Source organism: Pseudopodoces humilis, chromosome 1, assembly GCF_049639895.1.
Source record: "Pseudopodoces humilis isolate 2021_Gansu_Grassland_sample_001 chromosome 1, ASM4963989v1, whole genome shotgun sequence".
In the NCBI taxonomy this organism is placed as follows: domain Eukaryota; kingdom Metazoa; phylum Chordata; class Aves; order Passeriformes; family Paridae; genus Pseudopodoces; species Pseudopodoces humilis.
Genome location: NC_142200.1, coordinates 24,826,404 through 24,944,315, shown reverse-complemented (window position 1 = coordinate 24,944,315; position 117,912 = coordinate 24,826,404). Strand labels below are relative to the sequence as shown.

Below are 117,912 nucleotides of genomic sequence, written 5' to 3'. Positions count from 1 at the left end.
GAAGCATCTTTGACAGAAAAAGAAAGGCTTCAGTGACATTAGGGGTGCAAACCTGAAGTGAGGAACAGCTCTTTTTTTAAAACACTGTATTTTTGGGAATATAGTATGGAATACAATATATATGGGACTTTCAGTTTAATTTATTTCTGAAGCTTGAATTACACAGAGAATTGTGTGGTCAAGGATGAATTTGGTGTAAGGAACAAGAATTATGGGCAGGGGGAAAAGCATTTTTAGTGTTATTTAGTAGCTATAGTGAACCTAAGCACTGTTTGAAAGGTGGTTTTGTCTTTGTAGAAACTAGAACATTTCAGCTCAAGTACACCTTGAACTTGAGTTCATATTATACCTGTCTGCATGTTAGGTCATTTTCTAACTGATAATTTTGTATGTTCAGGGCAACATAAACCAACTCTTAAAACCTAGGTGTAATCAGTATTCATCAAAATCCTGTCTCCAGGAAACAACTTGTTCTGGAGACTTAAGTAACTCTAATTTGCACCTTCCTCCTCCATCTCTTTATTCTGAGATCACTGGCAATGTGTAAGTACCAGCCTTCAGTGGATGCTTCAATAAACTGGAATTCAGCTTTATATCCCTAGACACCCTCTGTAGATTTACATGCCAGCACAGAGAAAATTAACAACTAGGTTTGCTAAGTATTCACAAAATACTACAGAATCCTGTCATTTTTCAGTTGATTTTAACTAGCTATACAAATATTTTTCATCAGTGTGAATGCTAGGACCAGCTGCTATGTGAACAGTGAGCTATTGTTCAAGAATTGATCCTGCTACCTTACATCTTCCTGGCCCAATTTACTGAGTCAATACTCTGACCTTACCCCTTTCTCTATCAGACCTGGTATGCTGGTTGTATGCTGGAATTCCAGTTTGAAATTACATAAAGGACTATATACATCTACTTACATGTTTGTTCACACACAATGCACCTGGACCTGGAAATACTGTATAAATATAATTTCTTTGTGTGTGGCAGTGCCTGTTTTCATCTTTTACTGGAGTATGTTTGCATCATACTTTTTTTTTTATTTTTAAGATGAGCAACGTAAACATGTACAGAACATTTTCTGTAAGCAGCTTGTGAGCAAAACCTCTCTTTTGATTAGACGATAAATATCCCTGAGCTTTGCATGCTAGGCTTGTTTCATCTTAATGTGTGAAAACTGATTATAGACTGAAGGCAAAAACATTAAAATAATGTCACTTAAAGTCCCTTATTTTGAGAAGTAGAGAGCCCAAGTCAAATGAAAGCTCAAACTGCAGAGGAAAAGGCATTCAGAGCTGCAGTGTTCAGAATGAGGGAGAAGGTGCTGTTTTGCATGGATCTGGTGCTGAAACCAATGACTGACAGAGATTCCAGTAGTAAAAGCTGCAGCAGAGCAGTAGGAGCAGAGTGCTAAAGCAAGTGGTAGAGAGAATTGCTAGTCAGGGATATCTGATATTGTGTAGCATTTTTGTAACTATCTCACTGGATTATGGTGATGGCGATCAAAGATTGCAGGAGGAAGAGTGAGAAGTAATGGTACGGAAGAGAGTCCATTTTTTGGCACATTTGGCTTGAATTCTGAGGAAATGCCAGAACAACCTGAACATAATTAGAATTTCAAAATCAAGCAAAAATCAGTTTGTGAATTTGTGACTCAAACCAGATGTGGCCAAATGTGGCTGCAGATTGATTAAAAAAATGGAAAAGAGCAAGAGAAGAGGGTGCAAGGCTCCCTCCAGTTTTATGGGAGAGGGAGAAACAGGAAAAATACGGACAGAGAAATAATTTCTAGAACATGGACTGGAGGAAGATGGGTGAGTGGGTTAGAGGTAGGTCTACAGTAGAAGCTTCAGCTGCTGTTTCAGTTAGAAATTAACATGGAATAGAGCCTATGACAAATGAAGGGGAGGAATGACAAGGAAGGGGATTTCAGAGAAAGTTGATGGGGAGGTGGCTGGATGGAGGAACTCAAGATGACTGCAAACAGACTTTCCACATACAGGAACTGGTGCAATGACAAAGGAGAGGCCAGCCCTGACGCACAACCACCACCATCCTGGGAGAAGATGGGGGTGGAAGGGCAGGAGAAAAAAGGACAGACTCATAGATGTGAATGGACAGAAACAGAAATCACACTTCAACAGTGAGAATATCTTGGTAGTCTTCTCCAAAACAAAAACCTGTGGCTTCCCCAGCTGACGTAGAAAGTGGGAAGTCAGCTGAAATTGGTGTGAGTTAAACTGAAAATTAAACATGTTTTCATGCAGGGATACAGCACCTATCCATGGTTTTCGTAGTACATAGAGTGATTCAATCTGCTTTAAAATGATTTCATCAGCTAAGCTGCTGAATGCAAGACTGTATGGTAAGAACCCTGCTAATAGAAAGTATATTTCATTTGTATGTTGTGTGCATCTCCTTCCTGTAAGCAGTGTGAACAAAGGTAATAAATGTTACCAAAAAAAGCATCCCAAACAAATCCTCTAACTGCATTACACACAAAAAAAATGCAAGAAACAAGATCTGAAGTTTCTGCTTAGATGTATTTTTAAGGTGAAGAGCATAATTTTGTCAAAAAGGTGGGTATACTTGCTGACTGTGAGTGTGGCAGATGTAAGAAATTTTAGCTGTTTTCTCTGATATACTGAACTTTTTTTCTTCTGAAGAAAATCAGCACCACACAAGCTCTTCCAGAAACTGAATGGTTGAAACCAGAGAGCACAAGCTGCACAGTGAAAATAGAGTATGCAGCAAAATTTCTGAACTGCAGAATGCAAAGCCGATTGCCCTTGCTTGTGCTCACAGCTTTTGCTTTACCTATAAAAATGCCCCAACCCATGACCTTCTCATCTTTCTCTTTTCTGACTCTGATTCTCCATCCTGGTTGGGGGAGAATGTGTGAGTGGTTGCATGAGGTTAGCCCAAAACAGTATGTTCTATACCATAAAGGAAATACCAGGTGAAGTTAATGCACTAGCTCCAGGGATAAGGCAGATACTGATGTAATTTATTTTATTTATTTTAATTTATTAGCTATTCAAATTTATTGAATCATGTAATCATTATTATCTTGAATATTATTATTCAAGATTTTATTATTATTTATTTTATTTATTATTAAATATTGTTATATTGAATCATATAATCCTTTATTATCTACCTCAGAAACTTCAGTAACAGAAGGCCAAACCAGTAATCAAACACACGTTACCTCTAATGTCTTGACATGAAAATCATGCTAAAATAAAATGGAAGACTTGAGGATAATGAATAGGACTCGTTACATGAATTTTGTGTTACAGTTCAAGTCATGGTTAAGGGGTTTGTAGATCTAAGCTTTTTAATGCAAGCCTAACTTCTGCAAGCAGAAGCTCAAGTGCACTAATGTGCAGGCTTTACATCAACTGGACAGCAGCTGAAACTGGATTACAAACCAAACTATATCACCTACTAGGCACCCTCAAGTTGGAATCCTAGAATATTCTGAGCTTAAAGGGACCCACAACTCTTAAACACTAAATTAAAAAAAATAAAAAGTATCAAAGCTGTTAAATGCAGCTGTCTGGGAAACTGGATTTGAAGAGCCCTAAATCATAAAACATGAACAAAGAGTGCTGTCAGCTATGCCACCAGGGTTGCTTAAGCCCCTAGCAGATTGCAGTCTGAGCAGCAAAGGACTTGGCCTTTACTTTCTTGTAGAAGGCCTCTATACATTGCATGTTTTGTCCTTTCGCCTCAGAAATTCTCCAGCTGTTTTTTACAACTGTAAATACAACCCTTCTGAAGAATCTTGAAGAATATTGTCCACCGATACTCTGCTATCCAACCTCTTTAACTGAATTTAGCAACAACAATCAAAAACCTCAGCAGTCTACAAGAGCTCTGTTGGACCAGTAGGTCTTCAGCCAGAAGACCTGGAAATTCTCACATAGTAGAGAACCTCAACTGTGGGTGGAACAGTCAGTACATCTCCACAAGAAAGAATTTCAACTGCTGAAGAGCAGTCTTTTTAAAGGTATTTGGTGGCTAAGATTTGATGTGCCCTGATGAAAACACTCTCAGCTTTTGTGGAGCTCAGAAATATTGGGCTGCACTTTGTGTATCACTCTGGACGCTGCTGACCAGCAAGAAGATGCCAAGACACACCTAAGGAAACACTGGCTTTGGAAGTCCAAATATATTCTGCATGTTGCAACCATGATGACGTGAGCACATCTGCTATCCTGACATACACAGATCTTGCAATCAGATCTGTTCTTTAGATCTCATACACAATGGAGCAGCTTCAAACAGTGCAGCTCATCTTGCTTGTATGCTCAGAGGTCTTGGCAGAGGGAGTAGTTTTGTTTCTGTCAATTCAATTACATCAACCAGATTACTTCCTCACATGAGGAAGGAGATCATCCCTCTTGAAACAGGATGCACTAGAGCTACTGTCCATCTCTATCTGTATGTGATGGCTTCATAGAGCTGGACAGGAAGTCTGGAAAGCTTTTCTCACTGTACTTCCAGGGGAATCTCACAAATTGCAAGTTCTCAGATCATTAAGATGAGCTCTCCTAATCCACAAACAGCTATTTGTTTCATAGCTTTCCCTGTTAAAGGAATTATTTTGAAGGCCATATTTTTACACAGTGACTGCAAAAAGCAAAGGCATGAGAGAAAGAAATGGGTCATATAATATAAAATTCCAAACTGGAACACAACAGCTCTTTAAGACTTTGGCTTGGAAGTAGGTTTTAACAAATAAATATTCAACTACACTGATTTAAAGGTGTAAATGAAAATACGTTTAAGCAAGAGAAAAAGAAGCTGTTTTTTTTCATTTCCAAGATATTCTGTACCAGTAACAATAGTATAGGCTCTATTAATGAGCCACAGAGATGTGGTTTATTATGAATCATATCATGATCAAATACCAGTTGCATCTCAGCCTCAATAGATTCTCAGTTCTTACGATAATACCCTTGAAAATACCTAATTAACAAAGCCTTTCTGAAAAAAGAAAAAATAGCCAGGTGCTAATTTCCTTTTTTCCCCCCCAAAATAGTACTGATAATCAAACATTAGAAATAGCCTAAAATGAAATCCTTACTATCTACAGTATTTTACTGAGCATTACTCTGAAGTGAATAATGGGAAGGTCTTGACAATGGTGCAGTCTGTAAGTACCAAGCAGTGAAAGGAACTTTTGTTTTTCTTTAATAAAAACAAGACTTAGAAAACATGTCTTACAGTAAGAGATATTCAAATGCTCATATATAGGATATCATACACACTGTAACCAGCAAACCTAAGGAACCTGCTTTCTGCAGGTTTTTCCAGAGAAACACTGTAAATCCATCTCACGATTTATCTTCTTCTTTTCACATTAGGATCATATCTGCAAAAAAAAAATAAAAAGTTTGTCACAAATAAGTAAAACAATTATATTCAAAGTTTATATATAAATACAATGTGATGCAAACAATTTTATTATATATTCACAACAAGGGAATGACCAGTCCTTTCCCTGACTACACTCCTATAATTAACTACAGTTACTACTATTTGACTGAAGAATGCATAAGGTAGAACCTGTTAATGAACTTAAGACAACCCTTAATGAAATTTTCAATTTCCTAACTACTTACAACCTTTAAATTAAATGTACGAACAAGCTTCTCCAAGGCTTTTATGTCCCAACACTAAGCCATTTACTGGACAAGGATACCAAAAAAAACATAGGTGGAGGGAGGCAAAAGGGGTCCTGTACCTTTACATTGATGTACATCTACCCACAACTCATTCAGACAAAACCTTTCTGCTGCTTCCTACTTCTACATAAAGTAGATCCTTGCCCTACCTTGCCCTTTATACAGCTTCTGATTGACTGTTTGAAATTTAGAGCTACTTTCTGGACATACTAAATAGTTACCTGGTTTACTGCAATATGCTTATAGTCTGGCTCTATTTGACACTGCTATCCCTTGGCCTTCTCCATTTGTACTTCGTCTCCCAAAATTCCGTCATTTCTTGAAATTCTGATGTGTTTCATATTCATGCATGAATAATTTTCAGACACAACTGAATGATCAGGCAGTTTTACTTCCACTAATTCCGCTTTCACTCATCAAGACTTTTTGCTTAGACAGGAAAATGTGACAACTTGTGAGCCAAATTACATCACCACATAGCTAGAAAGGTATTAGAAGTCACTGTTGTTGCTATACAACTCAGACTTCCAGCACTGTTGCTACTATACAACTCAGGCTTCAAAAATGAAATGTCTACCTTTTGAAAGAAATGCTCCATCATTAACTGAGAACAGAGCAAGTTGTTAATGCAGTAGGATTTCCTGAATGGCTCTAACCTCTATTGATATGTAGTATTATGTTTGTTTGATAGTGATTCAGAAAAAAAATCCTTCTTCACCATAGGTGTTTTTCTACCTAAACGCACAACTTTTGGTGTTAGTCAAATTCATGGCAGGTGAGAAGTCAAACACTGGTCACTTGTTTCTTCAGAGAAAAAACATAGAAAGTAATGAAGTTTTTGCTAAACAAAATGAGGTCCCTATATTAACTCTCCATTTGACTTTGTTGTTGTAGCATTGTAACATGTTTGCTCAAACGTTTACATGTCTTCTGGACAGCAAATTCCACAGAAGAGTCTACAGATTGGATATGGATTCTATGGGCAGGGGAGGAGTGGGGAGATAAAGCAGATAGCAGTAGGAGATGATACATGATGTAAATCTCACATCAGCACAACAGCACCTTCAACCCTGTCTGTGACTGGCTACAGAGATGCTGACAGACAGTCATGAACATCTTTTCGTGTTATCTCCTCAACCTCACCTCCTCCCATTTCCCATGTTAAATGAAGCCTGAATAGTGTTGGGTTTTTTTCCAGAGAAATTGCTAAATCACTTTTACTATATTCTATCCATGGGAATACATGAAATTTTGAAAAGAATAGTCAAAGTTGTCTTTTCCAAAATCAAAATTTGTCCAAAAAAAGACGTGATGCAAAAAACCCCCATTTTTTGAAGTTCAAACATTAAACCCTTACCTAAAGAGATCATCAGCAAGTGATTCTTCTCTTGCATGCCGATCCTGTTCCTGTGAAAGTTAATTTAATATTTGATTGTTCAGGATAATTCTAATGAATCATCTAGAAAAACAATATTCCTGCACTAACAAGGTTTATCCCAAAGAAGTAAATTTTCTCTGAGTATTCCATTTAGTACATATTTACATTAGAGAAGTTATTTCATGACCCAAATATGGCTACCGCTACCAACTAATGAAATGGAACAGTTTGTGAAAGGTGTCAATTTTGGTCAGAAATGTTTTCTGGGTTTTGAGCACCATTATAGAAATAAAAAAAATTATCTGATTATTTGTGTATAAAGGGAATTTTAATTAGCATTATAAGCAGGAATTAAAAAAATGAGATAAGTTTTAATGCAACTGAATTTTAATCAGGCTGTGGAAACAATATGACTCATCAGCAAGTATTTTTAAGGAAACTATCAGAAAATGAAAGTCCTAGAGAACTGCCATGGTAAGTATTTTTTTAGGGCTTTTATATCTAAAGATGTGCACAAAAGAAAAAATATTAAACTTATTCTTACCACATCTCTTCAGTATACTCCAACAGAGTTTTACTCATGCACTTTATATTCTATTCAAGAGTAGAATACCAACTGTACTGTTGATAACTATTTGAACACAGTTAGCTATAAAGAATTTCTTTCTACTCCCTGTCACATTTTGACATAGAGCTTATTTTACTCATCAAAAGATTGCTCTCATTTAGGTTACTGACTTTGCTTTCTATAAATATTTCTGATTGTATGAGTGTTGTATGCAAAATGAATTTAAGTAACCTGAAAAAGAAGAGTGTTACCACTGATCTCTGGCATTCAGTAACTTTACTACTGTACGTGCTTCCATGAGCATGTGTGGACAAATAACCGGCTGAGGTTTTATTGAAAAAATAAAATCCCAAAGTATTCCAGTAATGATCACAGTTTGATATAGCCACTTACATTAGTCAAGTTTTTATTTGATCATGTTTAAAAAATAATTTCTTACCTCCATTTCTTGCCTTAACCAGTCTTCTAGCTCTGAATTCTTTTTAGCATGGTGAGCAATCAAATCTGATCCTCCAATAATGTGTGGAAGTTGTCCTGCCCCAGGGTAAGCTACCTGTTGGACAATAAATTTTTACAACTACAAGGCAAGCATAGTGCAGGTAAAAGATCTGTTTTAACAAATTCAGAAAGTCTATTCAGATATCACAGAAGAAAGTCAGGCAGTCTTTCTCTGAATAATATTCAAAGATCATATTTAAAAGTGACTGAAGTTGAAAAAAGTATTTACAGAAATCTGTTAACTCCCTCCTTTTACCAAAAGAAACAAGCAAAATACATCTGGTAAGTTAAATATGCTAAATAAATTTCATAGTGCATCAAGTGGAGTTTCAAATATTGATAAAATCAGTTTGTATTTTACTGTCAGACTGTATAAGCATCTGTTACAAAATGGCAGAAAATATTATCAGAAAATTAAAACATTATCCAAAAATGAGAGCACACTCCCAAGAAGTATTATTATGTGAACACATTCTATACATAGTATTTTACTGAAATGCCTTTGTAGTCATCTTATACCATATGATTTTAATTTTTATTTTATTTTCAATATAAACTGAATCAGTACTTTTACACTGAACACTAAGAATAATTTTCCTTCTGTCTTTAAGACCCAAGGAAGAAATCATCTTACTTTTGTATGATATAGATTTAGTTCTATTTAGAAATCCAAGTTAAAATGGAAGATTCTGCATCAGCCTATGCTGTATATATATATGTCGTTGGAGAAGTAGAACCGCTGTCTTTTGGAGGTACAACCAGATTATGGTAGCTATCACTTAACAACTTATTCCAAGTAACAGATTGGAGTAGGGAGTACAAATATCTAAATAACCTAGCACAAGGTAAGCCTTTGTCAACCTGGTACGTCTTCAGTCAACTAACAAAATATCTGTTTATAGTATAATATGGTATTTAAATTGTTTCTTTCTTTAGTAATTATCAATTTATAAAAAATCTTTAGTAACATATTTCTACTATCTGAACACAACACTTTTTAGTATTTTTAAATAGTGCCATCTTGTGACCATTTAAAAAACACACTAACCTTTCTGAACATTTTGAAATTTTTCTTCCCCCCATAGCTGGTATTTCCAGGAAGATGACTGCTCTGTCTTGGATGGCTGACAACCAATGATCTAAACTCTGTCAACAGAAGCCTGCTAGGAAGATTGCTGGAATCATCTTGGAGTTTGCTGTGGTTCTTATGTGGGAAGAAAAGGGAAGAAGCATTAAAGTGTATGAACAGGAAATGCAGCATATCTAACAGTACAAACTGTAGAGAAGTATCATGAGCAGAGCTAAGCAGATGTTAGGATCACAAAATAGTGAGGGGAAGCAGCCTCTTTAGACCATGAATAGAGTAAATTTGTTTTGCTTGTGTTAAAATATGTATTTAAATACTCCACAACAGATGAATTTTAACATCTTCAGCTCAGTTCTAGCCTACAGATATCTACCCAGCTCTAAGGCTGTAAGCTGAATTTGATCAATGCATCAAATTTTTCTAGTCCATGAGAATGCTCATATGGCTGCAAGCTTGCATGGACACTTTGCTGCCTGGGGTTACATCTATGTGGATTCCACAGGATATCTCAGCACAGGACAAGTTCACAAGTAATATTAAACTCTTTTCAAGGACAGCTGCAGTCCAGATGCAGTACAGTTGTTTTATAGTAAAATATAACTAAAAGTCATTTAATCTGAGCTGACCCTGCACTTTGGTGTACCTGCTCAGCAATCCCTCCTCTTGGGCTGATTTTTCTATGTAGGTGAAAAGGTGTTATTCTGGCCCTTGCTGACTGGCTACACTCTATCCCTCCAGAATTTTTTAATTTCAGTTTCATTCAGTCTAGTCTCCTTTTCCTCTGCCTCACTGCCACTCCAAGCAATTCTCTTCTCCTTCCTTCCTTCATCTCACCTACAAAAAATTAGCACGCTATCTACTGTTAATCACTGTATATTACATCTATTTTCCCAGTGCTCCATCTCTTCCATTTTAGTTGTGATCTTACAGCAGACAAGACTGCATCCCTGGCAGGTCTTCAAGTAGTAATGGAAGAAAATCATCAGTACAAGTATTAACCACATTGAAGAATTAATACAATTACATGTAGCTTCAATCATCTTTAAGTATCCACCCAAATGTCATTACAGAACCACACAGATGAACTGCAAGTGCTCTTTTTTTTCCACAGTCTACAAGCTGGACTGCACTATTCATATTTACATATGTTTAAGTTAAGGAGTACAATCTTCCAAACCTCCTTTAGGCTGAAATAGGATCCAAAAATACTATGTTCTTAAGAGTAAAATTTTGATGTGTTTTTGTAATGCTTCTTAAAGCTCACTGTTCAAACTTACAATCAGCTGGCTCCTTACCAAGACTGGTGACTCTTGCTTGATGTTACTTTTCTTTTCTGAAGTTAGAACTGATCCAAGTTCCTCTTCTTTCTATTTGATTAAGAATTATTTTAAATATAAAACTGAAATGAAATGGGAATTACATAAAATTGTTTTCTGCTCTTTATGGTAGAATAAACGTATTCAAATCAATATAAATTTTAGACAGAAAAGAAATTGCCCTGTACTTCAGATTTTTTTGGATTTTATGCACACTGTAAAAATTGTTGAAGGTCTTCACTATTAAAAAAAAATCACTTACTTATTCACCTGCTTTTTTTTCTTTCTTTTTATAGACTAGGAAGTTTTGTCCATCTATACAATCTTCAAAGTCCTGACAGGTTCTGGAAAACTGTAAAAGCTTTTGAATATAAAATGTAGCATTTTCAATTTCATATTTGAAGTGTACATGTGTGCAGAAAGGACACTTCATTACCAGGACAAGAAAGTATTCTGCAGATTGATTATGTCCTATATTTTAAAACCAGATTTGCATTACATAGATTATTTTCATTGCTTGATAAAATACCAAATCAGCTTTATGCAACCTGTAAGTTTTGAGTCAATTACTCACATTCTTCGTCTTGCCAGATACACAAGTTGCATCTATACTTACAGAAAATAGTTATCATATTTGCCTGGGGAGCTTTATCATGAAATCTCCTTCCTATTCCATCCACTGGAAATATATTTTACATTAAGTAGGTCATTATTAAACTATGAGAAGATTTCTTTTCTGCAAAAATCTTGAAGTGCATACCTGCTAAAATACCAGTTTAGTTGCACAAAGGATTTTTTTCTCCTTCAGAATCCTGACAAGGAGTTAGACTAGAAAAACTTTCCAAGCTGCAAGCAACAAAATTCAGTAGACTATTCCAAGTGCCGATTTTAGTCTGTCAGTATGGTCAGACCTAATAAAAAGTACCTACTCACTGACAGTATAAAAAGCAAGCAACAGAATTCTCTAAATTATAGAACTTGTCTTTTAAAGTTAGCCTGTTAGTAACACACACACACAAAAAAAGTGTTATAATGAAGTTCACACTTCTCCAGAAGCAAGCTCCAGTAAAGCATTAACAAGGTGTCAAGCTGGACTGACCTAAGGATGCACAGGCAACTACTAATTCTTATGTGGTCCAAGGAATCTTGCAAATTACAATTAATCATGCATTCAAACTTTTAAACACTTAAACACTGCCTACACTGTAAATGGACTAAACAGTAAGTGTTAAAATATGTATTTTAAATAAATAAAAAATAAACCTATTCTCTCATTTCCTATTGTATTGTTAATAGTCTAGACCTCTTAACTCTGTTTTCCTTTATAAACCCGCTTTTCTGTTTTTTCAACACAGTGATCATTGTTAACTCCAGGTATATAGTTTTCTTCATATCTCTTAGAAAATTTCCTTAGTGTCAAAAATAAAAACAGAAAAATAATCAAGAAAACACAAGCTGTGTCTTGGTTTTGCTGTTGTTTTTGTTGGTTTTGGTTTAAAATTTCTCATACAGGAATTTTAATAATCTTTCACATGATATCAAAACACTCTAACTTAAAAGATGTTGGACACAACTGTGGTATTCAACAGAAGAGGTCAACTAGAAGTTTCTTCAGAAAAATTCATTACATAAAGATAATTGAGTACTATCTTAGAATAAATAACCATATAAATAACACAGCAACAACCAATATGAGAAGTTTTTCTTGGACCAGGGATAAATTCTCCTATTCTACTTACAGTATATAAAGTTAAAAAAAAGAGGAAAAGTTCAGAATACAAGCAGCTTTCAATTTGCAAAGAAAAAAATGCCCAGAAGAATGAAAAAACATTTAGGTAGGTGTAAAACTGCAATGTTCATGTGTAAAAGATGAACAATTTTGAACTAAAAATTTGATGTATAAGATTTAAGCGAACAGATTTTACAAAGCTACTTTCTGTACGCAGGCAGCCTCCTCCTTAAAGGAGCTAACTGCATCCTTCTAACAAAGTTGCAAATTTCAAGATTAGGCACATGAGAAGAATATAAAACTTACCCACAATTTATTCTCCTCTCTCTGATTTACATTTACTTCTTGAATCCTGCTTCCTTTGGCTTCCAAACATTGTTTTTTTTGTGCATGTCCTCGAGCTTCCTGGTCATGATCTGTAACTTGATCTTCCCAGTCTACTTCTCCACTTCCAAACACAATTTCCAGTGCTTCTGTATCTTCAGATAAATAATTTAATTCCTTTCTCTTTTTTGGTGCATGATTTTCACTGGAAGTGGTTTTAGTGTCTGTTCTATCACTTGTTAGTTTGACACTTTCCCTCATAAGCTTTATACCCACGTCTTCTGCAAAATCTGGGTTTGGGTCCAGGATGTTATTTTTCTTTTGATGCTGTTTTGCTTCACTGTTGCAGACTGACGAAGTAGTGGATTCAGTGCACTTGGGAAGAGGTGATGACCTTTCCTCCAATTTTGCTAGTTTGGATACAGATGTTTCTTCTCCTTCGGCTCTTTCCCTTAGCCAGAAATATTACAGAAATTACAAAACAAAGAAATTACAAAAGCATTTTTGAGTATGATTAGCTGTACCCGCAACATAACAGCTTCTGGGCTTTTAGTGACTGCATTGTGAAATTTAAAGTACCCCTGAGGAAAACGTTTTCATTCTAGGAATTTGATCTAAAATTTTTAAGTATGTGTCAAATTAAAATTGCTTAAGTTAAAATTTTCCATAAACAGCATGAATATACCAATAAGGGAAGTAATGTCAAGAAAATTTCCGTGTACCTTTTTCTAGAAACCTGGAAGTAATTTGTAATTGAGTTTGACTGGTGACGTGAAGCACTCTCATGAGGTTTCCCAGCTTCTGAAAATTTAGATGGTGAGACAGGCTGACTTCTTTGACTGAACCCAGATGTTCTGTTCCCTCTAGGTATAGATGTTCCTGCATTTACACTGCCACCTGTGCCACTGTTTTTCTTTACGGCAGCTGTATCCTGGAAAGCCGTTTTCCTTTGTCTATGCACCTGGGAAGTATCCTCTATCTCCATACTAGATTGGAAAGGAAAGAAATACTAAATGACACACAGGATGTTACCAAAGATACACCAAATCAGAGACAAATTTTTTTAAAAAGCTATACCTGTACTTGGAACAAACTTATAAACAATGTGCTAAAAACAAACTATAAAATCTGCTATGATCAATACATTTTTATAATTGTGAAATGGCTTGAAATTTTTTAATAGTTCAGACAGTCAAGACAGATATGCAGTATCTACGTGTGCATTTGAAAGTCATCTAAATCCTATGGGATGCTTTCTGTTATTTAGTACTCAAAAGCAGAAATTATCTCACTGTAGACAAATGACATCAATTTAGTGAATGGCACTTCTTACCCCATATATCTTTCCCCATGGCAATGATACAGTTCCTCTGCCACAAAAGACTGCTTTATTTGCCAATATTAGCTTAGAAATTTCCATGAATACTTTACCATGTCTGCTCTTCTGTATCAGCTATGTAGAAGGTGCTGCTATCTGCAGCAGTTGGCATTATGGTTTCATCCACAGCCAGACTCTGGGAAACAGCTCGGCCTACAACAGCTGATGCAGAACTTTCAGGTACAGCTGCAAGACCAACATGAGAGAAGAACAGGAAGGTTACTATCAAATCTGTGTTTCTTTGCACATGCTATCACACATTACTAACTGATCACATGAGATCTTTTTAAAATGATCTTCAAGGAGTTTTAATTAAAAAATAAGCAGATGTATTAATTTAAAAAAAACCTGACAGAAAGAGTTCTAAAGGACCATATTCTGGAATTCAGATTCAGTTAAATATTCCACTGATTAAGTAATGGAATTCTACTTAAATAAAAATGAAGTATAATGGGAAATCATATACCACTATGTACATAATGTACTTAAAATATATTTTATGCAAAATATAAAATATATATCATGCAATATATAGATCATGCAAAACTGTCAGAGCACAAAATTCCTTATATTTACTCCTTTATAATGATCTCTAATGTGATTATTGTATCTGGGATACAAGTTTATTCAATTGTAAACACAGCTCCCTTTAAACTCTGATATCCGGTCTGTTTACACTATTTCAGACAACTTATCTAGTTGAATCACTGAGACTGGAAACAAGAATCAGCATCTCTGCCAGTACTGCATATAAGTCTAAGTCTTTCTCTATTCAAAATACATTTTCAAGTAAGTAATGTTCCTACATGTACAGACAAATTCTGGGTTTTTTCTTTAATTTTTTAAAACAATGGTAGATTTTTCTACCTCATACAACATTTTGCAGAACAAAACAATCTATAAAACATACTTCTGAAAATTTTATAGTAGCGAAATACAGAATAATACGAAGAGGCACAAAAAGAGAATTAGACAAACAAACCTCTTTCTCTCTCTCGAAGACTTTTATTATTACCACATTAGCAAATACAAGCTTCAAGACTCAGAATGTCCAGTCTCAAACTACTACTTCGGCAAATGTGGCAATCATGTCTCATTGTCTTAATTTATGGAAAGATTATTTTTAGTTTTTAACTATGAAGGAGGTGACTGTATTTTCCTAAAGCAAATTCTGTTTTGTGCAAAGGGCAAAAAAAGAAAAAAAAGCAAGCCTTAACAAATTATTTCCATTCCTATTCTCTTGATTTCTAACATTCATCTTTTACTTCCTGATTATCCCAGTTTTTTATGACAACACAGAATAGCATGGATTCAAACTACCCCACACATATGAATTCAGCGGTCACTAAAAATATGAATTTCAGATGTTTTTAAAGTATCTTTCCTTTCAAGGTCACTGCTCTGTGTGTCTTTTAGGCTAGTTTTAGATCTACTTTTTTATTTACATCTAAGAGTCATCTAATTTTCATTGCAATTTACTGCAAGACCATTAAAAACCAATTACCTCTTTGGAGTCATATACATTTTTCATAGAATGTCACTCTTTTTTAGTGGTTTTGCAAAACAGAACAACTTGAACATCATAACTGATGCTTCTACACAAAAAGAAGTATTGCCTCTTTGAGGCTGTTAACTTATTACTACCCTTCTTCCAATTACCTTTGGAAGCAGGCTGCTTTTGAGGGTTGCAGTATTTTTCCGTAGACATGAAGATAACTGCCAATCCAATTTCTGCCTCTGGAATAGCCCTTAGATTCTTACTGTTAATATACAAATAAAAAAAAAACAAATTATTTTTCAGTACAGATTCAAAGACAAATAGGCAAATGAGCACAAGTATAGCAAAGTACAAAATATTCCATTCCTCCTCCAAAAAAAATCAGCCTACGCTACAGTTCTTCCCAACAGAGTAAGTCAGCACAATTACCCTTTATTACAGCCATGTCCCATATCTATTAACTCCCGTGTTTCCTGCTGCTGTAGCCACTGTCTAGCTCCAGTAATCTGGCCAATACATCTCTCCTTTTCTGATTTTTGGGCATTTAACCAATTATGCCCTACCTCTGATTCAAAAATGTGTGAAAAAAGATTTGAAAGATCTGACCACTTCTTACAAGTCGGGCACCCTTTCCCCTCAGTCTTCTGTACTACAGTCATAAGGAGAGATTGAATGCTGTTTTCTCTACCTAAGGACTGAGAATTTGTTTTATTGTTTTAATAAAATAATGATAATCCTAGCATCTATGATGTTATAATGCAGTCTGCCCTCTCAAACAAAACCTACCACCAAAACAAAAACTAATTAGCATTAAACAGAAGCTGTTCTTCAAAAACACTGTATACAATAATTACACAACAATGAATTACATGACCTCAAGGTGCCATCTCATCTCTTACTGATGAAATACATATAATTAATAAAATATCATAAATTATCTATTTTGCATTCTTAGAATATATTAATTTAAAATTCTTTTAAATAGTAGAAGAGAAATTACTTGCTGTCTGTAATTTTAAAGCAGCTTCATCACAATGAATTTTTGTAGAAGTGAGTTCTACAAAAAATTAATGAAAAGAGAAGAAAACAAATTCCATCAAATCCTCACAGAACTGCCAAGTTCCCTCTTTAGTGCTTCAAGAAGTTTTAGTTACTCCACTAAATACTTAGAACAATGAAAAAATGCCCTCTCTATGAGCAACTTCCTGCTTAAATATGTATGCAAACACCATGACCAAGTCTCTGTAGATGTTCTGAAATTACCCTACCACTGTACAAGAGAACAGTGCTTCACCTTTCCAAGGCAGTCAGAATGGAATCCATCCAGTCTGTCATAGAGCCAGATCCTGAGATCTGAGAGTTTGCCAAAACCACATCAACAACACAGACTTCAGGAGAAAGTAGTAAAGGCATTTCTTTTCTTCCTTCTGTCATCAACTTTACTTCCCCTCCTCCAAGAACAACTGCTGGACCCAGTTTCTTGTGCTAAAAAAAGAATGCAAATAAAAAGAAATCTTAGAATGCAGTCAGTTTAGAAGTATCAGAATAGAGAACTATCAGCGTAGTGCTTCTCACTGATGCACTACTGCAGATGCAATATGTTCTGTTCCTCTTCTACATTCTATCTTGCTTAGGCCACTGTACTGCAGGATAAATGCACACAAATCCTTTCCTGATGAACCCAGAATGAGTGTGATTTCAGAGTGAGCAAATCCATACTAAGCTACCCCTGCAATATTTTTGCAATGTAAAGCCTAATTACCTGCTTGGCAGTTAGAAATACAAAAGTTTTTCCACTGAATATTTTTTTCCTTTCATGATGCTCAGATAAATCCAGGTTTTCACTGCTAATGGAAGGCTCATCAACTGGAGGATAAAAGCTGCAAGAACAGAAAATGAAAGTTACAAAATTCAGATTTTCTTATCAGTACTGACTCATAGTCCTTTCTGTTTTAAAGTTCTGAATTTCTGAAAATCCTGCATTTCTCTGTTAAAACTACTTACATAAATAATTTTCAAGAGATTGTTAGGAACAGAGCCCCTAATTTCTCAGCATCAAAGACCAAGACATACCCACATTCCTACTAACAATACAGACAAACGAGAATGCAACTTCATTCTGCACTTATTCTAGATAATAGTAAAACTCCACACAAAATTAGTCACCTTGCTTCCTCTACCCTCCACGTGGGGATAGTCACCCCTCATTCTCTTCTACTGTGTCAAGAAATTGTGTATCACTACACTCAAAACAGCCATAATATGACAGCAGACAAGTATACTTCTCTTGCTGGTGGGATAGAGAACTGAAGGATTCACTCTGCAGATTCTATACTGTTTTTTCCAATACAGGCAAAGGGAGCAGGAGTTTAGCTGAGAAACATATTAGGCAAAAATAAATTCTACCCTGAAGCCCTAAATTTTGTCAGAGCCTGTGACCTCAGCTTCAGTTAATGATGGCCTGCCCAGAGCACAAAAAGCCTCTAGAGTTAGGACATTAATCTAATCAATAATTTCAGGATGCTTACAACATCTTTGAGCCACATATTCCCTTCTACAGCAGCTCTGACAGAGCAAGGTGAAGGCATACATCAGAAAGAAGGTAAACTACAGGTCAATTTTAACCAAACTATACTACATCTGTACCCAACAGCTGTTTATGTACACAGTTTAGCTGATGACTGAACTACTTATCTTAATTCTGACTGCTAATTATATATTATTTTCATACTACTATGCAGGAAAAAAAAAAAAGATGCTGAAACACACCATCAAATTTGGTTTAACAGCAATGATTGGCAGACTCTAAGAAGACACATATGAAGTGCTGAAATATTGACGATTCAGAAAAAAATTGAGCATCTGTAAACAGAAAAACATCCCTCAAACATTGAGAACATTAATGTATTTCAAGCTGAACACAAAAATAAGCACATAAATTTCCTACTTCATCCAAATACACAATTCAATTATGACATGCTAAAATGTGCTATACAGTCACAGGTGTTTTTAAATAATCTTCATTCTTATGTGTTCTTAACAATCTCAGTCTTCACAATCATTCTTCAAACTTTATGTACACAATGAAAATTAAGCAACCTGAATCTACCAGATTTTGAAAGGTGAGTATTTGATCTATTTCAGCAGCCTGTTCAAATCTGTTTACAAAAATACTGTTACATTGAAATTGAATAGATGTGATAAAGCCTACTAATTTAAAATAGAAATAGGGCACATCAGACTTTAGCTATTATGCCAGACGGCTTCTGATAACAGGCCCCATAGAAACAGATTTAACCTACGATAATACAAGGGACAAAATAATCTTTAAAGATGAAAGCACGAGTAAAAATGGAAAAACAACAGTTTTCACAACTTTGAAACTGGACTACAGTTTCTTTATAAATAAATTTCAAAATCTCCATTTTTTAATTTCAACCAACAACTTTAACTGATGATTGTCTCCAAAAATACCCAAAGAAACAGCCTTTGATTTTCCTTGTAAGCTCTTATCCAATGGTGATTTAAGCTCAAAAGGCAACAGTCTTTTGCCGTCAGGATTCTGAAGTGCTCCTCATATTTAGTCTCACAAGCTTTTAATAGTAACACCATTATCCAGAAAAGTTCCTCTGGAACCTCGAATCTCCCAATAAATAGATTTTGATTCTTGGCGAGTTTCTGTTAAAAACTCTATTACCCTGCACTATTGACACTGGACTGCAGTAATAAAACACATTATTTTATACAGGACTGTGTTTATGCAGTCATTTGTGAAATCTTCAGTTTTTGTTCTTCCTTGCATAGGTTATCAGAGAGTACACAAGACAGGGGTAACACCATAAAAAAACTCACATCCCACATTCATATAGGAATTGTAGGTTTGCCATTATATGAAGTCTTACTATAAACAAAAAAGATTCTTTAATTATTTTTTTCTTTTTAACTTTGAGATGTTTCCCTAGATTTTTTGGGAGGGATCAGCTCTGCAATGTTAGTATTGATTTAATTAACAGTGTCATCAAGTATTGGTGTCTCCATATAATTTTCCTGTTTCACACCCAAACCAGTACTGCCCCAAGCTGTCTGGTATCCTGTGGCTATAGCAGCTCAGGTCAGCTCTAGCTACAATGCACAGTGTAGAGATTCCCAGTCAAAATTAGAAGTATTTTTGGAAATTTAATGAAAATAGCTGCTAAGTAAATTTTCAGCATCTTCACACAAGTCACATCTCAAAAATATGACCTATTTAAAATACAGCAATTATTTTAAACATAGATCTGTGTATTACATTAACTGTTTCATTTAGCTTGATGCAGAACTCTCTGTGAAAGCTACATGTGTGCACTGCTAGTGTCACTACCTTTTAGTCAGTTCAGGCCCCCTCAGCATCGTAAAAGTTAGCAAAAATATTTCAGAAAGGTAAACATATCCATCTGCTTCTTTTTTAGGGAGCACTTAAAAGCCAATTATACTGTCACTTCTCTATTAAATGGACACACATCCTGGTTACAAGACAAAGACACTGTTGACTTGTTCTTGTAACAGACAGGAACAGCAGCATTACCACCAGGTAATACTTGACCAAACAAATTTCAAGTTGCACAACCAATCACTAGCTTTTGATGGCTTGTATGACCTATACTACAACAGATTAAAAAAATCTTGCAGGAAAGTATTTCAGAGAGTACTAAATTGTTTGTTTAGTTTTCCTACATCCTCTGAAAACAATGCAGAAGTTTAACTAGAAGGGAAAGTTATAATTCATTCAGATTCTCCCTTTCTTTTGAAAGTGAAGAACAAATGAGTTTTAAACCACTCACAGATGATTCATCTGACATGTTATATAAACCCCACTAATGTAAAGCAGCATCTAGAAAATAGGGAGTATTTCCTACCAATTGCTCCAGATTGGTGTCTGTATTTTTCTAACAAGTAGTGTCATGTTCTATGAAACGTATTTTACCACATATCAAGCACAGCTTATTGTGAATGCTCTCATTTTGTTTGTTTCTATGTATGCACCAGAAGTTTATTTAGTATCTACTGAGCCTCAGCCTTCAAACTGTTCTACCAATGGCTACTTCCACATCTACTAAAGAAAATAAACTGCCATTTCCTAACATACATGCATATTTATGCACACATGAATGTATAGACATAGCGGAAATTTCTCACCTGTATAAACCATGTGTTCATACAACAAAAAACCAACAACCACAACCCCCAAACAAAACACACGTCTCCCTTTTCAAGGTAAAATGAGCAGCAATATGGGCTTAGATGAAATTGTCACGAAAAATATTGGGACTGTTTTACATTTTCTCACATCAAGAAAATAAGAAGAGCTATTCTGCAGAATTTACTGATTCCAAATGAAGAATTCCCTTTTGAAGTTAATTTAACCATGAAATCAGTGAGTATTTTATTGTCATTTAGTGAAGGCCAATGCATAGCAGTCTCACTTCATCTCTTGACAGATAATTAAAAACCTCTTCCATTTCAGAAAATTCAATGATCAGGCTAACTCTATTCTGACCGAAGTTTACAGTAAACTCAGTAACAGCACACTGGGAAAATAACTCTACATAATGAAAGAAACTTGATACAATTGCTTTATTTTTATGTATCAATTCCCAGAAGTGTTTGAAGCAACATTTAAATTCCAATAAAACAAATTCCTTTTTAGAGACAGTAACATCTCTAAGAATAGAGTCAATTCCAGAGCTCATTTTATAACTCTAGGAATAAGAACAATAAAATTGCAAGAATATTAAAACGTTAATCATATTAAACATTCTTCCACAAATAAAATTACTGTGAATTGCATATTATGTCAAAAATCAACAGATAAATGTGTAGTTATCTGATAATCTAATTCCCATAAATTTCATTCTGCAACACAGTAAACATGATTTGGCAACTTACCTTTCATGATTTGGCAGCTGTTGCCTGGACTGAATAGCTCTGATTAATTCAGAAAAAAATTCTGGTTTTATAATTGGTCGAGCACAAATCAAAGCACATATAGTCTGAAAAAACAGGAAATACAAATTTACGGCATAGAAGAAGTTCAAAGAGAGCATGGTTTGACTGACATTAGTTTTTTAAGAGCTAAGATGTGGAAAATATCAAACAATTAAAACAATACTCATTTGTGCTTCTAGGATTGTTTTGCTTCAAACAGCCTAACTTTTAATTGGTGTCTTGATTAAAGTTATGAAAATGTAGAGGGCAACTGATGAAAATCACTAAGTCTTCAAAACTGGCTTTTTTTGTTTTCTTTCCCTACAAGCTCCTGTTGACATACACATCCTCAAACTTGGAAGAAGAGTTGACTACAGTTTTGTAGAGAAAAATCTTCAACAGGTCTAGAATTTAATTAGCATTTGTGGGAAAACTGCAAAGCAACAGGCAAAAGCTCTACATACCTTAACAGTAACTTTTACTGATACCATTACAAGGTGGGTACATTCTATTGTCCATTCATTCACTACAAGGCCTCCAAGCTGCTGAATGGCTTGATTTAAAGCCTTTTTCTGAGCTACATCTAAACATGAGGAGCAGACAACCAAAGGTTCATATTCCACTCTGCAAAGAACAAGTAAAAGAGAATTGCTTTAGTGAATTTGGCCAATCGCTACGATGAACAGAGCTGACTTAACTATCACATTTGTATCTCATGGAATTCTGATGGAAAAAAAATAAAAGATCCATACTCTAATCTAGATCAAAGTAAAATCTTCCTGCTTTAAAATTTACTGAAGAAACAAAATACTAATTTTTATTCAGAAAAATTAATGACAACTTGACCTGATGTCTGAAATATTTCTATGGACTTGTGGCTCTTTTAGACATCACACAGAATTAGTGCTGCAAGAATAGTGTAAGGTCTGGGAATATCAAAATAAATCTGAGTGTGTGCCTCCAAAAGCAAAAGCATGGTCAACAGAACAGGTCACCAACAGATCAATACTTAAAAATGTAAGTGTCATTAAATGCAATTTCAAGTAACAGTTTCCTAATATTTCCATTATCCTTGACCATAAACCTTTATACATATTTTAGATCTTCCATGTCAAATTACATTATTTTATTTTTTTAGATTATTTAAATTTCTTTCTACTTTGTAGATTTTCTAGTACAACAGCCATGATGTATCCAGTCTCATGGTATGATTCCTGTATCATGTTTCAGATATGTTTACCTAAAATACAAAAAAATAATTCATTGTAGTAATTGGAGGAGAGTTTTTTCTAACAATAAACAATACCAGCAGCACTGATAAAACTGAATAAAATTTAAGGCACAAAGCCACCTTCTGATTACTTGGATTTTAATGATTATTAGACTTTTTCTATTTATCTGCTACTTCATTTCCAGAAGTGCTTCCTATAAATAAACAGACAGCACTGGCTACCATGTTAAATTTGGAAAAAAATATCAAGTTGGGTTCACATCCTCCTGCAACATCAGTTCTTTTCTCATTACATTATGAACAGCTCACAAGGGCTCCAACAAACTCTAAACCTTTCTCCTTCTTCTCATTTGGTGTAGGATTTTGTTATTTGCCTAAGAGAGCCTGAAAATACTCACTGTACATGACACACCTTCTAAAATGCCAACGCTTTCTTATCTAAAATTTTAATCTCCCAGTGTCAAAATAAATTACATAAGAATATAATGGAAAACTATTTCAGAAGCAGGTGTGGAACACAGGCAAAATACTATTCACCTCCTTCGCTTCCTAAAAATTCATCATTGCTGTATCACTTGCAAAGTTGTATGATGTGCTAAAATACTCTTCTAAAAAATTAATTTTTTACTTGATGTTTTATAATCAAAACACTTACCTAAACTTGCTCTCAAAGACTCCAAAGTTGATTCTGTCACCAGACTGCAAAGACACTGAAGTACCATTGAGTTTTGATCCATTAACAAAGGTACCATACTTAGACGTATCTCTTACTGTTAATATAGGTACTGAGAGAGACTGACTCTGAAAATAAATATAAAGAAGCCATTACAGATTATCAGAATGAGACAGCTTTATCAGAAACAAGTTACTATCACTGTGGATCAAAGCAATGGATAAATAAGAAGCAGCCCACAAAATACCATCTTAAATAAAGACTCTGGAAAATGAGGCTTGCTATATGTAATTATTTATCTTCTGTTTTTCACTGTAGAGGAATGAGAAAATCCACATGTTTTTAGCTTTAGAACTTTTGTGCTTCTTACACTTAGTCTTTCTGGAGATTACACTTTGTCTTTCTGGAAACTGTGCATGGCAGTCATTCATTGGCCCAAAGCCTGAGCTAGTGCAATTTAGCAAGGCTCTGAGATTTATTATGTTTTTACCTACCACTCAATTCTATTCTGGGCATTGGGCTGAATAGTAAGAAAGCCTAAGGTCACCTGAGGGCACTTTCTTGCACTTCCTTCCATGGAGAATGCTACTCTTCCCCAAACTGCAGGACCTGGAGACTCCAGCACCTCTTGAGAAGAGATTAGATATTGTCAGATTTCCAAAGTGGTTCACAAGCCAATGAGAACACTGACAGCTTGTTTTTATGAAATTCTGCCATGCAGTTATATGGCATTTCACAGAACAGATAAGGTTGGAAGGGACCAGTGGAGATGACCTAATCAAACCTGCCTGTTGAAGCAGGTTTCCTTATAGCAGGCTTTCAGGATTGTCTCCAGGCTCCTCTGGAGTATCTCCAGAGACAGAGACTCCACAACCTCTCTGGGCACTCTGTTCCAGTGCTGAGTCACTCTCACAGTAAAGTTCTTACTCATGTTCAGTGGAACTTTCTGTGTTCCAGTATCTGTCATTGTCTTTGTCCTATTGTTTGGCACCACCAAGAAGAGCCTAGCTCCATCCTGTTGACACCTTCTCAGCTACTTAGAGACATTGATGAGGTCCCTTCTCAGTTGTCTCTTCTCAAGGCTGAACAGGCCCAGATCCCTCAGCCTTTCCTCACAACTGAGGAGCTCCAGTCCCCTCATTATCTTCATAGCCCTCTGCTGGACTCACTCAGTATTTGCAGAATTAAAGGGACAAATTTATTTTATATATTTTACATATTTTATTTTAAAACTGCATAAGGTTACATAAATGAAATTTCTGCTGACTGGCTTCAAAACATCCATATATGTCACAACATTTAGTGGCAGCATATTGCTGATTGCTAATTCTCCTTGGCACATTTTTCTTTTCTGTGCCCTAAGCAAATACAGAATTAATGATGTGAAATGAAACAGAAACTAAGACTGCAGTAAAACAACTGAAGCACTTCCCTGAACCTAAAATTTGCCTGTGCAATGAAACTTAATAATTTTCCTGCTATGATTATTTTAATACAAATTCCTAGTGAATCTTTCTTTTGAGATAAAAGGAAGCTTGGACTATTAAATTATGCCACTAGATTCCTTAATGGAAGCAAACAAACCTAAGGGGAAAAAAAAAATTCAACATAAAAAACCAAAAAAGAACAAGTGATCAATGGTTCTACTCCAAGCATAAAACAGGTGAGAGCAAAATATGAGTATGCACGGTCATAGCAGCCTGAATTATTCCCATAGTGCATTGATAGTGTAGTAAAATGGTGGCTACTTACAGGGCTTGTTTCAGGCCGACTTACGGTCAGAACTGCATGACTTCGACTGATAGACTGATCATCCTGAATTAAAATTGAGCAGTTTTTACGTCCAACAATATATTCTGTACCACTTAAAAGCCGATATGGCTCTCCTGGAAATAAACAAGAGATAAAAAAATAACTATTTAGAAAAAAACATCAAAAAACCTGAAGCACATAGGAGAGCTACTGAGAAATTTGTAGTACATCTAAGTCCCAGCTTTGCCATGCATCATTTATACATTTATATTATATCATTTATGGTCAGAGCATGGTGCTAGTAATTCCAAGGTTGTGGGTTTTATCCCCATGTGTGCCATTCACTTAAGAACTGGACTCAATGATCCTTGTGGGTCCCTTCCAACCCAGAATATTCTGTGACTCTGAATTCTGTGATTCTGATTAGGCTGATTAAAATTATGCCTTTAGCTTACAGACAAAACCTCTTTACTTCTTTCTTGCTCCCTTTTGTCTGTAAAAGGATACATTTTACCATAAACAAAGCAGTTTCAAAAGTGGTGACACACTTCTTTCAAGGACAATATAATTTTACCAATACTTTCTTGAAGATTAAGTGCAACATTTAGAAGAAAATAAAAACAAACAACACAATGTAAGAGGTTTTCTAAAACACCTTTGTAAGGGCACTTAATTTTTTTGAGGTTCTATTATTTATTCACTTAACTGATTAAGAGGTTCAGACGAAAATGTCCTCCTAATGAATGTAAGGAGATCTTCATGTAAATCAAACTGATAGTAAGTTCAGCCTCTGACCAATGTTTATGTTTTAGCTTATGCTTTGAACTCGTCACTTGGACCCCATGGTGGCTTCCCAGTGAATGGCTTGACTGTCTCCCAAAGGTGTGCTACCATTAGTCAACAGAACAAAAAATGTTTCTTGATAAATAATAAGTACAGATAAATAGTCATTATCAAGCCTGGCAAATAACTTTTCAAATATGAACTGTGCAGAAAGGATCGTTCTGAATAGAACGAACAGTGTTTTGATTCATTCAAGAGTTCTCCAGGCAGTAAGAGGTAAATCAGTTCATTTCAACGGGATTAGGTGCTGTATCTACCAGGAAATAAATCAAACATCCAAAATTTCCTCCCAGTGCGCCAGGGACTAGAGAACAGATGCAGTTGTGTTACATCTGTTCCTCATAAGCACTTAGGAAGAAATGCATGTATTATGTGACACCTATTACTAAAGCTCCTATGGACAAGAAAACGAAGAAAAGTATAGAGACGATTTAGTTTCAAATCTCTGCATGCAAGAACCACCATGTAGTTCAACACTTAGTCCTTGAAACATCAACACAATATTTAAGGATGGTTTCTGAGGTTGCTGCCTCCGAATTCAACTATCCAGGTATTTCAAAGCAGGACTCTGTAACCCGCAGCACCCTATGACATCCCACACAGGTTCAGAAAGAAGCCCTACTAGATTTAACAGGCGCTCTGGTCGGCAGTGCTCCTGAGAAATACGGAGGCTTCACCGCGGAAGAACGGCGAGAGCGACGAGGCCTTGGATCACTATGGGCCCGAGGCAGCCCGGACACCAAGCCCGGCCGGAGCCAGCCCTATGGAAGCCAACACAACGGCAGGCCCGGGGACCCGCGCAGGCACCGCTCGGGGCGGGGAGGGGACCCGCGGTGCCTGGGCCCAGCCCGCCGGAGCGGCGGCGCCGTGTGCCGCTCCCTCACCTTTTCCCGAGGCGGGCACCAGCTTCCACATCCCGGAGCTCTGCCCGGCAGCCCCCGGCGAGCCGGGGCGAGGCCGGGCCGGGGAGAGAAAATCCCGGGACCCGCCGCCGCCGCGGAACCGCGCGCAGGGCCGGGCTAAGGGAGGGACGCGGCCGAGGGCGCCGCCTACCGGCCTCGCGCAACCTCGGCAGCGCTGGCCCGGCGCGCGTGCGCGGAGGGCGGGGCCGGGCGGGGAGCGAGGCGGAGCCGGGGCGGGGCCGGGGCGGAGCCGAGGGAGGCGTTCCCGTGTGACAGCCGGTCCGCTCCGTCCCGTGTCAGCGTGCATCGGAGCTAGCCTCTCCGGCCCCGGGGGCAGCTTCTCACAGGAACCACCTCTGTGCCCCCCCCGCTAGCAAAAACCAGGCCTTGCAAAACCAATACATTCAGTCATATCATCTTGTTCGCAGAAATACAATGATTATATCACAGGTAGCTGTTTGGCACATTTGTTTTTTCCAATGCATAGTTTGTAGTTTGTTTCCTCTTGTTGGCATTGTTCTGGTGAAGCTTCCTAAATTCTGTAGTATTTGGCGATTTAAAAGCTTCTCTTGAACTATATACATTCTGTTTCTCCAACTTTTTTTTTTTGTGGTTTGTTTCTTGGAGTTGTTATTGTTTTGTTTTTCTGTTCAGATACTGCAGATACCTTGAGACTCAGTGTGGTTGAATGAACTGATTGTAATGGAATGTTACTATGTCAGTTTTAGAGCAACTCTAACTCTTAATAGATATATTCCACATGCTGCTTTAATTCTAAATGTGGCAATTACTGCCCAGCAGTGTGGAACTATTGCTTCAATGCCTGCCAGACAGCGTGCAGAACTCATGAAGATGTTACCTACTCTAGAGCTTACTAAGCCACAGAGCATCAACTATTTTTTTTTTTCCTAAATGCTGAACATTTAGGGAAAATTGCTGTTTCGCCATCTTTGTACAGTGCAATGAGGAATAAGCCTTAGGATTTAAATTCTGCTTCCTCTGAACTCCCACAGAGGTGTGTAATCAGTTCACATGGAATTCTTAATTCAAAAGCTGAGAGTACAGATCCACTGATAGATTTGTTGTCTTTCATGCCAAGTTTTGTAACTGCATAGATCATCAAGTGAGGTGTCCTCCCCTCAAAACCTGAAGCTTCATTAAATCTGTAGGTTCTTACAGCTACTATGCTACTCCCCCAACCCCTTACCCTTCCTTATGAGTAGATACAATTCTGCAGGTTTCTTTGTCTGATTACCAGGGCTGTAGAAATGGGTGGGTATCAGTCAGTCCTTACTTTTTCCATCAGCCAGTCTCTGTGTTCAACACAGATAAATCAAGTGTCTTGTTATTGCAACATAATCTCCTGTAGCTGAACGATGTTCACAGACTGCTTAGCTGTTTCTGAACTCTATTAACAGCACTGAATTGGAAATGAGAACTCTTGATCTTTCTGGTAAACCTTGTTTCACAGCAGTCAGCCAGTGTTGATGTGTGCAGAGAACAGAGCCTCTTTCTGCTGCCCAGGAGTGATCTTTGAATGCACAATTTCACCTCAAATCAGGCCCTGTGTTACCCACTCCATTTGAATTTCTAGCTAGCAGACAGCTAATATTCGCAGCCACCTCCTTTCTCATATTTCTTTAACAAAACAACTCCTCTTTCCTCAAAACACATGCCAACAACAGGCCACCATACGATGGGTAAAGGGCACAGCAATTCTTGGGTTTAGATACCCCAAGGAAAGCAAACAAACAAAAACACCAAAACCCCCAACAAACAAGCTAGTTATTTAGCATCCTTTAAATAGCATTTAGAAAATCACTTGCAATACTAAAATTCCAACCCAGCGAAGTGGATAGACTGAACCAAGCATTCTCCAGCTCTCACAGCTGGAACTGGAGGCATCAGGGTGGTAGTGGCTGAGAAGATGCCCCTGTATTGTTCCAAAATAGATTATTTCACCTGGTGTGCAAGAGGCCAATCCACATTTGATTTAAAATGCAGAAAGGGGTGCTGGGTGACAAATCCGCAACGCTGGTAACAAGGACTACCAAAACTTTTCACTATTTAAACATTTTAGCAAACAAAGGCATTCATATTAATTGGCTACTAGTTACCTAGTTCTCTTATTAATTAGTATTCTATCTTCTGTTGGTTAATGATCCTCTTGCTTTTCAAGCTGTTTAGTCCATATGCTCAGTATTTCTCTTCTTTTGGGTCAGTGGGCAATCTCCCCCATCAGAAATACCTTTGACCCAGTCAGAGCTGACTTGAGCAAAGTTGCTGAGTTGCTTTGTTTTCTTTTTTCCTTACCTTGGGGATTCTGCCAAATGCCCTTGTATCCCATAAAACTGCATTCTTTGTGTCCACTGTCAATGATACATCCTTCTTCACAAGTTTTGTTAATCACCCTCTAGGTCAGATCATGGAAACATGTCAAGCCCTAAGCCTTAACAAGACAATTTCACCGACCTGGACATCGCTTAGACCTTGTTTGCTCCTTTCTTCTTGATTAGGCTTGAAAGCATACAACGATCAAACATCAAAGAACGTCCTTCCCTATTCTGTGTTTTGCAGCACCTGGGGCAGGGGCAGTCTCGCCGCTTCCCCGCTGCCCGCCGCCGCTGCTCCTCCCCCGCGGAGCAGGCGCAGTTCGCGGCGGCGGAAGATGGCGGCGCGGCTGTGGCGGTGTGGGGTGCGCGGCCCCTGGCTGTCGGGTGCCGGCCGGGTAAGGCGCTCCCTGTGCTGCCCGGGGTGAGGGCAGACGGACGGAGCCGCGGAGCTGTTCCGCCACCTCCTGCCCCGCCACCCCGGCTCTGCCCGGGCGCCGTTGTCCCGTCAGAGGGAGGGCACGGCGGGGCTCTGCGGTTCCGGCTGCCGGCGCTGAGGAAACAGCCGGGAAGGGGGCACCCCTCGGTTCGCCCCAGCTTCCAGCCCTGTCCGCCGCCGAGCCCCCGCAGGGGTGCGGGCTGAGCTCCCCGGCATGCGGCCTCGTGCCCCACCGCCCGGCGCTGCCGTGTCTCCCAGTTGAGTGCTGTCGCCCTTTGGCCCCGATAGCACAGCTGTGCACGGCCATTTAGGTAAAAGGCTGGAATGCTGCTGTCCAAGCAGCGGCCCGGCTTGACTTGTGACCGAATTGACCTTATGGAAGCCTTCTAGTACCTAAAGGGAGCCTACGAGAACTCTGGAGGGGAAGTTTTTGCAATGGCATTTAGTGACAGGACAAGGGGCAATGGATTCAGGTTCAAAGAGGGTGCCTTAGGTACGGACATTTTGCCCAGAAAAAGCTGTGGGTGCCCCATCTGTGGAGGTGTTCAGGACCACTTTGGATGGATCTCTGGGCAACCTGTTACAGTTGAAGGTGTCTCTGCCCATGGCAGAGGGGTTGGAACAAGATGGTCTTTAAGGTATTTTCCAATCCAAACCATTCCATGATTCTTTTGTGTGGATGATGCTGGAGGCCATTTCTAGTGAGTTCTCCGTGAGTACGGTGCTTTTTGCCAGTGACTACTCATGTGTTTCTGAGATGGCTTTCTGCAGTAATTTCACAGTTTACTTCCAGCCCCTGGGTGAGGGTTGTTTTTTGGTACGTCAGTGATTTGTGTGTATGTTGTCTGGCGTTTGTTTTTTTTTTTAAGCTGTTTACTGGCTTATTTATATCTCTGTTTACACCTGAGATTTAATTTAAAACCTCATGCTTAAGTAGTGGAATGATTAAATTGCATGGATGCTGTCATAGAAGACTTTTGTGCAAGCCAGTATGGAGATGATAGCAACCTGACTAAAAGATTGCTCAATTATACCAACTTTACTGTCAGGTTATCATTACCATACTTTATTAGTCTTGGTGCAGCCTTCTGCTCTCCTGTTCTGTGGCATGTCTTAATCTTCCCCCCTCTAGCAGAAGGAAAGCTGCTTGCAGTGTTTCTTTTGTGGAGAGCAAGACTGGGCTGTGTCTGTCACTAACAGAGCACCTAATCAGAGAGTCTCAGTGTTCATAGGGTTTATCTCCATATCCTGAAGGAAGGGGGAGTCCAAATACCATCAAATCAGAGATTTGCAGTCTCTGCTGTGAGCTGAAATTCTCCAGAGGGAACTTTTTTCCTGAAGAGAGATGAGTAGGGGACTACTAAGCAAGTCCCAAAAGAGAACCTTCACGTTTCCCTCTCCTGGAGGCTTAATAGTACTCTGGTACTCTGTGAAATTTTATTTTCGCTGGGAGAATTTTAAACAGTAGCGTTTTACAAATGTGATAGTTCTAGCTTTAGTTCAAGCTTTGCTTTCTGAATTTTGTCCTGTGCGGTGGCTCCAACTCTTCAACTCTTCAACTCAATTTTAGTTTTTCACAGAATGCAGGAAGGGACCCACAAGGATCAAGTCCAGCACCTAAGTGAATGTCCCATACAGGGATTGAGCTCATGACCCTGGTGTTATTAGCACCATGCTTTCAGTTGCATTAAATTGTCTGTGTAATTCCATGATTGTTCTATTTTCACGAATTACTTGTGCATATGTATTACCACACAAAAAGATTCACGTGCTCACTTTTGCAGGCCAACATCAAGCTCTGTGAAACCCCCAATGGATTCTAACTGGGATTAGAATTCCCACATTCCTGTATTCTACTGTGTGAAGTACAAAGTAATAATCTACCACTAAATATATTCTCTTAATTTTAGTATTCAAAATGTGAATTTGTAAACAGAACAATAAGTTGTAATATTTTTACTATTTTAAAATTACCTTTCTTCTTTTTCTTGTCAGTCTATTGAAAAATTGCATGGTTTTATTAACAGGATCATATAAGAGTAACCATGTAGTCTTCTTTCACAAAATTGTACTGTGTTTTTTTTATATTAAAACAAACACATTAAAGGTTCAACTACAAGGTAAAACCAAAGAAAATAAGTACAACTTACATTCTTCTAATTGTTTTGCACATCAAAAGTAAAGTAAATCTAGTTTTGTCATACTTGGAAGCATTTGCAGCTTCAGATTAAGGTAACTTTTGTATTTTAAATAATAAGGGTATTTCTGAATTATTACTGTAATGCTGCTGTCCTAAAGCATTTAATTCAATACTTAGATTAGGGCTCGAGTTAGTTTAGCATATTATGACGCTAGAAATATCTTGTTAGCTATTTTGCTGCAACTTTCTTGGTAACATCACAAACTTCTCATTACATTAGTGCGGTATTTTCTTACTGGCATTATTTTGTAGATGTAATACTGAATTTTCTTCTTTTTTCATGTCTGTTTTTAAACCTGTTCCAACCATGTGTCTTTTTGCAGGGACCAATCCTTCCAAGGCTAATTTACTGTAGATAGTATTTCTGGTGGGACATAGTGTGATGCTGAAAACCTAACCCTGCCCAGTTTTGTCTGAGAGATGGCATTAGTTTCCTTAGCAGCTCCAGTGGCCATTAGGGCAGGTCTTGTGAAGTTTGATTTTGTCCTGTTCTGCAGTAAAGAAGAAGGTTTGGTTGGATGCAGTAGTAAAAGATCAAAATCAGGAATCTATTACTGAAGATTTTAAAATTTTAAATACATACATATGTAACCTAAAATCACATAAATTTGTTTCTGCATAAATTACAGTGCATCTATCAATCTGAAAAGTGTGAGATACAAAAAATGCATGAAGTAGGAAGAAGCATGACTAAAGTATTTTTTCAATAGTTCTCTAGTTGCAGTAGAATATATAAAAATATATAAAGGATATATAAAAATAGCTCAAGTGCTTTCCTAGCATTTAAGTAAAGGCCCATGTATGTTGCTGTAATGCAATTTAGTAATTCTTATATTCATATATATTTACTTATAATGAGGGAGTTATGACTGTTACCTCCACTGCCATAGGAAAGGCTGATCTTGCATAACAGTCCTGCATCCAGAAAGGAGAAAAAAACTAACTTTTCTATTTTTTTTTTTTTCTTTCAGTTTTTCAGCCGTGGGCCAAATGTACTGCATCAAGACAGCAGTGCACCACAAGCTGCATTCTTCTCACCTCTTCAAAAAGTGATGTTGCCACCAAACAGTTTCCAAGGGAAAGTGGCCTTTATAACTGGTGGAGGTACTGGGCTTGGAAAAGGGATGACAACAGTTTTGTCCAGTTTAGGTGCCAAGTGTGTTATAGCAAGCCGGTAAATATTAATGAAGATGTTTTAGAACTTTAATTTAGTACTGACTGCTGAATAGATGTTTTCTTCTTTACCAGAAAACCAGAAAAAATATTTTATTTATTCTTTTGCTATACGCTTTTAAATTACAATGTCATATTGTGGATTCTAGAAACTTGCAGATTTATCTGCAAATGTTTAATAGTATAAAAGTCAGTAGGGAGAAATAAGCTAAGCACATTTTCATAAAATGTGGCAGCAAAAGAAACAACCTCAAATATTAAGCATAAATTCAACTAAAACCTTAAAGACAAGAAAAATTTGCAGTGGGCAATGCTGAACAGTAATAATTGTTATTACTGGTGTTCTTGATACAGATTTAAATTACAGTAAAGAATTAGATTCATTCCTCATCTGACTTTCAACAAGAGCCCTGATTTTCCTTTAATGATGATTTTCTACAGCTCTTAAGTACTGCAGTAGAGTCCAGAAGCACTTCAATGAAGTCTAGGAAAACAATCTCATTTTAAATCAAAATAAACAGAAGTGTTGTGACATTCATCCTAACAGTAATTTTTTTAGTTTTAAATGTGAATATGTAAGACTCTTATTAATACTAGTAGAGTAGTAGCTAAAACTAAGTTTGTTATTATCATGTGCTTTTTTTTCTAGCTTATCACATGTTGTTTAGCTTTAGAGTCTCTCACCATTGTCACTTCTGAGTTGCTTTAAAGTGTCACTAACCATAACTGACTTAAAGTTTTCTTTCAAAAAGTTAGTTGTTAAGCATAGTTTTAATCATAGTTTTAATTAATGAAAATCTGCAACATGCATGTGCACACATATTTTAAGTTGTAGTTCATATTTGCTCAGAAAAAAAGATTTTAGTAATTTGAATTGTAATTTCATTTAACTGACAAAGGGATGTTAATACTTATTTCTAGGAAGCTGGATGTTTTGAAAGGAACAGCAGATGAAATTTCTTCTAAAACAGGGAATAAGGTAAATTTTTGCAGGATTATGAATATGTTATATATTATACTCTAGATTTTATTGGATTTTTTTTCCTGCATTTGTATGCTTCTGTGGACTTGTTTAATTTATGAATGTTATATTTTAAGGTCTTACAGCTGCCTTTCTATTATTCTTTAGGTTCATGCCGTCCAGTGTGATGTGAGAGATCCACCTTCGGTTAAGAATGCTGTTGCTGAAACAATCCAAGTGGCAGGACATCCTGATGTAAGTCTTTCAGGGAAAGGAGAGAATTCATTCTTCGTTACTGAAAATACTTTGCATAGTAGGTATGAAGAAGGTTACTAAAATAGAAAGTTAATGGACTCTAAAAAGACACTAGACAGAACAGCAGCAATACTTCAAGATACTGCTAACATTCATAGTTAGGCCAGTTACTCTGTTCCTGAGGTTCTTAAAATATTTAGTGGCCAAGTAGACAAAACATTTTTACCCTTACTCTGAGGACTAACATCTTGTTTCATATAATGTGACAACTCTGGAGAGATTCTTTGAATTAAGGAAATAGAATATTGCCTTTAAATCCTTCTGAAAAGGTGATTTACCTGTGTTTACTGAATACAATGCGTCAAAAATTAGGAGTGGAAGTAACCATAAATGTCTTCTTTGGTCCTTGCTTAGCTTACTAATGTACACAAAGAAGGTTTAGATTTGAAGATTAAATTCTCATAAAATGAAGGAAAAAAGTCTTCAATCAAGCCAAGCATCTGTTTTTTAATAGTTTGGCACAAAGCAACAGAGCTCTTTACATCAGATTGTGAGGAGGGTAATCTGGTTGAGTCTGCAGGATGATAATCACCAAATTCTGATTTGATTGTGACATAACAACTTGGATTCTCCTAGCTGGTAGAAAGTGTGATGATGTAGCATCATTGGAAGGGACAGTCATATCTAAAACTGTTTACTGTAAATTTAAAACTGTTGTATGTGTGTTGTAGACAATTTACACTCACAAGGAGCTTCCTATAGATGTGGTAGAGAACCTGCTGAATTTTAAATGTATGCTATAACAGTGGTAGAAACAAAGCAACTCACTGTCCTGAATTGTAGACAAGATTCATTGGATATTATTTTGACTATTAGTTAACACAGTTTTTGGCCGAAGTCAAAATCATGATTGGTTTTACGTGCGTGCGGAGAGGCAGGAGACTTCTTGCTGTATAGTGCATTTTTAGAGCACCAATAATTTTCTGAATAAATGTTTCCCATGACTTGTTCTTTATAAACATTTACCTTCTCTTTAATTCCATATATTTTGTATGTTTAAGATAGACCACGGAGTAATTTGAATATTCAGTTCTTTTTGTCTAGTTTTTCTCTTAGTTGCAACATGAGATGTTGTTTTATGAATCCTGGGTACCTCACTCACTCACTCACTCACCAAAGTTAATGGCAGTAACTTGAAAGTCCTTCCAGCTTTGTTGTTTTCATTCCATTCCCAAGAGTGTTACTCCTAATTAGAAAGCAGTCATTCTTTTATCATGGCTTATTTTGGCAGACCTACATACCTAAAAGATCAATTGTACAATTCTTATTCCAATAATTTTATTGTGTCTTTCCTGAATTTATTTAGTGATTCAAGTAACCTCCTCAGTATCTCAAGGTGTTTGGATTTTTTTTCCTTCAAATTTCAGGGAGGCCTTTAAATTTAATTTGCTGTCCATACGTGTGATTTATGGCTTTTGTATATTACTAGTTTTACATTCATGTAATATCTCTGTTTCATTATTGAAAATTTTAGTATCTGCATTAGAATTTAGCCCAGAAGTTCTTCAGGTCAAAGAGTTTGTCTTACGTGCAAACCTCTATGAATCAAAGTGCCATTCCATTAGCAGTACATTGTTTTATTGCTTCAGCATATTACGTTATTAAATATGCTAGATCTGGCTACATAATTTTTGGTTTAAATACTGCTAATGTGATGCTTAGTCCCCTGAAGTGAAAGTATCCTCTACCTGATGACTGTTCATAGGAAGTGATGGATGTACATCTATTCAACAAAAGTTTTGTAGCAGTTGTTTGAAGTACACTGTATCATAATATTCTTATCAGGATGATTTGAATTCCTGTTATGCAACAGTCACTTCATCCAGACTTTAGTTATCAGGTTGCTGCCTTTTGCTTCTATTCCCATGCATCTATTATATTAAATAGACAGGATGGTGGAATTTGGTGGGAGGCAAACTTTTCTGTTAGGATGTACTTGAGACACTATGGAAAATAGTGACATAAGTTAGTCTCTACATTTTACAGTTCCTGGGTACAGGAGTTTGGAAATGCAGCTCATTTTCAGTTACTGATACTTTTATCTATGCTGCAGATGTTAAAATTTCTTATGGGTTATTCTCCTTCTTTCCCTGCCTCCTGTACCTTGATATTCGATTCGGATATTTTTCCTTTTGTCCCTGGAAAGGCTAAAAAGCTCCTTGTAATTTCTTTACTTTTGTCTCAGTGAGAGTTATTTTTATTTAACTCTTTTCCTTCATGTGTTTCAGGTTGTGATAAACAACGCAGCTGGAAACTTTATTTCCCCTTCTGAACGACTTTCTGCTAATGCCTGGAAAACAATAACTGATATTGTACTTAATGGTACTGCTTTTGTAACTCTGGAAATTGGAAAGGAGCTTATTAAAGTACAGAAAGGTATCTTAAGCATTGTGACATATTACTTGCTTTCCTTGCCTTACTATTATTATAGACAGTTTTGAGAGTTCATGTGAGAAGAGAAATGCAATTTTTGACATTGTTCTAGAAAGGAACTTCTTCAGTGAAAGCTATTCTTAAGTATCACACAGTAGATCTGGCGAACAATTGCTTCATTGTAGAATCAGGTCTTACCATTGGACCCAGAGGCCAACTAAGGCCGAACATAAAAATCTAATTGCAGAGTTCTAGTTGTAAAACATTTTTTAAATTAAAAAAACAAAGCTTTGTGTTGAAAAAAAAAAAAACCTGTTATTTCTTCTGAATTTTCTGTATGTTAATTTCATTGAACTGAGCATGGGCTATTTCGTTAAATGAACAAGAAGTCAGGATATCCCTTTGAATTTTCCTCATACAGTAAAATAAAATTTACAGCTGTACTCTTTGACTAATAGTACTAGAGAATATTACCTTTAAGATAATTTGAAAAAGAATTTTGAAACGTAAATCTGTATTAGATTTTATTTTCCCAGGTTTAATTCTTAATTCTGGACTACCTAGGAGCTTAATTCAATATCACAGCTTCACCTTAAAAATATTACAGTTCTTTTTTAGCCAAAGATTTATTTAACCAGATTATTGTCTTAATAGGAAAGGTGATGTGTGCTCTTCTATGTTATATCATAGATTATTTACAACGAACTGCTTTTATTTTGCATTCCAGTTACAAATTAAAAAACAATGAGTTTATTTTATAAGATCAGAATAATGTCAAATTAATTTAAAAGCAGTGAGGTATAATTATGGTTTTCCATGTGCCCTCACTTCTGAATCCTGTTTTCTAGGTAGATCTACTGTGTTGAAATGCTACTTTTGTATTTACACTGTATTTATTTAACCTCTGAATTAGCTGAATTTCTTCAAATTCCTCTCCAAAAAGTACTACATGAGTTTATACTATTTATTTGTAACAGTATGAAAATAATGTTGTTTGAGGGTCTGTAACAGTTTTTGTTAGTATACAAGGATATCCCCCTCTATATTTTAGCAGCACATGAAAGATTAGCTTCCACCATTCTAGTGCTGATATTCCCACATGAGAAGCCCATCCCCAGCTATGACTTGCTGTATCCTTATGTCAGACCGTTGGAATAGGTTGCTTTATGGTCTTCCAGGTGCATGTTGTGTGCCCACATAGTAATGTGAAATATGAATTCAAACATGCTTTTGTTTTTGCTGCTGTTGAATGAAAATCTTCTTTCCTTACTTCCATCCTCAAATTTGGTAAAATTCGGATGTCATTCACCTTCATGTTGTCTCTCTTTCTTTCACTTCTAAGCTTCCGAAAAGTGAATTTCTTTTGCTATTATTTGCATGTCTTCTTTCTAGGGGAGTCCTTCTGTAAATTAAAACTTTTTGTTTAAGGCTTTCTTTAAGACATGTTTTTGCATGACCAGTAAGTCATGTGTTCCTGTTTGTCATCTACCTTCATTTTCTTTTTACTTGCTTGTTTTTTTTTTTTTAGTTTGAGCAGAGACCTTAGTTTCTAAAGCAATGCTACCTAGTGCAAATACTTTAGGTCAGTCTGTGAGGATACTACAAATCTGACAGTTTCTAGAAGACTGGGATGTCCTCAAGGTTGGCAGTGTGACCTACATTAAGTCTAATGTAGTAAATAATAAAAGTTCTCTGCTTTTAGACTGCAAGTTTGTGCGGGTATTTAAAAGGAAACTGTAATCTGTTAGCGTGTTACTTATTTTTACAAAATGAGAGGAGTTAATTGATCAGTTATTGTCCATTTTATGAATATAGGCTTTAGAACTAAAAGTTGTGTATGAGCTGAAGTGTTCTTTATATATCAGAGCTGTAAATTTATCAGTTTCTGTGTTAGGTTGACCTAACCTGTCTCTATTTAACCTCAATTAAAAAAAAAATCAGTGGTTTAATTCTACAAACTGTGTAATAAACAATGATCTCTACATTACTTCAGAGTTGTTCTATGATTTTTTGCCTGTGTAGGTTTGTCCTTTCAAAGTCACTCAGTGAAGACTCCTTTTTAAAAACAGGGCCCATGGTTTCTGGCTATCTGTTGGCATTTTAATTAGTGCTTGTTTATGGTTCTCCTTAGTTTCTCTTGTGTAATAATACTGTAATTTTTTACCTGAGTCTCTACTTACATGCAATCTATCAGTAGTGTATATTGTTTTAGAAATATTCCCTGGGCAGCTGTTGTAATGAAATTATTTTTAAAATATAGTAAGTAGAACAGTTATTTTAGTTACTGTGACGAAGGCAGTGAACTGTCATCCCTCGTCCTTCATTTACCAGCTACAGTAAGCTCATGCCTGTCATTGATCAGACATAATTTGCAGGATTCTATAAAAGAAAGATTAAATAAGCAGTTGCAGTTTCCATTATATTCCAGAATGTTTTTTGCTAAATCTGTTACAAAATATAGCATATAAAAGAAAGTGGTTCTTTTATAATGGAGTTTGTTGTGATAGCAATGGGAAGAGTTAGGCAGGTTCACTCTGTAATTGTCTCTGCTTCAGAAAAAGCTTCTGAAAAATTCTTACAAACCTTCATTTTTCTGAAAACTTTAACTCAAGCCCTCAACTGTTAATTTGAGATTATACCAAATCTAACTGTTGATGCTGATTTTTTTCCTTGGTTTTTTTTTGTGTTTTCTTGGGTTTTTTCCCCACTGAGTAATTGATGAATTCAGGGCAAAATGTCTGGTTAGTGATAACTAGACTAGGGCAGCTTCTGAAAAAACACTAAGGTCTTAGGCCTTCACTCCAGTAAGAATAATTTATACATTAAGTTCATTATCAGTAGGACTCTGAGGGCTTAGACCTTCAGACCCTTATCAATGGCACTTACCTGGAACAACTCTTAACGCTCATGCAAAAGAGGGAACTGAAATAAAAAGGCTTGAAAAGAAAGTTTCAAATACTGTATTTTTAAAATTCCTTTTCACTGCGCAGTGAAAAGGTATACCTAACACTTGACTTGAAAACTTCTGTACCATTTAGCTTGCTTTTACCTGGGCTTGAGAGTTTGATCTTCAGGGTAGTTTGGTTTGTGTGGTGTGGGTTGTTCTTTAAATGTTTGTGCACCTTTCTAGGAGCAGCATTCCTGGCTATTACAACAATTTATGCAGAGAGTGGTTCAGGATTTGTGTTGCCGAGTGCCTCTGCCAAAGCTGGTGTAGAAGCAATGAGCAAGTGAGTAATACAGCAAAATGGGTGCTTTGGTTTCCACATCCTTAGGATGGGGTAATTGGTGTATAAAAATGGAGCTTGTTAGTGTAGTCCCCCTATTTCACTGTACCACAAGAGTTCAATCCAGGCTCCAGTATCCTAGCAAGAGTGCTGAAGTATGCTGACAGCTTCTGACAGAGGGAAGTATTAACTGCTACTGTTTTTTTCACAAAACCAAGATAAGGACAAGTACTTATTTTGGCAATTGCAAGTTCCAGAGTTTGTTTCAGGGAGTTTTGATAATCAGGTTCTCTTGCATTCTCATAGGTGAACCAGCACCTGAAGATAACTATTAGGGGAACTGTAGCACCTTCCACATTCTTTTGTCTGAGGAAAATGCATGCCTGTTATTTGGGTGCAGCATACTGTGGCTTCAGCTCTGTTCAGATTCATCAACAAATTTGTTTCCTGTCATATTTAAAATTAAGGTCTGCAGTTTTGCTTAGATCACAACAGTATCATGTTGATGTATCCATGGTGCTCAGTGAACAGAAGGATTTATCTAATTTTTAATTTCAGGCTGGTCCTTCATAGCACATAGATCTTCCTCTATGCTTCAGCAGAAAGAATTGAATAGATTGGCAGTCTTTTAGTAACTAGAATTCTTTATCTGGAAAAAATGAGGGACTGAGTAATGGTCTTGATTTGTGTTCTACAGAGCTGTAGCGGAAATGTGTACTTTTCAGAGACTTTATGACTCAGCTAATTCATTCACCATAGTAGATCCAAAGTACTCATCATGCAGAGAAAATGTCATAAAGCAAAACCATTCTAGTGGTCCTGTTTTAGAAGATATCCTCTGTTTTGTGTTATTTCAAAACATATAATATGAGAGCTATGTTGCAAATGTGAGAAATGTATACTTGTGGGATGGTCTAAATTGCCACAGAAAGATGATGGCCTAACAGTTGTTAAGGAATTCAGGTGCCAACACCATCCTTGATTTGCAGGGGAGAAAGAACCGCTCCTTCAGGCTGCTTTACCTGTGATTCCTCTATTCAATCAATAGTCTTTTGTTGGTGAATGAGATTTTTTCTGCTTCTCTGAAATTTTCTTAAGCACAAAAACCCCTTTAAGTAGAAATTGTCTGTTTTAGGAATGTTCTAGTATTTGCACATTTGATTAAATTTTTATTTATTTTTTTCTGAATAGGATTACAATATTGTGTTTAAAATATTGATGCATTCTGTTAATGAATTTTTAGGTCTCTTGCGGCTGAATGGGGTAGATATGGCATGAGATTCAATGTGATTCAACCAGGTCCAATAAAAACAAAGGTACATGGCATGAAGTGAAACACAGCCTTGAATATGCTTTGTAGTACAGACTTAACAACAGTCTAACCTTTCTGTAGCTGTAATGTCTAATATGATTTCCTTTATCGTCAAGACTGTGCTGGAATACTGAATACACTTCCCTCTTTGTCTTTTTGTAAAATAGGATTTCTTGGACTGAGAAAGTTCAGGAGAACTTTTGAGAACTTCCACTTTCCCCTCTACTACACTTGATATAAACAGAACTTTTTTTTTAGTGTTTCAAAGAATTGTTATATCAAAGTACTTAATGCTGATTCTTATTTCTGCGTAGTTAGTTGGTCGAGTGGAGTGAATTCTCACACTTGTTGGAATAAATTTCCTGTTTCTGCCTGAATCCCTAATTTTTAAACAAAACGTGATCAGTTCCAAAATTTTAGAATCTCTTTTAGGTATATGAGAACAGAATCTCACTAGTTTTGTTGAAAATCTCAAAATTAGAAAAACTAAGTTGGCAAGGAAATGAGAAGCTTTGAAGTGAGTGAGAAGGAGAACTGGAGGGTTTGAAGGAAGTAATCCAAAGCAGCTGGAATGGGAAGAATAAAGAAAGCAGTCCTGCAAGAAGAGAAAGGAGGATCCATTTCCCATTGAATCAAATTATTATGATTATGAGCACTAACAACTAATAATGGTATTACTTCTTCCTGTAAAATATTTCACAGTTGGTTTTGCTGTTGTTTTGGGAATAGGGGTGCAGAGCTGGTTCTTTTTTACTTTTTTGTTGGTTTATTTACTATTCTTTCCTTTTTCCCTCTTGTTAGTTTTAGATGCTGCACTGGAAAACTTAGTTTTGACTCTTTTCACTAGAAAGAAAAATAAGTGGCAGAATTAGCAGGATTATAAGAATGTTGAAATACCATTAGAGGATTAGACCAAAAGTTCTCCAGACCTTGTATCTTGTGTATTTTTAAGTAAGAGTAGAAGAAAAATATTTGGCAATTTAAGGGATTTAAATGTCTACAGTGCTACCTCCATATAATGTTCCTTTTTTGAACTAATAGTGTATAATCTGCTTGAGATAATGTTTGTTCTTAATAAAATGCTACATTTGCTGTATGGTTCCAACTTGAAATTTCCCTGTAAGCATAAAAAGGCAGATAGCATATTGCAAAATCAAGGTTTTCTGCCTTAGGAGTAATATCCATGCTTTAAAACATACTGTTTTAAGTCATGATGGGAAAAGAACAATGTATACAAGCACAACACTGTGTTAGGCTTATAAACTGGCAGTTAAAAATATGGCAATAGAAGACTTAAATGTCCTGCTTACAGCCATGATCACGTGAATTACAATGTGCGTTAAATCATAGCTCCAGTAATTTAACATAAATGTTTCTGATACATTTCTGATTTTGTGTGAGGAGGCTATTTCCTTGTGGAGGAGCAGGGAAGAAAAAAACCCTTTTATTTCCCATGCCATTTTAAGCTATTCAAGTACTAAAGCTTCTGGTGACTTCCTTTAGCTTTAGCAGTTGTTAAAATTTAACTGAACTTGATGTTCTTTTTATTTTCCATTTTATTTACTCTGTCATGTATAATTTATTTTTAGTCACTTTCCTGTTCCTCTTGCCTTGTTCCTCTCCTCTGTCCATATTTTGAGTCTTGGTTATTTACTTAAATGTTTATCAAGGGTGTTTGAGGAAGAAAAGATGATTAAAGCCTTTTGTTTTTCACTGCTAGATGGTGGGTGACTATCCCAAATGTTTTAAATTCCAACTTATCATCAGTAGATGTGTATCAGTGCAACAATGATACATTACTTTTTCTTTTCTGCTTCCTCCTTTTTTGTGCTACTGACAATGAGGGTGTAGACAGCTTAATTACAAATACTAACTTCCATATTTTATATGTGGAGTCAAATCTTTTGATGTAGTTATAACTTTTTTTTTAATGTTTATTTTAATTCTCAGGGTGCTTTTAGCCGTCTTGACCCAACAGGAGCATTTGAGAAGAAGATTATTCAGAGAATTCCCTGTGGTCGGCTGGGAACTGTAGAAGAAATTGCAAATCTTGCTGCCTATTTATGCAGTGACTATGCAAGCTGGGTTAATGGAGCAGTGAGTTTTGGTTGATCTTGTTTATACAATTAACCTGATGTTGGTGTGAATATTGCTGATATTTTTTTAAAGCCCTGGTTTCAGAAATGAAACAAAACATCTTACTTTAAAGTTCTTTACAATTATTATCCATCTTTTAAGTGTAGTGCATGGTTCTTAGCACCTTTAAGCAGAACTTTTTAAAGCGATAATACTGCATTATTTTGAGTATGGGCTTTTTTCACCCAAATCAGTAAAATTTATTTTCATAGTTCATAACAAGGGAATGCTACAGAAATTGCACAATTAGTAAATACACTGTGCTTTCTCTAGGTTATCAGAATGGATGGTGGAGAATATGTTTCTATGGCAGGAGAATTCAATGACTTGAAGATGGTACTAATTTCCTTGTTTGCTATTTTACTTTCAGACACTTTGATGTGTAATTATTATATGAAATTCCAATAAAATTCTCTTTTCTTTTGTTAGGTTACCAAAGAGCAGTGGGATATGATGGAAGCAATGATTAGAAAAACAAAAGGCTCCTAAAGTGCATAACTTAATGGTGGAGATTCTTGGAAATGAACCACTACTTTTTCATTAATATTTAAAAATAACCAATTGAGAAATAGCTTTCAAAATCTTTTTTTATGCTAATTTCAATAAAATATTTTAAAATTGTTGTATTTTGAATACAGTTTGTATATTTTTCCAATCTAAAATCTATTCTGTTGCAATAGTGAACAACATTTGGTCACTGAAATTTTGTTGTTGTTTAGGTTGTCTTACATAGCCATGCCGTGGTCTACAATCAGCCTTTTTTTTAATCTTTCTGAGGACTTTTTTTTTCTCAGATATATGCAAGTGTCTCTTAATATTGTAATACCAATAACATTTCAGTGCTATCATAACTGAATGTAATCATTAATCTGAAGAGAGAAACAAAATATTAAGTCCTAATCTTCACACTTCAATAAGAAGTTCTAAACTTGAAAATACAGTTTTATGTTATTAGCAGGACTACATACACTGAGAAAATATGTAACTCCTGTAGTTACTTTGGAAATCTTGAAATGCATAACCATCTTGGTCTTATCTTTTGTGACATTTTCAGTCTGTTAATTATCTTATTCTGAACTTTAAAATGGCATTTACAGACCTGCAGTGCCTTTCTAAGGAGCTTGCTCTTTGTCATGATGAAATTAATGTTCTTGAAAATGAGAAACTGAAAATCATTTGTTATTACATATGTGTGACAATGGGAGCTCTCCATAAAAAGTGGTTTATTTAACACTGTTAAAGGGATATTGGTAAATTAGGACTGAAAGTATTGAAACCTCATCTGTTAAGATTTACAAGAACTCCCTAGGTTTCATTTGCATGCACAGGCTGGTACTAAAGAAACTTTAGATGGCATTACATCTGAATCTAATCAGTTTATCCATCCCAAATAAACAGGTGATTAAAAAATTGCTTTCCCTCTTTTATCCAGATTTAGAGAATTGGTAGTTTTTGTCCCTCATGCTTCAGACAATGGCTGGAATTCCTCAAAGAAATCAGCAGCGTCTGGCCTTTACAGCCTGAAAGCAGTGCCTGTTTTTGGTTGTTTTTTTTTTTTTGTGTTTAACCAGAGCTCCAGCCTGGTTAAACATCAATAAAAGCCACATGCAAGCATGTACATAGTTTTATGTGCTTTGAGACTGATACAGTGATTTAAGAGTCAGGGAAATAGAATCAAGTTAAGGATGTCTTCCTTCAGGTGCTGGTGGCAGTCATGTATTTTTCTATATAATCCACGACATTCTTAACATATGTCAACATCTGACTTTAAAGTCACTTGATTGCCTTATTGTAAATAAGCAAGCTAAGATGTGTTCTGCTGAAAGTATGGACTGTATTAGTGCAGGCTTCCATGTGCCTTTCTCCTGTGAGTGATGGTCCTGTGTGGGATTGAATAGCCACTGATAGTAAAACAAATCAACTGTGTGTATCATAGCAGCCTTCAAGTGTTCTTGAGCATCATGTAAAGCTTATTTATGGGAACTTGGGTTTGGTAGGTGTGTTGTCAAGATCAAATTCTGACATGACAGCCATGTCTTTTCCCCAAAAAGTGGTTTAATTGAGAAGTTAGGACCATATATACTGTTTTTTGCTTGTCATCCTTTGCATATGATTATATTGTCTCCTTGTCTGGGACACAGTTGCATATAAGAATTTTACATTTGAAAAAACTGTTTCAGAAAATTCAAATGTATGTTTCTGTGATGTGATAATATCAAGTATTTCTCTGGAGTGTCTAGTAGGTTATCCTTTGGTGACAGGCTGTCAATAAAAGTAAGTTCCTATCAGTCTCTTGCATCTGTGGGTTTCTGTGACTTACTATAGCTAAGTGTGTCATGTGATTAAAGTACTGGACTGATTCTGGACATAACCATGCTCAATCTCTGAAATTGCCATAGACTTCGTGTGACCTTAAGTCATTTCTGTAGCCTGTGAACAGCAAGACAGGTGTGCTTTGCTGTGTTCCCTCAGAGCTGGTCATCTGATGCAAGAATACTGGCAAGTTCCTTTTAGCTCACAAAACATAGGTCCTGTGTGGGGCACAGGTGGAAAACATCAAGAAAAGAGGCGTATTCAAAGTCAACATGAAGCTGGAATCCAGTTAATGCTTGGCTAGGAAACACTTCTGCCTGTCGTATAGCTCTCTTCCCAGTGTATAAAATAATAGTAACATAGAATAGCAGATTTTGCTCCATCTGATATGGTAAAAATATTGAAGGGAGGCCTCTTAAAGCCTGTCTTGTAAAGAGATACTGGGAATTTATTTACTATCAGAATGTTTGTCATTTGCAGAAATGGGTACTGCTTCTGAGGTACCATCTTTTACCTGTTTACTGTTCATAGCTAAATGAATTATTAATTGTAAAGTGAAAAAAAAACTATTTTTAAAGCGATGGAACTATTTTTAAAGGATGGAAGATTTAATGAGTATCTATAGTAAGAATAGGATTTATCTTGCCTATGCCAGTGACACCCATCTCAAACTACAGAATTAATTGCTTTTAAATGCTGAGCATTTTGTCTTGACAAGATGTATAATGTACAATATGTTGATGTAGCTTTTAGAAATGGCATATAATGTTTTAAAAGTTACATGTTTCTTTACTTACAAAATATTTGCTAATATATAGACTTAGTTAAGTGAAAAAACAACTGATCTTGTCATCCACTGCTGCAGGAGAATGGAATAGTCTGACTGGGACACGTTTCCTTCAGTAAGAGCTGTTGGATTTGGTAGGGACAAGAAAAGAACGTTACTATGAAGACATGAATCCTAAACATCTCAAGTTTGTTTTGCCTAAATACAATGTAATTGTTACTGAAATAGCAACACATGATACCTGAACTAAGGAGAAGGATAAGAGAAAGAAGCTTTATAGCTACTACCTAACCCAGGCAATGTCTGATTTGGAAACTCCAAAAGAAGCTGTTCCTAAATGCTGATGAGGATTAGACTGTCCAGAAAAAAGCATAAAATATTGCTAAAATCCAAGAGGTGTCCAATCCATAAGCACATCCATAATCCACATCTTTGTATTACTCACAGGCTGACATAAAGCACAGTCATCACAGCTACTTTATTCCAAATACAGCTGAACTGGCAGGAGAGTTAGTGTCTGTGCTGTCCTAGGCTGGCATATTCACCCCGAGGTTATTACATTTCTCACCCTATCTGAGATTGCCAGTGAGGCCCCGTGTAAAGGGAAGGATGAAAAAAAGTATTGCTTTGTGGTATAATTATTATATGAAGTTGGAGGGACAGGAGAGTGAAGGAATGAGTCAGAAAAGGTTATGGCATACACTGGAGATTGTAACAGGAGTCAGTAGGGTTGCAGAGGCACTTTAATTTTCATGAATCACAACGATGCTTCCCTGAAATCCAAATACCTTTTTAAAAATTTTGCATGATCCATCAGTGAAAGATGTTAGCACTTCCATGAACTCAACTTGAGACACCCACAAAGGGGATTAATTGTCTGTTTTCAGCTGAAAAGTATGTCTTGTCTCCTTAATTAAATCTTGAAATTACCCTTTTTATTTCTGCTGGTGATTTACTGTCTTTGAAGCTTTTGCAATTTATTAGATTAATTCGGTGCTTCAGAAGTGGTATTCTGCTATAGTAGGGGCTTATCAGCAAGTTATGAAAATCATTTAAGATTGCAAATGAGAGAAATCTGTTGTATTACCTCTTCACTATGATACCAGAACTGCTGTCAGTCTTTAGTTCTCCTAGTTCTGGGAACTCTTCACCTCTTGAATATTTTAATTACTGTTGAGAATATTGCTTGTATTTTTTATAAGTTGAGAATTTGCTTTACAAACAGGAGATGATACTATTTGAGGGAACTGTGAGTTCCTAGCTGTCCATACTGGCTTCCAACTTCATGGGCATGTGAACTGCTCATTTATATTTATCTTTTTTCCCATACTGATAACATGTAACTAAAGACACTGAATTGCAAGAAAGTTTGTACCATTGTCTAACTCCATGGAGCATCTTGTGTTGTAAACTGCTAAATAAGTAATGCCACTTGAACAAAAGTAACCCCACAGTCTTTTATGTGATCATTTAATATAATACAATAAAATAAAATAGTCTTTGGGATTTGAGTGCACTGACCTGCTTTTAGTTGCTGTATAACAACTGTAGTTGATTTCAGAGGGAATTGGAGGTGCTCAACACTTCAGAAAATTAGGCCATGTATATTCAGGTGCCCAAGTATGCATTTGGTATCTTCCCAAATACACAGCAAGTAAGAGTGGATTTCAGTTGCTCTCCATAGCCAGTGATTAACTTCATAACCATGATTATGATGAGGGCTTAGTAAAAATCAGAAAAAGCAAATCTCATGTAGAGCAACAAAGCCTTGAGGTTGAAAGGGAGTTTAGCAGCAGTGTGTATGTATTTTTTTCATTGAAAGGTTCATTTTGCATAAAAGTGTCAGCACTCTGCATTTGTAATTTTCCCATGGAATACAGTGTTTAGAAATTTCATCAGCTTGGGTGGATAATCCTTTCAAAGGTAGATAACTTAAGTTCTAAAAAGGGAGGATTAGATCAGTGCTATGATACTGTGCATGAACTGTCAGTAGAACAGTTCAGCAGTGAATGAAAGAAAGCCAAAGTACTTGTTTCAAGGGCTGTGTTCAATCCTGTGTTAATCCTGATTAAGTTGTTGGTGAAAACTCACATGATATTCTCTGTAATGGTTAGCTGGGCAGTGCTGTGGGCCCAGGTGGAAGCAGGCACTCACTCTGCCTGACCTGGTACTGTTAAGGTTTACTTCTGTCAGCAAACACTGCATTTATAATGCCAAGGGTTTACGAAGGGCCTCATAGGTACTATTGTTTTTATTCTTTCAGTTTGCTGGTTTGTGCTTTAAAATTTCTAGATCACCTTCTTTGATTTGAATACCTAGTGCCATGTTAAGTTTTAATCTGTACACATTTAAACTAGAATGGGCTAAAATATTTTACAGCATACTTATAATTTGTAGGAGAGTGGATTTTGGTATTTGTTAGCATGAGTGCTTCTTTGCATGTTTATTTTAATAAATCGTGTATTTATAGGCAGCAAAATGGTTAAAGCTTCAGTAAAGGGGATCCCAAGTAGCTCTGTCTCAGTTTGTGTGTTTAACTGGAATATGGCATACCTGCACCATATCACAGAATTAATCTCTGTGCATGCTACGATTTTACTTTTCTTTGGTCACCAGATGTTTACCAGAAGAAATCTTCCCTATCATCACCTCTCTTATTATTATGCCTTTCTCTGCCTCAACCCTGACATTTAAAAATCAGTCTGCCCAGGAGTGATTTAGAGTTTAAAACCTAGAGGTTTCACAGCAGTATTGACTTAGCCATTCTTGTCATAATTTGCTTTGCGTTGAGAGCAGGCACCTTTGCTACAACTGGGGTTTTAAACTGCTGTCTTTGAATCCAAGTTTCATTTAAGAGAAATAACTGCAGGAAACATCCCGCCTGTGAGTGACTGAGACCTGCTTTCTGTGTTGTGCCCTGCAGGAGAGCCAGCTGGTGGGCAGCAGCAGTAGCACAAGGGTGGCTTCAGAACAGATGTGTGACAGCTACCTTTATTTATGTTCAGGAAGACAGATTTCACTTTCTGTGGTAACTCTGTCAAAACACTATAAAAGCTTTATCTCTTACTGTAATAATATAGCAAACATATTTTTACACACAAGGTTTGGGTTTTTTTCTTTACACTTTTAAAATGTTAAAATAAGGCAAAATCCAGGGTTTCAAGTGCACAATATGAACAATATCAATCATTTATTGTACTGATAGGTAGATTCACTGTTCCTTCACTTAATGTACACAATTGTATTTCACATTGCATAGAGAAAAGAGGAGACAAGCAGGTAAGATGTTAAATCACTGTGCATGGAGTAGGAATAAAACAGTGAGAATGAACTGGCTTAACCTTATTTTAGTTTTGTGTGGTTTTTTTTCCCAGCAAGACCTCATCCAGCACCACCTACCCCTTAACTTTCCGAGGCTCAGCCTGGAGAGAGCCCAAGGCCATTAGGCCATTCCTGAAATGGTATTTATTTGCTTGAGTTCACCTGAGGAATTCAAGGATACATTTCAGTAGGAATTCATTGACTGTAATCTTGAAGGATTGAGCCTCATTGTTTGAGACACATTTCAAATAAAATGCATTTGCTTCCATTTGTTAAATAAGACACACAAATGCATCTGGGAAGTTTTATGTAGCTAATCTGATAACCTGGAATTGCTTCCAAAACAGTTGTACATGGAGGCAGCATAGGTTTATTTGCTTTAAGACACAGCCCAATTTCCTTCCTTCACCAGTACTTACTGGAAACAGTGGCCTGGACATTCATGAAGTTGTCTGGCATAAATCTGGTGTAAAGTAAAAAGGGAGCCAGGCCAAAAAAACCCAAGGATGCAAGAAGATAGGGCTGCTTCATAGTATAGTTCCCATTTAAAAAATACATCTCTAGTATAATAAAAAGCAGAGCCCACCATGTAAATTAAATTACTAAATTGTTATAAAACCTGTACTATTTTTTTCTTCATTTAATGTCAAATTTTAATGCTAGTGAGATAGACTAGTAATTCAGTGTAAGATCCAAGGAGGCACATTTTTTTAAAATAGTCAGTTTGTCCTTTACATGGTACAGGTACAAGAATCCAGGAGATACACAAACTAGACACCAATAATCTTAGGATATTAAATTTAATTATAGATTACACAGAATATGATGTAAAAACAGCAATTTACTAGAATAATTATAACCTGCAAAATGTGAAAATAGTTTAGAAAATGGATTGTCATATTCTCTGACACAGCAATAGTCATGAAAGGTACACTTATAATATCATATGTTAATCTGTGTATTACCTATACTACCTGTCATTTAGCCAGGATTTCAAGACAGATTAAAGGCATTTATTTCTGAAGTGCCTATGTTTAAATTCAGTAAAACAGCTAGATTGAGAACACTATATTTTTATCAACTACTGCATGGAGGTCTATTCCAGATAAATGCTTTGTCTATATGCTATGAATTCATAATGAGAAGAGTAATTGTAAGACTGCAGAGAGTACAGACCTGTAAGTGGGTGGTTTGACAACTGAAAGTATTTCTTAGTGCCTTATAAAATTTTTGAAATCAGACATGCCAATGTCTCTTTCCTATTTCATATCTAGATCATATTTAATCTGAATTCATGTTTTATATTTAAAAACCCCACATTTATTTGTTATGGGAAAGAAATGTGTAGATCTTTTCATTATGTAGTTTAACAAGAAATGTTGCAAGTGTCAAAGGATATGATGACCACAGCAGTGTCAGCAGGTTTAATTTTTATCCAGCCGTGTTTATGAAAGCAAAAAACCCAACCAAAACCAACCCTGACATATTTAGTTTCTTTTTGAATATACAGACTGGCCCAAACACTGACATTCTCTTTATCAATCTTATTGTTACAAAAACTGTACATTACAAACAGTATAGAAACAAACTGAAAGGAATGTGCCACACATCCTGGCTAATTTTCTATATGCAGTTTAAAAATACAGCCTACTCCCTTATAGTGCACTGTTATCGTAGAGTACATCACTAGTTAAGTGGACATGATAGAAGAGCTCTAGTTTTCCTCAGCACAGAGAATAAGAGCCAATTCTGCTCGGTAAAGCTTTCCTCCATCAGACAAGGCCATGATGCTTTTCTTGTATGTTGCAAGGTTGGTAATGTCTAATTCCTATTTAAAGAACAGATAATGCTTTATGATCCTGTTTAGTTATCAGCATGAACAAGTTTACTTCCAATGGCAGGAAATGAGAAAAAAATCCCAGATGTTCTCAGCCTGTCCAACAGTAACACACTAAAATGTTTTTAGATATTTTTATGTTATCCCTATGATAGCCACATGTTAGCTTGCTTCTAGCTGTTGTCTCAGAAACAAGCAAGCTCTTGACAGTCTAACTGTGTAATCACAACTCCCCTGGTTCAGGATTTATACTGCTATTATTTCCACCACAATTTTTAGTTGTACTTTGACTTCAGGAATTATGACTTAGATGCTCTATATTTATCTTATTAGGGTGGATTAAAGTGTCCTTAAAATCCAAATTAAATCTAATCTCTAAGGGGAAAGAAGCCCTCTAGGATTACCTTTTTGTTCTTTTCACAGAGATCCTTCAGCAGGGCATCAAGTTCATTTTCATCTATATAGCCGTTGCCATCCTGAAAAATACCATTAAAGATAAGTTTAAACATTTATTTTTAATTCCAGAGATTATGGCTAGTTTTCCACAAATTCAGAAAATAAGTGTCAATAAGCTACGCCATTAATAAAAACATTTTTTTAAGACTTACTTGATCATACATCTCAAAGGCATTATTGAATTCTTTTGCACACATTTTGACACCCTAAATGCCAAAAGGAAAACAAACCCATTAATGACACCAGTTATGTGTGAAGGAAACAGGTTACCTGAAGAATGTGAATATTCATACCTGAAATTTAATAAGAAAATTTTCCTGTACAGGGAGTAGTCTTTGGAGAGAAAAAAACAAAGGTCAAAATATTTAACTGTTCCCATTACAGCACTTGGTATATGATATTTGTTGTGAAAAGAAACAGAAGACATACCTGGCCAGTTCAGTAAGCTCCAGCTTTCCATCGTTGTTTGCATCAAACATCCTGAGCTTAAAGAATATATAAATTTACATTGCTTATCAACATTAATCGATCTAATGAAGAAAACACTTATTTGGAAAACTTAAGTCAAATTAACTTTGTCCTGAAATTATGTCCCCAGGTTACATTTGCTGTGTAATGCATTTATTTTAAGTACTGACTAAGAAATTTATAGTAATTAATTCTACTGCAAAATCTTGATAAGAAAGCAGATGAGCAATTCTGATTAACCTGTGGTAAGTTAGGTCTTAATCTGCCTACACTGATTAATGAATGTCCTGTATGAGAAATGTGAATGTAATTATTTATAAATGACAGAAGTGTTGTTGTGGTAACATTTTACTTTCGACTTCATGTTATAATTGGGTAATAGAATCATTATTCTTTATTCATAAAGATGAAAAACTGTTTGGTTATGTGCAATAGAATCTAAGGCATTCAATTCCCTAGACAGAAAACAATAGACATTTAATTCAATTGAATAGGTTTAAGTATTTAAGTAAAGACAATATTTTGTTACTGTAATATATTTTAAAGAAAAAGTTAACAGATGTTGCAAATGATCATATTTTCTTGATGGTATGAAAATGGGAAAATAAATCTCTCAAAAAAAGCATAATTAAATTACAGTAATAACTATGTTAATAGAATTTCACAAAATAAGTGATTACTATTTCTAATAATTTTTAATATCTTTAATATTAAAGTGTTTTCCTTTGAGTCCATGAAAGGATGAGCTCCTGCTACCTGAGAGGCAGAAACAGCTTATAATAGCTATTAGAAGTAGATGAAGATATTGCTCCTGCATAGGACTTTCTCTTCCAGTATTTATATCTTTGTAGTTCCATTTTTCTACTTTCAAACATTATATTGCACTTACTATATAAAAGAGTCACAAAAGCAGCAGAATACAAAACATTATATTGAAAGCACCATCACCCACACTCCATCCCATCACTGCAATCACAGTAATTTTAGATGTAATTTATAGTTAAGAGGAAAAGCAACATCCTGTACTGACATATATACATAAACATATATTCTTTTAAAGAGGAGACTAATGTAATGCAATGAAAAAGACCTAATGCCACTTTGTTAATACATAATAGATGACAAAGGATACCAGAAAAAAAAAGTGGCAAATTCTACAAATGTTTATTTATATATATATATTATATACAACACCGAGGTTCCTTTTAACACTTCCTTCCTTTATATAAAAGCATCTGCCTTTCCTGCATTTCCCAGGAAAACAGATTTGCATTTGGAGGAGGTAAGCAGTGGCAGCTGTGAAGTGAACTTATTTTGTTTTTTGATGAGTTGTTAGTGACTGGCTCTGGCTGCCAGCAGCTACTTAGGACTGTGCAGTTTCTATTATCATTCTGTTTTCTGAGGACATGATTATTGAGCTGGGCTTATTTTTCTTCCCTTACAATTAAATTCTTTGTCAATGTGTGTCTTTGCAGAGGTCAGAACTTATAGAACACTTTAGGATGGAGGTCAAAAAGCTCCGTGAATGAAAATGTTGTCTTCAGCAGTGAATACAATTCTATGTACATGGTTTATACTGGTACAATGAACCAGCAGATTTTTCCAGGAGAAACACAAATTTTTTTCAGTCAATCTTAAGCAAGTTTGAGGGCTAGTACATCTACCTAGCATATTTTTGATTGTTAAAAGTATTTTAGGATGAAAACAAGCTGGTAAAACCAATGTAGAGTTATAACTATATAGTTGTTATAGTTATAGTTATGTATATATCTATATTTATAAATGTAGAGTTACACATTTCCTGAAGACCAGAATTCTGTCTTTATTTTTCTTGAGAAGCCCACGCAGAAGCCAGTACTGGTCCTTACCATGGAGTACCATAGCAATGAGATGGATGGATTGTATAAAGAATGGGCTGATTTAAGGCAGGGAAGCAACAGTTTTGCTACAGTGTTTATCTAAAACATCAATTTTTCTTTCTTGAAGCAAGGGAAAAAGGGAAGTGTGAGATGTTTGTAAATCTAAGGAGACCACCATGCAGTGATGGCTTTGAAGACAAGAGACAGACACCACAGTACTGTTAAGAAGGCAAAACATAGAAAGTAACACCAAATTAATTTGATCCAAACATAAAAATATAATTATGGGAAGAACAATTTTGCTCCTATGAAATGTGAAAACTTTGGTTTTACAACTAGAGGCACAAGGAAGGAAAACAGGGTAAATACTATGGCATGGCATGACATTATATAAATACCAAGAAGGTTAAAAATTCCTGGACTTTTCTTTTTAAGCAGTACTGAAAACTGCCCATCAAAGCTCTGTAGCTGCAGAAATACTTGCAGGGCTAGGTGCCACAGTTGTCTCTCTCTTGCAATGCCATAGTCTGATTGGGACCTGGTGGGTCTCCAAGTCATTTGGAGCTTTCCAGTGGCTAAAGATAAACAGAGTTTGGATTAGCCTATTATGCCTGTAAATAAACTTACCATTATTTCTGTGTATTCTGTTAACTTTGAGTCTTCAATCTGCTTATTTGCTTTCTGTAATAAATCTTTCAAGAAGCTCTGTTAAAATAAATAGAGTAATAGGTGAATTTTTATCTACAGAATAAAATGTTTGACTCACTAGCTTCAGATTAAAGTAATGGGAAATACTATTTTACTTCCACTATAGTATTTACTACTGGAGCTCCAAATAAGTAGGAAAAAATAGTTATTAACAGCTAAGAATATGTTTCTCTTGATAAGTTCAAGTATATTGCATTTTATTTGGAAAAAGTAACTAATAAAACTTCTTTCATTGTATGCCATTTGTTGTGTTGTGAATTTGGGAAAAAAGTTTGGCTTTCAAGTATACTGCTACTTAATCAACTCTATCAGTAAACTAAACTAATTAACCTTGGGCCTCCTTGAAAACTTGTATGCCTAATCACTTCTTGCAACATCAGAACAATTTTACAGAAAGGATCAATGATTAATCAAGTTTTGTCCTTGTGTGTGGCAGTACCTGATGCTAGAAGTGAATATTGCATCTTCCTACCTTGTGTTTTAAATGTGTGCAGCCAATTTGATTTCATTTTTGAATGAGAATTTGATGTCACATCACTGAAACACCAGCCATTTTACTTTAAAAAATAAGATGGCTTCCACCCATTCAGTGTTTTAAATTTTGGTATTAGATCTGTGACATCAAAAAAAGAAAGATACCAAAATGTAAAGGCATTACAAGACATAATGAAGGACCTAAATCCTGTCATCAGTTGGAGTGTCATTATTTCTATGCAATTTTTGGCCACATTTCAGGATAGGAAATGGGAGAGTTTATAAGAAAATGTATTTGTATTCCTGGACCTGAATGCAACCATATCAATAGTCTTATGTCTAACACCCACTATAGTTCTTTTAGCCTGGCCCCCTCCATGCTGGAGGCCCTTCCTGGTAGCCTGTATAATGAAGTACAGAACTGAAATATTGTGAATGGATGTTACAGAAACATGTTTAATCTTGTGTGCTTCAATGGAAAATAGAAGGGAAATTAAAAGGTCATTCAGTCCATGTCTCAGGAAAGGATTCTATCTAAACTTCTTGAATTACTCTCTGATCTGAGCTATTGCCAAACCTTTCCTAAACACAGGCAGTGATGAAGTCTTCCTCCCCCTTAGACAACATACTCTATTGCCACTACTATTGTTAGAAAGTTTTCCTGATTTCCAGCTTAAATTTCACTTACAAAGTTGTAAGTGGGTGTACTCCTCCCATAGCAAATACTTTAAAATGTTTGGGCTTGCCAAGAAATACTGATCTAAAAATAAAACTGGACATTTATGTCTTATTTTCAGTGTTAAAATGGCCTCTTTCTCTGAGGCGAATGAAACCTCACAGCACAAGCAAGATGAACCATTAGATATTCAGTTAAAACGTCTTCTTTCTTCAGCTGGCCCTCAATCAGTCCTGCCTTTTAAAATCTATTTTAAAATATAGCAGTCAGCAGCCATCATCTAACAGCTGGAGAGTTCTCAAGTGGTACCTTTTCCTGATCCCACCAAGTTTAAATACACCGACCTCATGCAATCAGTCAGCAGAAGAATGGGCTTGTCTGCCTGAGGGTTACCCTAAGCTTAGATCCTTGGGAAATGTCACACAGATATCAAACTCAAAAGAGAAAGGGAAAAAAGATTTTCTGTCATGAGCTCCTTTTCTGAGCAGAACAGTAAAAATTTTGAACAGTTTGATCTCCTGGTGCTTTATTTAAAACTTACATCCCTCTTCTTTATACCGCATATGGAAAAAATAGTCCAAATTAGATGGATAAACACTGCTAGATCTTTCTCTTGCTATGAATTACTTTGATTCCTTTGAAGGCAAAGCTACAATAATGAATCAAATGCAGTCGAACTGTGGAAGATGGCACCTTTCTACACAGAATACTGTTGTATGTGATCATCTCTGCTATGAAGAAAGGCAGAGAGAATTAGGACGCTTAAGCTTGGAGGAGCTTCAGGAGAACATCATCCAAGTATATAAAAACTTCAAGGGAGGGTGCAAAGAGGATGGAGCTAGGCTACTGACAGGACCAGAGGCAATGGTCACAAAGTGAAACACAAAATATTCCCTTTGAACATCAGGAAACACATTTTCACTGCAAGGATGGCACAGGTTGCCCATGGAGAATGTAGAGTCTTCATTCTTGGACACATGCAAAGGCCATCTGAACAAGGTCCTGGGCAACTGGCCCTGGGTGGTCGAGCAGAGGGCTTGGACCAGATGGCCTCCAGAGGTTCCTAACAACCACCCTGTGATTCCATGACACTAACTCAGCATCAACAAATTGATGTTGGTTGTATGACTAGGGAAATACAATCATTCTTGTTTCAAGATTTCTTAACTCTGAGGACAAGGCTGAGATAGCTAATGGGATAACCTCGATTCTGCTCTTATTTGTGCTTATTAAAGCTGATAACAAAATCCTACTAGGTTAACCAAGCAGAAGCAGCACAATTCCATTTGTGTTAGTCTAACAGTATTACAGTTAGGAAATTGTAAGGTTATGTGGTACTTGAGACAGCATCAACTGTCCAGCAGCATAGTGATTAAGAAAAAACACAACAAAGTTGCTCTTTTCCTTAAGAGGTGAAAAAAATAACCAACATAGTTGTCAGAGACTCATCTTGCTTTCTTAATTTTTCTTACTTCTAAGCTACCTGGTAGCCTAAGTCATTTGATACCAACACTGATCTGAATTAAAACATGGCTTAAAAATCATTGATCAGATTAGAGTTTCACTTTAAATAATCAGCTAATTGTGTTGCATTTTTTTGTCATGTTTGAAATGCAAAGACATTCACAGGTGGGTATCTGAAGAAAGAGATAGCAGCATAGGTTGTAATCCAACACCTGTTCTCATGTTGTGCATGCTCATAGATATTGGTTTACCTTAAGTTCCTCAGAATCAATGAAGCCACTGTGGTCACTGTCATATTTCCTCCATGTCTGCAATCAGAATGTGAATGCTTTAATGATGTGTTTATGGCAAACAGGTCTTCGATGGTTTTACAATAGGCAACTTTTCATACTGTACCTGCATGAAATCTTCACTTGACTTTAGCTGCTGGCATCTGAAGAACAGCAAGAAATTCTCTTCCGTTGGCAATACCTGAGCAAGCTGTAACAGAATTTAAGAAAAATTAAATTTTGGCTCTTCATTCATCCAGCTGAGCCTGTAATAGAGCATGAAGATTTTAAAAAGCGTATGAAATTCTTTGTGCTCATGCTGCTGGTGCTGTATTGTGGCCCACTTGGAAGCTTCATCCCGCTAGCTGAAGTATTTGGAAGATGCCTCTGAGAGGCTTCTGGCTTGCTGCTTTGTCAGAGTCACCAAGGTCAAACAGAACTTGAGGTCTGAGAGAAGGGAGCGAGGTAGCACATTACCAAAAGGGTAGCTGGGGAAAGGGGAAAATAATTCACCCATGCAGAATTAGGATCTGTATTAAAATCCATTGAATCAGCATGGAGGGAAAACATAACACAAGGCCTCACAGAGGATAAGAATGAGGGACCATGAATTAGGAAACTAAGAAATATAGACTACTCAGATACCAAGGAAAACCAAGAAAGAAAGGAACACTGACATGAAGAACATGTGTGTAATATAAATGGTTAAATATAAGGAAAAGCCAGGAGAAAAAAAAAAAGAAAATAGGGAGGGTAAGAGATGGCAGTTCTCATTTGTCAGTCAGAGAGATGTGTTCAAAAAGAGCTATAAATACCAGAAAGAAATCAAGAGGGCTTTTAGCCCTGCAAAACCAGGGATGGTTCTTCCAATGCCTTTTCACTACAAAAAGCTTTTTTAAAATCAGACATTATTGTACTGATTATAAAAAATGTTCATTTACTATAACTCAATTTTGGCAAGTGACAAATGTAGAAGATGGAAAGTATGCTGTATAATTTAATGTAAAATCATGATTTGTTTTTAACAAAAGCTCAATTTTTTTTTCTGTCCTCAAAATGTATGAAATATGTTTTGATTTAAAAAAAAACTTTTTACTTGAAGAATAGACCAGCTGTGATTACTATGGAGAAAATGGAGAACGACATATTTCTTAGCTGCATTATTTTATGTAAAATGACATCTGCAGACTTTCTGGAGTCCCATCTTAAAATTTCAGTTCAAATTTTTGTTTTTCTGCCTTCCTTTCACACCCTCAAATCTTTTGTTCTGCTTATTTCAGTGATATTGCCTAATTGCTGAGGCTTTTTTATTGGGAACCAGCAGAGCCATAAGTGACTTCAGCTCTCACCCCGCAGACACAACAAAGTTGTGGAGACATAGTTCTTGTTTCTCTAAAATCATATATGCAAGGAATCAGTTAAATTCTTTTTAGGGTTGGTACAGCTGAAAAGACACATCACAGCACCCTCCTTACAGAAACGGTGCAGCTGATGACAGGCTGTCAGGCCCATCAGAGCCTTCTGAGTGCTTTTGAGAGGCTGAACATGAAATCAAAATCAACCTAAGAAATGCGTTTTTGTCAGCAGCTTTCAAAACCTACTCCATTACAAATAGCATATACACGTATGGGTAAGTATATATTTATGTGCACGCAATAGCTAAATGTGTGTAACTTAGTCCTGGTTTATGAAAAAATGTCTTTATTTCACTCATGAGAGAAAAGCTTTGATTTTTGGAGTACACTCCAATTTAACAGCAAATGTTGAATGGAAGAACGATTTAGAATAAAAAAGATAGTTTGGGAGAAGTGACTGATTATAACAATGGGAAAGGATTTGCTTGTGTGGAAAATATAAATAAGATGTCATTCAATGACATAGCTAACTCCTGTGAATCTTGCAAGGGCACTGTAAAATAGTAACTGTCCAAAGGATCATTAACAGCTTATTAGTAGTATAAAACTATATAAGTATTATACTATATAAGTATACTATATAAGTATTTAATACTACTTATATAGTATAATACTATATAAGTATTTGAGGCACAGAATATATTACTTCTGGAAGAAAATTACCTTATTTTAAGCTATACCTCTCACCCTTTGTAAGTCCCAGGGGAAAGCATTAAATTGCTTTTTGTAGAAAATTCTGCATTATTAAAGGCATGAATAGATTGTGTGGAAACTGGTTCAACTTCCCAGTCCCAGTTTTATACCACTACCAAGAAGAAAGATGGAGACCTGGTGCTATTTTAAGTGATGACTTCTTTGTGGGGATCAGCATAGGGGGAATTTGTGAGCACGTTTGAGTAAGAGTGCAGAGCAGTGCAAGTCTGTGTATGGCAGCAATAGTAATTTAGTGAGCCTTGAGCTTTGCTGCTTTCATGGAGAAGGTTAGTTATCTCTGGCTCACAAATAATAGAGGACAGCTACAAAGCCTGAGACTGGTTTGACTCCTCTCTGGGCAGCTGCAGGCTGAAGTGTATCTTTATAGGCTACCTAGCAGAAAAAAAATACTCTCAGTAGCTAAAACAATATCAGATCTATATTCCGCACATTGTTCTCTAAGTAAATTCCATTGATATTTAATGCTATTTAAAATTCCTTTCACCTGATAGAGTGAATTTGCTTTTTAAAATTTCATAATAGAGCTTGGGAGTACAAAGAATATTTTAGGCTAATAAGTAGTCAATTTTATAGCAGCAGTAATCTTCAAATAATTTGAATGTGAAATTGCTGTGGTTCTGAATTTTGAAACCTTGGGTTTCACAGCCACATTTTAGTAAAAGCATTGGTCTCAATGAGTACAAAAGGTGAATTAAAGGTCTCTTACACAATGGCAAGAAAGTGGGCAGGTCAGGCTCTGCCTTTAGCTGGAGGACGCTGGATAATAGCCAGCGAACTAACTGCAGTGCGCTTGCAAAGACAGAATCAACACTTCATCTGAGCTGAAAATCCACTTCTTCCTCTGTGAAGCCACCCAGGACTCTTCTTTATCTCAGTCAACAGACCTTTCCTGAAAACTCATTATTGGCTGGCACATTCTCTGTCAAATACTGGGTGCTCATTTTGAGGGCTGGGAGTCTGAAGGCTTTACATAACTTTTCTTAAACTGCATTCAGACGATTTTCAGAAAAACTATTTGATGAACTATGTAAATGGGAACAATCTGGAATTACTGGATTTTGATTTTGTTTTTCATATAAGGAAGGAGAATCAAGTCCAAATACCAACTTCAATATCATACTGCTCTGCACGTACCACACATTTCATGAGTCCCATCAGCAGTTTCCAAATCAAGCTTCATGCTGATGTAAGGGAAACAAAATATAGCTATTTGGTTTGGAAACTGCTATATTAAGGGAGAAAGTCCCTTCAGTCACTGAACTCCATACTATCTCTATTCAGTTGCTTCCGTGGATGCTGAGCATGCTTGGCACTTCACTGGGGGTGGTGAGCCATATCTTCCCTCATTCCCTCATGATGATTTGCTCATCTTCCCTCATTAAGTCAATATCAGAATCAGAAATAGAATTTGAAAGGTAAAACTTCCAGTTATCTTTCCTAAGTGAAGAAGCACAGCCTTTTTAAGGCACTGTTCACACATTCTTCTTGCATTAGTGCTTTGCTATACAGATATTCAAAAAACAAATTTAAATAAAATTCTTCAATAGCAAATAAATTAGCATTTTTTAGTCCAAAACAAAAAAAATTGTTATACCAAATAAACGCTACTTCTTTCTAGATGCAAAGCTATTTGATCAATGCTAAGTAGTGTTAAAAGACGCACTTTTAAAAATTAATTGTGGCTGTGAGACAAATTGTTTATATTTCTGTGGCAGTTTAGTCATAATTACATATGCCTTTAAACAAATATATAAAATTCAGACATACGACAGAAGAGAAAAGGTATCTTGAAATGATCTATTGTATCAGCAGTGATACTTTCTATTGACTTCTACAGATTCTATTCAATCCTCTGTTTTAAAATTAGATACTGACCCAAAGCTGGTCACTGTAGAAATTTTGCAGGGCTGGCTTGTTTCCAGCTGTTTCTTAATTAGCTCTCTAGGTCAGATTTCTTATTATCCAGAAAAAAATATAGTATCATTTAATAATAAAACCGCAGTCTCACTGCACTCAGAGTGACATAAATGAGTCATTGATTTAAGCTCAGAGAAGTGACTTCTCAAACTGTAACCCTATAACCCCACAAACTCTCCTTTTTGACTTGCAGTGCTGAAGAGTGAAATTCAGAGAGAACACAATGGTTCTCCCCTTCCTAGCAAGTTGTCTAAGTTATACAATTGTTGAGCAGCTGTATGAGGAGAAACTGCTTATCTTCAGCCTCTTCAGAAAATGGGAGTAAGGAAGATGGGAATTTTCTGCCTGCAGTTCTGTTAAAGTTCAAGAAAGAATTTCTTGGGATTTCCTTTCTTAGTCATGATTGACATGCTGACTTACCATATATGGGGTTTTTTATAATAGACTATATATAATGATAGCCCAATGAAGCTCACTCGGATGTTATCATCACTTTTAGGAATGGTGACAGAGCACGAGTTCAAAATCACAGGTAGTACTACGTGACATTACTTTCCATCAAATTACCTTTATAATTTAAATTTCTAAACTAGAACTTTTATCTGCTTTGTAGAAAACTTAAATTGCTGTTGATGCTTATTTGTATCAGATGAAGTTGAATAGAGAAATGACTTGTGGTGAAATGTCTAAAATGTGGTAAGGAATACATTACTTGTTAATGACAAAGACTTGTTAGTGTAAAGAGATCTTAAAAGTGAGGAAGAAATATTCTGTGTATCTAAAAATCCACAGTATTGGCATATTTTGCTCACATTGTTCTGTGCTAAATGTATTTTCATCAAGTAAAGTTACAAAATAACTGTCTTACCTCAACTATACCTATTTTTCCATCAGTAGACTTCCCATATTGGTCCACAAAAGCTTTCATTTCAGGTGTTAAATCCTACAAAGTTACAATGATAGAGTCATTACTTTAAAATGCAAGAAACATATGTAAACATATGTAAACATATATTAAACTTGAATAATCTATTATTTGCCAAATAATATACCACATTTAATGAAGTACTCACACATTGCAGCTTCACTCACCAAGTTTAAATGAAAATAAGGTGGGTTTTTAAATAACATCATTCTGATAAATTTTACTTCCTAGGGAATTATAGCCAGTGTGAATGATATTAAGACAGATGTGTTGGAAGATGTGTCTAACAGTTCCTTTGTTTAAGATGGTGACAGTGAAGTTAATAAGCAATTATTACTCCATTTTATCACTTTTCATTTTTAAATTAGTAACTTGAAGGCAGTGCAGAATCTTTCAAAATAAGGAAAAAATTTCAGTATAATACATCTGAACACCAAAATAGTCTTTCCATGTCTTTGAGTGGATTTTTCCTGAACAATGGATGCTATTTTAGTCTTAAAAGATCTCATCACAATATCATATTTTTCACTGTTTAGTGTTTGGTTATCATGGAAACAGGGACAAAATGTCACTGTAGAAAGGGAGATTTAGGTGGGAGAAAATTTTAAGCAGTACCTTAAATCTGGCAGAATAAAGCCATCATTGCTGTCCACATAAATTATGGTCCCTGCTATACATCTATTCTCTAAAGACTATTCTCATTCTAGGCTACAGCAAAAAGTACCAGCCTTGGGGTAAATGTCTAAATATTTGATTTCACACTTCAACTTGACCTACCTTTTTCTGATATAAGATAACATCAAACTTCAATACTGATTAAACTTCAATTTTATTTCTTAGAGGTGGAAGCTGGTGAAACCATTCAGCAAAAATAGGGTTACAGTTATATTGAAACAATGGGCAATAGTACAGTTATAGATGAAGTTATGTCAGACTTTGGAAATTAAAGGTTTAGTTGTCCTAATCAGATCTAATAGATCTGATTATATAGCACCTAAGTGATTTTCTCACTGGAGACACAGGGACTCTCAGCTGTACAAAGTCCGTTGAAGCTTGTCCCAAATTTCACCTGCCAAAGCTAACTAAAATGTCAGTTCCTTGTAGCTGATACAGTCACGCCCTAGTATCCTATTTCTGTCAAAGTCATCTACAGCAGGTTAGTAATTTGCTGTGGCTTTAATTAGAGATGTGGTTATTAATATAATGGACTTCAAAGTCACCTTTCATCTAATGATCCCAAAGTGGGGACAAGTTTGCTTAGCAGATAGAATGAAGAATTAGACACTTGGATTTTAATTAGTCCTGGTTAAATATTTTACTAATCTTTCTAATAGCAGCTCTGCAGTGCCAGACAGTGTCCAGCCATTGAAGGAGGCACAGTTGATTACAGGTTAAACAAAATAGGAAACTTACCCTCTAGTTCATTATTCAGAAATTATGGTGAGTTTTTTGGTGTTCACTTCACCTGCTCATGAGCTGCTTGAAGAGTTTTTTGAGTTATGTTATTCAAATAAATATTTTTAGCCAAAAAAACTTGCCTAAATTTAACCAAGTCTAGTCTTAAAGCTGATACAGATGCAGCGTGAAGAAACTAGCCCTTCATGCCTCAGTTGGACACCTCAGAAAAGATACTTTCCCAAAAAGTGGAAAAAATTAGCTTTTCTGGATATGATTTAAAAATGTAAGGATAGTTGACACTACAGAAACACTCACATAATTATACTCATAAATCCCATTCTTCTGTGGAGAAATATTGCCATTATCTATATAGGCAGGGAAAGTGAGGAACGGGTGTGGAATAGCTCAGACAAGATCCCCCTATTGACATTTTATCAGTCTCTGCATTGGTCACTTACATCCCAGTGTTTCTTTTGGCAATTGGCACACCCAAACAGAGAATGTATTGCATAAATGAGGGTCGCAATAAGTGGAAACTATGTTTATACACTTTTGTAGCTTTTATCTTTAAAAAAGAGTTCTTTTAACATGTCTGAAGTTATTATACCAGATCAATTCAGTATCTACCATAACGCATGAAGCAAAAAGGCCAAGGACTAAAACTTCTGAGTAGACATTTCCCCCCTTTCAGGGGGGCCAACCTGAATCAATCTGCATGCTACCTCTCTGAGAAAAAGCAGCTGTGAAAGTACAGGCTTACTGAGTGGATTAATACAAGGATTAGCATCAGAACATAATTAGAACAGTTCTGTAGTTGGGAAGAATACTGGGCAATATTAAACCATCCTATTCAATGACAGCATCAATGTGATTCTTTAATGCATGTGGCAAGACTGATGTAAAATCCAGCTATGAAGAATGCATAATTGAATATTTCAAAAATAGTGAGCAGAAGAGTGACCTGAAATGCAGAAGTTAATGATGACAAAGAAGGTTTGGGGTGTTAAAAGAAGGACAAGGAAATGACATATAACCTACACTAGTTTTTCAATGTGTCCCTTCTGGCAAAAAAATAGATATTCAAAGATACTGAATTAGTATCCCCTGAGACAAGAAATGAGCTAATGAGATGCTTGTTTAGCAAATGAGCCTTCAAATGCAAGAATCAGGTTAGAATTGAAACCTAAGATAACATATAGCCATACTCCAGAGCCCACAGAGCGGGTGCTGAATTTGGTTTTGCTACTGTAGATTTCTCTTTTCAGCAGAGCACTCCAAAGCTAGGTTTGAGAAATGGGACAGAAAAACTTAAACATCTGAAAATTAACATCTTAACATCTGAACTTAAAAATTTCTAGAATACAGTGCCAGATACCAGCAGGAGTTATTTAAAAAAACCCACATACATTATACTATTTGTAGCAGATAAGAATAATTCTGCAAGGGTTTCTGTGTTGCTTTGAGTAGGCTATGTTTTTAAGAGATGCACACTTGCTTCAAGAGAGAAAAAATCCTGGCCTTAAAATTGTAAGTATTTTTTACCTTGAGCTTCTAGCATTTCTACTAATAATGTCATTCATATTAAATATAAATCTTTAATATCTTCTTTCTACTGAGCAAACTTAAGTTTCCTGCACTTTAGCATAGAAGAGGGATTTGTTCTGTTGCAGTACTAAAAATGTATTGAAGTTGTTTAGTCTTTTCTGTGAAAAAAATAGATTTTTTTCCCTCCTAGAAAACCCACATTTCTTTCCCAATTTTCTGTTTTGAGTTTTTTAACTTCAGTTTTGCTATATTTTATTTTTACTTTTAGTTTGAAGTTCCGCTTAGAAAAATGAGAGCCTACACTAATGCCTCTAATAAGAATTAACCACTACCTAGACTGCAGTAACAGAGGCATTGCTGGAAGACAGATTTTCGTATGTGCAAAGTTTGTACTCACACAATTTATATGATACAATTTTTCCACAAAAACAATTAATATTCATATTAATTATTTTTTTTTTCTGCATTTAGGTCTAACATATATAGGAACTTTCAAAGTAAAGTTAATTATTGAAAAGCTATTTCTCAGTTTGGAGGCATTCTTATTATGAAGTATTAATCTATTTCCTCCATGCACACATCATCCACTTAAGTTATATTTTTTTTTCTGTTTCTTCAGAAGTCTTCTAGCATAGATTCATTTAGATAAGTTATATATTGGGCTTTGATGCTAAAGGTGGCTGTATTTTTTTCACGGAATCTTTAATTTTTTTCTTTCTCCCTCCCTTTTCTTTTTCCTCCTGCATGGGTATAGTTTGGAGGAAATTAATAATTAATGTTTCAATAACTCATACACAGAAGTGTTTTGACGACACTGTCAAAAACTTTGCTGTCTCTCTGAGCCATTTAAACAGCCAGGATTTGGTACTCATATTCCCGGTGAAGAACAGTAAGTGTTCAGGAGTCATCTGCAGATCTATTTAGTGACCACCAAGGGGCAGAAACGCATTTCAGCCCGTGCTGCCCATTAGTTGTGAAATTAAGAGTCCAGGAACCCTGAAGTGTTGGGTTTCTCTCTTCCTCTTTTTTTCTTTCTCATCTTTTTTTTTTTTTTTTTTTTTTCCTCTCCCCCCGCTTTTCCCAGCAAGTTTTTAATGAGTTCATATCTGGATCAGATAAGATTAATTGCAATGGGATAAGGTCTCATCCAATCCAAGACAAAAAGCATCCACACATTTCTTGACTTTTCTTTTTAAGCTGTCAGAAGTATCAGCTTGTAGCCTGGTAAGGTACGAGCGGGAGCCGCTCGTCAGTGAGGTGGACCTGGTTTCACCTTTCCAAAGCAGACGATTTATCTGATTTGCAACCCGCTCCTTTCTAACCAAGCTCTTTCCCTTTGCTCGGTGCGGCAGGTGCATGAACCGTGTGATGGCAAGAGAGAACAGAAGGAACCGGGGCACTGGAGTTGGCTCAAGAAAACTCTTCTTTCCCGAAGAAGATGGAAAAGTGGGGCGAAACATTAACCTACCAAGCCTGCCTTCTTCCGTGCCTGCTGCAGCTCCTGGATGAAGTTTTGTAGCTCCTTCCCGTCCATGAACCCATTGCCTACAACAGAAAGAGTTACGCTCGCCGTCACCGCTCCCTCCAAACTCTCTCTCCGTTCTCCAGCGCCGGCAGGGCCCTCCCGGCGAGCGGCTCCCCGCGCACCTCGCCCGGCACCGGCCCCCAGCCCCTGAGGGCTCCGGGGCTGCGCCCGAGGCGGCGGGCGGCGGGCGGGCACCGGGCCGCTTTCGGGCGGGCAGCGGTGCTGTCCCCCCAGCCTCCCGCGGGCTCGCCCCCCTCGCCCCCCGCGCCCCCGCCGCCCCGGAGGGAAAGGAGTCACCGTCGGAGTCGGAGTGGGGCCAGATCTCGAAGAACTGGGCGGGCGGGAGCTCCCCCCCCTGCAGGTGGGTCTCCGCCGTCATGGTGGGCGCGGGGCGGCGCGGGGGGGGGGGCGCTGTCCGCGGTCCTGACTCGGCTCTGGCCGCGGCCGGCGCGGAACGGCAGCGGCGGGTCCCGCGGCTCCTCCCGCCGCCGCCCCGCCGAGGGCTATTTATGAGGCCGTCCCGGCTGGGCCACTCCCCCCGGCGCTGCCCTCCCTCTTCGCGGGCCCCGGCGCTGCCCTCCCCGCCCTGCGCGGGGGGGCCGGGGTCTCCCGACGGCCGCACCGAGGCTGGGGCCAGCCCTGCGGAGCCCTCGGGAACTGACACCCCTCGACGTGGGAGGGGTGTGTGGGTGCCGAGCGGGGAGCCCCGAGCAGAGAGAACAGCGCTGAACGACCAGCTCAGGAGGTCCTGCGCATCCCTTGCTGTGGAGAGCATGCCCATGAGATGTGGGACAGAGCCTCCCAGCTTAGCCGTGGGGTTTCCATGTGGAAGAGGCTCCATGAGGAATTTTAGAGCGTGGCTTGCAGCACCTCAGGATGTCTCGGTACAAGGAAAAAAAAACACTTGAGGTGCCATGTGGGGTGCAAGGAACCCTTTTTTCACTGTTCCATCCCCAGTCCAGACCTGCAGACCAGCTTTGCACAGAGCTGATCTCTGAAAAGCCACAACTCTTTACCTGATGTTCCTTCTGAGATATAATGGGATATCGAGATATCCATATTGAGATAGCATAGAAACAGTGCAGAGGCATGAGGGACACTACCACAGTGTGCTCTGACTGAGCAAGAGCATTTTTTTTGGTAGACCAGCTTTGGAGACTTGCTCTCTTTTAAGCAATAAGTTAGAGGAAAAGAACAGGGGAATCATCCTCTTGCAGTGGGGAAACATGGTGCTGTGCTGGTAATGCTGACTAAGTCCCTTTTGGAATGACTAGTTTTGGTCATTAGGGCTATCTGGGTACCCTGAACCACTGAAGCTGCCTTTCTCCTTCCAGCAGTATTGTTCAGATACTATGCTGAGTTATGATGTTTCAATGGCCAAGATGACTGGCTGACAGGACATTTCCAAATTCAGGAGGTAGTACAGTAAAGATAAGAGATGCAAACAGCTGGGAAACCCAGAAATCTCCATGTGTTAAGTGGTTGGCATGACTAACAGTAAGATAATAGTATGCTAAGACTCACAGCATGAGCACAAAAAAAATAACAGGATAATTCAGAAGACAGCAAAATGTCAATGGGGATGGATAAACCACCAGGATGAGAGGGGGATGTTTAGTTAAAGGCTGACATGTCATGAGAGGGATTTCAATAGTTTCAGTGGCTGAAATCTTGTATGCATTATGGAACAAGATGTAGACATAGTGATTAAGAAATCATGAGACCTTATACTTGATTCCTTCCATCTTTCCATTCTCCTGTTTCTACACCTGTTATGTGCAGCCCTTTCCTTCTGGCACTGCTGTTTGGTTGTGAGTTCTTCAAGAGATACACCAGGTTTGCCTGTGTTTTTAGCTACTGAACAAAACAGCAGCTGAGAGAAAAGGCACAATAAACTGATTTTTAATCTCTTCAGTTCAAAATATTTGTATTAATAAAAAATGTTTAGACTAGTTTTCCTGTCACAGATACACATTTTACTTGCAAAAGGGCTGAAGAGATTTTAATATTTCCTTACAATCAGGCTCTGTGTTTTACCGTGTAAAAAAGAAATAAAAAATCATGACTGGGCTGATTTCCCATCTAGGAACCACTTTTCAGGCATGGCTTTCTCAGACAAGAAGACTTCAGTGGGAGTCATATAATGAAACTTTTGTAATCTACCTACATCTTTTCTTGAAAATAAAAATCTGAACCTAGCACATTTCCATAAAGTAGCAAGAATGACCAGAAAAGAGAATTCAGGAGGCTTATTTTAACAAGGAGAAAGACATGGCAGAGCTCTGGCCTCAACAAATGGAAGTGGCAGTGAATTAAGCCTAAGATTATTCTTTGTACCTGGAAAAGACAATGGGGTGCCAGTGACGCAAGGACACTGGAAGGAGACAAAGGTGGAACTAGCATTTCCTTCATTTTTAGATAGAAGATGTCTGTGCCAGTGAGGCAACTTCTTATACGCCAAGCATATTGAATTACCCTGTCCAGTGCAGAATTTCAGCTTCCAGCAAGCCTGCAGGAAAAGAAACCAAGTACTGAACCTGTTTCACCAGACCTCTGACTTGCATCTGATGTTGATTTGCTCCTTGCTGCTTACCATTTTCCAATGGCACATCACATCTTGTTCTTGTCCCTTTTCCCTGACCCAAAAGACTGTAGCTGAATGGGAGCAAAGAATTTAGCATTGTTTGGGGCCAGCTCAACCTTGTTCATCTGACTGTTCAGACTTTTAAACGAACAGGAGCTGCAATGTTTACATTTTCAAAAGTTCTCAGAATAAAATAATTTACATAGGTCATATGTGGCCAGGAGGATTTAAAAGAAGTCTCACATGAACTTTCGCTGCTTCAATTGAATGCAGATGCTTGGACACGTTGACCTCTCTTTATGCTAACATCTACAAAATCAGTATTGGCTCCAGAGCATTTATGCATCTTTGTGTGTTCTTTATAAAACAGTATATCAAGGTGAATGGGTTTCTGAGTTCTCTTCTGCACTTGACATGATCCTTCTGCACAGGCATAAAAGTAGCAGACATTTCTGTGCAAAAATAATCACTTACATAACTAACTGCACACCATATTTTTATGATTAATGAATAACCAAGCCAGCATTCATATTTAATCCCACTGGACTCTGATTATGCAAAACTAAATCGGAAACTGGTCATTTCAATTCAAGAAGCTATTAATTTCCATTGAAAGAAGAAGCACTGGAAAAGATTTAAAAATGTAGATGTATACAGAATGTGATCCATAACCCCATGAAGTCCATGCAAATTTTCCCAGTGATTCTAGAGGGCTTTATGCAAGGAAAAAATTCTTCTCATTTTCAGAAATTATATGTATGGTGATAAGCAGATATACACATTGATTAATGAATTACTTTACTGGGAAGCCCAAGCCTTGTCGTTCATTTTTACAAGAGCTCCGTGAGCCAGATCCATATCTGGCAGAAATCAGAAAAGCTACTCTGAAGCCAGTTGGGATTATAACCCAGTATCTGCGTGATGATGATTTTCCTTGAAAACATTTGTTCAAATGCTTTTCATTAATTTTTTTTTTTTTTTGTATGTGGCTTTTCTGAGACTTCTTAACTCTGACTACAACACTTCTCTCTTCCCTTTCAGGAAAGTACCTGATGATGGTGCTTGAAAGGGTTTCTCGAGATGTGTGGAAATCCAACATGCCGATTATAACTTAGAATATCCCCCAAATAAATAACGGGACAAATAATTCTCAGTCAGAAAACACAAAAATTTAAACATCATGTGAAGGATCACGAACTTGATTTTGTTGAGCAGAGATCAAAAGAGATGCAAATGTAAGAACTTTAAAATGAACATGTCCAATATGAATGATACAAAAGGTCCACAAGGACCACAGAAGTTGTTTACTTAGCTATTCTCAGTCCATCATCAGAAGTTATATCAGAGTCAGGGACTGTTTTGTCACCTCTCTTTTGAAAGGCCACATTCTTATGTGATCTTGAATTGTGTCTGGATTTGCTTTATTAATTTCTTCCTTCCTATTAGGTCCTTAGTGACTATTAGCAGCAAAGTAATTCCTGAAAGATGTGGAAGGAAATCCTGGTCTTTGGCTGAAGTTGCCAGCTTTTCCATATGGAACCATAAGGCTAAGAAGCATTTTGAAGCAAGTGACTTTAATGATAACCTTTTCATGATACAGAGAAAGTCTCTCTTGGTCTTCTGCATTCTTACATTAAAATACATATCTGAAAAATATAACTGTAAGTCTTTTTATAAGATAAAAAATATGAAGATTCTGTTAATTCTGAAAAAGGGAAAACACCTGTACCTATACAGAGTATAGCACAGCATAGTATAGTACAGTGTAGTATGTATAGTATAATACATCCTGCTATTGTCAGTCTTAATGGTGACAGATGTACAAATCAGATGATCGGTAAGGATAGTGCTTTATAAAATGATCCTTGAAACCCAAACCTTGGGAGACTGTTTGCTTTTAAATCTTTGATCTGGGTACTCAAATAAGATCCCCAAGCTTACGCCTGATGCATCAGCCAGGCAGAGAAGGTGGAATAGTGTCAGTACCTGGTTTGGGCTGAGGCAGAATTTGTAGAAGTAGTGTTGAGCTCTAGTATGCAGTTTGAAATATGTGCAACTACCGCAAAGTATGGCTGCCTGTGTGTGGGGGAATATGTCTTTTCAGAATATTTGGCTAATACTACAGAATAGTTTATTGCTTACTTTTACTTTATCTACATTTCAATCAGTATTTGTATTCTTTAAAAATGAAAAAGAAAATGAAGCATTGAAATGCACTCTCTGTGTTAAGCTGCCCTTGGATTATACAGTCATTATGGTAAACCACTATTGGCACAGGAAATACATTATGTAAATAGTGGAGTACACAAGACTTTGATGATTTTTGCAGACAGTATTATATAGAGACAGAAATATATTTTTCATGTACAAGACAGAATTGTCAAAAATCTTGAGGACTTAAAATATATTTTAATAGAAACTGCAAATTGATGAGTCACTTTTGAATTCAGATTGCAGCATAATCCAAGCCTTAACCTTCTGACAGGTGAAGCTAGGGCCTAATTCATCCCTTTCTAATCTACTTTGTATCTTTAGTCTCATCCATAGCTTTCCAAGAAGAAGCATAATGACAAGGCAATGCTCAACAACAGTTTTGTTAGCATTAGAAGGCCAACAGTCTATGCAACCATGCTTTTCAATGTCTTCCCACCCTATAAAATCCTCAGAGACATCAGAACATTTCATTCTTTACTTTGCAGCTCCCTTCCTTCAAAAACTAAATGGGTGCCCAGCACAGACCTCACAAGTGGCATTGACCTGACCCCAACCCAGCCATTCCCAAGAACTGGGAGCATGATAACCTGGGGCTCCAGACATGGGGAAACAGCTATTTTGTGTGAAGGAGTACATGTTCATGCATGAAAGGTTGTATTGGGCTGTCAGTGTATCAGTACCAACAGAAATAGCACCTGATGAGGATGGGGCCAGTTTGATGGAGATGTTTGATGATCTGTTCAGCATTCTAGGCCAACTGTAGTGAAGCAGAAAACAAGCAAAATCATGAAGCATTCTTGCATTTAGCCTCAGCTTTCCCAGGATAATGCCTAACTTTGTATTGTCTTGTATTTTGCTGCTGAGTACCTGGCTAACTCTGAGATTTAAAAGAACCTTAGGGATGACCTAGCTCATACCAGCAGAAAGCAGCTTGGGGATGACCTAACTCATGCCAGGAAAAGCAGCTTCTCTTGCCCACCTGCCACAATCCCATAGTACCTTTACTCTGGTGGCCTGTGAGTTGTTGTGCAGTTACTGCTACAGCCAAAGCTACTCCTGCCACAAGGAGACCTTCAGCTGTAGCCTTGAGTTTTCTCCATGGCACAGACTGACTGGGTATGGGCTGCAGATCACTGGACCCAGTGAGAGCCTGATCCAGTGTTTACTAACATCAGTGTTCATCCTTGATTTTCAGTGAGTTTGGGTGGGATTTTTAGTGGCTTATGTTGCTACATGACAGACTGGATTTTTATTTTGTTTTTGTTTGGATTTTTCTTCCTGTTCCACTGTTTGGATAATGTATATTTGCATGCAATTCCAAGCAAATCCAGCAGAGTTTAATTGTCTAGTAAGTACTTATCTGGGATGTTAGTGCTACTAATAGTGGTGGTAGTTACTAAAGATTTCAGAGATTTGCCTTGTGAGACATTTTACTGGAAGACAGCTGGAAATTTAGGATCCTAATTTAGAAAGTTTACTTGCCTCTTTGGAGGATATTAGAGCTCCTTTTGAGTATTTAAGACACTTTCACTTTACATCCTGAAGAACTCAGACTGTCTAGTTTACAGGGCAGTATGCATGCATTGACCAAGCATTAGCTCTGCAGTGGGAGGAGAGCTGGGTGTGTGTCAGTGGTCCCTGTTCCCAGAGTCTTCACTTCCTGAGCACTGACTTCTTTTTTTTTGCAAAGAAACTTGAGCTGACAGCTGAAAGGAAAAATATTACACCCACGGGTCCTGTCGTCCTGTGAGGGGGGAGCAGGGCTGTGGGGAGCACCCTGGGCCACACCTGCCCTGCAGTCCAGGCACATCCACAGGGCACTATTCTACTTGGGGAAAAAGCTGATTGTGTGACTGAAGGCATGGAACTGAGGGGTACATTAGATGTGATGGGATGTTGAATGGTTTGGTGGGTCAATCCCCTGGGGACAGAATGAGAGACAAATCTTCCTCTGTTTTCTTTGCATCATCTGAACTGAACCCAATGCTCTTTAAGAAGAGTGTGAATCATGAGAAACACAACCTGTGTCCCAGAGTAGTTATGTAGGATGATCACACAGTGTTAATTTGTAACTAGGAAATGCAGTATTTTTCATAAAGGTTGAATTAAAAACATAAACCATAGACTTTTCTTGTTTGCGTTCACAGCACAGGCCTATCCCATACAATCTGTGTGCTGCAAGGGTCTACCACAACATAACAGTTGCTTGAAAAAGTACCCATTTTAGCCAAGTTACAGAATACAAAGTTGTTTAATAAGTAGCTTCAACCTTTTGTAAGTAATGGAAAAACTTGTGTTATCTCATTCCAAATTCTTTTATTACAGTTATAGGTCAACCCACACAACTTCAAAGCCATAAAATTACACGGTGAGAGTCTCAAAGGGTAATATGGAAAAAACAATAAATAAAGCAAACAATATTATAAGGTGAACAGGTTCATCTTCCAACAGTGCTGAATGCAAAACTAGCTCAGCAAAAATGATGTAAGTTCCATTGTAATAAAAATTTCAGTCACTGAATGCTGCTGCACAGCATTGTAAGTTCTTGGTGTGGACAAAAATATGTGTGATCATTATGTGTAATATGTGTGATTACTGCAGCTAGATGTCTACAGAAGCAGGCATGTTCTATTCTCTATAAAATTCTATTTACTTTTTACACACAAATACCATAAATATAATTCAGCTGTAAAGTCCATTCTTATGCAGAGCTCCCACTGAAGATCAGTGCCTGGTAATCCTATATATCAAAGGGAGAATAACTCTTTTATATGCTGTTTATCTCCCAAATTATATGAGCTCTTTTTAAATAGATTTTTTCATTCTTCCATTTTTAACGTTTTTCTACATTTCATATTTCCACCATTTTATCTTCTTTCTTATCCACAGATTAAAATATGTGTGTGATTTTATCAAGAATATAGAATATTTCACTTAAAAAAAAGCAGTCTTTAGAACACTGTTTTCCATCCCCCTGATCTATTCAAAAAAGTTCTTTAGAAACTTAAATAATTTACTTTGTAGATGAGTTCGAAATTAGAAAAGAGAAATTTAGTAAGGAATCTCTTTTTTAATTCTCTTAGGCATATTACTTCTGACATCTTCTAAGTATCTCCTGGAAATGATTGCAGCATCTGATAAGCACAGCGGCTTCTTGGAACCTTGTAAATGATACATTAAAAACCATTTATTTTGTTTTATTTCCAAATTCGATCCATTCTACATGCCTGCACTCATGCTCAAGATTAGAAGCTTTCCTTCCAACAATTCATAACATAATCACTTATCAAAATTGTCCAAGGTTTGCAGTAAAATTATGATTAGAAGGTTTGATATAAAAGCTAGACCCTTCTTTGAGCAAAGGGCAGGGCCTCTCCTCATGATTGTGGAAAGAAATGACATTTACAACAGCCAGAAAATGGAAAATGTTAGCAAGTTAAAGCAAACAGAAGCTGAACATTAGGCTTTGACAACACAACAGTGCAGTGTGTCCAACCTGTTATCAGTTTACAACTTTAGCCTCACTGTCCTCTTTCCAAACTGACTAAGTTCTTTGTTACTTTTTGATTGAGATCGACCTGGATTGCACAATCATTCCCACCATGCCTGGTGCAGCACTGCTGCTGTGGGAGCCAGCAGAAGTGTAAGGGCTGTGCAGACCAACATGTTGCATTATTTCTCATTAGTGAATGTATTTAGTACCTTCTATGGAAAATATATTGAGGAGCTTGCTTTCTCTTCTCAACTAAGGACTAGCTGTGGCCACCAGCAGGGCTGCCATTTTGACCAGGTAGAAACACCATAAATAAGGGAAAGTTCATCCTATATTTAAATAGCTCTGAACTAAGCAAAACAATGATGTTTTGTACTCAATCATAGAGGAAAAATGTCATTCATACTTCAACTGGTCTGCGTACTTTCAGTGCGCAAATTTACTTGCCCAGGTGGTTTTGTCTTGGTCTCACCTATTTCAACACAAGACTGACCTCAGGCCCAGGTTTCTAGTCTCACATCAGTTTGTGTGAGAAGCATAGAGACACTTCCAGAAAGCCTCTTGTCTTCCACAGTCCCACCAGGAGGATTTTTACACAGGTTTTCTTTGTGTTCCACCATTAGCTGTAGTAGGGCTTTTCACATGAAGCATGGGAATCCGACATATATAAGCTAGGGCTGGCTTCCAGTTTGTCCTCAGTGAACCTATCCTAGACTTCCTGGGAATGAGAAAAATAACCACAACTTTTTTGCAACAGCTTTTCAGCAATGTCTCACTGGCTGTATCAGTCACTCAGTTTCAGAATGACTATTTTGAAATGTCTGTCCCTCTGCTTCTCACCACGTCCCTACTCTTTCTTCAGCCTGGAGGAAGGTGAGGAAATACTTGCCTCTGTACCATGGAAAAGCATGGAAAAGGCAAAAGTGATAGATAAAATCTCTACTCTCAAAATTAGTGTGAAACAGCCTAAAACAATATATGAATTTGTGGCCAGAATGGACAGAGGAAAATATCCCAGAAAGCCACAAGAAAGTGAATAAACCAACTGAGAAATAGTGGAACTTGTGAGTTTTAACACCAGCATTGCTGCAGCCTGACAGAGCATGAGTTAGACCTGAAGGAGGACCCAAAACAGGATTATTCTTCTCCCTCCCCCTCTATGGGCAGTGACTCTATCCAGCCATACATAAGATGAACTGTTCTGATTCAGACAGCTTCAGTGGCTTCTTTTGAAGTCATTCCACATTCCAATGACTAAAGGGCAGATGCACCAGAAAGTAAACATTTGTTCTGGTGGTGAGCTCCATTCAAGTCCTGTGTTTATGTACTGGAGCATATGCTTGACTGACCAAAATCTGGAACTGTGCGTACCTCGCATACTTCAGAGCTGGCTAATTCTGATTTGCCATTCTTATGCCATTCTGATTTGGCAAATTTTATTGTTCCATTTATTTAATGAATATCTTATATGCCTTTTGGGGTAATGCTTTTCCTCTTCTCTGTGATATTCTTTAGTGTACAAATAAGTAGAGGAATTAGGAGTGTTCCACATGGCTGCTCTTCAGATTCTGAAACACATAGAGCCTTTATCCTTGAGAAAAGTTTGCTAACTTCAGCGAGCCTTTCCAGTACTATTTCTAAAGACTTGGAACAATCTTTTTCACCATGCATTTTCCATTGACAAGCCAAGTTCCTAGAGTGGGATTAATCTTTAATCTTTATAATTAATGTTTCTAGTTACGTGAAGATGTATTTCTAAGTACTGCAAGCTGCATCTTCCCTGGATGACAGGGCAGGATTTTTTTTAGTTCACAATGCACGTGTATATGTCTGGCTTGTTGATGCTTTGCATATTGATATAAAAGCCATAATACTTCTCCAGTTTCTTACACAGGGCTCATATTCCTCCCTTTTGCTACACATACAGCTTCAAGGTCGTTTGTTCTTAAAACTAATGTACAAAGCAGATACAATTCAAGAAAGTGGGAGGAGGCTTTGATTTCACAGGAGGCATAGTGGGCAGGCTGGATTCTTTAGGCAACAAAGTCAGCGGAAGCTTTCTTCATGGTCACTTCTTCATGGGGAGAACACCGGTAATTGCAATTCATGATCTCCTCTCTCTCTATATCATTAAAACACAGTGGAGCACCAGGAAACAGCAATAGGTGCTTCTAAACTGTTGGCAACCAGAAAGTATCTGGAACTTGCGTGTTGAAGACATAGCCCAAGAAATCCCTCCAGAGGTGACCCCCATGGAGCAGCCCGAGTTCAAGCAGGACCCTTTCACTGAGCTAGGTGAATGCCCAATGTGATTTGCTGTTCTTTGAACCGTAGTTGTTAAAAAATGCTAGAAAACCAGTAAAAATGTAACACTTCACAGCTTGGCTTTTCAAGTGGATCTTTCTGTCTCCTAAAAGGGGGGAAATTTGGCAAGAGAATAATACATATTGTTTAGTCAGACTGCCTGATAAAGACAATACCGTTTAGAGATTTATATCTGGCTCCAAGGTCTATATCTAGGCTTGTGAACAGTGTATGACTTTCCAAAATTCAAATGCACACAGATCCTATTAAAGCACTGGAAGTAGCAAATATTCACCATAATTTCCTGAAGGCTTTTTCCTGAAGGTGGTGAAGTTTTAGGATCTTTCATGGTATGTACTGTAGCTCAAGATGGAAGAAGGTGAATTTCTTCCTAAACTTCCTAAGTGGAATATTGTTTTATTTTTTTTTTAATCAGGACCATAGCTAATTTATGATTACAACTGCAAGGGCCACTGAAACATGTATAACTGTGCCTAAATGGTCTTCATATTTAGGTATCTGATGTTTAATTTAACTCCACTGAGTTCAAGCTATAGGTTTGGAAAGTCCACAAATTTCCTGTATCTACAATTCAGTGCAGGCTACATAATGGTCAAAACATTATATCAGATTTTCCCAGCACCAAAAGAAAGGAGATGAAATGAAGTGACTAGTCTAAGATAAAACTAGTTGGATCAGATATAGTTAACTTGAATTGCTTGTGAAGATCTATTTTAAACTTAAGATTAACAAGTTTGTATTGCTGCAGGCATCACACTCTCAGACTGGTTAACACCAGTTGCTCTCCCGGACATGCTCTCCAGATTAACCAGGCATGAAGTAACAGAACCTAAATATAGGTTTCTATTTTTGTTAGAAGGTGTTGTCCTTACCAGGTAAAATTTCTCATTCCTTCTCTTAGTAGCATATATAGTTTTTGTACAGTCACATTCTCTAAAGCAGAGGCAAAGCAGCTGTAGAGTGCAATACTGGCAAGTATTTGGTACTGGAAAATAAAATTATCTGCAACCATTAAAGGGAATTTGGTGCAATTGTTTTAGTAGCTCTCCTTCATGATGTTGAAGTCTTTCTAATGCTTTTAAGTATATGGCATTTATAAAAATATTACTTAAATCACTGCTCATGCAAATACTGTTAGCAGTCAGGGAGTGCTGGTCTGGGAGATGTACTTTGGCTTCAGTCTCCACTATCAGCTTTTCTGGGGTTTTTTGTTTGGTTGGTTTTTTTCCTATCTCCCTTTGGACTTTAATTCTTTTCTAAGCAAACATTTATACATTTGTGCATAATTCAGAATATTCTGGAGTCTTTTTTATTTTGTTAGTTTGTGGAGGAAAAAAAAGACAACAAAAAAAGACAACAAAAACTTTCAAATGTGTCAATTTCTATGGTGTTAGAAAACAAGAAAATTAGTTGCTCATTTTTATTTTTTTTTTACCTCAGGGTTTTATTTAGGAGAAGGTAAGGAGAGAGGTCCTTTAAGCTTTAGCAGGAAATACTCTTCTTTTACCAGCTTCTGCAGTCTTGGCTCAGTAAGGCACCTTGCTACCAGTACCAGGTCACCGTGCCCAAGAAATCTCACACCACTGGAAGGAGTCCCAAATACTCTTGTCCAAACACTCTCCCAGCTCAGCTTCGTATCATCCACACAAAGCAGCCCTAACATCAGATTAACTGGCCTCCAGATGATCCCCAGCTTGTGGAGACCCTTGTCACGGAAAAAAATTGGTTTGATATTGGTCCTGTGGCACCTCTGTGGACCAAGGCGGCTTGGCAGTAATTACTCTCAGTAATTAGAGAAATCTTTCAGCATCTCTAAGTACCAGGACAGGATATGTAGGGAGACTAGGAAGAGTGTGAACACCCAAGTCAGAGGGCATAAAAGCCACTTAAGTGCCTCCTTATTAAAGTGATGAGCAGCACCACAGGTCTCTATAGCTATATCTTTGTGTTAATGCATTGAAACCTGATTTTTTTTTTTTACTGCATGGTACTTCACATTTGCCACTGGATTTGTGAGGTCCCTTGACTTGGGAACAAGTTGGGGGGAATTTCTAGTTCCCATCTGTGCTTAAAAAAATGTGGTTCCGTGAGGGAAAGCCAACTCCTGAAGAATAGAGAAAATAATCTAATAAAAGAAGGGAATTCAGAAAAAAGAGATAAGTGGGAATTGCTTCTATGTTAATTGTATTTTCTTGATATTTACAGCTTCAAGACCTGTAGGTCAGTATCAAAGATTTTTACACCTGTGGCAAATACGCCTCCAAAATTGGTGCATCCCACTTTTCTTCATTTGAGTGTGGGCAAAGCTTACTAATACTTTGTTTTACAAGGTATTAGTAGAAATGTTGCCTGCAGACCAAGAGCCTGACCCAGAAGAAAAGAATCCTGTTTTCTCCAGAGGAATTTGAGTGAATTTGAAATGCATTTGTATGGAAAATAGTGGTGTGCAGTTTTGTCCCAGTGTTTCTAAAGGTATCTCTTAAAACCATCCAATACACTATTTCATATCTAGTTCACTTGGGTCATATAAAATTCAAGAAAGGATTATCAGTCTTCTAAGATACATGACATAGAGTTCATTATTTACATGGTAGACATAAAAAGTTCAAATTTGTTTAATACAGGTTTGAATTTAATTTGTATTTTATAAGTGAACTCCGTGCTGGTGACCTGCATCTGATGAAGGACACAGAACTCTTTCCATGCTGGCTCTGCTTGCTCATAACCCTGTTACCAGGGCTTGTGTGGAGATGGCTGGGTATGGCATAGATGGGACAAATTCTCTTTAACCACAGGAATCTTTCATTTCATGTTTCATCTGCATGACTTAAAAATCCAGAAGACACTTGATTCTGACTCAATTTGAAAATAGGTATATAAAGAGCACAGGTACATTTTTCAAGGAATATTTTCCCATTTTCATGGGTGATTCAGAGCTAAATAACCAAGGAATGCAAGCCATGCTTTTACTAATGTGTAGAGTGGATGACCATAAGGCAACCATCAAGCGTGGCACATGGGTTCTCTGCCTCAAGTCTCTCTTCAGAGGTTGTCAAATCTTCTACTGAATGCTAGATCTTTAGCCCTAGTGCTGCTTGTCCCAGGCTCGTGACACCTGCTAGTGCAGTCCTAGATGTCACCTTTATTTCTGTTTCCCTCAAATCCCTCTTTCTTTGATGAGGGGTATGCTGAGCTCAGGAGAGGAGAATCATTCCCAGAACTACAGTTGCTCTGTATTCCACTGGACTCCAATTCTTGTGGATCCTGGTGCGGTATCTATCTTGCTCCAGGATTTGTACCTCTCCCCTTTCTCTTCCTTCATCTACAAAACTGTAAAGAGCAGTTTTGCCCTCTCCTTTCTGCCAGTGAGTCAGCACATGGTGGGGTACCTCAGGCTGGGGTTCTCTCCCATCCTGCCCTTGCAGCTGTTTGACACTGAACTGTGTAGCTGCTTGCTCCTTTGCCCAAAGAGGAGTACCTTCCCAGCTGCTAAGCACTCTCCTGAGCTACAGGAGGAGAGCCACCTGCTTTTCTGTCTCTGTGCAGGCATTAACAGGAGGTAGGATAGAAACAGGGACATCCCTTTGCCCAAAGGAACATCTAGAGAGTAATGCTTATCCTCTGGCCAATTAATATTTAATCATCCTATATAAAATGAGTGACTCCAACAGGAAAAATTGCAAGTGGGATTTTTTTCCTTACCCACAAGAATATGTGATAACCTAAAAGGGAGAGCTTTCCTCCCCTGAAAGGTGTAAGGCACCATGAGTTCAATTCCTTAAGAGCAGAGTAGCAGGGTGTAATCCCAGCTCCCAGACCCTACCGAACACTTTGCTCAAGCTCATGGTTAAAGACTTCGGTGTGGAAGTTTCCCTTTTTCTGAAGTCACTACCTGGCTTGCCTTGACCTATAACAATCCCTGACAAACTTTCCAGGCTTATTTGAAAAGCTCAGTTCTGTGGCTGCCCCATTCTTAAGTGTCCTTTACACTGTAAAAGGAGACATATCTATTCTGAGGAGAAATGCTTTAAAATGCCCCATTATCACATTATACAGCCAGAATTTAGGGGCTGTGAGTGATGCCCTGCGGGCCTGGGCGGCCCCTACCAGACTGAGCACTTTGGAAATTTCCACTTGGGTTATAAGGATCTTCGTCCCTGCCTTTGTCCAGCTCCCAGCTCCCAAGTCTGGAGGCAAAGGTCAGAACGCACGGCCAGAACATTTACTGGTGAATGGCTGGGTGCTACAAGGTCTGTGCTGAGGGCTGTCTTTCAAGAAGGTACTGGCCTGTTAAAAATTGTATACTTAACAGTATGGAAAACTTAGAAATTTACCATCTCAGAGTATTTTGCTTCCTAAGTAGGAGCATGATAAAACACACTGTTTACTTTTATGGTCAATAAAGTAAAGCCTGTTCTCAGATGCAGGGCTTTTAAGGGGCTGTCCATTGCTAACATGAGACTTTAGACAGATTTTATCCTTCTGACGTTCAGTGGAACAAATATCCTGTAGTTTGCAGATAAGGATCACTCAAGGATCAGTTTCAGTTTGACACAGTTGTTTCAAAATTCACCTTGGGTATATTTTTTCCCTTCAACTTTATCTAAAAAACTAATCAGCCTGGCTAATGAATTAAAGGGGTCAGAGGAATCAATGGTCCTTATTTGCATTAATTTAAACTAATACATACCTGTTTTATTGAATAAGGAGAAACAAGTCTGGTATTCATAAATAACTGATAGAGAATGAACATAATTCAGTAAAAAGATTCTGGTTCTCTTGTTATGAACATACACGGAAAATATAAGTATTTTTTTAATTAAAAAGGTTTATCATGTGAAAGTGATCTCTGGAGAGGTAAATGGTGCAATTGAAAGGAAGGATGATTGAATAGCTGAGGTCCTGCTGTTAGACTCAGGAGGTCTGGACTCAGTGCTCTCTGAACTGACTCCCTGAATGGCTCTGGGAGCTCTTTGGGTCTCTGGTGCTTCAATTTCCCATTCATGAATTTTCTTTCTTAGAGGAGTATGGTGAAAATGAATACCTGAGAAGCTAAGGATGTCAGATTTTCAGTTGTGCAATATGGTAAGAATAGAAGACCAATACAAAAGAAAAAGGTCAGTCTCTTCTGAATGGATTAAAGAAATGTAGTGGGAAAACTGGAAGGGCTGACAATGCTTTTTTGTTAAAGTCCCTCCTGTTTTTCCATGGCATGCTAATCTAGCTCTGTAATATGGAAGGCTATAAGAAACCTTATTTGAAAGAACAAGGTTTGTTTCCAGAACTTTACAGTCCCTAATCATTCTTGAGACATCTGGAAAGTTGCACTGCATTCTTCTGGAAATTATTATATGTATTTAAGGTAATGAACTTGCCTGTCTGACTGCAGGCTGCGGAGTCAAAAAGGCTTATGCTTATTCCTGTAATATTTGCTCAGAAGAAGAATATTCTGAATTTAGGTCCCACCTCTGCTGAAGCATACCTACTTTTCATTGCAAGGACAGGGGATGTCAGGTGGCAGGACTTTAATAGAGTTAGCAAGATGGATCAGGTGGGAAACAAAACTTTTTCTCAGCCAGCCCCCTTTATGCAGAAATAACAGACAGTTCAATGACACAATTCAGTGTCATGCAGAGAAACCTGAACCTTTCCTGTGACTCCAGCTGGGAGCAGAGAAGTTGGGTAAGCTGTGGCAGCCAGTGTGAAGTGCTGCATTAGCATGGCCCCGTTGAGGCAAAATGGCTTCTTTTGGGGTAAATACTAAAGGTGTAATATTTTATGCAACTCGTTTTAGTTCCTGAATAGTTATAAAAAACTATTACCACAGATTATCTGTGGTAATTTTTTATTGAAAATTACCTGATATAAGCTCCATAGTAACTGTTAGGTGTCTTATTTCTCATATAAATTTCCTCAACCACTAGGTAGAGAAAATGTTTGTTCCCCTCTTCCATGCAAAAATGAATGGCTTCTGTGGCAGGGAGGAGATGCCTTTTTTGCAGGCCACAAAGAAGCATGGGGATAGATGTGTAGACAGGGCCCTCTCATGCTGAGAGTTCAACCCAGTTAAGACAAAAGCAGAAGCTAAATGAAGATCTCAGCATCTCAGCTGCAGACACCAACTAGGGAAGCAGATCCCCATCAAAGGTTTGAATGAAAGGGCTGTGTCATGATGGGTTTAGAAACAAACTTCAGCAAGATTCACAAGCATTGTGTGTTCAGCATTAACCAGGACCCAGTGTAACTCTTAAGTCAGGAGAAGATTGCTTAGTGTGACGCCGATTCCTGAAAGGCCACCTCTGACTCCCTGAGGACTTCAGTGCTTACCTGCATGAGAGGAGATTTTTAGCTAACATTTGCATAAAGTGATGATCTCAAGACACCTCTTTGGGGCTTTTCTTCTTTGCTGACTTAGGTGGCTTTCCCCCAGGTTACCGGTTTTGCCTGTATCTTTAGAAATGCTGCTCTATTTCCAGCCTGTGTTATCCAGGCATGCTCCCTCCTAAGGCTGTGCATTGGAGGGCTAGAGGACAGCTGTCTAAGATCCCTTGTGTTTCTAGCCCTTTGTTAGTATTCATAACAATAGTTCAAAACTGAAGGCATTCAAATCTTTTCTGTCTATAAAGAAGGAAATGAAACAAATATTTAACTTGATTTAACAGCAGGGCAGAAAGGAATGTTCCACTGAGTTCTAAGATGTTCCTATTGACTTTCTCTGTGCATCATGCTTTTGAATTTCTTCCATCTTATTTGGTGAAAATGTAAGGACAATACTCCTTAAGCCCTTTTTATCTCTGCAACAAGTTCTGGTTTTAGCAGGAGTCATTTTGAGGGTACTAGAGAAAGAAGAGGAACATTGTACTCTGGGGACACATTTCCATAGGGTAATGCTATTGAGCTGCTTGATTTGTGCACAGCATTCTGCCTTGGGATTAAAGCTAGGAAGGTATTTGGAAAACTACCTGCTCACTCAAGTTATTTGGTTGAAGTGTGCTCACAAAATACCCATTTGTGTTTACAACTGCTCTGTGCAGATTTTTGGCAGATGTTGTGCTGTTAGCCTGAAATATGGCCCTTTGTTCTCCTTAATGATCAAGAGCTGTTAATACCATGCTGTGTTTCTAATGCATTTTGTTGGTCAGTACTCTCTGCCCTCTTTGCTCCAGCAAAAACAGGAATGGAAGCAGTGACAGCAGACCATTGCAACTCCCACTCATCTGATGAGGCTGGAAAAGTGAGATGTCTGGGAGGAAGAGCCATTTTCTTTCAATCAATTATTAACTGGTAAGTCACTCCTGTCAATCCTTGCTCAGCAGCTGAGTGAAACTTGTGACCAGGTTTTTGAGCAGACCAGGCTTAGCTGAAACCAAGTGCTAGAAAAATAATATTCTGGGCAAACCTACTGACTAGGCAGGTGGCAAACTGTGGAGAAAACGAGAGTATGCCTACTTGTATTTATAGAAATGATCTCCTCCTAAGTATCATAAAGCTCTTTAAAAAACTAGAAATACACACAGTGTGTGAGGACTGCTTCATTTTACCCCTAGAAACAATAAGTGAATGAAAGAGGCTTTTCTATTACCACACTGGTAGCGCTGCAATGAAGAACACCCTATCTAGTAGCAGGTTATCTTGGCCAAATATAACTGCCTAGTACCAGTTTGGCACAGTGTCGTTACTGGGGCAGCTATTTTTACTGGGAGTGATATAGCACCTGTAGCTAGTAAATGTGGTCAAAACACTGATGATGTCTTCATCACCACAATACCCCTTAAAATGGAGAAGTGCACAGATGCAGTACAGAAATAAAGCCCTCATTTAAACTCTTTTTCTCCAGGGGAAAAATGCAAAGCTACTCAATTTTTATTTTTTCCTCACAATAAACATTAATTGTTTATATGATAAAAATAAAGGTATCTCCAGTTTAGCAGTCACACAAGCTAGGTATTTTGACAAAGGTCATGAAAACGTGCATGTCATTTAAGGAAATATGGTCAAAGTTTTGGATTTTCAGTGACATTGGAAGTAAAGCAAGTGACCCAGATTAAGGTACATCATAGTAAGCATCCAAGTTGACCTGCTGGAAAAAGTAATTACTGTAAGTTTTCTGTTTAAAGCTGATATATGCTCTCTACGTCTGATTCATGGTTGACAAGACACACAAACCTGGTCACCTTTCAACACCAGGAGGACTTTTTATGGCTCTGCAATTGTAGCTTTCTTGAAGAAGCCCTCTGGGACCTCAGATTGCCAGTCATTCTGCAACTGTGTCCTACAGAGTTTAAATGGGGGCCTGAAGTAAACAAATACCAAACATTTGTTAGAAGTGATTAAATGTTCCCAGAACACTAGATTCTCAAAAAAAAAGAAAAAAAAATTAAAAAAAAAATGCAGCTGTGTAAAATTGTTATAGCTGTCTTCAAAAGAGAACTTACTCTACAGCAACAGAGGTGTATTGTTAATGAACAGCAAATTAATCAAAACATTCTTCTGATAATGTGCTTTTCTTCAACTTATATAAGTATTACTTTCAGCAAAGAATTTTCTAATGAGTTTCCTGCCACAAGAGGACTTAACAGAAAAAAAAAGATGAATAATGCACAGAGAGAACTATGTGAGGGTATAATGCTTCTAAATTATCAGAGCTATTCAAATGCAGTCCTTAGAGCAGCTCCAGTGTGAGCTGTCTCTTCTATACATAAAAAACCAAAACTGCTTTTTATGCTTTTTAGTTACTTTAATACACTATTTTTGATCAGAAGAGCATTTTGAAACAAATGTCTCTGCTCATGATTACCATGCTTTGGTTCCTGTCATGAAACAGTTATTGAAACATGAATTGGATTCCTTTTGCATGAAACTAAAGGGGGAAATGCTCTCTAGTAGTGTAGCTAATGCATCACAACCACAAACAGGTCTTCAGTCTGTGGGACTGGACTAGAGCTGCTTTGAAGAAAAGTGCAAAACAAAACCCTGTGAGAAGTACTGTGTGCATGTTGGGTTCTCAAAATCTTTCTCTCAATAAATCTGCTCCTACTGATCCACACAATTAAATGATACAGATGGGGGTTGTATCATCAGTTCTTGACAATCAAATTAACAAAGCTGCTGTTTGGTTTTGTGCATCACTTTACAAGTTCTCTTCCAATCCAGTCATGTTCTAGTCCATTCCTATGTATAATCAACAGACTTACTTAATGAAATGCGAAGGATAACATTTGTCAATCCTACTGAAGTAAAAAAGGTTGCAAAGGTCTCACTGCAGACTATTTGAAATGCCATGGAGTCCATACAGGCAGCTTTATTTGACCTTGGATGCTTTGTTAATGCGAGTAGGAATAACATTTTTAGTAGTGATCCCCTGCTGAGTTCTTTGGGCAGTAAAGCCTGTACCTTATATATACAGGTGAGATGGTACAGGTAGATCCTAGCACTACTGCTTTCAGAGAGGAGAAATGGACTTGACATTAATAGATCAAAGCTCAGAGATTGGATATGGATTTTAAAAGACTAAAGCTGTTTGATTGCTAGAGTTCTGTAATTACTTTCTGTGTTAGTTCATAATGTGTGGGTTAACCCTTTTGTCTACTGAAGCTGTTAAAAATAATCCACCTGGCATCAGAAGTACAGAGCCAGAGTCTGTTGGAAATGAGCAGTTCCCTGACAGGCAAATACCACCACATGCATAAACTCTAATGCACTCCTCGCTGCCTTGGTGGTAATATATGAACCTCTATACTAGATTTGTCTATCTCTGTATATAAATGAAAGTGAAACCAATGTATATTTCAGTGGTAGTAGTACCATGATAATTTTTTAGAAAAATCCTAAGCATGATTTTATCTTCACAGTGAAAATTCTTCAGATATTTTATAGGATGGGCTTTGGCTAATACCACTCTGTGATGCATTTATATGCCTTAGATAACAGTCTAGGTTTTCAAACTGCAGATGGAGGTGAAACAAGTGTCTCTTTACAAGTTAATTTCACTTCCAAGCCATCTTGGTAGTGCTACTAATGAATTTGTGTCTCTATGTATATGATATTTCTGAATGTCTATCACCAGGGTACCCAAATGTCATTATAAATTTAATGAACAGCTGCTGCCCATTAAAAGTAAGTGTAACTTCTATTGCTTAAATTAAACTAGTTTAAAGTAAAATGAGCATTTAGGTTATGCAGGTGTTGCTGCTATTTATATCCAAAAGTTGAATTTCTCCTAGACCCAGGGTTAGTTTCAAATCACATTTTTTTCTGCCACTGTTATTTTGACAGAAAGAAAAGCTCCATAAATTGGTAGCTAAACTGCATCTCAGCTCTGGTCATTTCTAAAATATAAGTAATCATGGCAGAGGATTGAATGATATTAGATGAGGAACTTCTAGCATTTGCTTTTTATATTGCCAATTGAAGATATTATGCTGAGGTTAATTGGGCCATTCAATCATGCTCTGCCACTCTGTCTTTCCTGAAAGGATTCAGTAAGGCGCTTGCTAAATTTCCTATTATCTCTGTAACAAATCTTAGTTTTACTACTGCTGGTCTAAGAACAGAGGAAAAAGATTGGGGCATTTTCAGAGTAGAATTAATTAGGTGTGGTTGATGCTCTTTTGAATACTCAATTACCAGAGTTCACAGGGACATCCAGAACCAAACTTTGTCAGGGCAGTTGTGAACTCTCTGCCAGGTAACTAATAGCAGAAAAGAAAAATACTAATAGCATAGAAAGATAAAATAATAGCAGAAAAGAAAGGTTCAGTATGTCTAGGACTGCTCTCGACAAGTGACTGAGCAAGGTTCAGTCTCAAATCACAGAGTGGTGCCTTGTGCTGGCAGATCATCCTCCTGCTAGCTCTCTCTAATTGTAGGAAATCTGTTTATTAGGGTGCAGAAAATGGACATAATTGTAGGGAAACAGAGAAACATATCACACATGCACAAATATTGATAGCATCTGCAAGTCAAGAGGAAATGATGCTGTAAATAAGCCATTTAACATCCTTCCTCTTCACCAATGAGTATCTCTTATCATTCCACTTTAGATATCAACCCCACCCTCTCCTCAGCTTAGCTCTGCAAAGAACAGCTCTGTGAAGGTCTCTTTGCCTATCTCAGGTCCTCAGGGAACTTTTTCAATCCAGCTGTGAGCTGCTGCTCCGTACTGATTCAGCTGCATGAAGAGGCTGAGAAAGCAGGACTTGATAGAATCCACTGGGTGATGCTTTCCATCCCACCTTCTCTCATCCAAAGGGTTTTCCGCAGTGTTTCCTCAGAGTGGGTTTGCCAACCTGAGGAGCAGCAGCCAGAGATTGGCTCTGCCATGTAGAAAGGAATTGAGGAATAGGGAAGGTGAAGGCAGAGCCCACAAACTCCTCTGTTCTTGTGGTGACCTCCTAAATGTTGCTGGAGGACATATTAGCCTGTGTCCTTGCCCAGGGAGGTTCCTGCTGTCTGGGGCTGTCCCAGCTGCCCTGCTCCCTGGCTGGGGCACTGGGATGGTTGAGGGCTGCCTGGTCCTGCCTGGCCACTGTGTGGGCAGCCCCTGATGTCCCCAGCCCTAAGCAGACCCTGTTTCTCTGGGAACTCTGTGAAAGACCCCACTTTGTCTGCAACCATTTCCAGGTGTTTTTCTATGCATAATGTTAATTATCAAAAACCTCAGAAGACTTTTGACACATCTAGCTGAGCAGATCCTCAAACAAATTTGAATGGAGAGTAAATTTTTCATTGTCTAGTGGCACTGTTTGGAGCCCACATGTATTTTGACTGCACACCTGCTGTAGAGCACTTAGCAGAAGTCAGGTGGAAAAGTTCATTTAGATCCTCACTAGCCAAGATTATCCCAGGTGATCCCAGCAGATCCAGCACAGAGGTCCTCTGCAGCTCTCCAACAAGCAGACACCCACCGAATTCACCATCTGATTCAGATGGAAATTCAATCCTACTCTTCAACAGTGCTACTGTCTCCCTTGGATTTTTTCTGCTCTGGGTATTGAGCTGTTACTGGCCTCATTAATACACTAATTTCTTCCTGCAGGTATCTACTTTTATATGGAGGAGAAATAAATGCACTAGGTTTCTTTGTTAGCCTGGTGGACTCCTTGAGTAGCAAAAGCAACACAATGCCTTTGTAATTATTTAGTTTGCTGGGAAAATATCTTCCTATCCTATGAACTTTAAACTTGGAATTTACTGTATTGCAAGGGAGAAATGGTGACTCTGAGATGGTGCCTGACAGCTGACTGTGGTGCAATAAAGCAGGTGCAGGTCACAGTAGGGCAGTAAAGAGTTCATATGGCACCCTGACTGAAATAAAAAAGGGAAAGGTTCAGTGTCCTGGAGATCTTTTTCAGCTCTGTCTTATTTTTGCATTGTTCTTTGCTGGATTTAGAGGATCACCTCAAAGGATGACATCCAAAATACAGGTAAGAAGGTTTCAGGACATACCACATCCTGTATGTCACCCATTGTGTCAGTCACTCTCTCACAAATGTTCTCTTTTAGTTGCAAGTACTCAGTAACAGCTGGGTTTGGTTCATCCTTCACAAATAACTTGAAGTGAAGAAGGAAAGCAACTGAATGATCAACAAGAGCAGTCAAGCACTAGCAGCATGCAACTTGTATTTTAATCCTAGCAGAGAGGCAGCAGAGGATTGGAGCAGAAGTTAATTTACCATATCCAAAAATCCTCTATGACATGAGAAAAAAACCCAAATCTTTTACACATCCTAAAGCTATTAAAAAAAAAAAGCCTGAAAGCACTAATTTTGAGGCATATTGTTGATGAATGGGACACTTTGATACAAGAAAAAGCCATGCTGAGGGAAGGCCTTGAGTTGCTGTTGTATGACTTGTATGAATGTAGGATTTGGAGGGTTTGCCTTAGTTGTTTGGCAAAACTGGGTCCAGAGTTTCTAACACTCTTAAAAAGCCTTAAAGAAATGCAAAATCCCTTTTTTCAAATTTCCTCCTTTGTTTTTGTATAAATGTGTCTTTTCATGCTTGGTTTCTCCTTTTTCATGCTTGTAACCTCCTTATTCTGAGTGAAGACCTCTTCCATCAGTTTACTGAATTCTGAAAATGAAGATCCTGAGCTCTATTCCAGATGCCATGTGATCAGATATATACATTGAACTATAAAAATATTGGGTGGAAGGGACTTAAAGATCATCTAGTTCCAACCTCCCTGCTATGGTCAGGGACATCTTCCACTAGACCAGGGTGCTCAATGTCCCACCCAACCTGACCCTGAACACTTCCAAGGATGGGAATACAACTCATAAGTCCCTCTACTTCAATGGAAGTAGTCATGCACATATATATTCTCTCCAGCCACTGAACTCAGTGTCAGCATGAGCTTGTCAACATGAATGCAACGTCAAAGTGGAGGATCACAATGCCAGTTGCAAACTACTGTATTTATATACATATATGTAACAGAAAGGATTTAATGAAAATCCAGGTCTGTTCACTTCTTCCCCAACAAACTCACTCTATGCTACTAGCAAACTTCTGGTTAATTAGTAGGCTAAAGAGAAGTAAAATGCTGTACAGTCACCTCTTCCATGAGAAACAAGTTAAAGGACTACAGTTTGAAAACAAATAACAGATGGACAGAAATTTTTTTACTTTCCTCATAACAATAGGATGTTCCTAATTACAAAGAACTGATTATGAACAAAATGGTTTCATATCTTCATTGATGACACAGACAGTGGGTTCATGTGCACCCTCAGCAGGTGTGCAGATGACACCAAGCTGAGTGCTGTGGTCAACACACCTGAAAGACAGAGTACCATCATGGACAAGTTTGAGAAGAGGGCTTATGGGAAACTCATGAGGTCTAACAAGGCCAATAGCAAGGTGGTGCACCTGGGTCAGGGCAGCCTTTGGTATAATACAGGTTGGAGGATGAAGGGATTGCAAGAAGACCTGTGGAGAATGGCTTGGGGATACTGGTGGAGGAAAAACTTAGAATGAGTCAGCAATATGCACTCACAGCCCAGAAAACCAGTTGTGTCCTGGGCTGCATCAAAATAAGGATGGGCTATAGGTTAAGGGAGATGATTCTCTACTCTGCCCTTGTGCCCACTTGTGTTACTGTGTCCAGCTTGGGAGTCCTGAGCACAGAAAAGACATAGACCTGATGGAGTGGGACCAGAGGAGGCCCATGAAGATGATCAGAGGGACGAAGCACCTTTCCTGTAAGAGTCAGGACTGTTCAGCCTGGAAAAGGGAAGGCTCTAGGTAGACTTTATTGTGGCTGTTAAATATTTAAAGGGCACTCATAAGAAAAATGGGGACAAGCATTTTAGTAAAACCTGTTCACATAGGACAAAGGGCAATGGATTTAATCTAAAAGAGGGTCTATTTAAACAAGAAAAAGAATTTTTTTTTTTTTTTTTACAATGAGGGTAGTGAGCCACTGAAAGAGATTGCCCAGACAGGTGGTAGATGCCCAAACCCTAGAAACAGTCAAAGCCAGCCCTGTCCAGGCCAAGGTATTCTATGAATCTATGATTCTAAGACTTCTGGGCAGGCTATTGAATCCTGTTTAGTAGCAACCTGGAGGTGTTACAAGTAAGTGTAAGGCACTTCAGAGCTTTAAATACATTTTGCTGCCTCATAACGTAATTGATCTTGTTCAGTTCCAGAAAGGTTTGAAAAATATGATATTTTTCACATTGCAGCAGCTGTGATGGTGTGAAACATTAATCAGTGCTGCGTGATTTTTAATTAATGGTCATCAGTCTCTACAAGTGTACAGTGTGAGTAGTTTTATTTTGTGCTCTACTACTGTATTTGTCTTCCTTTAAGAAAACACGAACAGTCTAAGTCTGTAACACTGCTCAACATGGAAATTAGGCTCTTAAATTTTACAGCAAAATTACAGTAAACTCTGTGGATCTGCAAAACCCTCAGTCAGAAATTCACGTCTGAATCTCGATTCATTAAGCAACCCATTTCAGAAAATTTAGTCATTTAAAGAGCACAAGATGTCTCCACATCCCTCCCAAAAAGTAGAATTGGGATAGTAGAGATGTCATCATCAAGCACAACAAGAGCTGTTGAAACAGCAGTGATCTGCTTAAGAAAAAAACAATACAATAGAATTATGGGTGCATATAAATTACTTCTTGTTGAGGACACAAGTTACTGGAAACTCCTTTTTAAGGGATATTGTGCTTTATCTTGGATGTGTATTGCTGCAGTTAGGTAGTTTGCTCTTTAACTTGGAAGCATGGGATGTCTGAACAGTAGTATTAGAGCTAGCTGTACTCTCAGGGCCCTGCTGCGCAGTCAGCAGGAATAATTTTACCATTCTCATTTATGAGCCTTTGGGGCCATAAACACCTCCCAGCTTTTCATGAGGAACCCTGTAACTGAATAAGCAGTAAGTTCATTAGCAGTCTGCTTGCAGAGAGGGAGCAGGAGAAAGTGTACTCCTACAGAGTTTCCTACATGCTTTCCATGTACTAGCCGGTGCAGCCTTCTAATGAGGACTGACAGCAAATTCCTGCTTCAACACCACCATGTGAAAAATTCAAGGAAGGCAGGTGGAGATCAGATAAGCAGAAGCAACCAAAGTTTTTCTTCCCCTTCAAACATATAGAGATGTATGTAACTAACCCTTTGTCCCTTAACAGGTTCACACCCAGTTCTTGTTAGCAGTACTTAAAACTGCCACAAGATAATGCTTGGGTTTAACTTCTGTGAGATGTTCCTTTCCATGTGGATGGAGAGTGACATTACAAATTCCATGATCATAGCTGGCCCCAAATCTGACAGTCTCAGCTGGAGCCCAGAGCTGTAACCAAACCTCTTAGCTCAGAGATAGGTCTTGCTGCATCAGGTTTGATGGGAACTGGTTGGTCTGTCTATACAGGAGCTTACCCTGATGTTAATATTCTGAGGTTATGTGCAAGATGCTGGTCATCTCTACCACTTCCCTATGAGTATTAAATTTCCTTGAAATTATGAAAAGTGTATTAGAGGATGAAGTGTCTTGCATCTTCATCTCTGAAGAACTTTCTGCTGCCTGGCTGTGGGATGGTGTGAGGAACTGTCATATGTGACAGGTTAATAGGAACAGATTTTTACATGCATGAGACCCCCACAAATGTGTGATGGGAGGGAGCAGTGCATGGGGCTTTTTATCAAACTTCTTGCAAGGCAGAGAACTCGTGATCTCAAATGCACATTTCCATATTCTTTGTGTAAATCTGACATGACCCAATTCTATGGCAACATTAGCAGGGAAACACACACCTTCACTGAGTAAATGTGCAGCTGGCTTCCTTGCAAGTACCATCTTTTTTCTTCATTCATACATTCATTAGTACCTTGTTAGACCATGGAGAAGGATTCCTCAGCAGCAGAGATGAGGGGACAAGACAATTATTCCTCTTGTTCTAATGGATGTTTATGGTTGAATGATTTCAAAGTCTAGGCATTTAAATCCAGATCATCTCTCCTTACAAGGTCTTTTGAAGGAAAGAGATAGGAAACAGGAAAGAAACCAGGAAGAATTTCACCATGAAAAGAGGAATTCCCAGTTTTACCACTGGGACAGAGACACACTGAAACCACATATGCTCTCCACTGACTTCTAAAGAACGATTCCTCCACTGGCCAGCAGCTAACAGAGCTCCCTGCAGTGTCTGTGCTGTCAAATGGTGTCAGGAAATGTCACTGGACAGTAAAATCTTATTATGTACTATGCTAGACTTTTAAAACTGTCCCCATTGCAGCCCAGGCTACCTGCTACTCTTTCACACAATTTCCATGAAATCTGAGGACCAGAGGTCCCAAGCTGGGGACTGTTATCCATACACAGCTTGTCTTGGAGGCTATTTAACACCATGGTCACAGTCTGTTTGGTTATAAGGAAATGGCATAACTCTGGTCTAAACATAGCTGGCCATAGAGGAATACATCTTTGAGTCTCTATTAGAAGGTGAGTGGCAAAACTTTAAATGAGATGTGCTCTTTTCCTGGTGTAATAAATTATGTTTCTGCTTCTGAAGAAGTAGTGGTTTTGTTTTGGGAGGAGTGGTTGAAGTGCTGAGTTTGTCACTGGGAACAGTTATGTGGAGCGCATTTTGGGTGTTAAAACTCAGCTGTCCAGGGAATACATGCAGATGAGAAATGGGAACTGTGATCCCAGACATAAAAGAAAGCTGGAAGAATTCCTTCAGGAAAAAGACAAAGGCTGATACCAGAGAGGGTGAGTAGGAGGCCAAAAGGGGGTTGAAAGTGCAGGGATGTCTGGCTTTGCTGAAACAGCAAGCAAACTATGACTTGTGATTAGCTCGTCAGCTGTGTCACCTGCACGACCCACAGGGGCCCAGGAGTGCATGGGAGGCTACCCTCCGCCTTGGGAGTTTTCCACACTGGGGTTAGCACAGGCAGACCTTGATCCTCGGCAGCACAACACGTGAAAGGCATTAAGCAACACAGCTAGACCCTTGCTTAGAATGTTTAAATTCTTATGTAGAATCTTATACAGACTGTAAATGATATGTCTCCCTAAATTCTTATTAAGTAGTAAATCATAAGGTAACTGAGATCAGTTTGGAATAATAGAATAGGAAATGAATCAAAAAATGAAATGTGTCTAGAACAGAGAACATGAATTAATGCATGCAGCCTGTAAATGGATCTTTGTTCCTTACCCACTCATTAGTTTCTTTTCAGCAGGAGTGTCATACTAAAAGGGACAACTGTTTTAAACACAGTATCAATGAGAAAAATACAAGTTAAGATCCCTTCTTTGGCTTCAGCTTTTTTTTTCAAGCTGAAGCATGTGCAATCAGGATGGGATGCAGGGTAAGGCAATACGCTGGGGAATGCAATGTCTTATTAAGGGATTTGTGAGTGAAATACTTCCACAATCTGCACACATTCACCCAGCGTAAAATAATTGTTACATCCTGAAAGTAAATCAGCACAATGAGATAGGGAAGCTGAGTACCAAGCTGTTTATGCCCCTTCTTGATGTAAGATTTCGGGAGTCCAACAGCTGTTGGAAGAGATAACTCCCTGATTGCTTTTAATCTTCACAGCTAAGGCTGATTTCCATCTCACCTTCTAACACAAAGTTTCATGCTGCACTGCTAAAAAACTTTTCAAGGTTTATGTACAGGAAACTGATGTGTTTGCATTTTCCCTCCCCGCCCCTATGTCTCTTTTCAGGGGTAAAAAACAGCTGCAGTATTAAAAGAGTAGTTACAGAGATTGCAGGCATAGCATGATATCCAAAGTTTAGGTTAGCACCATCATCAGAGTCATGAGATATGAAAAGAGTAGGGGAGAAGCATTACATATGCAAGGTAGTTCAGCAGAAGGTGACATTTTGGTCAGTGGCCAAAGCCATATTGTTTCTTTTCCTAGCAAATTAGTCTGGTTCTTCTTCCTTTTTTTAATTTTTTTTTATTATGAAAATCTTTGATTCTGATCTTCAAGCACCATGTGCAATTTCTAGTATTTTTATCCCCAAAGCAGGAATGCAGAGGAGGCAATTATCTTGAGCTCTTACTCTTTACTAAGGTAATGCAAACTTCTTCAAGAAACCTTTTTGGATAGTGAATCTGTGGGTCTTACTTTCTAACCTACTTATTTGGCAAAAAGGATGAAGAAATTTGTCTAGAGTATGGTGAAAACATTTGGGTGATGATTAAAGGAAAGGATTTCCTCTGCCATTCACATTTGGATTACTTCAAGCCTTCCAGCCTTAATGCTGAGATTACATGTATAGTTTCCCAGGTCCATATGGGATCTCACAAAACTGCTGCACAGTTGAACTGGTAAGATTTAAGGCAAGCTGAAGCTTATAGGGGACAAAGTCTCTGCTCTTGCGCCTGGAGGACAAAGCCCATTTGCTTTAAGTCCTAGCTTAGCAGGAGAGTTTGCAAATCAAATTGGCTCCTCCCCTTGTTGACCCTGACATTATGTTGATATGGACAGGATGAAACCTTCTTTTAAACAAGAGCAGATATACATTATGGTAAGTCCAATATTTTCCTGGAAGTTAAGAGAACAGGAGACAATAAGTATTGTCTCTATTTCTCATTTAGGAAGAAAAGTCCTTTCTTTTCCTCTAATTTTTCTTCAATGTCTTTTTCAGTTTTAATCAATAAATAAGGGTTATTAAATTAAATTAAAGAGAAATTAAAATTTATCTGGTTTAATATTGTATATTTTTATTTTATTTTATCCAATGTCCCTTTTGTATTTCTTTGTGACCTCTACTTTTACCTTGACCTTAAAACCTTTTACTCTCCCTTGCAATTTTGCAAGGCTCCAAAAAAACATGCTTGTGTTAAATGGACCTGGTTGCCATGCAGTCTGAGTCTTGTAATTAGGACATTGAATGAATTTTTTTTAAAGTAAGTAAATCAAGTCTGATGCAGATCGGCTGCAATAACACCCTTCTATCTTCTAGAAGTTGTCCACAGAGCAGTGTTAAATGCTCCTTATTTCCTTCCTGACAGAGAATGTCTCAGCACAAAAATGTCTGACATTAGAATTAGTTACTTTACTGACAGCTTCAATAGAAAGTTCTAGGTCAGAAAGAGCTAGAGACCAGACTCTCAGCAACAGTGATCTGCTTATTTATTGGATCCATGGTTAGCCCAGGACTTTCCAGATGAGGCAAATAAGGGTCTTTGCTCTGATGTACTGAAGATTTAGGTGTTCATGCTGTGTTTTATATTCAAGGGCAGCACACCTGATAGCCCACACTGCCAGACCTGGTTTCTCTAAGCAATGAGGAGAAATGGGAGCTGGATTCAGGCTGCCCTCTGCAGCTATGTAATATAAATGTTGAGCATGAATTGGAGAGCTTACCATGGCCATGCAGCAACAGGGCTCCCTATGCACTCATGGGACTTCCTAGGCAATCATGACAGTGATCAGGATGGTCAAAATAAAGAAACTGTGCTGTGTCTCACAGCCCAGACTGGCACCAAGCTGGATGTCACATAGTCTACCTCACCCTGAAATGGGAGTCTGCCTCTTGCCAGCAATTGAGACACTATTTTTCAGGTCCTTGCTGCTGCTGTGCTTGGCTTCATGTGCCTCTTGCCAGAGGACAAGTAGTGCCCTGCATCCACCTCAGTGAAGAGGGTGTTTGCTGAAGGTCACCTTGTCCTTCAGTATAAATTTAAGTTAATAACTTTAGCCTTTTGGCCATCTCCACAATGGTGGTCAGCTGTGAGTTCTGAATAACTCTGCCAAGACAGGAAACTACATCTAAGTGATACAACACTGAATGCTGGACCATGCTAAATTGCACAGAGAAAAGGTCTCTTTTCTTGGGAAGTTATTAATCCAATTCACTGTTAATCTCATTTCCACAGGGTCCAAGTCTGTTGCTTTGTCTTTACAATCTCAATATACAGAACATTAATGGAAGTCAGGAATGAAAGCATTTCCCTTAAAGCATCCTAAAATCCATCCTAAAATCCATCCCTCTATACACAAACAATGTTATTTCCCACGTTTGTGTATGATTGTGGAGTATGACAGATTAGGGGGTATGGGTGTCATTCTTTGCCTAATGTCACTCTCTGAAGAGCTTGATTTTTATCTCTTTTCATGCTTCCTGATTTATCAAGATAAAGATGACATCAGCTGTTTAAAATGGCTCAAAACTGCTGTTCTTTGACAAAAAGTGAGTCATTCACAGCTAAAAGGAGTAAGATTAATGTTTCAAATCCTTTCTCCAAACAATAAACAGACACAATAGTTATACTGATTTTTCTGTTCGGTGTTTTTGCTCTCTGTTTTTTGCTTTATTTCAACCTGCACAGCTTGGGGCTGATCAGGGAGTATATTGAGCATTCACAACACTTTGACCAAAATCTGTGCAATTTATGGAAATCCAGTGCATCTTCAACTTTGATCCTGTTAAAGAAATTCAATAGGAATTTAGAAAAATCTCTTTTCTTTGCATAAGCTCCAGCTGAAGGAGCTTATCAATCCCCACTTGATACAAGTCTTTAACTGCACTTCATGTCATGGATGCATGTTTTGATCCAGCAAGTTTGGTGTGGGGTTCTGTAATGCCAACAGACTATAAACAACCACACCTCAGTACCAAGCTGAAATCCTGTTTCCCAGGTCCACTTAAAGCTTCAGTGAGAAAGAATGTGGGTCTGGTTATATCCCAGCCTTGCAAGAGTATAAATATTTCTCAGTACATTTTGGGCCAGAGGCTCTTACAAATCAATCCTTTCAGTGATGTTCATAGTGGTCCCTAAGTCCACATAAATATATGTATATATATATTTATATAATATATATATACACATAATAAATAAAATACAGGATAAAATATACAGGAAAGGCCAAACACAAGTTTAAAAGTCTTTTTCAGGACGTTTGTGGCTGTGTGACACAGCTGTGGGAAGGTGAGTACCTGCCTTCTTGGCTGCTCCTGTGTGTTCAGGATCTTGGGCATTTTACAGTGCACTCCAGCAGCTAAGGTTATGTCTGCTCTGGTGAAGCTGTTTCCCACCAGGAGTTTTTATAGCTTTCCTAGACTAGGCTTGAAAAGTTGATTTCAATTTTATAAAGAGCAACGATTTCAGAAGGACTCTTAATGTTTACAACAAAGAGTCAAATTTTATTTTTGATACACAATATTCCCGATTGTTTTCATGGCAAAACAGTAGAAAAATTTAAATTATGTATTCAGTGCTCATTTCATATTTTCTGACATATTGAAATAAAGTTAATTTTTTTTTAATTTTGAATTAATTGCTGAGCTTTAAGTTGGCTTCAGAATGATATACTGGATCTGCTTGTTGAGAGGGTTCATTGACAAACAGGTTTTAAATATATTTCCTAAATTTAGTTTTTTTTAAAATATATATGATTTTAAAAAAAAATCTTTAGGAATTTAAGCCAAAAATATGCTGTATATTTGAGTCAGTAAATTGTTCATCTAAAAAGTTCAGCTAACTCTGTATTATCTGGTCTAACAAATTCACCACAGCAAGTTTTTGAATCATATCCATTATTTTTTAATGAGTGATAGGCCAAAACCTAAGGTTTGAATGTAAACCCACACCTCATATCTTTAAAGATTCTTATCTGGATGAGGTTTGGTGTTACTACCATCAAACTCCACTGTGAAATGAAGCTGTTAGTGAACACAGAGCTCAACTGAGCATCTCAACAGATTTTCAAAGTTATATCTGTATGAATTAAGAATTAAACCAAAATTGTCTTTGCTGGAATCTTCCAGTTCTCAACAAAACTCGTAGCTGGAAAATCTGTACTGCGTACTGCATCAGTTGATAAGTCAATAAACTGAATTTTCAAGAGACTCAATGTCTAGAAACATCAATGTCTCCTTGGGTCCTTAACAGCTTCTCTTGTCAAGAGACTTGTAGTACTTAAGTGCCTTTAGCCTTCACTACAGCCCTTACATTTGCTCTGCTATGATGCATATGTGATAAAGATGTTTAGGATAAGGTAGGATCTCAAGATTTGCACCTTGTATGATAGGTGAGTAGGGAAGGAGAGGATGAAATTTGACTACAAAGACAGATAAAATATTTTTGGGTAAATTTGCTAGCTAGGAAACTGGGGGGGCTTTATTCAACTTACTCATTTAGACAGCTTCAAGTTATGGAGGAGGAACAATTAATTTAATTCTCCAACCTGACAGACTGTGACGCTTATGAAGTCTTTCAAGAGAGGACAGTGGGACACCCAGGATAGCTCAGTGTGTTTTGAAAACTGACCTCTTAATGAAATGTGCAGGAGATCCAGAGATGGCAGCCCTGGACAGCAATGAGCTTGGATCAATAGGTATCAATCTTAGATCAATTCTAATTTCTTAACTCCACCTCTGCATTTTGTATTTTCAAAACTCCTCATATGTAGCTACTGTAGGCACCATCCTCACCTTTGCTACCCATCTGTAAAAGACATACAGATTATAATATTACTGACTCCTCTCCAAATGCCAGTTAGGATAATGCTGCCAAAACCCAGGTCTAATAACCACCAGGCTCTGCGCTCCTCCACCGTGGGAGTCTTGTCCACATCTTGTGCATGCCTCATCCACATTTGGACAAGAAATCTGCAAACACCAGAATTTGAGACACACTGCAGATCTCTGTGGCCCATCATCATTCTTCGATGATAGCCACCACTGGGAAAAGTATACAGAAGAAAAGAAGGGACAGGGGTATCATGTCCTCCTATGTCCTTCAGCTTTCTGACATTTGAGGCTTAAGTATTTCCTGAACCTAGTTGTTTAAATACTCACAGTGGGTTCCTCTGTTATTATCCATAAGCATTTCTTGTATGGAAATAGAGCCTAAAGTCTGGAGACGGTGTCTGTCTTCTCACAAGGCATCAGGAGCAGCCTGCAGGTCATTCCCACAGGAGATGAATTCAAAAGCTTCTGCCTGTACAAGTCCCACTGAAGCAAATGGCTCTGTCCACGGTACCCAGAGCAGTGACCTGCCTGCCACACACCCACACTTGGAGCTGCCTTGAAGCCTGCCTGAATGCATGGGAATATGGGACCTCTCAGGATGTTGGAGTCCATTGGTGTCTTCTGGCTGCCCAGGAAGACAAGATTTGTAAAATTTCAACTGGTTTTCCATGTTTTCCTGGGGCAGTCATTAACATATGATTTCAGAAATATCACTAAATACTGAGTTTGTGAATGCCTCACACTAAATCTGCCCTCTGTAAAGGAAAGAAGTTGATATTTCCTTTTTAACCTGCAGTGCTTTGGAGAGAAAGAATACTATTGGAAAGACACACAGCTGTTTCAGTGACAGGCAGGAAAGAATGGAAATCCTAGATCTGAAGCCAAATTAAAAAGGCACCAGATTTAATCCCAGCAGCATTACAGATGCATTTGTGGCTCTAATTGATTTACCTCCTAAAGGACTTAAACTCTTTTACTATCTCATTTAGAAATGATTTGAGATATCCTGCACAATTATTCTTTGTAGGATGCAGAGAAACTTCATGATTCTCTTCAGTTTAAAAAAAAAAACACAGGAAATCCCTCTTCCATTTTTCTTTTCTCACAAGTTGTTCTGGACATGTGTTTCATCAATGCTAGCTGTCCTGGTGTTAATGTGTTGACACTTTGTATTGCTTTTTCCTGTTAGAAAAATAATATATTATAAAGATGAACACAATTCACTTGAGGTTGTCCCCACCATGTCTGGTTCTTTACCTCTGCATAATAAATATTACAGTTTGGCCATTACCACTGTCTCTTATCTATTTTTGTGCAGGTTACTTGGGGACATCCCCAAGTCTTTGCTTTCTGTTACCCAATTTAGCCCTAACTTCACCAGTGGAAATTCTAAGGATCAGGGAAGGATTTTTTTACACGTATCAGCTTGTGACATAACTTACAATTTTCATCAAGACTATTTCAGAAGGAAATGCAATATAAGCCAATTACCAAATTTCTTCTATCTCTGAAGATTTCCCATTTCACAAGAATAGAGGGGTCTAACATACATAAAAATTGATTAGGAGACTTTGAAAGAATATTCAGACTACCAGTAGACAGATTATCTCACTATAGGACAGTCAAAACTACACAGTTTTATAATGTACAGATCACTCTGCCTTGTGAGGCTCTAAACTCTTTTATGCCTGAGAACTTTATGAATTAAACTCTGAATATATTCAGTCAGTTTTTTAGGAACATATTCAGAGTTGCAAAACTGTAAGAGCCTCTCTCAGATATATGAAAACAAAGTAGAGTGTGGGGAACAATAATTAAATACTGCCCGAAACAAGCATTTAATGTGGAAAAAACACCACTGGCTGTTAGTGTTTAGTGCAAGGACACGTAGATTTGGCTAGTGTCAGCAAAACCATGAGAAGGCACTGAACTACTGAGGAGAAAATTCATTTAGCTAAATTTAGAACCTCCTCAAAATGACAGAAACTCCCATTAATTTCAATAGAGCCAAGATTTCATGCAGAGCTCCTAAATTTAGTACAGAAGTTGAAACATTCATAATTAGCAAAATGGGAGTTCTGGAATGGTGGGAATGGCTTTGTTTATTTGCTCACTAACTTTTATTTCACTCTTATTTGAACAATCATTCATTAGGGGAATGGTTCATATGTTTCCCATTTTCTAAAATTTTCAGAAGATTTTTGAGGCAAGATTCCCCAAGTCTTGTACAGCTGATAGGATTTTAGTGCACTTCTTGAGTCAATAAATGGTAAGCTTCCTTCAAAAATCTGTTTTGATTTTCAAAGAGCTGACGACAGGCTGTTTCCTGCACTAAAGTGGAGAAAGAGGCATACATCCTTTGTCAGTGTTAAGAAAAATGTAGATCTACATTTTCATTCATTCATGCCTGGCTCCCACCCAAACACCAGAAAGGATTTCTTGTTTCCTCCATCAATTGTAAACCGGAACGAGCTTGTATCTTGTTCCTCTCGAGAAGGCAGCTGTCAGGCAAATGGTTTCACAAAAAATAATGCTTGTGCATACTTTGCAGTCAGCTCTAATCTGTACGTCCACAAACTGTAAATTGTGCAGAACTGGATCTCTGTCAGCTGACTTCTTGCAGGCAGAGCTGTTAGCTTCAATTAAGAAAGTACAAACACAAACACCAAACCTGCTGACTGGCCTGTATGCAATTTCACCTTCTTTGGTTTTTTTTTGGGTTTTTTTTTTTTGGGAATGAAGGCCTTGAATGGTTCAGTGAATCTTCTCAGTTCTTGAGTCAAGTCATATCAAAAGCTAGTAGCTGTGGAAGTTTGATAAGCTTAATCCTGGAATTTTGTTAGAAAATCTGGTGACTCTGAGAGCAAGTGCTTAAAAGGTCCCCCCACCTATTCTAAACTTTATGCAGCCATGTAACTCCCAAGAGACTGCTCAAACGAAGGGCAAACTTGCTTACTTTGTAAATAGAGGCCTTTAATAGTGGAAATGTGGTCCTCACATCTGGCTATCATAAATAGCGATGTCTATGACGTGCTCCTCCTTGCTCTTACCTTTGGTTGGAAGTGAGCTGAGCCACTGGTGGCTGAGCACTTATGAAACAATCAAGATAAGTGGTATTTTGCATTCACACCAGTATCTAATTATAATATTTGTCACAATAAAAATATACAAAGTGAAGAATGAATGAAAAAACTGTGCAGAGAGCTGTGTCTCCAGCACCACCCAGTAATGCAAATCTTGAAGACTATGTGTAAAAAACAGACATGATTGGCTGATTTTGTATATCTTCCTGGATATTGCTCCTTAATTTACTCTCTTTCCCTATCATAATTTCTCAATTGTAGAAAAAAAAAAAAAAAGTTTTTTAGAAAGCTGCATCTATATTACAGTATATAAATTCTCCAGCAATCTGTTGTGTCGCTGAATGCACTGACATTTTGGTCTCCCCAACACCCTGTGTCAGAGTTCAACTTTTGAGCTATATCTCATGTGAAAGACATTTTTGATTCTTCAGAATTCTGCTTGATAAAACCACCATTTTCTGAAAACCTGAAGCAATTTTTTAAAAGGTATATCTCATACCAACTCTCTATTCTCTAAGAAAGAAGGCATCTTTCCAGGGAGCTACTGATTGCCTACTGGCATGCAACTTGAGCAAGGTGTATTGTACAAAATTGATCCTCTTTCTAATTTAGTGCCTGGCTACCTCTAGGATATATCTAATTTGGGATATCATGTGCTAATAAAATAGAGATTCATACAGAATTGTCTCAAATATCTCAATTCCCTCCATCTTTGGTCAATACACTTGTCTACTTTGCCAGGACATTCAGAAGCTGCTGAACAATTCTTTCCTTTGCCATGGTAAACTGAGAAGAGAAGCCTGTAGGCAGGTCTGCTACATGCTGACTGGGAAAATGAGGCTTTCAGAAGTTCCCTTTGTCCTTTCCTCACCACTCACCCTCCTGTTTCCAGAGCATGGCAAGTGGGTGTTTTTTTGGTTGAGGGGGGAGGGGTGGTTTGTAAAGTGATAAAGCAGGTTTTTGTCATCCTATCCTTCCCTGTATGCTTCTTTTAGCAGAAAAATAATCCAGTAGGAGGAGGCAATCTCTGTTTGTAGGAGTTAGCTCCTTTCAAGAACCTGGCTGAAAGGACCTCTTCCCTTTTTCTATTTACCCAATTCTCAATCAGAAGTTTGTTTGTTCTTTGTTCTTTTGTTTGCCTTTATGGAGAGTCTTCAACAATTTTAAAGCTTAGTTTGGTAATTATATTTTCCATGTACTAAATAAAATAAAACCCCACAATTTTGTTATTCCTCTTTTCCTAAAGAAATCAAGTTCCTTCAGTCACCCTAGGTTAATTGCTCAAAAACACATGCAGAGTTTCAGTAGCCACATCTAATTATCTTGGGTTTATATTTGATAATTTTTTATGAGTGGAAGACATCACCACTTGACCAGTAAAATAAATCAAGACATGTTTTTTAGTCAGTGTTTTTACAAGTTCTATATAACAACTTTTGTTGCCAGTGGGGTTTTCCTGAGGTGCTGTGATATTCACTGTGGTTTGGAGAGCCAGAGGAATTTGATTGTCTGTTGCTCCAGGAGCATCTGCATCAACCAAGATGAAAGAGGTATACTATTAATTGGAAATGGTGACTGGCACATACTGACCTCTGAATCATCCACAGGTGTTATCTCCAGAAGTGCTATTCCTTCAAACTCAGCCTGTGTTGGGCAGTTGCATGATGGACAGGACACAGGCTTGTTTCTTTTAAATTCAGATTCCCCAAAAGTGGGTGATACATTTCTGAAAGGAGCAGAGAGAGGCGCTGCTTAGCTGCTAGACCAGCAGCAAACCTGATTTAGCCCATACCAGGGATGTGCATTTCTCACTTCCAAAAGCTGGTCTGTATGGACACAGAACTAGCAGTGTGTTTCAGACCTTGCACTTCTAACTGATGAAAAATCTGATACTTCTGCAAGTGATGGATTTCCTGTTCTTGCAGATAGAGGATAGAGGCATCACATGTCACGGCATCATGTTGCCTTTCCACAGTTACCGTATGCTTTGTCATCACATCAGAGTCCTGCTTCAGAGCAGGGTGTTTTATCTGAGGATGAACCTGGAATTCCCACCCCTATTAATGCAGAGAATGAGCCTGGGTACTCCTAAAATGAGCCCTGTTTCACCATATAAAGATTTACATATCACATTGCAGTGATGGGTGCCTCAGATATAGGCTAAAGATCCAATTGCACCAGGAGGAAGGGGTGCATCCAGTCTCTAAAGCTAGATCTGCTTGCTGCCTTTAATGAAGGAGAGGCACAAAGATGCCCAGTGCAGACCTGTGGACTTGGATGTCTCAGAGATCGCTCATTCCCTGGTACATTTTGGAGCAACTGGAAATCTTTCAGGACAAATCATTTGATGATGATAAGCATTCAGAAGCACAGATGTGTACCCTACCTACCTCCTTAAGACTCCAGCTGGAAAACTCAACAGCTGCTGTCTTCCTCTCTGTTCCTTGGGCTCTTACAAACCCAGCATGTGATTTTAGCTGGTTCCCTGGTGCCTCTGGAGGTCCAGCTCCACAGCTAGACTCCACTACACAAATCTCTTCAACACATGAACTCTATTTGAAACCAGATTTACAGAATAATTCCTCCTTCCACTGCCAAGCAGTGCCTTCAGTCTGATGAAGTATTTCATATACTTCCACTTGGGAAAAAAAGCAAATGAAAAAACACCCCTCCAACTTCCGTCTTTTATTCTTGTGGAATATTTATGGAAAAAAGTTTTCTGAAGTTCTCAGCATTATCCTGAAGAAAACATATAAATGCAGTAGCCTTTTTTCCTTTCCCTAGGAGTGGAAAATGTTGCTGCTCCCCATATATCCTGCAGGAACATGTTGCCCTGTGAAGTACACTTAGACCTTGCCAAGGATGGTGAGTAGATGAACAGATTACCTGATTTGGTTGAGCCTTGCTCAGACTTTCAGAGAATTGATCTTCTCTCAAATACAAATTTTCATTCATAGTTTCTTTTTCTTGCTTATTATGACAGGTTATAACTGAACAGAGGGTATTTGGGCATCCATGCACTCCATGCAGAGCTGATGGTTTTACCTTTACTAGTTTAAATAGTGGAAATAAATTTGCTTCTGCAATCTTTAGTAAGAATTGTGTTTCGGATAAAATCCTTAATTGTCAAGTGACTTCCCAGGGGTTTTCCTGAGGATTCAACCTATCTGTTTCCAGTTGCTTAAGTTTCTCTTAAATTCCCCTTTATCCACATAACATAACTTTGCAATTCTGAGGCTCTGCTGCTGACCTATAGTTATACTCTGGCTGAGGTTGCACTTGAAGGTCAGCAGGAACAATTCCTCATGTGCATTGCAAATGCATACCTATTAGGTAAAGTTACCTAGTAATCATTACATTAGCTCATTTCTAGTTGTTCTGATCTCTCAGAACTGCAGAATGGTTGAGGTTGGAAGGGACCCCTGGAGGTCACCTGGTTCAACCCCCCTGCTCAGGCAGGGTCACCTAGAGCCACTTGCCCAGGACCATGTACATACAACCTTGGAATATTTTCAAGCATGAAGTCTCCACGGTGTCTCTGGGAAACCTGTGCCAGTGCTCACTCACCCTAACAGTGAAAAAGTGTTTTCTGATACTCAGAAAGAACGTCTTGTGATTCAGTTTGTGCTCATTGACTCCTGCAATTCAAACTGTCAAGCTTCTTATATGCCCAGAGTAGTTTTGTTCTACTTTTCTGAGAAACTTCTTGTAATCTTTCATAGCTCTCCTTAATCCACTCTCCTTGGGGCTGAAGTTAGTTATCTAACTCTGAAGATAAAAAGTTTGGCAGTTCTTAGCTTCCATCACATTTAAGGACTATCACCTTTCAACCAAGAGATTGTTCTTCTGACACGTATTTACACTGAAAATGAAGATCAAAACATGTTAGAACATGAGATTTCTTGACTAACAGTCACTAGAAATTGGAATGGAAATAACAGCTGTGACTGTTCTGATTTAATAAAAGCCTTAACGCTGCTTGCTTTTGCATTTGATGCTTTAAGAAACAGATGTGCTTCTGTGCTTTGCTAATTCTTACTCTGCCCTGTTGTACCTGCTGCAGCTACTGTGCACTGCTCTAGACGTGGAGACACTGTGAGAAAGAGCAAGGTCAGATGACACCTAACACAGGGTCTATCTATAGGGTCAGAATTTCCAATTCAATATTCTGAACTGAACCACGAGTTTGTACACTTGTTTGTAAGGCACCTGTCTATGCAAATTCCAGGTCAGTGCAAGTAATCATTTGGGGGATGTAACATGTTAATTTATTCCTGTGCATGTTTTATTTTGTCTCCGTTTAAAACCTAACATTATTCTTTTACATTAAAACCATTATCAGATTTTCAAAGTTAATGAGCCAGAGAGACTAGAACACAGTAAATTTTCTTCCACTGACTTGGAAAAATGTAGCCATTAAAAGAAAAGATCTCACTTGTTAGTACATGTGTCTAAAGGTTTATTATTTATTTGTTTATTTGTTTATTTTTATTATTTGGTTTTATTTATTTGTTTGTTTGTTTATTAAATAAATGAGAATTACAGTGGCATTAGACTTGGAATTACAAATTTCAGAAGAAATTGAACAAGCACTAGTGATACCTGCTATTTGAAACTTTGGCTGATGTGTTAAAGATCTTTGCTTTTAATATTCCCTCCAACTTTGGAAAGGGGTGAATGCTGAATAAAGCATCAGGCCCTAACGGCAAGTTACCAGCTGCAGTGCCAGATATGGTTTGGTGTTTGTAAAATCTCTTTGCAGTGTCACAGATCTTCTACAGGCTCTGATGTGACTGACATCCCCAGGGATTCAGGGCAAACTTCTCTGGGCAGATCCATGCAGAAGTTACTGCTGGAACCAGAATACAAGTTCCTCTGCATCTCCTCAGGGCTTAGCTCAGTAGGAAGCATATAGTTACCATGCATCTATGGACAGGTATGCAGGTGTGCATATATTCTAAACTAACCCATTTTCCCACAAAAATGAATATTTAATATGTTAACAAAAACATCAGCATATCCTGATGACTAAACAGACGTTAGCAGTGGAACAGACTAGGGACACTAACCTTTTCAACTCTATATGCAGTCACTACAACCAAGGTCAAGCTAGCTTTTACTATTGCTGCCTCAGTTGCTTGAACTCAAGGTACTTAAAAATGCTGCAGAAATTTTTAGAAGGATGCAGAGTGTGCCAACATTGTCATCTCAGTGTGGTGCTGAAACACCCGACCTCTTCTTCTTAAACCCCTTACTCTGGCTAAGGGCAGGTCTAGTGACAATGTGCCATTCCTAGTCATTGGGAATGGGAATGATGGGCAACCCTGTGTCCCACAGGGAAACCCATCACCCCCACTGGCCTTGCTGCCCTGCAGATCCTGCAGAAAAGAGTGTGAATCTGCTGTGCAGGAAGATTCCACAGTTGTCTTCACTGTGGAAGTGGCTCCAGTTTTCCCCACTTGAAATCAAGTGCAAGTGGGAAGTATCTCCCTCACCTGTTAGCTTTGGAGAAATAATTATTTAAGCTGCTTAAATGCCACTTGATTTCTTTCTTTCCTTAGATTTCCAAAGATTTTGATTCTACATGGTAAAATTACTTCAAAACTCACAAAGATTTTTTTAAAAAGGGTAAAGTTCACTGTGAAAATGTTGCAAATAAACTCCTCAAACCCAAAATTTTAACAACCTCCAGAAAATGACATTTTATATGTAGATAGCATGAATTTATCTGAGTCACTTTATCTACTTGTCATCATGAGACTATAACATGGACCAAAATGAAAAATTGATAGAAAAATTTTAATTGTAATTGGCTAGCCATTTTAATTTAACAGATGTTGACTAGACCCAATACACACTTTACAAACTAAGATCCTGAAATGAAGAGTCTCATTAATTTAGAGACATGAGCTTCATTTTGCTCAAATAAGAACATCCCAAGAGCAGATGAAGAAAAATATTTGAAATCTCATCTTCACCAAGTCTAACATCAAAACCATTTTTGTTTAACAGTTTATTAAGCAAAATGGAGATAATTTTTACTTGTGTCTCCTTAGAAACTAATATTCTTGAGCTCATTATGCCTTCTCCCACATCAAAGATATGAAAAAAAATCAACTCTGTTTGGGTGCTTTTCTACTGCAGGAAGTCTTAGCTGGACAGCTGGGATTCAGTAGTGTTTTATTCATTTTAATACCTTACTCTTTAAAATTTAAAGGCATTTTAGTGAATCTGCTGTTACCAGAACATTGTTGGAAACAGGCAACGGACATTTTAGCTATTTCTTCAAAAAACCTCTATTTAAATGGCTTTTAACATCAGGGGTCTTAATTTCCTTGAACTCACAATTCAAATAACCTCAAAAAATTTGATCTTGCTCCCTTATTTACAGAAACAGCATTTGAACTTTTATTCTTTGCAAGAATTTATTTACTCAAGGATTTTCTGTCAGGCATAGTCCCCACCTTTCAGAGACTAAATTTCATCTAACTTAATGAATGCATGAACTAAATGGTTCTTTTAAACATTTCAAAAGCAAAAGCCTATACTGAAATTTAAAGAACGTATCTCACACCAGATACCAAGTAAAATGAAGAATTTCTGAAAGAGAGATATATTGAGCACAAGGATTCTTTTGTTTATTATCCACATGCCTGTGGGGAAATAAAACATTTTAATTGTGTCTGAAAATTTGTAAACTGCTGACCTGAAAGGATTGCCCTGGAAATAATTTGTTACAAGCTTCTTGGTGAACTATTGTGTGAACTGACACACAGCCATCTTCTGCTGCTGGAAAGAGAATTCTGTTAATTGCAGATATTCTCCAAAATCTAAATTGTGACACAAAGCTGATGCAATATTCAGCACTGGAATCTATGAGAAACATAATTAGTGATATGGCACAGCTTCTGAGTGAGGCTGCAAAAAACTGGTTCTTTGGGGATCAGTACACTTAACTATCCAGAACCATTTATAAACCGTAGATTCGCGTAAGAGAAATCCCCAAGAGCAGGGTAATGAAGGCAGTTTTACAGGTGCTGTGTGTTTCTCGAGCAGGGAAAAACATTCTGGCCCTGGAATCATAATTCTAGGTGTCAGAAAACTTATATGACTATTTGCAAGACTTTGTAAACACAGACGGGAAATAAATAAGTGTGCTTCTGTGTCTGACAAGAACTGTATAAGGAGGAACTAGGGAAATGTAAAATCGTTATATTTTTCAGAAGATGAAATATATATTTGTTTTCTTCCAGGAAACCATGGCAATATTCTGTAACAAGAGGAAAAGCAGTCTCTTGCTCTTGGTTGTTTGATGGGCAGAAACATAACTGCCTTTTCTTGTGCTCTACAGCAAAACCTCCATGCACTCAGACCAAGACAGAAATCCCGTGAGGGTAAAAGACGCGTCTTGTTTGTATGACACATCTAAAAACTCTCTGCCAGCCATGGGAAAGAATGTGTGCAGATACTTTGACAGGAGTTCCTGAGAATATGGCAGTGTTCTGCCAGACTTTAGGATTCCACAGTCTGCTCCTAGCCCAGTCCCATCATTGGTAATGATCATGCTTCCCCACAGCCTTTCTGAAAGGTAACCCCAGTGAGCGTGGTGCAGGAGTTGATCCCATAGTCTGCAGAGTCTGGACAAGGGAACACCTTAGAATGAGCTGAAGAAGAGAACATGAGAACTCCTTCTGCATGCCCATCTTGGAGCATCTGTCCAAATGCAAGCTCTGCCTGAGTAGCCTGAGGAATAATAAACTCGGTCTTAAGTGTTACCAGAATGGTCTTGGGATTTATTTGGCACAGGGTTGAGGTGCTCTGTAAATGGCAAACTTAAATCTAGGTTCTGCATTTGCTACACTCTCTGCCACCAGCAGTGATCACTCTGTGTGCCATGCACCAGTAAGAGGAAGGATGGGCTTGGCTGAGAAACCCTATGGCTAAAAATTTTGCCAAGGAGCTGGGTAGAGAGAGGCATTGCCCACCGAGGCACTGCAGATGGAGCAGGTACAGGTGATCGCAGGATGGCATCAAAAGCAGCTTCCCTGAGCTCTGGGCTTCTCATGTGTGCTCATTTCAATGTACTTGCTTGCTCTGAGATTGTAAGAAAAAGACATAAAGCCTAGACTCAAAGCTCTATCAGAAAGCCTATGAGTGCTGCATGTCTTCCTGCAGTTTGCACCTTTCAAAAGTCTTTTTCTGCTGCAGAAGCAGCAGCAAAGCTACTATGAACAGAGCTTCTACATTATCTGCTAAACTGAAACATTATGAAGGAAATATTTGATTTCAGTTTTAGAAAGAAATATCTGAACACAGAGAAAACCTCCCACTCTAAACTATCTGCATTTTTACTGGAATCAGTTCATTAGCAGATTTTACTGTTGCAAAAAATACATTACAGCTTCAGGTAACCTGATAGCTGAGCCCAAACTATAACTCTGTGGTCAGGGGCATCATCTCTGTCCACAGCCCGATGGGAGAGAGCCCTCAGCAGTTGTACAAAGGCACAGGGGAAATCCTCTGCAGAGCAGCAGGTACCACATCTGGCCATTGCTCTCTGCAGCACTCCTGGACAGAAATCCCACACCCAGTAGCAGGATCCAGCAGCCTGATTAGCTGGTCAGTAAGATGGATTTTATAAACTGCTGGACAGAGTGGTACCACCTGGCAGTCTGCAGGAACAGGTAAGTGCATCTGATGATGCAAGGACTCCCGCAGGCCTGTGTGCCTATATCCCTGTTTCATCTCTGCATCCTGGAGATGTTCTCAATGCAGGGCTCCTGTTCTGAGAAGCCTTCAGGCCGCCTCTCTTGGGATACAGCTCAAGGAGCACTCTCGAGGGCCATAGCTGTCCAAGTTTCCATGTAATTATATTGGTTTATACAAGTAATTCTCTCCAAATCTGCTGCTTTGCATGGTCTCTCTTTCTCCTTCTGCAAAATTAAGCCAGTTTGATTATTGTCCTAAAACTGCATAAGGCTTTTTTTTTCCCAAACAGGTAATTTTCTCATTTCCCCTGAGTTTGGATACATTTTCTTTATTTTCATCTACATCTGGTCCCAGGACAAATAATGGTAAAGCTCTCCACCACACCTACCGTAACTGGTTCCCCTGCAAGACACGTGGGTGTTACAGAATTAGACAAAAGAAAGTAAACCGGGGCAGTTTAGCTGATAATGCTGTTTCCCTGTAAGGTTATAGAACGTAGCAATGTGTCCTAATGAGAGAAATATCTCCTTTATCAAGGGAAAGCTATTTTTAACTGATTCTTTTAATTGACTTGCAGTAACTCCTTACATGGAGCAGTGGATGTTGAAATATCTCAAATTCTTCTTCTCTAACTTCCTGCAAAAAACTCTATTGGTCAAGAATATCTATAATTTTTGTATGCTAAAATCAAAACTAAAAGTCTGGATTTTTGCTTTAGTTCTGAGTCACTGGAGCAGAGTACAAAATTAAAATAAAGGGAGGAAGAAAGAATTTTTTATTTATTGTCCATTTTGCTCTCTCTGGAAAGCTCTGTGTGTGGATGTGATATGAAAGAAACAAAGGTGACAAAGGGTCCCAAAAGGGTCCTAGTGAAATGGGGGTAATTTCCTAATTTCTGTCACCTCCATTATTCTGATTTTGCTGTGTGATGGGCCACTTGTGTTATCACTCCTCTTTAAGAAGTCAGTGAATACATGAGAATCCCTGTAAGCTGAAGTCTTCCTGATCCTTGCAGGGGGATGCAGAGCAGGAGAAGAGAAGATGGAAAGGAGGAGGATGCAATGGGAGAGGCTACTTTCTATCTGCTTCTGAGGGGTCTTGCAAAAGTAAACCTTTGACCAAGGAAATTTGGGTTAAAGAAAGATACTCACCGCTTCTGTTCTGTCCCATAATGCCCTATGGGTGATATTCCCCAAGATGTCAGTACTGCCTGAGGGGACACAGGCTCTCTTTAATCATGTTTTCCAGGTCACCAAACAAAAATGCTGGGTGCTAAGACATGGGCTGTCTACCCTTTATATGCAGGTATACTCTTCTCATCTAGAGAGACTCACAGGCATTGAAATGTTTCCAAGCATTTCCAAGAAGCAGAAGGTCTCACAGTGCTTCCTCTGGGACATGTTCTGCATTATCCTCTCTTCAAACTGAGCCTTGAAGTTGTGTTTTAGCCCTATGCAATCAAGAAATAGTTTTTCTCTGCATTAATTTAATCTTTTGTTCTACTGATTTGCAGGTAGTGAGAAAGCTTTTTTTCTCCCCTATGCACAGAGGACTTACCTTGCAACCTACAACAGAACAATTAGTGTTACAAAGAGTGAGGTGCATAAATTCAATCCCCTAGACAGCAAGTACATATTAGTTGCATGGTTATGAATTAGGTGTGTTTTATTTATAGAAAGCCTGGCCCCTGGACTGTCACCAAATGTAAGAGCAACCTGTTCTCTACGAATGCTAAGCTGAAAAAAACGAAGTCAAAGTAGGATATTGCTGTCCATTAACAGTCCAGGAAGTCCTTGCATCTGAGCCAGCACTGATTATTTTCAAGTGTCTTTTAACAATAAAAATAGACTCCCTAATTTTGATGTGAGGTTGCGATGTGTGTTAGTAAGCATAACGAACATCAGAAGATTGTACTGAGCAATCTGTTCTCTGCAGAGCAGGGCAGTAGTACATAATCAATTTAAGAGCTCAAGTACACTGGCTTTCAGTAGAACTCAGTACCTTAAGCCTCTAAACCAGGACAATTCTGGTAAACCTGATCTCTGACACTGGACCTCTCCTCAAAGGGTTCTCATGGTGAGGTTATCCCTGCCAGGACACAGTGCCACAGCTTTTCTCATAATGCAGGACACAAAGCACCTTCCCCACAATCTGGAGAAATCTCTTCCTACACAGCACGAAATAAAAAAAATTCCTCTGTTTTAAGCTGCTCAGCACACCTTCATGAGGCATATTTGGAAATATTACCTGCATGTGGGCAGGTCCCCATTCCTCTTTCCTGCGATGTAGTGCACAGGACATCTTTGTTCATCATCATCCAGCGGCAGATGTGAGAGAGTCACAGTGCACTGTGTGTCCTGCCAGGGCTTCCCAAACTGCCTATGGTCACCTGAGCATTTTTTCATGACATAAGGGTTCCAAACAACCTGTTCAATGCAGATATTTCATAGGTCTTTAAAATAAGTAGCTGGGATTTGCACCATGCTATGCCTTCCATTATATATTTTGTATTCTCTAGAGTGAGATGGACATAAATTGTGGAGTGGAGCACATCTACAGGGTGCACCATGCCTGAGCTGCCCTCATACCTAACTCTCTCTGAAAGAAAGCCAAGGAGGGAACTAATGTAGAGTGGGTTTTATCAGTCAGGGGCTCTGGCAGCCTCAGCTCTGGACTGTCACACTGTAATAACATAATATGCATGCTGCACACCAAATAGCTTTTTTGAGAAAAAAAAAAACAAACCAACAAAAAAAGTGTCCTCAGGCATATCTTACAATGGAAAGTACTAAAACAAAAAAATAAACAAAATTCCCCTCCCCTCCACATGGGCATTATACTTTTAAAATTTTATTTCCTCAATCAAATATTGTAAAATTACCCCAAAATCTAGGACAAGCTGATGAGTGACTTCCCAGAAAAGGCTGTAACATTTCTGACTTCTCACACAATGAGGGAATAGCCTTTCTGCTGGTAAATCATGGACTTATTTTTTGGTTCTTCAATTTTTTTTAAAATTAATTTATATCTTGAATAATTAGTCAGATGGATGTTTTATTGTTGTCATTTTTCATTTATTTTTTTCTGTGGGATTTGCTCAAGAGTACCAATATTTTAATTGTCCTATACCAATGTCTAATTGATTGCTAAGTGTCAATGTCATATTATTAACCATCCCTAAGCAAAAATTAAATTTAGGCTTTGCATAATTTTATTCTTTACCTTCAAAGAGGCCACATTTGTATTGAAGTGCAACATGTAGGAGCAGAAAGAGCTCTCTTTTTCTTTTCATATGGGCATATAACTCTTCAATTATTTACACTTAAGAGAAAATGCATTCTTGCAATGATAACAGAAAGTTTTCAAAGAAAATAATTCTGAGCAAAGCCTTTTCTCAGTATTCAAAATAATTTAGATTGCAGAAAATGTTATATTTTTTTCCTAGAAAAGTTTTCTCTTCAGATAGGTGGGAATGACGATTAGCTTTGCAATGATAATGAGACCAGTAGTACAGTTCCTAAGGGTATGAAATGTTCACCTGCTTTTAGAGCACAGTGATTGCAGAAGAGTCATAAAACCTCCTAGATCTGTATATCCCAGTTAAGTTCACATGTCTCTCAGTAAATGTAGAACAATCTTTTAAAATCCCACTTCTGCTATCAGAACTAGGATTCTCCTGCCAATACCACACCACATCTCCCCAAATGATTTTTGCCTGAAGGAAAACTACACACAGTTTTTCCATCAGTTAAGTGCATTAACTGAAGAGTGCTGAAAATCTCTGCTATCTTTTTCTGGATCTGACATCTGCTACAGAATCTCACAGAATTCCAAAAGGGATGAGATTGGCAGGGACATCAGGAATAATCTGGCCCAACACTCCTGCTCAAGCAAGGCCACCCAAAGATTTTTTTGCAGGAGCATGTCCAGACACCTACTGAATAACTGCAAGGATGGAGACTCCACAGGCTGTCTGAACAACCTGTGCCAGTGCTCAGTCACCCTGACTGTAAACAAGTGCTTCTTGATGCTCAAGAGAGAACCCCCTGTGTTTCACCTTAGATACTGCTATGTACTGTTTCAGTTTCAAACCCAGCCTGAACATACTCTGATTTGAGAGATTTATATTGCTGTTACACTAGGGAAATGAGAGATTTCCTGATAGTGCTGTCTCTCCTGCTGCTGAGGAGGTCAGTTGTTTTATTGTTAGCACAATTATTGTAACTCACAGGGCCAAAAATATTGTTTGCTGTAGCATCTGTCTTATGCAGTCACAGGGCCTACTGTAAAGGGACCAGGATATCTCAGCTCTTTACTCTTCTAAACTTCAAAACATTTCTGTAAAGTATGGAAATATTGTTATCTTTATTTTTAAGTGGAGGAAGCCAGAGATATGAGAAGGTAAATAATTTGTCAAAGGGTGCCTTTTAGTAGCTGCAGTAGAGGAAGGCGCTGATCCCTCTTCCCAGAGACTTCCCTGCAGTCCTTGCTCACACAGAGGTTATGGCTCTTCTCCTCACCTGATTATGTTTATGATTATGTTCTTTACTGAAAAATATTTTATATAGTGCTGGCTGGACAAAAACTTTCCCTTACATATCTCCTCTGCTGTCATTGATGATGTATGTCACTATGGTTCACTGAGGACATACCTCACATGAGCCTGGTTTGCAGACAGAAGTATTTTTTAACAAAATAATATTTCATTCTGAATTCTAAAGTCAAAACAGAATGTTGGTGATATTTACTTTTTATACCCAGACTATTTGATATAACATTCAAAGTTTTTCCTTTCTTATTTGCATGCATTATGTGCTTATAAAAAGGGACTAAACAAAATATTGGTCCAGAAATAAATCCTTCCCTCTAGATAGGTTTCAGACGGGAGAAACTGAAATGAGATATTCTGAGCTGAATTCAGTGAAAGAGAACAAGCACATTCTAATCCAGTGAGTACTAGCTATGGGTACAGTGGAAAATTACAACTAGACTTTTGTAATGTTAAACTTGCACTGCCTTTGCTAGCTAAAATATTACAATATCAGCTTTTCTTTTGGAAATGGTTGCATGGCAGCAGAAATTGTGTAAAGGGATGTAACAGGCTCCCTCTGCCTCAAGAGCAGACAACAACTATAACCATGGCAAGCATTATATGAGCTGGGTT

At 37.9% G+C, this 117,912-nt stretch overlaps 3 protein-coding genes across 4 annotated transcripts; 1 reads left to right on the top strand and 2 right to left on the bottom strand.

The window, feature by feature from the left end:
- Window positions 1-5,188: 5,188 nt before the first annotated feature.
- Window positions 5,189-26,966, bottom strand: NBN (nibrin). Of its 2 annotated transcripts, none has more exons than XM_014258038.2 (16): window positions 26,829-26,966; window positions 25,102-25,235; window positions 23,332-23,477; window positions 21,910-22,069; window positions 21,407-21,510; window positions 17,244-17,361; window positions 16,776-16,966; window positions 15,643-15,743; window positions 14,037-14,169; window positions 13,328-13,591; window positions 12,588-13,056; window positions 10,532-10,603; window positions 9,198-9,353; window positions 8,091-8,204; window positions 7,063-7,112; window positions 5,189-5,392 (listed from the first exon to the last, which is right to left on the bottom strand). In XM_014258038.2, exons 1-16 carry the CDS (start codon window positions 26,857-26,859, stop codon window positions 5,362-5,364), a joined length of 2,274 nt encoding a protein of 757 aa, XP_014113513.2. In that variant the 5' UTR covers window positions 26,860-26,966; the 3' UTR covers window positions 5,189-5,361. The 2 variants fall into 2 exon arrangements, with proteins under 2 accessions (XP_014113513.2, XP_087907569.1); XM_088051443.1 differs by lacking the exon at window positions 26,829-26,966 and adding an exon at window positions 25,808-25,952.
- A 2,503-nt stretch (window positions 26,967-29,469) lies between these two features.
- DECR1 (2,4-dienoyl-CoA reductase 1) lies at window positions 29,470-45,600 on the top strand. The gene is made up of 10 exons (XM_005517038.3): window positions 29,470-29,574; window positions 32,787-32,989; window positions 33,910-33,967; window positions 34,118-34,204; window positions 36,493-36,640; window positions 39,768-39,867; window positions 41,108-41,180; window positions 43,127-43,273; window positions 43,586-43,648; window positions 43,742-45,600. The coding sequence occupies exons 1-10, from the start codon at window positions 29,515-29,517 to the stop codon at window positions 43,799-43,801; spliced, it is 999 nt and encodes a 332-aa protein (XP_005517095.1). The 5' UTR covers window positions 29,470-29,514; the 3' UTR covers window positions 43,802-45,600.
- A 4,919-nt stretch (window positions 45,601-50,519) lies between these two features.
- Window positions 50,520-67,801, bottom strand: CALB1 (calbindin 1). The gene is made up of 11 exons (XM_005517036.3): window positions 67,681-67,801; window positions 67,327-67,403; window positions 62,859-62,933; window positions 58,072-58,155; window positions 57,927-57,983; window positions 54,981-55,058; window positions 52,456-52,511; window positions 52,320-52,359; window positions 52,179-52,232; window positions 51,975-52,046; window positions 50,520-51,561 (listed from the first exon to the last, which is right to left on the bottom strand). Exons 1-11 carry the CDS (start codon window positions 67,760-67,762, stop codon window positions 51,448-51,450), a joined length of 789 nt encoding a protein of 262 aa, XP_005517093.2. The 5' UTR covers window positions 67,763-67,801; the 3' UTR covers window positions 50,520-51,447.
- Between the last annotated feature and the right edge of the window lie 50,111 nt (window positions 67,802-117,912).

Excerpts from the sequence above, each read along its gene's own strand:
- NBN (XM_088051443.1), bottom strand. The coding sequence starts at position 25,862 with ATGAAGATCTCCTTACATTCATTAGGAGGACATTTTCGTCTGAACCTC. Across the intron at positions 22,070-23,331 it reads GTCTTTGAGAGCAAGTTTAG|AGTGGAATATGAACCTTTGG; the intron begins GTAAGTGTTTTG and ends TGTTCTTTGCAG. Across the intron at positions 5,393-7,062 it reads CTTGCTGATGATCTCTTTAG|ATATGATCCTAATGTGAAAA; the intron begins GTAAGGGTTTAA and ends TTTTTTTTGCAG.
- DECR1 (XM_005517038.3), top strand. The coding sequence starts at position 29,515 with ATGGCGGCGCGGCTGTGGCGGTGTGGGGTGCGCGGCCCCTGGCTGTCG. Across the intron at positions 33,968-34,117 it reads CTTCTAAAACAGGGAATAAG|GTTCATGCCGTCCAGTGTGA; the intron begins GTAAATTTTTGC and ends ATTATTCTTTAG. Across the intron at positions 41,181-43,126 it reads CAGGTCCAATAAAAACAAAG|GGTGCTTTTAGCCGTCTTGA; the intron begins GTACATGGCATG and ends TTTAATTCTCAG.
- CALB1 (XM_005517036.3), bottom strand. The coding sequence starts at position 67,762 with ATGACGGCGGAGACCCACCTGCAGGGGGGGGAGCTCCCGCCCGCCCAG. Across the intron at positions 57,984-58,071 it reads CAAGTGAAGATTTCATGCAG|ACATGGAGGAAATATGACAG; the intron begins GTACAGTATGAA and ends TTCTGATTGCAG. Across the intron at positions 52,047-52,178 it reads CCTTTGAGATGTATGATCAA|GATGGCAACGGCTATATAGA; the intron begins GTAAGTCTTAAA and ends GGTATTTTTCAG.